The sequence below is a fragment of the Pezoporus flaviventris genome, unplaced genomic scaffold (genome assembly GCF_033815535.1).
Source record: "Pezoporus flaviventris isolate CSIRO_AGI_PZ_B2104156 unplaced genomic scaffold, CSIRO_AGI_Pfla_v1 ptg000043l, whole genome shotgun sequence".
NCBI lineage: Eukaryota > Metazoa > Chordata > Aves > Psittaciformes > Psittacidae > Pezoporus > Pezoporus flaviventris.
In genome coordinates this window covers 405,494-543,518 of record NW_026892591.1, presented here as the reverse complement: position 1 = coordinate 543,518, position 138,025 = coordinate 405,494, and the positions used below count along the sequence as shown (strand labels likewise).

Genomic DNA, 138,025 nt, shown 5'->3' with positions numbered 1-138,025 from the left:
TCCTTGCTCACTGTGGCCAGGAGCATGAGAAGCAATGAGCATCGCTTTGCTGCCAAAAATACCCCAGCAAGACCCAAGCAGCCCATAGAAAACAATCTTCTCTTCCAGCACCTCGTGGTGTAACTCCACCTCCCTTGGACGGCTGCTGCTGTACCTACCTACACAGTAGATAGGGTCTAAACACCCCAGACCTCAGTTTTCCTACCTCTGGATGATGCCTTCCAGAGCTGTTTGGAGAATGAGTAAATCCTCATCTAATGAGGACTGGTTTTCCCTCATTGTTCATCCAAGTCCTCTTTCTGCCCAATGAAGCCCTGCTATGGAGCTGAGAGCTCACAGAGCCCTGGTCATTCCCATCCCCTGAGGTGAGGAGCTAGTCCTGACCGCTCAGTGGAGCCTGTGGTGCCCTGCTTTATGGGGGAAAGCCCTGAGCAGGTTGGGGAATGCACAGGGGCCAAGTGGTCACCCCTCAGCTGGACCCCACTGGAGCAGCTCACCCGGCCTAGGCACCAGGTTTACAAGGGAAATGTAGGCAACCTGGAGAGCCATGGAGGGAAGGAGCAAGACCAAGGCATTTGGAAGATGTGATCTTTGAGGAAGAGCGGGTAGAAGGCAGCGAGTTCATGTGCTCTAGAAGACAGCAGCAGCAAGCCTAGTGAGAGGACACTGGCTGGTTTCTTCTTCATCTCTATTAAGGGGAGGACAGGAGAAGCCATACAAGGTTGAAGGTGGGCTCAAAGGCAGGAGCCCGTTCCTGAGGTTTTTGGTGGCCAATGGTGGCACCAAACACAACTGTTAATATTGCTGAACTCCTCCAGGACTTGGCTGCTCCAGAGGAATGGGCAGGAGCTGCTTGGGGCCTTTAGCTGGGCCAGGAAGGGAAGGGCCAGAACACGCCTTGATCTTCAAAGTCCTTCAAATGCCAACAGCATGGGCTCAACAGGACTCTCAGCCCCAGAGGCAGAGACAGCAGGACCCCGTGAGCAGAGGGCTCTTTGCCCCTGTTTGTACAATATAGGGATGACCTTTCCCAAGCCAGGAGCTGACTTTTCTTTCTCTTTTATTTTACTCTCGAGCCTCCCATCTCTCCCGTCCATCACTTCCAAGAGGACACCCATGAACAGAAAGTCTTCCAAGTTCTTCCTTTTGCCAACCTTCACCAGCACCTCATGCCAAACAACCCAGGCAGAGGCCAAATGGCCTTGAGGAGGGCCCAACAGGACTTTCAACGGGAAGAAGAAGGGCTTTCCAGGCACCTCGCCTTGCTCCAGAGGGTACCAGCCTGGAGACACACATTGCTGCTTGGTCCTGGGGGCTGTCTGGATAGGAAACATTGAGACTGTCTTCCCATCCACTCAGCCGATCCCCGCAGACGGGAAAGGTGGATATATTTAGCTGCTCTTGGCATGAGCCAAAAAGAGCATTGAAGGGAGGGATGGGGTGGTGGGAAAACAACGCTTTGATTTTATCTGTTCTTTTTATGGACTCTTAAAGCTACAGGCTGGCAGTTGGTCCTTGTTAAGACATGGGGCCCAACAGGCCGTGGCATGGGGAACCTCAACCCAGGGCCCATCCCGTCACTCTTGATCCATCACACGTCAGCCTTAAAAGGATCTTCTCTGTCTCCTTAAACAATACATGACTGCTGGTCCATCGTTCCCATTAATGCATAAAAAATCATTAGGCATTTCTATGGAGACCCATCGCCATAAACACCAGCTTCCAAATGCACTCTGGCATTAAGCGGCCAAAGTAAACTGAGGGCGATGGCTGCAGTAATACCCGCTCATCACACATCCCCCTGCCGTCTCTCTTCCCTCGATCAATTTTATGGTGCTTGCCTGGGGTTCATTAATGGTTCCGGAATCTCTCGGTGCCCTGTTTAAAAATTCTTAATTAAGCAAGGTTTTTCTGTTTACACTTGAACTAATTACACTTTTAAACCCGGCAATAAAACATCAGCTCTGGGCCATTAGGGCCCGCTGCGGCCGGGCAATTCAGGAACTGCCACGCTTTGCAAGGAGATAGGAAGGCTGGAGATGCAGCCGGTCTGCCTAGCTTCAGTCAAGAGGACGCCAGGAGCTTCCCCTGGTACGTGGAGATGGGGGCCAAGGGTTCGAGCAGCCAGATGTCCCCTTTAGGTCTTCCGTGTTTCCTCCGACGTGCCTTCCCCAGATAAGGGCTGGCAGAGCGGCTAGATGCAGATGTGTCATCTCCCGATGCTCATCGTTGTTTGCCACGCGTGGGTTCTCCATGCCCCTGTTTCTCCAGAGGCACATTGGCAGAGTGGTCCCCAAAGGTAATGAATGATGGAGGCAATGTAGACCTAGAGAATGGGCCCATGTGGAGGATGTAGGCCTGGGATGTTGGTGGTTGGGTTGTCTCCAACAACCCAGGCTCAAACACTTGTCTGTACTGGTGGAGATGCTCTTCCAAGTGGTCAAGGAGCAGAGGGATGGAGCGGAACTTCTGGGATATGGCCCCGTCTGCAAGGGAATGTGCCACAGCCTGGTGGTGGGAGCGCTGCATGGGAGGAGCTTGGATTCAGCTTCTCACCACTGCAGGAAATGGTTTCTTCCTGGCCTTTGTCTGCCTTGAGCTTTTTGTTTCCATCCCTGGGGACAGGAGCTGCTGCTGCTGTGGTGTTGAGTCCTTGGGGTGCTGGTTCGGGGCTGATGCTGGTGAAGACCCTTTAAGCAAGAAGTAGTGGAGCTGGTGATGGGCACAGCGTCACGGTGATAGGGAGCTGCCCAGCACCACTGCAAGAATGCTCAGAAGTCCCCATGAGCTCAGCAATAAAAGACACCCAGAAGCTGTTCTGCTCCATTCAGGGCCAGGAGGCTCCAGTCACCAGTTCATCTCCCATCACAGTGGTGGCTTTCCAGGTCCGAGCTCCCAACTGGTACTTGCTGCCTTCTTTCTGTCCCATCTAGAAATAGCCTCTTTCCACCAGGAAAGCTCATGGCACATGGTGAAGATGGGTGTGGGGATAGGGTTGTTGAGAACCTTTGGGTTGTATCTGCAGTGGTAATATGGAGGGGAGGATGACAGGACAAGGTGCTGGTACCTGCATGTTGCCATCTCTTGGGTGAGGCTCTTGATGCCCAATGGCAGATGAGTGGCCACCCTACGTATCTCCCCAAGGCAGGCAGCCTCTTGCAGGTCCTCAAAGAACCCACCAAGAGGAGGGAAACCAGGTCCTGATGGTGCAGATGTTCTCCCCTTAACAGAGATTGACTCAACTGAGACCAGCCAACTCATCACACCGGTAGCACGCGGGCATGGTGGGCTCCAGCCCCAGCGAAGCCACCACGCTTGGCCAACATGCAGTAATGCTTCATGAATGGCAGGAATAAATCACCAGGATGCCCCGTGTCTGCGACCATCGCGTTTTACTTGAGTGCCTGCAGGCCTCGAGGGGCTGGGGAGACACTGGGAGGATAAAAGGGGTGTTCAACACCCCCCCTGCTTCATCCTTCCCACCCCTGGGGTGCTGAGCAGGGCCCTCCTGCGAGGGCTGTTTGGGAGGGATAAATCTGCCTGGCTAATTTGGAGCAATATTTGGGGGGAGGATTTACAGCAGGGAAAGTGCCAAAAGAGATGGGGAAGGGAAACATGGTCCAGAGCATGTGGGGTTTGAAACAAGGTGAAGGAGGATGAGGAAGAGGGAGAGGGATGAAGAAGTAAATCAATACAGGGGGACCACATGGGGACCATGGCCCTTGACGCATCTCCTTCATCCCATGACAGGGTGTCCTCCTGGGACAGGGGAGACACGTGGTTTTGGGGCCGATGTCACTTAGCCCAGCAAAGCTTCCTCTGCTCCTTGCCTCGTTGGTCCATCCTGCTTTTGCCCTCTAATTCTCCTAAATGTCCCACATCGAGGGCTGGAGAAAAGCTGCAGCTCCTGGCAATGCCCGGCAGGATTCGCTCTTGGGGAGGCAGGAAGGATGCAACTGGAATGCTCCAATCCTGGCAGCCATCTGCAGAGAGGAGCAGGGCTGCAGGTCCCGCCTGCCCTGAGGACAACAGGGGGGGAAAGGAGCCATCCCCATGTGTCTCCCCCAGCAGTAGCTCAGGAACCCATTGCAGGGCTTGGGCTGCACCCAGAGCTCTCTGCCCCCCGCAGCAGCCGTGTCCTGGGCTGTGTGTGGCTGATGGGGGCTTGCAAAGGGCCAAGGGGGCAAAGGGTTTTGCTGGGGCTAGGACCCAAACCCCCCCCCCCCAACGATGGGTATGTTCCCCCATGCCCATCCCTGGTCCACACTTGAGACATCTCTTGGTGCTCCTCCACCCCATGGGCTGGCCTGTACCCTGGGACCCCTAAAGAGCCCCTCGGGGTGGGCAGCTTCCCACCCCCTTCACACTCCGCATCCTGCTTTTCCCTTTCCCGTGGTCAGTGAAGGGCCGGGCTGCAGCTTCCTCCCCGTGCTCTGCCCTTGTTTCAATTTTATGAGCTTTTTCTTGCTATAAATATGGGTTTGAGAGCCCATTTATCAGGTGCTGCAGCTCTGGAGTCAGCCTGCCGAGCTGCCCATGACAGGTCAAAATTGACTCGTATGATATTAGAATTGCTATTGATCCCTTCAGCACCTCGCAACGCTCCCAGCTCCATGACCTGGTGTCAGGGCTGGGCAGCCCCCCTCCCGCTCCAGCAGCACCATGCATCCTCCTGCCTGCTCTCTGGTTCATCCCTCTGCCTCTGGCTGGGATGGGATCCCTCAATCCCTCCCTCCTGACACCCTCTGGGAACTGGATGCATCGTGTCCTCCCATGGCCACGGGCCCTTTAACCCTCCATCGCCTTCCTCCCGATGCTTCTTCGGGTGATGCTGAGCAGGATGCAACCTCAGAGCTGCTCTATGCACAGTGCTGCATGAATCCCAAAGGGAATCCTGCCCTGCTCTGGGTGACTTTCATGGCCCTCAAGGAATTTCGTGCTCGGGGACATTGGGGCTGGGATGGTGCTGCACCCCAAAAAGGCCATCAAATCCTCCGTGCCTCAGTTTCCCTGCCTGCAAAGTGAGCATCTTCCCCTCTCCTTTTCCTGCCGATTTCCACACTGGAGGCAACTGAAGACTAAGGGTCAAGGAGCTCTGTTTCCTTTCATCAAACCAGGCAAACGCCACCATCCATTCAAGCTGGATTAACCCGGTTTCTTCCATCCCCGGGGGGGTCCGTGTGGGTTCCTGCTGTGCTGGAAGCCCTTCAGCAGCTTCACAAGCGACAGTGACTTTTACCCTTATGTTCCTTTGATTTCCTATGAAACCTTCATCCTTTTTTCCCCTGTTTTCCCATGGAAGAGGAGACAAAGGAATTTGCTTTCTGGCCCTCCTCGTATAGAATGGAAGGCATCAAAGGGAAAGAGAAGGTGGCAGGATCAAACCATGAAGGAGAAGGTCCTTGCCACTGATGCATCACCCTGTAATGGCACGATGCCGTGGGCCAAGAAGCACGCTCATAGGACACAAACCATCCATGACCATGCATGGCCAGGACACCAACCCAGCGAGGCTGGAGGGCATGGGAATAGCTGTGGCAGGCTGGCTGCATGTGTGGTGGTGGTGATGTGTGGTCATTCCACAGCCATGCATGCTCCAGGGCCAGGCTGGAAGGGGCTTGGAGCAAGCTGCTCTAGTGGAAGGTGTCCCTGCCCATGGCAAGGGGTTGGAACTGGATGAGCTTGAAGGTCCCTTTCCAACCCAAACCGCGCTGTGGTTCTATGATTCTCTATGTGGTCAACCACAGTTGAGCACGGTAATAAATGATTCAACATGGTCGTGCGTGGTCACACCTTGTCCTCTGCGATGGTGAACGGCCATGCATGCTCACACATGGCTGTGGTGACACCCAGAGCCGTATCGCTGCGCCCGCAACCCGGAGCAGGGCCGGTTGCCAAGGCGACGGGGATGCCACCAGCTCACTGGCTCCCAGGTGCAGGGTTCTGAATGCCCACATTGAACCCTGGCTTTCCATGGGGTTTATCTGGAGCCAGGGCTGGGAATTGATCAAAGGGGAACTCCACCTTCTCCGGAGCAACCCAGGATTAATTTATGTTTGTCTGAAGGATGCTAATTAAGCCTGTTTAAGAGAAAGTTCACTTTAATGCTGTGATCTAGTTGATATTAAGAAGCTGCCAAGGAGATTGGAAGCAGCTGAGCTAACGCCTGGCCAAAGGCCTTGTTTTAGGATCTGCTCAGTATGGCCCAGGGCAGGCCCCATCTGCCCCAAAGATACTCCCAGGAAAGCCCGTTCCCCTCTTGCGCATCCCACCTGCTTTAACACATAAAAGGGACAGGAGAAGGACAAAACCTGATCCAATTTGGGTTTATCAAACAGGACCAAAACTACATTTTGGGTTTTTTTTCCAGCTTATTGGCAATTTCCAATTCAAGGAATTTGATTTGAAATAAAGACCCTTTCGAAATCGTTGGCAAATCGAAAGGCAAAGCAAAAACCCAATCGCTCTGCGTCAGGCAGCACGTTTGGGTTCGATTTTGAACTTTGAGGTACGGCTCGAACATTTTAAGGTCAAAATGAAGGAAATCCTCCCCAAGTTGCTCCGGTGGCAGAGCTGGAGGTGCTGGGTGTTTGAGCTGCTCCATGGGAGCTGCTGCGGGAGCCCAGCATCACCCTGGGTTGCTCCCATCACTCCAGGGGTAGGGAGCGGGGCCTGATCCTGCTCTCCTGGGAAGTGCAGGAAGCTCCCTTTAGCACCCATGGTCCCCAATCACTGTGGCACCTCCACTATGGGGCTGCAGGGGAGGTGCCAGCCCCTGTTGGCAGCAGCTCCTCATCCTCATCCGCAACCCCATCTCCCGGGGCAGGGCGACATCCATCGAGTCAACAAAAACCCTCCTGGCAGCTCCATCTCTTCCACCCCCCCACACACCCCCCCCTTAAAGCAAACATCTTCATTACAGCTCGGAGTTGTTTAAATAAATGAATTAATATTGACAAACCATCAACGGGGCTAATAAATGATTAGTTAAAGGCATACATACATCACATTACGGTTAGCATTAGCCGAGGCTTAATTACTTGTGGAGAGGATCCCATTAGAGTAGGTGCTACATCGCCGTCACCCTTCTGCAGCCCTGAACCCGCTCGGGACTCCTGCTGCACCCTCAGCCCCACTGGGACTCCCCAGGCTTCCATGTCTGTGCCAGGATGGATGCTACAAGGCAAAGGACACCTCACCCTGCTCTAGTGGAAGGCGTGGGTGCCCACGGCAGGGGGTTGGACCTGGGTGAGCTTTAAGGTCCCTTCCAACACAGACAATTCCATGGTTCCCTAGAATGGAATACGTGGGATATGGCCCATCCCACAACAGGGCCAGCATCAGCGGCTCTTGGCAAGAGAAGCTTGGACACCGGGTCAGCAGCATGAGGTGGTCCAACACCCCAATCCCTGCGGCCTGTGAAAGGAGGCACTGACAAATAAAATAGGCAATAAATAATAATAGCAATATAATAAAATTCTCAAATTTATTGAAAACTGGTCCGCTGGCAGAAGATTGGATTTTTCCATTATTTACGCGGCGGCTGATTTTCTGTAAATATTTAATGCCCCATGGATTTTTTCCAAAGTACAAATCTGACCAATTTCTAAATTTAAAATCCATTGCACAGCACAACCCAGCGAGGGCCTGATCCTGCCAGCTCCCTCGGTGGGAGCTGTCCCTGCAGCTGGGATGCTGCACCCAGAGCTGTCCATGGAGGCTCCTGCTGGCTGGTGATGTTTTGGGTCCCGCTCTCTCCACCCTCAGACATCAGAAGGGGGAGATGGGCAAAGCAAAACCCATAAAGCATCCTAATACCTTTCCCTGTACCACCCATCCCCAGGGATGCCAGTCCCCAGCTTGGTGTCACTGGGGTGGCTGTGCCCCTTTGCTGTGGGGGCAAAAACCAAACAACCCAAAAGGTGGAAAACTGAGATGAAAGGCAGCACGTGTGAGGCTGCATCCATATGCATTTCGGCTTCGAGAGGTTTGTTAGGACTAAAGAGGCCCTTTCATCCCTTTCCAAGGTGTTGTAATGTATCCCCAGCTGGCTTTCATCTCCACCTCATTGATACTCAGGGCTCTAATGAGCTTGACGGGAAGAGTGGCTGAGGCTGGAGGAGCTGGGAGGGAGGAGGAAGACCCCATCCACAAAGGGTTTTGAAACGCTTTCCGTGTTGCAGCTAATGAGGGGATCGGGAGAGGAGAGCTGGAGCGCAGTGCTGAGTGCCACGGGCACCCGTGAAGGCCGATGGGTGCGAGTCTCTACCGGCCATGGGGACATCAATCACAGGTGACTCCCCAGCACACCTTTGCCTCGCAGCCAAACTAAGCATTTAAAGCCAAAAAGGGACTTAAACAACCTCCTTTTTTGCTCTTGTTCCCCCAGACCATCAGCACCGGCCCCATTGCCCCTTCTCCCCCAGGAGGCAAAGTCTGGGGGACTCCTTGGGGTGGACAAGGGGGAAAGGAGCCCCAGGACAGTTCCCCATGCTCCTGGGGAAGGTTGGATGCTCAGCACGGCCAATGGGCATCACTGCCTCCTCTGCCAGCATCCTCCTCAGCCACTCCCAGGTGGAATTCTATATGAGCACTAATGGGGCAGCACTGAACCCCCCACGTCACCTCCCTCCTCCTCCTGTCCTCTTCCATCCCCATTCCTGTCACCAAGGTCAGCTTGATGGCACTGTGCTGCCGTGGGGAGCCGGGAGCACCATCCCCTCCATCCTGTCTTGGCACACCAGTACGATGCTGGGGCGGAGGGGGAGCGCTGCCTTCTCCAGGCTGGGGCTGCATCTTTGTGCCATTGCTGCAGAACTGGTCTCACTTCAAACCCCATGAGCCCAGAAGGTCCCTGGCCAGGGCCCACCTTGGTCCTTGTGTCTCAGCGGCCCTTTGAGACGGGATGGATGAAGGCTGCTCTGGTGTGGTTGGCCCCACACCAATGCCACCCCAAGCACCCCTCACCTCTCCTTTTCCCTTTCCTCTTCTTCACCCCCTTTCCTCCCCACAGTCATTCCCCTGTTTCCATTCCCAGGTGTAATGGGCTGCTGAGGGATGGGCCACATGCCAATAGGGATCTTGACAAACACAGCCTGACCAGACCTCCTCCCTCTTTGCTCTGGCCCATTTGTTTCCCCTAATGCCCTGCTGGGCGTGGAGCTGCCAGATCCTCTCATCAAGGCAAGAAGAAAAAGGAAGGAGCCGGGGAAAGGGCAGCATCTCCAGAAATCCCTGAAGCCGGGTGCTTCCAGAGCATCCTCCTCTGCCTGCACCCACTGCCCAGCCAGGGATGGATCCAGACCTGCCCCACACCACCACCATGCATTGGGTGCACTAAGGGCCAGCTGGAGCTGTGTCTCCATGCACCCGGGTGCCTCCGGGCTCCTCTCCCTTCCACAAGACCCTCAGGCAGGGTTAACCCCAGTGGGTCTCAGATCTTGGCCAGCTCTCCCATGGAGAAGGACCCCTCCTGTCCCTGCTCTTGGGTCCCATCAGCTGGAACAGGTCCTCCCCACTCCCTGATCTGCAACCACAGGGAGCGTGTGGCATCCGGGCTGGAGCAACCCTCAGCAGCTCCTCCATGCCATGAGCAGGGATGCTCTCCTGCCCCGGGTCAGGGACCGCAGCTAAAGGACCACATGGCAGTTGTCCCTGCCCAGGAGGGACTGAGCAGGGCTGCACCTTTGGGGACAGCAGGGAAAGGCTGGCAGGTCCCCACAGAGTCCCAGACTGGTTTGGGTTGGAAAGGACCATTAAGGTCATCCAGTTCCAACCCCTGCCATGGGCAGAGTGGAGCTGACCCTGGGGGGATCCTTCCCCTCCTTGGCTGGTAGCTCCCAGGAGAGGGGGAGTGAGGGGCAGGGGAAGAAGGGAGAGGAGGGGAGGGGGTTTTCTGCAGCTTCTCCCTTTCAGGCCCAGCCAGACTCTTTAAATAGACCTAAAGGAGCCCGGCTGCGTTGGCCGCGAGCTCCAAGCTGTGTATCGGAGGTGTGCTGGGGAGCCAAGCGCTATCACCTTCCTCCATCCATCCCCCATGGTCCTCTCTTCTCCTCTCCCAGCCCAGCCCGGCTCCTGCTGCCCACATTGGGGCTCAAGTCCCCTGGATATGAAACCAAAATCCAACAACCCCCCAAAATTCCACCCTAAACCTTGTCCTGGGAATGACTCCAGCACAACGCCCCCGACCACGCTCGCCACGGTCCGGTGCCTCCTCAAGCTGCCCTGTGGCTGGTTGGGATCAGCGCTGAAAGGTACCAATGAGACACCGGGATCAATGCGGTGCCTTCATCCATGCATGAGGGTGCACACAGCTCCGGGCTCTCCTTCTGGACAGGAGCATCCCACAGAAGGAGCTGTGTCCTATCCTACCAACCTGCTGGCAAGGGAATGAGCACGAAGGGCTTTCGCTGGGATTTGGGAGCTTTATCCATCCAAAGAGGAGCTGCTCTCTCTTGGCGCTCCCGGGAGAGGGGCATGGGATGAAGGATATCTCTTCTCCTTGATCCCAAGAGCAAACTCATGGTGTGAGCTTGGAAGAAGCCTTCCCTCCAAGGCAAGGGTGCATCCAAGATGTGCAGCTGCAGGGCTGGGGCTCGCTGGGTGACCCAGATCACCGTCAGCAGCTGGATGGCAAAGGAGGGTTTTGGTGAGCCCACCTCCACTGAAGCCCACCTGCCCCCTCGGAGCCACTGCAATGGGATAGGGATTGTGTTTTGCCAGCTCACACAAGGGAACCAAAGGCAAAGCTCTGGGAGATGAGCCGAAGAGCCTCACGTCTGGCTGTTCCATGCTTTCCAAGGAAGACATGAGGTGGGAGCTGGTTTGGAAGGAGCAGCGCCGGCTGTGGGTTTTAACCACTTTTGACCATCTCCACAGGCATTCCCATCCATCCCATAGCACCCTCTTGATCACAGACCCTTCAGCATCCATCCCTCTGACCCAAAGATGCCCAGTCTCACACATGCATCGAGCGGTGCCCACCCTCAGCTCCTCTTGAGCTGACGTGCTGCAGACCCTTCAGAACCCAAGCCCTCTGCGGGGAGCTGGTTTACAAGAAGAAGAGTGCTGGCTTCCCAAACAAGCCTCCCAGTCCACAACACATTTCCAGCCATACATAATCTAATATACGTTACCATAGCGCCAATCAATAACTCAGTAGGCCAGCTCCGAAATTATTCTCTTAAAGGGCCAGCACACCTCTTCCTTACCCTCCCCAGGCCCACCCGCCTCATGTTCCCCAGCGCTGGGCCCAGGGGAGCAGCCTGCCCTCTGGTCTTGCATCCCAGGAGTTACCAGGAAGGACACAATGCCGGGCTGGTGCTGGTACCCTTCTTCACCCATCGCATCCCCATTGCGTGGGTTGTGGTGGAGAGGTGGGCACCCATCTCCAGGGCACGGCTCTGCCTTTGGTGCTGGGCAGCATCTTCCCTGTCCTGCAGCTCTGCCACCAACACCGCTCACACCTCCTCAGCAGGAGCACAGCATCCCCAAGGGCTGTCCTGCTGTGGTCCATCCCTGAGGATGGACCTAGTCCGAGGATGGGCCACACTCATGCTCACATCAGCAGCGGGTGAAGCACACAAAAGCCGTGTTTTGCTCTGTGCAGCAGGATTGGTGCTCCTGCTCAACAGGGTTTTCCTTCATTCCAGCTCCTAGGAGCTGATGGTGTCCGGGCTGCAACTGGATTGGGCAGTTGGGTGTCACTCCAGTCCCTGCCCAGCAGCTCCTTGTACCCATCACTATGGGGACCCCAGGACGCTGCCAGCCCCTGCCCCTGGGGAGCTGCCCCGGGACCTCAGGGTGTTGCAGAAAGCCCCAAGGCACAATTCCAGGCCTGCTCCTGGAGCATCCCTAGCAATGGCTTCAGTCCTGCTTCAACACCAAGGGGGAAAAAGCTGCAAAAGCCTCAGAAATGGGAAATGCCTCCCTGCAGCCCTCACGGGCCTCAAAATCCACTGGGAAAAACCATCCTGAGAGCAGCCTTACACAGAACTGCACACACGGGCATCGCTGTGACAAATCCCATCCTGCACCATGAATCACCAGAGCCAACCCCATGCCCTCAAGGCTCCAGCCTGTATAGCTCAACCCCAGCAAAACCAGGCCAGAAAGAGGAAGAGCAATCGTACCCCAGGACCCCATTGAGCCTCAGCATGGGCATGGGCTGCAGATTGCCTCATTTTGGGTGGAGTTTGGGAGATTTCCACACTGGCCACGTGCTCTGCAGGCGCCTCGGTTGAACGTGCATCGCCACCGCACTAGGAATGACCCAGGGCAGAGCAGCAAACGGCCTCAACCATGAAAGAGGAATGATGCTCCTGGCAGCTGCCCCGCGCTCATCTCAGCTCCTTGGCACTTTCGAGGCTGGATTTGGGGGCTGGATGTTGGTTTTTCTCAAGCTCTCTGCTTGAAACGCTCTGCAAAGGCGCATAAGAAGTCGGGAACGCTCGTGCTTGCATCAAGCTGGTTGTAGGCAGGGTCCTGGTTCCACCCTCTGGATGTGGGGAGCCCCCCTGCAAGAAAAGACCACGCATTTCAATCAGGAGCTGGGGTTTTTCCCTCTCCTTCTTTTATTTTCAGCACCCCCAAATGTTTTCATGGAGATGCTGACCAAAAGGCTTCCTTGGGAGCTTATGGTTTGCCACGAGAAAAGATCATTGTTTAAACCCAAGAGGCCTGGTGAAGAATCACAGAGCCCCAGTCTGGTTGGGGCTGGAAGGGATCTTAAACCTCACCCAGTTCCAGCCCCCTTCCACTGGAGCAGCTTGCTCCAAGCCCCTGTGTCCAACCCACCCTTGAACACTGCCAGGGATGGGGCAGCCACAGCTTCTCTGGGCACCCTGTGCCAGCGCCTCAGCACCCTCCCAGGGAAGAGCTTCTGCCTAAGAGCTCATCTCAGTCTCCCCTCGGGCAGGTTCAAGCCATTCCCCTTGGCCTGGCCCTGCATCCCTTGCCCAAAGCCCCTCTCCAGGTTTCCCGTAGGGAACGCAGCTACAGATGCTCTTGCAGAGCACCCAGTGGCGCTGCCCTGCAGCAGAGCCACGCTTCGGGCACACGAGGTTTCCTCAGGAACCAGAGGTCCCCAGGGAGGAGCTGCAAAGCGCCAGGATCCCCACAACCCTTCCCTGCCCCGCTGGCGTCCCCCATTCCCAGGGCAGGATTTGAGCCGGGGTCCCCGCGGACCCCTCTCAGCATCACCAGCTGCCTTCCAGCAGCCCCCGAAGGGCAGCGCGGCCCCGGCAGCGCTGTCAGCCGGGCTCTACGTCTTCCATTAATTCACTTCACACTGTCCATATTGATCGGCTCTACTCTCTGCCCGGCTCTCCCCCACTCCCCCCAACCTCCGCAGCCTCCCTCCCCCCGCCGGCTGCTGCACCGCTGGGCAGCCCGGCCTGCATGCTGCATGATCCATACAAACTCACTTACTCAGGGAAATCAATGGGCTCCAAAGAGCACACGCAGCAAGGCGAGGAGTCTGTCTGGGGATCGACCGCACAACAAGGAGACACAGAGAGCAGCAGCCTGCACCCCGCTGCCACCCCCACCGCAGCCCCCCCCTCCCTGCGCCCCACCGCTCCCCTGCCCCATGGGGTGATGGTGCTCGGCGGTGCGGTGAAGCATCCTCCCCTTCCGACAAAGCGGGGTGGCTGGGATGTGGTGTTTCATTGAGGGTGGGTGCAGGGAGTCTGGTGACGGGGGGGTGCCCCCAAAACCTGCTATGCAAAGAGAAAGCACATCCGCCTTTCGCACTGCAGGCAGCGCAAGCTCCTGTATCCCTCCTTTGGTCCTTTCCAGCTTCAGACAAGTCACTCTGCATCCGTGCCTCAGTTTCCCCATGTTTAACTAATGAGGTGCCTCCCTACCAGCTGGTTTTGCAGTGAGGGTTGGCCCTTTTCTGCCCGGCTCGGCTTTGTGGCCAGGCCCGTTCACAGCAGCGCTAAGTGGTGCTGGGCTGAGGAGAGACCTAAAATCGAGCTCTTTTACCCCCTTTCAGGTCACCAGCAGCCCTGTTTGCTCAGGGAAGCAGTCACCACTGCACCAGCCGTGCGCTGGGGTGATTAATAAATCCTGCCAGAAGAGCTGCTGCTGTGCTGAGTTCGCCCATCAAGGAAGGAAATCTTTATTTATATATATTCTATAAACTAATTTTTGCATCATTGCAATAAATCCATCTTCCAGCCGTCAGCTACAATCTGCCTTTGTTGCCGTTCACGTGCGGCTCCGGGCGGGATGCTCGGGATGGAGGGGGGGGAGCTGGAGCATCCCGGCACTGTGGGTCTTGGCAGGGATTCACCAGGGCGTCCCGTTGGGGTTGGAGCCAAAATGGGAGCCTGGAGCAACGTTAAGAGGGAGAAAAAAAGCAACTCCTGGCACCCAGCTCCCACCCTGCTGCTCCGTCCTGCCTCAGCAGAGGGATGGAGGGGCCCCAGGAGCGCGCAGGGACCGGGATGTCACAGCACTTAGGACCCGGGACCCTCACTGGGAGGAGCCGGAAAGGCCCCCAGGCGGTGCTGTCAACCCAGTACCGGTAAATGCAGGCACTGCCCCACCCGGCAGAGGCGGGGAGGGGGGGGGGGAGCCTTTTCCCAGCAGCCCCCCTCTCCGAGGTGAGTGTGGTTGTGAGCTGGAGACGCTGTGTCTGTCCTCCGCAGGCTCCAGCCCCACACCGGAGCAGGGGGGGGGGATCATGGTGGTCAGCAGCAGAGCTCCAGGGATGGCCATTGCCCCCTCCCAAAGCCACCCTCATTCCCCCCCCCCCAAGTTCTGGGCTGCCTGTTGGGGGTCAGTTTGGGAGTCAGGAGGTGGTAATGCAGGGTCCAGCTCTGCGCAACCTCCGATGGTACCTGGCGGCTTGATTCGGGCTGCATCCCTGTGCTAAGGAGCATCTCGACGTGGGAGGTGGCTGATGTCCAGGTTCCTTCCTGGCTGGTGTCCCAGGCATCCTCCAGGCATGGTCCCATTTGCCCTGCCAGGCTGGGGGATCCTCCAAGGAGCAGGATCCCGTTTAGGACAAGCCTTTGGTGCCCCATTCCATCCCCAGACTCATCCCAGCACGGCCCGGAGCCAGCAGCAGCAGAACAAATGCAGCCAAGTGCCCGGGAAGCGCAGGCAGGAGGTGATCCCACTGGGGAGATGAGTCTGCTGGGCCTCAGCCAGCTCAGGAGGTCCCACAGCCGTGGCTCCCAGCCCAGGGATGTATCAGAGAATCATGGAATGCTTTGGGTTGTAGGGACCTTAAAGCACATCCAGTTCCAAGCTCCTGCCACGGGCAGGGACCTGCATGGGGACGGGGATGCAGGAGGGTGAGGAAGGCTCCGAGCAGCGAGCTGGAGGAAGGCTGCCGTCAGCTTCCTACTGGGAGAGCTGAGCTCTCCGCAGGGTGTTTTCCCCATTGCTGGAAGCACATGGCTGCTGCCTCCCTCTTCCCTTGGGTATGGGGCAAGAGGAGGATGGCTGCTGAGGCACAGCGAAGGCCCCAGCCCCTTCCTGCACCCTCTCCGGTGGGACGTGGGAATGTCGGTGGGACCAGGCTTACCGGCATGGGCAGGGAGGTTGGGAAGGGGCAGCCCCTGGCTGCCAGTGCAGCACAGACACCCTCCCCGCAGCCTCAGACCCCCCCCCTAGTCACCCTAGGACCCCAAGTCCCCACAGAGGGGCTCATCTCAGGGTGTCTCTATGGGGTGAGACTGGGATTGGCCTTTGGAACAACCCCCTTTGTGTCAGTTTTATACCGTTGGTCGTCCCCCCCACCCCCGTTTTGTCCCGTTTCATCCCGTTTCCAGCCCTGGCACTGCTTATGTCAGTGAAGGGCTCTGTGCATAGCAATGAGATTGATTGACCCCAGCGACCCCAGCCAGGGCCAGGGCTCCCTCCAGGGCACCCGGGTCACCGGCTGCTGACCATCACTGGTTGCCACGGTGACACTCGCGGTCCCTAGGGATGCATGGGGGGCTCCAGGATGCAGGGGGTGCAGGAGCAGGGCAGTGTGTCAGGAATGCAGCAGCAGTGGGATGCTGCTGGCTTGGGGAGGGCAAGGGGTGGATTTGGAGCCTGGGTTCACCACAAGGGAGAGGTCCCTTCCAAGGGGAGTAGGACAGGGAATGCCAGGGGGTGCCAGGAGTGGTGTGCTCCCTGGGGAAACTGAGGCACAGTGGGATGCCTGATGCAGCAGGAATCCAGGAGGGCCAGCTCTGGGTGAAGAGGTGTGGGGTGGAAGGGTGCAGGATGTAGAATGGAGGGATGGAGGGTACAGGATGAGGGATGGGGGTGCAGGATGAGGGATGGGAGGTGCAGGATGAGCAATGGGGATGCAGGATGGAGGATCGGGGCTGCAGGAGAAGGGATGCAGGTGCAGGATGAAGGGATGGAGGTGCAGGATGGAGGATTGGGGGTGCAGGATGAAGGGATGGGGGTGCAGGATGAAGGGATGGGGGTGCAGGATGAGGGATGGGGGTGCAGGATGGAGGATTGGGGGTGCAGGATGGAGGGATGGGGATGCAGGATGAACGGATGGGGGTGCAGGATGAAGGGATGGGGGTGCAGGATGAGGGATGGGGGTGCAGGATGGAGGATTGGGGTGCAGGATGGAGGGATGGGGATGCAGGATGAACGGATGGGGGTGCAGGATGAAGGGATGCAGGTGCAGGATGAAGGGATGGGGATGCAGGATGAAGGGATGGGGGTGCAGGATGGAGGGATGGGGGTGCAGGATGGAGGGATGGGGATGCAGGATGGAGGGATGGGGGTGCAGGATGGAGGGATGGGTGTGCAGGATGGAGGGATGGGGATGCAGGATGAAGGGATGGGGATGCAGGATGGAGGGATGCAGGTGCAGGATGAAGGGATGGGGATGCAGGATGGAGGGACGGGGATGCAGGATGAAGGGATGGGGGTGCAGGATGAAGGGATGGGGGTGCAGGATGAGGGATGCGGATGCAGGATGAGGGATGCGGATGCAGGATGGAGGGATGCAGGTGCAGGATGAAGGGATGGGAATGCAGGATGGAGGGATGCAGGTGCAGGATGAAGGGATGGGGATGCAGGATGAAGGGATGGGGATGCAGGATGGAGGGATGCAGGTGCAGGATGAAGGGATGGGGATGCAGGATGGAGGGATGCAGGTGCAGGATGAAGGGATGGGGATGCAGGATGGAGGGATGGGGATGCAGGATGAAGGGATGGGGGTGCAGGTTGAAGGGATGGGGGTGCAGGATGGAGGGATGGAGATGCAGGATGAAGGGATGGGGGTGCAGCATGAGGGATGCGGATGCAGGATGGAGGGATGGGGGTGCAGGATGAAGGGATGGGGGTGCAGGATGAGGGATGCGGATGCAGGATGGAGGGATGGGGGTGCAGGATGAAGGGATGCAGGTGCAGGATGAAGGGATGGGGATGCAGGATGGAGGGATGCAGGTGCAGGATGAAGGGATGGGGATGCAGGATGGAGGGATGGGGGTGCAGGATGAGGGATGCGGATGCAGGATGGAGGGATGGGGGTGCAGGATGAAGGGATGCAGGTGCAGGATGAAGGGATGGGGATGCAGGATGGAGGGATGGGGGTGCAGGATGAGGGATGCGGATGCAGGATGGAGGGATGCAGGTGCAGGATGGGGGATGCGGATGCAGGAAGCGGATCCGCTTGGGTACCCCCATTCCCGGTCTCTGGCGCCCCCTGCCGCTCAGTCCCGGCCCTGCCCCCTCGCGCCGCTCGGGAGCTCCCGGGGCCAGCACCGACCGCTGTGACCCCGCGGCCTTCATCGCGACCTTTGACCCCGTGACCTTTGTCCACGACCTTTGACCTTTGTCACATGACCATTGGCTTTTTTACATCATGAGCAGCGGCCTCTGATGGGGTGACCACTGACTTCTGCTCCATCGACCTTTGACCCTTTGCCATCTGACCTTAGACCTTATGACCTTTGACTTCTGCCCATGTGGCAGTTTCCCATCAGTCCCATGATCCTTTATTCCACTGAACAGGTGATGTTTGACCTCTTGCGACTTTTGACCTCGGGTCACGTGATCTTTGACCTCTGACCCCATTGCCCTTGACCCAGTGGCCTTTACCCGTTACGCCTTCGCGTCATTCGCCTTCTGACCTCATAACCTTTGACCCCGGCGTGACCTTTGCGGTTCTGCACCCTCTGACCCCGTGACCGCTGTGCCCTTTCACCACGTGACTGAGGAGCCCAGGAGGGGAGCAGGATGGGTGCTGAGCCCCAGCTGCGCCCCCCGGCACTGACCCCACAGTCCCAGTGCTACCGGGTCCATTTGATGCCGGAGCCTGAGGGCCTCAGGGCACTTCCTCACCGTCACCACGGCCAGGTCCCAGTCCGGCCCCGGCAAACGCTGTCAGCCCCATCCCTGGCGCACTCACGGCATTGCCGGGGCTGCGGGAAGGTTGCAGGAGGCGATGGTTGGGAGGGGAGCCCCACTGGTGGCTTGTAAACAGCACCCCCCCTCCCTCCAGCATCCCGGCCACCTCCCCCTCGGTGGCTGAGGTCACATCCTGCTGCCTGCATCGCGCTGGTACCCAAGCCCGGGGGGCCCTGGAGCAGGGAGGGAAACCGCAGAGCATCAGAGGCAGGGCTGGGGGGGGGGGGGGGGGGATGTGCCCCCCATGCAGCTCTGCCTGCACCTGAGAAGTGCCAACTCTCGACAGCAAAGATGAGCCAAGTGCAATGAGCGCCTTGCGTGGGGAGCACTGCAGGGCAAGGAGCTTTCCTGAGCTGCCCATCCCTGGCTCCTGCAGTTGCTCCGAGGAAAAAGCCCAGTATTTAGGTTGAAAAGCTGGAAGGAAAGGGAAGCAGTGAGCTATAAACCAGGGTGACATCGGAGCAGGTGAGATCGGCTTCAAACCTTAACACGGGAGATTCAGGTTGGATGTAAGGAATTAGTTGTTTATAATGAGGGTGCTGAGGCGCTGGCACAGGGTGCCCAGAGAAGCTGTGGCTGCCCCATCCCTGGCAGTGTTCAAGGGCAGGTTGGACACAGGGGCTTGGAGCAAGCTGCTCCAGTGGAAGGGGTCCCTGCCCGTGGCAGGGGTTGGAGCTGGAGGAGCTTTAAGGTCCCTTCCAACCCAAGCCAGGCTGGGATTTATGGTTCTACACCTTTTACATCCCACCTGCCCACCCCATAGCACCCACTGAGCACCTCCAGGCCTGGAGCGCAGCTGGGTTTAGCTTCAGCCCTCAGGATGACACCAGCATCTCAACCTCCCCTTCCCAGGATGCTGCGGATGGAGGAGGGCTGCAGGGCTGGGAGCAAGCCCTGTTCCCCTGGATTGATCCAGGGCAAAGCTGGTTGCCAGCTCAGTGCCCGGAGCACAGTGATGAGGCAGGAGCAGGGGAAGCCAAGGCACTTGGCACTTGTTTAGCTTGAGCACAGCTTGATGTAGAGATAAGATAAAGGTCCCTGGTGACTGCCAAGTTAAACTGAGGTCACCGCACACCCAGGCAGGTGAATGTGGCCCCGCAGCCCCAGGTCACACACACACAGCCCCAGGTACGGTTTCCCTTCAGACAGGTCCATGTCCTCCTGCCCAGTCTGATGGACTCATGGAATAGTTTGGGTTGGAAAGGACCTTAAGGCTCATCCAGTCCAACCGGGTGCAGGGAGCAGGGACATCCTCAGCTAGATCAGGTTGCTGAGATCCACATCCAGCCTGGCCCTGGATGTCTCCAGGGATGGGGCATCCCTTTTTGCACAGCACCCAGCAGCCTGCAGGGCTGAAGCAGGGCTGGGGGTTTCCAAGCCACTTCTTAAGACCACAGACTCACAGAACCCCAGCCTACTTTGGGTTGGAAGGGACCTTAAAGCTCACCCAGTTCCAACTGCAGAGATGGGGCTCGGCTGCACAAGTGGGGGTTCAGGCCCCCTCCTGCCCTTTCGCCCCCCAAAGGTGAGGGTTTTCCTCCTTCCTGATCCCCCCCCCAATCCCCTGCCCTGGAGCTTTCTGGAGACCTCAAAGAAGGAGAAAACACCGGGATGTCCGGGATCCGAGCTGGAGGAGAGCTTGGAGCCTGGGAACAAAAGGCACCTCCAGGCTTTAATAGGGGTTAAAAGCCCCTCCAGCACCCCAGGGCCTCCTCTCCCCCCCCAAGGACAGTCCCGCAGCCCCCGGATGTGGGTTGCCAGGGAGTGGGGAGGGGATGCAGGAGGGGGGGCACTGCAGGGGGATCACAGCGGATCCGCACAGGAGACGCCTGACAGATGGGGCTGCCCCAGATTTCACCGTTAATCTGGCTTCCTGTGCCATTACCCTCCCCCCCCCCCCCCCCACCAGCCCACCTCCCCCCTGCCATGGGGACGGGTGGCAGGGCCCTGCAGGGACACAGGCAGCAATGGGGGGGAGGTTCATAGGGGTCCCCAGCCTACGGCAGTGCGGCCGGGAGCCAGAGTCACAGCACCCTGCTCCATCCCAAATGTCCCTGACACTTGGGCACTGCTGGAATCATAGAAGCAGGGTGGAAAAGACCATCAAGAGCATCAAATCCAACTGTGCCCAGCACTGCCAAGGCCAACCCTGCCCCATGGCACTGAGGCCTCGTCTCCACACTGTGTGAACACTTGCAGGGATGGTGACTGCAGCCCTGCCCTGGGCAGCCTGTTCCAATGCCTGAGCACCCTCTGGGGCAGGAATTGTTCCTCAGCTCCATCTAAACCTGCCCTGGGGCAGCTTGAGGCCAACCCCTGGGTGCCCACAGATATTCTTTCTCCCCCCTGACTGGCAAACTCCCTGCGGCCACAGCCATGGGGAGATGGGGTTTGCTGCTCTATCATTTCACGTGCATCTCCTCAGCCTCCTCCTCCTCTGGTCTCCCTTAAGCCACCTTTGGATGTTGCCCCATCTCCCCTCTGTGCCCCACTGCTCCCTAAAGACCCTGGAAAGCTGCAGCTGTGGGGGGGGCCATGCTGGGGAGGGACCCAGCTTCAGCTGCACCACAGGCACCCACAGACACGCTGCGGGCATTTTGGGTGCTCTCCCATGGAACATGCACCCTGGGGTGATGCCCCCTCAGCAGCAGCCTCTGCCCTGCCCTATGGCTGGGACAGGGCACAGGGGATGCTCTGCTCCCCTTCAGGAGCCTTCTCTTCTCCAGGCTGCCCCAGCCCAGCTCTCTCAGCCTGGCTCCAGAGCAGAGCTGCTCCAGCCCTCGCAGCATCTCCATGGCCTCCTCTGGCCTCGCTCCAGCAGCTCCGCATCCCTCTTGTGCTGCTGCCCCAGAGCTGGACCAGGACCGCAGGGGGGGGTCTCCCCGCAGCACAGCGGAGATGATGCTGAAACCTGACGTTGTATCTCGAAACCCACCAAGGGAAGAAGTGTGGAGTGTGGGTAGGGAAGGGAAATCCCCCGCCTGGTCCCACCTGTGCCCTCTCCTTCCCCCGCAGCAAGGGCACAGAGGCCACCACAGTCCTCAGGGGCTGGAGCAGCTCCGCTTTGGGGCACGGGTGCAAACTGCAAGGCTCTGAGCCTCAGCCACCGCGGTGATGCATTTGACTGTTTAGCCTGAAGAAACGGGAGCCGAGCCCCGTTAAAGGGACACGTCCAGCCCAGCTCCAAAGCCCAGCTCAGCCAGGCAAAACCCTGCCATCTACTCTCGTCCCTTCTTCACTGGAGTGAGTGGAGGGGGACTTTTGCAGCTGGCAGGGGTACATTGGGAGTCCTTTGGATGCGTTCTGCCACTTCCCTTCTCCACAGGCAAGGTTTGACAACCGCCCCCAGATCCTGCTGCTTTCACCTGTGAAGAGGTGCTGGATGCCCCATCTGGCATCCAGGACAGCACCTATGGGGTAAGGCTCCCATCCCTGTCCCCTGCTCTGCACCCAACTCCCGTAGCAGCTATTTCTTCTCCTCCACCTCCCTTGGCCTTTGCACCTTACTCCTTCCCTCTTTTCCCTCCCCTCCTTCCCTTGGGCTCCCTCCTTGTGCCTCTGCCCAGGCCACGGCTGCCTGCACCACTGGGGATCAGGTCATTTCCCAGCAGCATCTCCTACATCCCCCATCAACCTTCTCCCACCCAGGAGCCATCTCAGCCAACCCCAACCTTCATCCCTGCATCCTGGTGATGGAAGACAGTTGTGTGTCCCCCCCAGCCACCCCAGGAGATGCCCCTACACCTCAGAGGAGATGCTAAGATGGTTTTTGGGTGCGGAGGTGCCTTTTGTTTCCATTCAGAGGAGATTCCCCAGCACACAAACATACTGAGGGTTTCCTGTTGGTAGGTGGTTGCTACCCTGGGCTGTGGGCTGCAGGATACCATGTTGCTCCTCTGAGACACCAGCCCAAGGGCTTCCTCATGACCCCTGCTCGGTTTTGGTTGATTTTAAGGCAGTTTAAGGCAAGGTTTTCAGACTTCTCCATATTCCCTGGGCAGAATCGCACTGCCCAGGGGTACAAAAGCATCTCCAGCCCTTGAGGTGCCATGGGGACTGAATCCTGCTGCCAAGGGAATAAAGAGCATCCTTGACTGGACATTAGGAAGAAGTCCTTCCCTGGGAGGGTGCTGAGGCGCTGGCACAGGGTGCCCAGAGAAGCTGTGGCTGCCCCATCCCTGGCAGTGTTCAAGGCCAGGTTGGAAGGGTCCTCCCTTGAACACTGCCAGGGATGGGGCAGCCACAGCTTCTCTGGGCACCCTGTGCCAGGGTGTCTCCCGGAGCTGTGCCAAAGGCTGGTCCCTGTGTGTCAGCCCCTGCAGGCTGGGATGGATTTGGATCTGTGACTCCAAACTGTCCCACAGGAGATCCCAACTACTCGGCTGATGGCATTATAACAGTGGGGGCAGCTGGGGGGCCACCACTCGTAACAAACAGCACCCAAAGGGAGGATGGTGGACAAAGCTAATGATGCTTTCAAGGAGCTGCTGGTGGCACGTGCTTCCCCTCTGATCCAGGAAGCATCTGAGCACAGGGACAAGCACCACCCTGCAACGGGGCTGGGAGCTGGAGGGTGCCCCACTGCATTGCAAGGGTGGCCAGGAAGGAGTGGACACCCTTGGAGGAGAATGGGACAGCGTGGCCAAAGGGTCCATGGCTGCTGGCTGGGGTGTTTGGAGAGCACAAGCCAAGTCTTGCTCCCACTGAGAGCCCATGGCCGGGGTTGACTGGCTGCTGCACCGTCAACAGGCTGGGGGAAAGCTGGGGACAAAGTGTCTGAAACGGGAGAGATGGGCGGGTTTTAAAACCAGAACAACACAAAACAACCAAAAAGAGAGACTTCTGGGGCCTTTTTTTCCCTCTGTCCCTGGTGTTGTTGTTGTCCATAAGAAAATTAAACCCCCATTTCCAGCCGAGGCCACTTGTTTTAAATTTCCTGGCTAAAGTGATGTAACAGCTGTGCGTGATGCAATGCCATGTGGAATGCATCATTCAGGAAACCAACAACAAAACTGCCTTTCTGGCCAAACGCTCAGCACATCCCCTTCCCCCAGCCCCGGTTCAGGGGGTCCAGCACCCCCAAAAGTCTGCCCTGGGCATCCCCGATGCTCCTGCGGGACCTGGCTCTGGGTGCCTGCTGCCTGCGGGAGGGCAGCAAGGGGCAATGGGGGGGCAATGGGGAGCGCAGTGGGAGGCAGGACCTGGCTCTGCGCTGGCTGAGCTGCGGGGCTTTTCTTAATTAAACCGTTTCTCATCTTCTACCCCCTTTCCCCCCCACCACCCAGTTTTGTCCTTCCCTGGGGCCTCCCTGTGATGGCTGCAGCAGCCAAATGGTGCTGATGGATTCAGCCATCCCCCATGTACCCCCAAGCATCGCTGGAGGGATGTGGGGGGCTCCTTTTCTAACCCCCCCCCCCCATGGCTGCAAAGTCTGGAAGGGCTTATCCTCACCCTGCTGCAGGGAAAAATAAACTCTCTGGGATGTCCATGGCTGTCCCTTTGTCCTGTTCCACCCCTCCAGCACCACCACTGCCCTGTGCCCAGTGCCAACGCTGCTCCCTTGGGAACCCAACCTGCTTTGAAACGGGGCTGGCCAGAAAGGGAAGAAAAAGAGGAGAAAGGGAAAAGGGAGGGGGGGCGGGGGGGGGGGGATAGGAAAAAAAACCCAAACCCAAAACCAAACAAAACAAGGTTGCAGTGGGAAATCAGAAGTCAGAGCTGAGGCATTTCGGCAGCCGGGGCTGGAATGTCTGACTCACACTGTGACTAAATGCAAATATGAACTCAAACGTGCTCCTTAAAGCTGCTGGGATGCAGCACGAAGCCCCAAGCTCCCATCACCCTCCTCACCCTGGGACTCCCGGCAAGGTGCCCTCATGGCACAGTGGCTCCGGGGACAGCACAGAATCATCATGGGATGGTTTGGGTTGGAAGGGACTTTAAAGCTCATGCAGTCCCAGCCCCTGCCGTGGGCAGGGACACCTCTCATCTCATCTCAGTCTCCCCTCTGGCAGGTTAAAGCCATTCTTGTCCCAACAGGCCCTTTTTAAAAGTCCCTTGGCTGTTGCATGTAACGCAGCCAACATCCTTCAGCTTTGCCTCCAGGGCTGCTCACTGTCCCCTTCCCAGGGTTCTTTCCCATCCCATCCCATCCCATCCCATCCCATCCCATCCCATCCCATCCCCAAACTCCAGCAGCTCCAGCCCTGGCACTGGATGAGCTTTAAGGTCCCCTCCAACCCGAACCATTCCATGATTCTATGATTCTTCCCAGGTGATGTTTTAAAGACCTATGGAATGAGGTTTTTTTTTACCATGGGGGAAGCAGCTTCCCCCCCCAGCACCGGTGAACCGGGTGCCCCATGGCACGTTACACAAGGTGCCAGGGCTTGGCCAGGCGGCACCTTTGATTCAAAGCACCCGCCGGCTGGCTTCCAAGCGCCGGCTCCAGCTTGGAAGTTAAACGGGGCGGGTAAACAGGCGGAAAGATGTGAGGATCTGGATATAACCCATGGACGTTGCAGCACGATGCCCTCTGTGCTGCGGGGCCCGCCGAGGCTTCGCAGCAGGTGTCAACGCCCCGAGACCTCGCAGCGCTTCCCGATAGGGGCGAGAGGCTGCATCGTGTCGGGGGTCGCGACGTCCCCAGCACCGTGGAGGGTGCGCGGGGACCCCGAGGGGCCCCCGTGCAGGCCCCACGCGGAGCCACCCCAAAGAGCAGCACCGAGGGCGCGTCCGGTTGCGGGGCGGCTGCAGCCGGGTGCGGGCTCCCGGAGCCCCGCAGGACCCAGAGCAGCTCCCGCACCCCCGGGGCCGCCCCGTCGGGGAAGCGGCGGACGTGCGGCCGCCCACCGGCCTCCGCCGCGCTCGGTGGGCGGGGACGGAAAAGGAGCGCGTTCTGATTGGCAGCGCCACTTGCCACTCGGAGCGGTGGAGCCCTTCTATTGGACGACACTCCGAGACCTTATCAGTCCATCACCGGAGCTCCCGTGTCGTCACGGCCCTCTCGCCCCGCCCCTTCGACAGCGCATTTACCCGATCTCCTCCGCCAGAAAATATAGTCCTGCATTTCGGGGGTGCCTCCCCCGCACCCCACCCTCTGCGCTGCCACAGGGGCTCGTCCCTCCGCGGTACCAGCCGCCCGCCATTCCCTCGACGGCAGCGGGGTGAGTGCGTGTGTGAGACAGCGCCCCCCATCACCTGCGGGCGGCGGAGGGATACTGCGCGGAGGGAGGTGAGCCGCCCCGCCGGGGCGGGGCGTGAGGGCGTGAGGCGAAGGGGTGGTGCGGGGGGTGGCAGCGTCGCGTTTCGCCCCGCCGCCGCCGCTGCCGCGGGGGGACCATGCGGAGGCAGCGGGGCCGGCGAGCGCAGCAACAGCAGCGGGAGGCGGAGCGGCGGTAGCAGCAGCAGCAGCAGCGTTAGGACCCGGGGCGGGGCGCGGGGCGGGCCGGGGCGATCGCGCCGCTTCTTCGCGATATTCTATCCGCCGGCGGTGCGAGAACAATAGGATCCGCCGCCCGCCCGCCCGCCCGCCCGCCGGCCCTGGGCGCCGCGGCCGCCGCCCCCAGCACAACACGGCCCGGCCCGGCCCGGCCCGGCCCGGCCTGCCATAAGCGCGGGACCTTCATGCGCTTCCCCTGCCCCGCACGCACGGGGGGCGCGCGCCTGCCCCGGAACAGGTAAAAAAAAACCCAATTAAATAATAAAAAAATATATACATTAATAACAATTATAATAAAGTGGTAAAATCCGGACGCGCTTCCCCCGGTCCCGGAGCCGCTCAGGGGATGGGTCTTCACCCGCTGTTTCCCTCCCCATTCCCTTCCCGGCGGGGACTGCCCCGGGTTCGGCTCCATTGTCCCTCAGTAAAGTTTGCCGGGGCCGGGCAGCGCGGGCCCTTGGGGGTCCCCACACGCGGAGGGGGGGTATCTGGAAGCGTGTGTGTGGGGGTCTCGAAGAGTGGGGTCGGGGATCGGGTCCCCCCCTTCGCACATTGCTCTGTGTATGTGTGGGTCGGTCGCCGGGCGTTCAGCGAACTTCATCTCCCCCCCCCCCTCCCTCCACCTCCATCCAGCTCCGGTCTGGGCGGCTGCAAAAGTTGCGGGAGCAACCGGGGGGTGCTCCGGGCTCCCCCCGCGGCGGGGAGCGGGGCTGCGGGATAGGGGCGGCCGCTGGGACATCCGCCCCCCGCCTCCCTTCCCAACCCCACCTCAGCCCAGGCCGCGCTTGGAGCGGAGGCGGAGGGGGGGGGGAAAACAAGGCGGCCGGGCCTTTGTCCGAGGCGAGAAGGTGCCGCTGGGCCCCGCTGGAGGAAACCCGAGCGGGACGGGAGGGAGAGGAGCCGCCGACATCTGCTGCGCGTTAGCCCGGCCGCGGCGGGGCCTGGCCGGGGCTTTGTGCGCCCGGGCCGGGAGGTAAAAGCGAGGGGCGGGGAGAACGTATGTATGTGTGTGTATATCTTATCTATCTTTCTTATCTATCTTATCTATCTATCTATCTATCTATCTATCTATCTCTATTTAAATACCGGACTGAACATACGGGGTGAGGAAGTATTGTTGGAAGTTTGGCGAGCTCGGCACCGGCTGCCGGTCGCCCCGAGGGCTCTGCGGTGTTTTGCGGGGGTCTAACAAGGACATGGGGGTGTCCCCCGGCCGCCCAGCACCGGGGTTGGGGTTGTGTATAGGGTGCTTTAGGAGCGATTTGACTGTGGATGCCACTGAAAAGAACTGAAAAATAAGATAAAATACCCCCCCACACACACACGCACACACCCCGGGTGGGTTTTGTAGTGGCAAACGGGATTTCTACACTCGGGGCTGGTTGCTGCTTTGGTTTAGGAACGTCATTGAAATGTGGTGGAGTCTGAAACCCACAAACGCGTTGGATAGCGTGGAGTTTTCTGCTTTTTCCTTAAAGCTTATGATTGAGGAGTTAAATTTATTGGCCAGCTGCTCTTTGTAGCTATGAATGAGGTCCTGAAAAGCACACCCCCCCCCCCCCCCCAAAAGGAATCTTTTGTCTCATCCCAAGCCTCCCTCCTGAAGAACTGTTTTTCTATCAGTGGCCCAAAAGCTCACAATCTTCCTTTAAGAAAAAAAAACAGAACCCAAATAAACCAAAAAGAATCAGTAAAATTAGGAAGAATATTTCCCTATCTTGCCAGGTTGCCTGGAGGGCTCTTTATTTTTTTATGCCAAGTCCTTCTGAAAACAAACTTGCCTTTTTTATTTTATTCTTCCCAGTCACTTTTTGGGGGGAGCAGAGAGGTTTCAGCTCTCAGCCCCCGACTTTAGCCCCTGAGCAAGCAGCTGCAGGTGCTCAGCCACCCGAAGGAAAGAGGCCCAAGATCAGACCTTTTTCTTTTGGCTTTTTAAGCAAAACTAAGCAAGGACAAGGAGGGGGGGGGGGGGGGGGGGGGAAGGAGGAGGGAGCCGAGCCAGACAAGCGCCTGAGTGATAACTTGCCTGAACCCTTTGATAAATGAGTTGACTCTTCCCCCCCCCCTTATTCCCCCCCCCCCCCTTCATTCGCCACACGCCAGGAACAGAATTGGCCCTGAACTAGTGGAATTGGCAGCAAAAAAACTAACATCCAAGTGTGTCTGCTCAATGGAGCGCTTGTTCCTGCCTCTGGGTGCTGTGCGAGGACTCCGGCTGGCTGCTGGAGCCGCGCAAAAGGGTTTTTCTTTGCTCGCCCCTTTCTCTCTTGCTCCGTCTTTTTAAAATATTCATCAATGGGGTGGGTAGTTTGCTGTAGTCATTAAAATATCTCCTTCCCCTCCCCCTCGCTTGCTCTAGGACTGCCACTGTTGAGTCTGTGGGAGTATGAATCAGCAGCAGCAGCAGCAGAGAATGGCTGCAGTTGGGACAGACAAAGAGCTCAGTGACCTGCTGGACTTCAGTATGGTGAGTGGGGAAGGGGGGGCGGCTGGAAAGGCCCCGGGGTTTGCGGGTGTGGAGTGTTTTGGAGCTGCAGAAGGGAGGAAATGTGAGCCTGTAAATTGGACATGATGGGTTTCAGATGTGCGGTGTTTGTGTGCGTGCACATGTGCTGCAACTTGTTTATTTTCAAGTTAAGGCAAAGCCTCTACCCCTCTTCTCCCCCCCCTCCGCCCCGTCCCTTCCCCTCAAACATAGATTGTTTCCTTGCAGGGAGCACAGAGAGGTGGGTTGGGGGTGGATTGGGTTTGGTTTGTTGTTTTTTTTTTTATTTTATTTTTTTGGGGGGTGGTTTTTTTTTTGCGTTTTTTTTTGGATGGGAAAGTCTGGAGAAATACAAGGGAGTTGTGTGTTCTCTGTTTAAATGCTCACTGCAGAATGGGCTGGCTGACTCTTGCTGAAGCCCTGCAAAGATGCAACTTCAGTAGCTGATTAATCAAGCCTTTTTCCTCTCCCCAGTATTAAACGTTTGCTCCCACAGGTTATTTTGTCACAGTTTGAAACGTGTCCAAGCTCTCCAGCACATTATTTTTGCAGGAGTTGAACACTTGTGTTCCCCACGCTCTGCTCTTCTCTGTCCTGGAAACCTTTAGCTGTATTTAGGAGCTGTTTATTTTCAATGAAAGGGGACCTAAGGATCCCCTCAGCAGGAAGAGCAGCTCGGAGGGAGAAGTCCCTTCCAGTCATGGCAGAGTGAGGGTTGGTCCTCGGCACATCCGTCTGTGCCGCCATCCAGGGCTGGCGATGTGCCACTCCATGTACGCTCTGCACTTGCTGCACCGGTGCTGGCTGTTGTTGGCAGGTGACTTGTGGAGGGGTGAGCTTGTGTTCAAAGGCAAGTAACTTTCTGTTGGATTCCTCTGCCCTGTGCTGCGCCCTCATGGCACTTGGAGCGTGTGTCTTGCTTTTTAGATAAGCAAATGTGCTGCTAAGATAGAAAAACAGCTCCACGAGGAGCTGGCAGTCCAAACAAGCCGACTGTGTGCTGGGCTGCATCCCCAGAGCGTGAGCAGCAGGTCGAGGGAGGGGATTCACCCCTTCTGCTGCACTCTGGGGTGCCCCCCCCCCCCCCCCCCCGCGGTACTGCCTCCAGTTCTGGGGCAACATCACAAGAGGGATGTGGGGCTGTTGGAGTGAGTCCAGAGGAGGCCATGGAGATGCTGCGAGGGCTGGGGCAGCTCTGTTCTGGAGCCAGGCTGAGAGAGCTGGGCTGGGGCAGCCTGGAGAAGAGAAGGCTCCTGAAGGGGAGACCTGAGAGCAGCTCCAGAGCCTGAAGGGGCTGCAGGAAACCTGGAGAGGGGCTTGGGACAAGGGCCTGTAGGGACAGGCCAAGGGGAATGGCTTGAACCTGCCCCAGGGGAGACTGAGCTGAGCTCTTGGGCAGAAGCTCTTCCCTGGGAGGGTGCTGAGGCGCTGGCACAGGGTGCCCAGAGAAGCTGTGGCTGCCCCATCCCTGGCAGTGTTCAAGGGCAGGTTGGACACAGGGGCTTGGAGCAAGCTGCTCCAGTGGAAGGGGTCCCTGCCCGTGGCAGGGGTTGGAGCTGGAGGAGCTTTGAGGTCCCTTCCAACACAACCCAGGCTGGGTTTCTAGCAATGAGTGTCACCTCTGTGACATGGGGCTGTTCCGGCTCACCCAGACTATGGCCCTGCTGGGGTGATTTTTTTTGCCCCTTGGAGAAGAAGAGAGTAAAGGTGGAAAGTGGTGTCAGAACGAGGGACAGCTGCTGTCCTGGTACCTCTTATTCCTGTGGCAAGTGCCACACCTGTGCACTCAGGATTAGCTATGGGAAATAAACACTTTTATACAGCTGGGGCTTGTATCTGTCCTCTCAGGACTCTGTTCTGGGTATGGGGGTCTCATTCCCCCAAAGAACAATTCTGCAAGGAGAGAGGCCCTTTTCTCCCAGTTTCATGCTCTTGTTGGGGGGCTGGTTCTGTTAAATGACCAGTGATGTATTTTCACAGGAGTATGTTTTATAGTTGGTAGGGGGACTGCAATACCCCTGTGTTTAAAGGCAGGAATCTGTTCGGTGCTCACCGTGGAGCAGTGTTTGTGGTTGTTTGTCCCTCTCTCATCTCAGAGGTCCTGGGTTTGGAGGAGTGCTGAAGCTTTCCATCTCCTGCATCCGAGAGCTGCAGGTTTTCAACCGCAGTTTGGGTCAGTAACCCATCGGCTGCTCTCTGGCCAGGGCTGCAGTGGCTCCTGCTTTGCTTTTTCTCCCCCCCTTAGAAAGAAACCAAATCCCACTCAGTGTTTAGAGCTTAAAAAACCAAGACCTTCTTTTCAAATTTAACAGACCATCCTCATTTGCATGCTCAGAGCTGTATTCCCTTGAGGGCTCCTGACCTGCTCTCTTTGTACACGAATGTTTTTGTTCTTGGAGATGAATCTACACCGAGTGGGTTGATTTTGGGTTCAAGTCCAATGCTGTCACACTGGTGTAACCCTGGGAATGACCAGAGCCTGGTCTGTGTCCGTGTCTGTTGGTGCATTCAGCAGCAGCACTCCGGGCAGCTGCTCGCAGGATCAGGGCCTGCAAATGTCATTTGCCAGCAAATGATTCGAAGCCATTCCCTCCAGAATACGTTGGCCAATGGGCTCCAACGCAGTCTGGATTTGAGCCAGATCTGTTTCACAAACCCTCATCTCTGCACACCCTTCTCCTGAGTTTGCATAAAGGGAATATTAACATTTCTCCTGAAGGATGAGTAGCTGAAGCAGAAAGCTTCCTAGCTAGATGGTCTTCAACCTGGCATCGCAAGCTCGCTGCGCTCTCTGTGGGGCTGTCAAAGAGACTGTGCTATGGGTTGTTCTCCCCCTTGGCTTTTTGACCACAAAGCTTGCTCATTCGAGTATATTTATATTTTTATTTGAATAGGATAGGTTTGAATAGCCAGGTTTAAGAAACAACAGAAAAAACAGAGTTTGGTATTAAAATAGCCAGGTTGGACGAGGTTGGAGCAAGCTACTCTAGTGGAAGGTGTCCCTGCCCATGGCAGGGGGTTGGAACTGGATAAGATTTAAGGTCCCTTCTAACCCAAACCAAACTGTGATGCTATGAATAAGCAGGAGTGGAACATCAGTCCATTAAGGAATAAGCAGAAGATGGGAGCAATGGCTAGACAGAGATTTGCAGCAGGTGGAAGCATTTGCTTCAGATCAGTATTTTGAATTCTAGGGGAAATGTGTTCAACCCCAGTAACCTGAGGTCCAGCTCTGCTCTAGGCTTTGCTGTGCACTGGGTGAATTTTGAGGTCTGGCTCTAATGGGGTAGCAGAGTCAGGTGGGAGTTTGCAGGGTCAGTAAATGGCAGGGTTGTGTGAGATGCTATTAATTGGGCCTTACAGTCCTGAAAAAGAAAGACTCGTGCCTTCTGTAATAAATAAATACCTCGGATAGTTATTGATCTGCAAAATGCTTGCCCAAAGCTTTGGGCTTAATGTAATTTAGCACTAAGAGTGAAAATCAAAGGAATCTCTAAGGTGCACCTAAGTGAGCCAGAGGCAACCACCCAGCTCTGCAGTCTAATGGCTGCTTTGGGGTGTGCACAGCAGCGTGCTTGTGTCTACCTCAGAACAAATTGCCCTTTATAATTGCCCCAAAGTACAGGTAATTTATAAGCTTTCTTTCACCACTTCTTCCTGGCAGTAGTCCAGGATGGGCTTGCAAATCTGGAGGAGAGCTTTCAAGAAAGCATCCTGCCTGTAGATTTGGGTTGCCAGCTTAACCTGTTCATTAGGCTTCGGTTTTGGTGCGTTACTCTTTGCCCTGTGGTTGGCAGGCTTTGCAGCTCACGGCACAGGCTGCCTGTGGCTAGAGCTGCCCTTGGCCTGTGCTGTCAGGAGGTGCTCGCCTGTGAGGACTCATGCTGTGGTCACCTGCACCAGTATGGTACTGCAGTCCTGCATCCAGCTCTGGGGCAGCAGCATGGAGGCCATGGAGATGCTGCGAGGGATGCAGCAGCTCTGCTCTGGAGCCAGGCTGGGAGAGCTGGGCTGGGTGGCCTGGGGAAGAGAAGGCTCCTGAAGGGGAAACCTTAGAGCAGCTCCAGTGGCAAATGGGCCAACAAGAAAGCTGGAGAGGGGCTTTGGACAAGGGCCTGTAGGGACAGGCCAAGGGGAATGGCTTTAACCTGCCCGAGGGGAGACTGAGATGAGCTCTTAGGCAGAAGCTCTTCCCTGGGAGGGTGCTGAGGCGCTGGCACAGGGTGCCCAGAGAAGCTGTGGCTGCCCCATCCGTGGCAGTGTTCAAGGCTAGTTTGGACACAGGGGCTTGGAGCAAGCTGCTCCAGTGGAAGGGGTCCCTGCCCATGGCAGGGGTTGGAGCTGGAGGAGCTTTAAGGTCTCTTCCAGCCCAAAGCAGTGTGTGCCTTTTATGACTCGCTATGGTTATTCTGTGCATCATCTCAGCTGTTCCATGCTGCCAGGGTTGGTGTGCTGTGGGAAGGTGCAGGCAGGTATCCTGGCTGGGCTGGTGTGTTTGTAGGGCAGGGGCACTCCATGCCATGGGGAGAGGCAGGATGGAGCAGGCAGGAGGCACACAGACAGGGCTGGGGGCCTGTCCATGCCGCAGAGCATGCCTGCCAAGCTGCATAGAGGCAGGCGGCTGCGTGCCAGCCTGGGTCTCTGGCAGAAGTGAAATGCTGTTAACAGCCATGATTATTAGCAGAGTATTAACCATATGCTGCGGGGATGCTGGTTGTCAGGGTGGGTTCTTAGCTCGCCGAGTTGTTGCAGGGTGGGCAGGGGCTTGAGCAGTCACACAGGACCTGCCGTCTGATGTCTCTGCAAGTGACTGCTCTCATTGCGTGCCAGCCCTCGTGGCTCCAGCCAGTGAACTGGGGGTGAAAGCCAAGCTGTTACCGGCTTGAGCAAGCTCCTTCTGCCCGCACCGCTGCTGCTTCTGATGTGCTGGAGAATGCTGAAGCTGTGCCCCACAATAAAATTCACTTTTGTTTAGTGTGAAGCAGTCGTGAAGTTTGCCCTCACACCGCAGTGGGTGTTTGGGGCTGTAGTCAGGAAGGTCCGTCTTAAATGAACATGTATGAAGCAGCCTGTTGGCAGTGTTGATGGAGTCACATTCCCTCCTCTCCCCATATTAAGAGCTGGATACTTTCCATGCTGCAAAATGGATTTCAAGTTTTGAGTTGAGGCCGGAGGTTGGTCTGGGTTGGAGTTCATAAGGTGGAAGAGTAGGCAAAGTGGAAAGAGCTATTTTCACATTTGAAAGCACTGAGGCACTGATAGAGCTGCACAGTAAACAAGATGCTCCTTGATATTGTTACTTGTGTCTGGCAAATTCCCTTTCCTCCTTATGAGTTTCCTGTTGGAAGTGTGGGGTCTCTCAGCTGTAACGTGCCCAGTGGTGGACGTTTGGATCTTCCCGTGCACTGGATTTGCATCTCTTAGCCTGGGAGAAATGGAGGGAGAAGATTTTGGGAAAGGTGGAAACCGAGCTACAAGGGTCTGCAGAAGTTGTCAGCTCTCAGGGAAGCTGGAGATGGGACTTGAGAAACCAAATACATCAACTTAAGATAGGGGCTTTTACATAACCCTTTAAATCTCCGTTATTGAAATCCAACAGAGGCCGAGTAATGACCCAATTACAGCTCTTCAAACGCTTATGCCTGGGTCCCTCCTCAACGCCTGGGTCCGTCTGTGCCAGCTCCAGTTCCTCCCCTCCCTCCCCCTCCCCACATTTCTTTTCAAAGCAGCCTTTAAAAGCAGAAAGGAAATCTGCAGTGGGTGGGTGAACTTTGCCTGCGAGCATGACTCGTGTGGGGCTCCTGCAGGCAGCACACCCTGACGGCTTCAGCCCACACCCCAGTGGAAAAACAACCTGGCAGCAACCAAAAGCCACCAAAACAGTACCCGGAGTTGGCGAGTGATGTGTGTATTGAGGGTGAACCCCGGGGCTCCCCCTCGCCCGCATCACCCTGCTTTAGCATCCCCGCTTGCCTTGGTGTGGGAAGGGGTCTGTGCCTCCGCAGTCCCGAGGGCAGGGAGAGCAGGAAGGGGTTGCATCAGTCTCGAAACCTGTCTCTGAGCAGGCAGAGGTGGGGAGGGAACCCCAGCAGCATCCCCAGTGTGGGGGTGTGCTGGGGATTCCCAAGGCCTGGGGGGGACACCCAACCCACCACCTCTTTTGCAGAAATAGAAAGCACTTATTGCACAATGGAACAAGGTTGTTCATTTGCTCCACTCATGTTTGCTGCTCAGACCTTGGGGTTTTTTTAGCATCAGCGAGCATTTAACAGAAATGCTGTGAGAAAGAGCCAGCAGTGCTTTCCTTTTGCCTTTTTTTTTTGTTGTTGTTGTTGTTGCGGTTGTTGTCATCGTTGATTTTTGCTGCTTGGTACCATTATGTTCATGCATCTCATTCTTCCCCCACTTGCATGTGCAGAAATGCCTCTTGCTATTGGGAAAGGGGGTTTCTAACCACTTAACTGGATCCCAGACTGAGTTGGGTTGGAAGGGACCTTAAAGCTCCTCCAGCTCCAACCCCTGCCACGGGCAGGGACCCCTTCCACTGGAGCAGCTTGCTCCAAGCCCCTGTGTCCAACCTGACCTTGAACACTGCCAGGGATGGGGCAGCCACGGCTTCCCTGGGCACCCTGTGCCAGCGCCTCAGCATCCTCACAGGGAAGAGCTTCTGCCTAAGAGCTCATCTCAGTCTCCCCTGGGGCAGGTTCAAGCCATTCCCCTTGGCCTGTCCCTACAGGCCCTTGTCCAAAGCCCCTCTCCAGCTTTCTTGTTGGCCCGTTTGGCACTGGGAGCTGCTCTAAGGCCTCTGGGCATCCTATGCCAGCGCCTCACCACCCTCATAGCTTTTTCCCTTAGTCCTCTTCCCTACCTCAGGAGGAGGGAGCGTGCACCAGCCGGGTGGGCTCAGCCATGGAACAGCCATTTTTAGTCCTTTTGGATCTGCTTGCAAAGAGCAACACTGTCTTCCAAGGGCAGGGGATGGGGAAGGGAGGCCAGGACAAACCTGCGGTGTTGCAGAGGGAGGCAGGCTGCAAGTGTTTTGTGCTGCCGGGCTTTGGTTTTGTTTTCTAGCCCGATTTCCTGAGGAAACATGATGTATTTGATGGTGGGGCTGCTCACCCATCCCAAGTGCCTCCGGAGCCCACCCCGGGTGGGCAACAGCTTCTTGGGGGTGCAGCAGGACCCTCCCCATGGTGCATGTTCAGCGGCACTGTTGCAAGGCTCCCTGTAGGAGGGTGCAGGGAGAGATGGGTTATGCCAGGGGTGAACCTGCAGGAGGGCTGGTGTCTGCAGGCTGGTGCTTGGTTGTCCACGCAGGCTGCTACTTCAACGCTGTTCACACCTTCTTTAGGTACCCATCTCTCTCATAGACATAATGTGCCTCTGTGCATGGATCTGTGCAATCCCAAACTTGTGCTCTTGGTGTTGAATGGCACTTGGTTCCTTAACTGCTCTCTTTGCATCCCTGCCACATTTCACTGTTGGTTTTTGGGCTGGTTTTTCTTTTTCCTCCGCAGCATTTGTGAAAACAAAGCTGGGCAGACGGTTTCGCACAGAGGAATGTTTCTGACCGCAGCCAGACATCAGCTATGTCAGGGCATGAAACGCTGCCTTTCTGTAGGCTCTTGTGCCATGGCATTGTTTAATCTTCAAAGCATTAAACTTTTGAGTAGTTCAGAAATTGCAAAGCTAAAAATAATAAAAATTCAAATGACTTGGTGGTAAAAGTATCTTGAGTAGTAAAAGGATATTAAAATGTTAATTCCCTAAGCGTTTTCCCACCAGTTGTTTTATTGGCTGCAGCTCCATTTGTGTGGGGAAGAATTAGTTTTCTGCAGCGTGCAGGTGCATATAAATTTTTAAATAACAGCTTCTGAAAGCCTCCCAACATATATTGCAAATATTTATACAGGTATTTTTGAGGAAGCTCCCTGGCAGGAGGAGCAGCAGTTTGTTGTGATACTGAAGCTGCAGCAGTAGAGCAAGCAAGTAGCTGCAGTGACTGATACTGTAAAATACCCTGGTCTTCCTAATTGTGAGTTAAATACCTTTGCTCTTGGTGCAGCTTCTCCCACTGGACCCCAGGGCTGTGTTGGGTCATGGGTCTTCTGGGCCCCCCAGAGCACCAGGGGTGGAAACTGTTTTGTGAGGCTGGGGGGGGTTCTTTCTGCTGGGCTGCACCCACAGAGCATGAGCAGCAGGTGGAGCGAGGGGATTCTCCCACTCTGCTTTGATCTGGGGAGACCCCACCCCCTGCAGTCCTGATCCGGCTCTGGGGCAGCAGCACAAGAGGGACCTGGAGCTGCTGGAGCAAGGCCAGAGGAGGCCACGGAGATGCTGTGAGGGCTGGAGCAGCTCTGCTCTAGAGCCAGGCTGAGAGAGCTGGGCTGGGGTAGCCTGGAGAAGAGAAGGCTCCTCAAGGGGAGACCTGAGAGCAGCTCCAGTGCCTGAAGGGGCTGCAGGAAACCTGGAGAGGGGCTTTGGACAAGGGCCTGTAGGGACAGGCCAAGGGGAATGGCTTGAACCTGCCCGAGGGGAGACTGAGATGGACTCTTAGGCAGAAGCTCTTCCCTGGGAGGGTGCTGAGGCACTGTCCCAGGGTGCCCAGAGAAGCTGTGGCTGCCCCATCCCTGGCAGTGTTCAAGGCCAGGCTGGACACAGGGGCTTGGAGCAAGCTGCTCCAGTGGAAGGGTTCCCTGCCCATGGCAGGGGTTGGAGCTGGATGAGCTTCAAGGTCTCTTCCAACCCAAACCAGCTTGGGATTCTATGATTCCCTCTGGAGCTGGTGTGAGGCTTCCTGCACCAGGGTTGAGCATCACTGGAGTCTGTGGCTTAGTCATCTCTGGCTGTACCAGTCGGAGCCCCCAGGCAGCCCACGTCCTCCCTGGGCACATTGCCATTGATGGGCTTGGGGAACACAGGAGACACAGAATGAGACCTGGACCACTGGGGGTGCTGGGGTGGTGTTCAAGGTTAGAGCAAGCTTTGCTGGGTGCTCTGGTCTCAGGGGGGGGTGCTGTCATTTCCTGCTATCTTTTTGTTAATGGAGTCGCCCTTTCTCCATGGCCCCGTGGGCACCTTGTATTGTGGACCATGGGGAATGAGTTAGGGAAGAAACTGTTGGTTTTGACCACAGCAGTGCTGCCTCTTGGATGGTTTTTGGTTGCACCTAAGGAACCAGACACACTGTGTACACAGGAGTTCATGCACGTAGGAATGTGTGTGTATGTTAGTGCACAGCTGTGCTGCTCTCTTGTCCTCCTGCAGCTGATCTATGTAGCAGGGACACAAGGAAAGTGTTTTGCATCGATAAAGTGCTTCTCTCCCCTCTTTCCTCCCCTCCACCTACCCAGTCTGACCCCCTTTGCAGCAGCACGGTAAACCTAACATGCTGAAGTCTCTTTTCCCTTCTCTCTCATCTTCTTGTTTTTCTAGATGTTTCCTCTGCCGGTGGCTAATGGAAAAAACAGACCCACGACCCTAGCGAGCACTCAGTTTGGAGGATCAGGTACTGTCATCTGAATTGTTTTTTACTTAACACCATAATGTTTCTTGCAGTAAATTTGCGTTGCTTCTAGAGACCCCAAAGGAGGGGTGTCTGTAGTTTTGTGTTACGTATTTTTTCTGGTGGTGATCTGCTAGTATTTCTCTGGGTGATTTCCTTGTTACTCCATGTGTCTGTGGGTAGGCAAAGCTGTTCTTGCTGATCTGTCTCCAGAAATCAGTACCTGGTTTGAAGGTTGTTGTGTTGCAGCAACCTGGGAGCAGGCAGGCAGTGCTGGTCTCTGAGGTTGCTTAGATGAACGTGTGTCTGCACATGTACTCCCAGAGTTTTGCTGTTCATCACTGAAGGTGTGTTGGTAGTCGTTAATTCCTGGGGCTCAGCTGCCCAAAAAGAAACTGATGGAGTTTGGATGTCTGCTCTGTTCAACCCCACCAGCAGCTCCCTGTTGTTGGGTGGGATCTCAGTGTTCCCGAAGAGGCCTGGCCAGATGCCTCTAGCTTCCGGCTGTTGGGTGGGATCCTGGCATTCCCAAAGGGACCTTTGCAGAGCCTTCCTGGCCAGATGCCTCCAGCCAGCATGGCTGTCCTGAGGAGGCAGGCAGCAGGGATGGCTGGAGCTGATTCACCAGCCTCCAAGCTGGACCCCACTGTGGTTTTGGGGTGCTCTTGACCAGAGCCTCACCTATCATGCCCTGCCCCTGAAGCCGGCAGCTCACCCGGCTCCCAGAAGTGCTGAGTGGCCCCATCTCTGCCAGCCAGGATCACAGAATCACAGACTGGGATGGGAGGGACCCTAAAGCTCATCCAGTTCCAACCTCTGCCGGAGGCTTCTTCCACTAGATGCGGATGCTGAGGAGGGACCAGGGGTGAAAACATCAAAGGGCTTTGGGAGCAGGGAGGAGCGGGCTGGTGATGCAGCTGTGATAGGAGATTCTCTGAAGGGCCCATGGCTTCAGATATCTGATGGGGAGAGGCAGCAGTGGTTGACTTGAGGCTGAAGCAGAGAATTCCTCACCCGGGGAATGGCAGGATGATGCCGTGCCCTGCCAGGCTTTTGCTGCCCAGGAAGCTGCTCTGTGCAGGGCATCTGGCATGCAGGAAGTTCAGGTAATTTGCCCTTCTTGCTGAAACATGCTGATGCTTTATGGATGGTTAAAACATGACCTTCTCTACCCTGGGCTGACATAAACTGTCCAGGGTAACTCCTGGCCATGTGGAATGGCCATGCCCTCACAGCAGGAGGCTTCCTGGGAACCTGGGTGGGATTTCTGGATAGCAGCTTTGGTGGCACGGGATGCTGTGGGCAGCTCTCAGGGAAACCTGCAGAAGCTGCACAGGAGGAGAGTTCTCTGCCCTGCCCTGCTTCTGCCTGGTTTTGCCCAGGGAAATCTGATGCTTTCAGACTACACTATTTAGCTGCATGTCAAGATGGTTTCGAGCAAACATTTTTACATGGAGGGAAGCTGTTGAGTGGATGCTGGGGGAAATTCAAGAGCAGAAAACTTTTGGGTTACCCCAGATGGAAGCTGATCTCTCCAGTGTTTCTGTGTGTGACTTCTGCTGTTAAAATAATCCACAAAATACGTGCTGCCTGCTAGGGAGAGAATAGGCATGGAGCAGCTTGCATTAATTCATTTCCTGCTTGGGGGCTGGCTTGGCTGTTGGGTTTCTAATGCTGGCCAGTGAGGAGCGGCTGTGAGCAGGGCTCTGGTGCAGCCAGCGCAGCGACCAGACCTCCCTCTGATGGCCGTGCAGCAGCCAAAATGACACAAAATCTTTTATTCTCTGTCTCTACCCCCCCCCCCCCCCCTTTTTTTTTCTTTCGGGTGACTGAAAGGTAATGTTGACACCACCCTTCCTCTGGGCTGCTGCTTTTTGAGTCTGGCTGCGAGCAGTTCATAAAGAGAGGACCGGTATTATACAACTGCTCTGAAGGCAGTTGCACAATCACTGCTGTCCCAGTCTCAGGGCTCTGCGGCGGCTCTTTCGTCCTGCTGTGGGCATCCTGGGTTAGAGATGGTTAGGCCGAGGGGAATGGCTTGAACCTGCCCGAGGGGAGACTGAGATGAGCTCTTAGGCAGAAGCTCTTCCTTGTGAGGGTGCTGAGGCGCTGGCACAGGGTGCCCAGAGAAGCTGTGGCTGCCCCATCCCTGGCAGTGTTCAAGGGCAGGTTGGACACAGGGGCTTGGAGCAAGCTGCTCCAGTGGAAGGGGTCTCTGCCCGTGGCAGGGGTTGGAACTGGATGAGCTTTAAGGGTCCTTTCCAACCCAAACCAGTTTGGGATTCTACGAGTCTAAGCCTTTTGCTCCAGCAGCGCAGTTACCCCTTGGCCAGTCATCCTTGGCCTGCGCTTCGTAGAGCAGGGGGCATGTTTCATTTGCGTGTTGGCTTTGTGACTTCTCTCTGGTCCTCAGAGAGGGTTTTTTGGGTGGGATGAATCACTGCAATAAGATGGTAACAACATGTGCCATGCACAGCGTGCACTGTGTCTGTGGGGAGGATGCAAGGTGTCCAAACCACGTCCTAGATAGTGGCAAATGGTTGTTTTCATAGTTTGTTGATGCTGATTTATCTTAATTCACTAATGGACAGCAAGGTACAATCAGATATGAACCCATGCCCAGTGACGGAACCAGCCATCCGTCTCAGAATTTGATTTGAAGTCAAATTGTCACCAACCCTGATGTGGTCAGACAGTGAGGAGCAGATGGTCCTTGCATTTGGGGATCTGGACTTGCTGAGGCAGCGGAGTGCCTTGCAGCCATGCTGTAATATGGACCTGCAGATTAGCTCCCTAAATCTTCCTGCCTTGCAGGGAATGCCTAGGCTTCATCTTTAATGTGTCCTGTTCGATCGGATCCTGTACCACTGATAAAAGATGGCACAGCATTTCCCCTCTGCTGCTGTCCAGAAAGGAGAAGTTGATGCTGGTTTCCCTAAGTCTTAGCTTGGTGGTGTGCACCACAGTGCCATTATCTCATTAATGGGGGTTACTGTAGTGACTCCAAGGTAATGAACCAGGAAACTTGGTGTTTCTTGCTTTTACCCACCCGTGGACACATGGATTTCTAGCCTCTCACTTTACATCTCTCTCCTCCATGGGGTAGTCCTGGTGCAGTATGTAGCTTTTCTTTTTTTCCCTTTTGGAGGAGCTCTTAACTTGAGGCTGTTTCCTCCCCAGTGGAAGTTAGGAGTCAAGGGACAAGACAGTGGTTGATGACTCTGGCCAAAATGCCTCACTTGCTGTGATGAAGTTCTTGCTTCCAGAGTTCAGCTGGCAAATAAGGGAGCAAAGTCTGCTGCTAGAAAATGCCGGGGATAAAATTGCCCCAAAGTAAACTCATTTTCAGATCCCAATTAATAATTCATAGCATCCTAGCCTGGTTTGGGCTAGAAAGGACCTCAAAGCTCCCTTAAGGTATTGAAAGGCCGCAACAGATTGCCCTGACCTGCTCGTGCAGGTGCTCTCTTTGCAAAGGGGAGGCCGTTTCTCCCTCCCAGGTCAGGAAGGTTCAAAGTGTTCGAGCACGCCCTCCAGCTTTTGAGATCCCTTTGCTTTACTCTTTGTCTCCTGCTTTTATTTTAAGCTGTGCCACTGTTTCCCTCACTTCTGTCCTTAAATGCACCGGGGAGGAACTGGTTCAGCTTCCCCGCCGCATGGACAATTCAGCACCTCCGCTCTGCGCTTTCTTGGCAAGGAGCAGCCCAAACAATTGCCACTAGGATGGAGCTGACGTCATGCCGACCGTGTCTGCGGCATTTATAGCACATATAGGTCACCGCAGGGAAGTTGCTCTTCTGGGGCTTTGAGCTGCAACTTGTGCTCTCTCCAGCCTGAGCTGTGTCATTTGCTGCTGGTGATTTATGTGAGCCGGGACACTCAGTGTGTGCCTATTGTCCTGCTCCTGGAAGGCAGCGGTTTCATCATCCCCTCCCCACACTGTTTGTTTATGATTTGCAGTAGCACAACATTGAAAGCCGTGTCCTTCATCCCCCCCCCATGTCGTAGTTAGTCATAAATGACTAAAGTGATAGAACTGAGCTCTCTCCCAGTGCACTTCATTAAACAGTGCCTCGAGCAGGAAACCGCTTGTGCTAAATTTCACATGGAAATAGCCATTTTTAATTGCCATTAAGACAGGAGGAGTGGCAGGAGGCAAAGAAGTTTTCATTGTCTCTTCCCAGCCCAGGCTGTGGCATGGGGCTGTCGCCTTGTGGCTGCGGAGTTTTCAGCAGAGTCGGTGCGTTCCAGCTATGCCTTTGTTTCAGTGAATGAGCTGGGACTCTGCGGAGCAGGGAAATAAAGCTGAGGCAGATGGTTGTGCAAGGTAAGGCATCATCCGTGGTTAGCATGGAGCGTGGGACCATCTCCCCTTCCCTCTGGAAACAGTGCACGGGGCCAGGTTTGTGTCCTGTTGGAACAGGAGCCTGGGCAGACTCCTGCTGACAGATGATTCCGCATGCAGCAATTTTCCTTCCCTTTTGAGTAAGTGAATTCACCATTAAATGCCTTTTCCTCCTTGCTTTGTGCTGAAGGGAGTTCCCTCGCTCAGGATCTCGGTGGGTTTGGAAGGGGGAGTCCCCTTTTGGTCTGTGCTGTGATTTCCACGCCTGAAATTCGCTGGGTGCTTTTGTGCTGGTGAGGATGGTGAGATGAGGCTCATTGTCGAGGGAATGGCTTTGATCGGGGGAAGTTCATAACATACACTTGAAGCAGGGGAGGTTTTCAAAGAGTTACAAGCTGGTGCATGTAAGAGATTTTAAGTTATAGCGTACTGAACAAAGTAAATGCATTTTCCCTGGAGGTAGGTGAGTCCGTATTCCCTTTGAAAGCCTGCTTTAAACAACGTTCAGACTTGGATACCTGTGGCAACAGCACTGAAAGTAATAAATTCTCTGGAAGATGAGGTTGTCTCTTTAATTTGGGCTATGGTGAGCTGTTTGAAGATTTAATTCTTTGGTGTGTGCACGCAAGGCTGCGTTGGGTGAGGAGGGGAGGGTCTGGGGGTGCTGGGCGGACGTAGGCTTGGTGGTTTGCAGTGAACCCAGGGAGGTTAGGGAGTTGTGAAGAGCTAAGTGCAGCGTTTCTGTTGCCCTGCTGTCAGCAGTGGAGTTCCAGGCTGCAGAAACTCATTTGCAACTGTTTCCCATAGTGAGGAAAGCGGGAGCTTTTCTTAGTAAGGATGTATCACGTTTTCCTACTAAACTGCCTCAAGTTTTCCCACATGTTCTGTTTGTGCTGAAGTGGGAGCGATGGGCTTTGCTATTTTGATAGATGATGAAAGGCAGACATGAGGTGCACAATATGCGACTTTATATTTAAAACTGGCACTTCCCATTAAAGAACGTACTTGAGGCTGCTTGTTTATGTTGCGGTTGTGAACGTGCCCATGCAGCAGCCTTGCAAAGCTGTCACTAAACACAAAGCCACCACAATACAGAAGTCAAAGCAGAAAAATTTCCTTGCCTGCCTGTTGGCATGGCTGGTTCTTGCAAATACTGCTTTTTAGCCATTAACAAAGGAAAATGATGCAAGGGCTCTGCTCCGCTCTGCAGCCAGGCTGAGAGAGCTGGGCTGGCTCAGCCTGGAGAAGAGAAGGCTCCTGAAGGGGAGACCTTAGAGCAGCTCCAGTGCCTAAAGGGGCTGCAGGAAACCTGGAGAGGGGCTTTGGACAAGGGCCTGTAGGGACAGGCCAAGGGGAATGGCTTGAACCTGCCCGAGGGGAGACTGAGATGAGCTCTTAGGCAGAAGCTCTTCCCTGGGAGGGTGCTGAGGCGCTGGCACAGGGTGCCCAGAGAAGCTGTGGCTGCCCCATCCCTGGCAGTGTTCAAGGCCAGCTTGGACACAGGGGCTTGGAGCAAGCTGCTCCAGTGGAAGGGGTCCCTGCCCGTGGCAGGGGTTGGAGCTGAAGGAGCTTTGAGGTCCCTTCCAACACAACCCAGGCTGGGATTCTATGATAGATTTCTATGAAAAAATAAATGAGGTAATAACCAGATAAAGCCTTGCCATGGCCAGGTCCATCTGACAAAGCTGGGAGATCATCTTAGCCTGGACAGCGACAGAGCCTTGCAACCCTCTGCTGCTCTCTGTGGTGTTCCCATTCCTGCTGCTGCCAGATCCCCCTCCCGGGATGTAGGAGGATGTGGGAGGATGCTGCTGAGGGTATGGCAGGGGAACACCCGGGGTGCTTCAGCCCCAGTCAGTAACAGAGCCTGGAGGCTTTCAGTGCCGTTCATCTCTCCCGTGCTTGTCAGGTGCATTTAACAGCTTTCTGCTTTGCTGTTGGCTTTACTTTTGGGAAGCTCCCATTCTCCTTCTTTCCCCTTTCTTCTCCCTGCTTTTCCCGTGGGGTGGCTCCCGTTAAATGGCACACAGACCATGCTTGGAGGGCCCGAAAGCTGGGGGCAGGGAGCACGGGTCAGTAGGAAATAGCAAACATGGGGGAACAAATGGCAGGGGAAGATCTTCACGCCTGCCTCCCTTAATCCAGCATCACACCCTGGCTACATCTCTGATCCCTGTGTCCTGGGGTGCCTGTTCCTGCTCCCAGGGCTTCCCTACTGTGGTAGGTGTTTCTGCAGTGAGGTTACATAGGAAGGCCTTCCTCTATCTCTCCGTTACCTCTCCTGAAATTTGGGGTTTTTCCTTGGATTTTTGGGCAAAGCTGGGAGGGAGATTGCCCTGCCAGAGGCACAGCTGCTTTCTAATGAATCCATGAGGAATGAGCCTGGAAAGAGCAGGAAAAGGGTGACAGTGCTGTTGAGGCAGTGGGGGGGGGCCCTGTCAGCAGCTCAGCAGCTGGGGAGAGGTAAAGGTAACCTGGTCTCTGTCTCGGTGGGTGTTTAGCTTCAGGGGGTGAAAGGGCGTTTTCAGGGGAGGGGCATTTGGGGGTTTTGGTTGGTTTTTGCTCCTCTTCCACCCCAGGGAGAGTCCTTTTGGCTGGATTTGAGATTTTGAACTAGGAGAGAGCGCAGCGAATGTCAGGGAGCACTGAGATAAGTGAGAGCTTTTGGTTAGATACTGCAGATACAACGCAGAGCTCGTTGAAACACAGGGTTTCAGCTTTGCCAGGAGAGCTGAAGCAGTCCAGCCATCTCCTGCCACCAGAGCTGTTTCCTTCTCTCCATGAGGAATTCAGCACCAGTGTAACTGTGCCTGCTCGAGGGGTAGGATGGGATGAGTGTATCTTGCATAAAATCAGGTGCCTGCCCTGGATTAAGGCTGATGTGAAGCTGGGCTAGGAGGGAGCCTTCTGAGTCTCCAAAGAGCATGGACAAGCTCAAGCCCCTGCTTTTCTTCTAATAAGAGGAGCTGGTTGTGTATTAATTGCATGCCTAATGTTGTTCTTCTATTGGTACTCCTCCTTAAGGGGAGACCTTAGAGCAGCTCCAGTGCCTAAAGGGGCTGCAGGAAAGCTGGAGAGGGGCTTGGGACAAGGGCTTGTAAGGACAGGCCAAGGGGAATGGCTTGAACCTGCCAGAGGAGAGACTGAGATGAGCTCTTAGGCAGAAGCTCTTCCCTGGGAGGGTGCTGAGGCGCTGTCCCAGGGTGCCCAGAGAAGCTGTGGCTGCCCCATCCCTGGCAGTGTTCAAGGCCAGGTTGGACACAGGGGCTTGGAGCAAGCTGCTCCAGTGGAAGGGGTCCCTGCCCGTGGCAGGGGTTGGAGCTGGAGGAGCTTTGAGGTCCCTCCCTTCCATGATTCTATGCTTCTCCAGAGGGTGTTGCAGACAGCCTGGCCTCAGTCAGTTGATGCCTGTGTCCCTGCCGGCCCTCTGAGCAGAGAGCAGCCGGTGCAGAGTGTTGCTGCATGCTCTGGAGGCCCTTCTGCCCAAAGGTTCCCAAATACTTTGCAAGCCTTGATTAACACATTAGCTTATCCAAATTGAGTTATATATGCCACGGAGAGAAGAAAGATACTGCACTCCTTCAGCGTTGACTTAAAGTTTAATTAATTTTGTTGCCAAATGAGGCATGAAATACAGTGTGAGATATCTTGTGGTGCTGCATGCGTAATTGTACGGGGGACTGAGAGCACAGCCAGCGCTGAGGATAGGAGATCACCTGAGGCAAGCTGGGCATGGAGCTCCTGTGGCACTGCAGTGTGTGCATCTGGCACAGTCACAGCACTGAGCTGCTTCAGGGGGATGTGCTCCCCGGGGGAGCTATTCCCAATTAATAATTCATCGAATCCCAGCCTGGTTTGGGTTGAAGGGACCTTAAAGCTCCTCCAGCTCCAACCCCTGCCACGGGCAGGGACCCCTTCCACTGGAGCAACTTGCTCCAAGCCCCTGTGTCCAACCTGGCCAGGGATGGGGCAGCCACAGCTGGAGGTGTTCAAGGCCAGGCTGATGGCCTGGATTCCGTTTTTGGGATGGCCTCTGAATTCAGCTTTGGGGAATTTTTGTGGCAGCTCTTTTGATGTTCTTCTTGCTGCCGTGATTAATGGCTTGGAGGGATAATGTCTTCACAATCCCTTGCTTCCCCATTAACGGGGGGAAAGAGGCAGTGCAAGGGATCTGCCTTCTTTATCCTGGAATTTCCAGTTAACTCTCCAGGTAACTCGGCTTCAAAGCCAGGAGGGAGAACAATCCAACAATCTAGTCCATCTCCCTACTAACCCTGAGCAGCACATCCCCACCTCCAGAGTGACCTAAGGCAATGTTTTCCTCTTACCTTCAACTGGAGATTGCATCAGGTGCCGAAGGGAGGTGAAGTTAATATGGCATAAGCTTTTTCTAGCTGGGCAGTCTTCATGCTTAGACAGAGACTCCAAAGAAACACATTGGTTTCATTTCAGAGCGTCTGGGAGGAAGAGCAGCCTCCAGGATGCATGTGCCTTACTGGAGTAACCTTTTTGTCCCACCAAGTGGGGCAGAGGGCAGTTGTTTATAACACTTTGGCCCACCCTGAATGGGAAGAACCTTCCAGGAGAGCAGATAGGCTCCCAGTGCCCTGTCTGCAGGGTGCTGGGGACTGCCAGTGAGCTGAGGGTTCTCCTCTAATGGTAGCACTTGCATCTCTTTGGAGCCAGTGGGCAGCAGGTTTGGTGGCGGCTGCCTGGAGCTTGCCATCACCCAAGAAAGAGCAGTTTCTCTCCTTCTCAAAAGACTCTTGAAGCATCTTTTGCCCCTTGTTCACCCTTGGGAACATGGAATCAGCGAGCTTTTCCCCCTCCGAAAGCCCTGCCTGCATCTCCATATCGTGCTCTGTGCACCCAGGAGACAACCTGGAAGAAGAGTCAGCCAAACTCCTGCAGGACGAGACTTGGAGGACCCTGGGGTTGCCTCTCTCACCCTTGGGCCTCATCCTGCACGAGTGGGGGGGACATGGTTGTGACAGTGACAAAACTTGTCCTTGTGGTGGTGAGTGTGTGACCGCTCATTGGCAAGCAGAGAGCCCCTGGGCCCCTTCTGCTTCCTGGGGTTTTTATTAAAGTGAGGTGGTCTCTCTTCCAAAGGCTCCTTAATGCCCTGTTAACATTGTTATACAAAACAGCAGTGTGCCATTTAATTAGGAGAACTATGTCCTAACCTCTACCATATGTTGCTCTTCTCTTATTTGCATTTGAAAGTCCAGCTGAATTTCAATGCGAAACTGGATTTTATCCAAATGATGAATGGCATCAGAGGCTGTGGGAAGGTGGATGTGCCTCCCTGTCGCATATGGTTGGGGGTTTTGGGTGGGGGGTGTATGTGTGTGTGTCTCTTGCTCTATTTTAAAGAACATTTTAAAGCAAGGTTCCTTTATTCCTTGGGCCGTGGTTTCGAACTGTTCGTGCCTTTCCTCTAAAACCTCAAGTGAACTTGGCCGTCTGGGTGGTCATTCCTGCATCTTCTGAAGTTCCCCCAAAGGAGAGGGATTAGATTTGCTCTTAAGCAACATGTTTTCAATGGCAGTTCATGGCTAAGGAGATGAATCTGCTGCCAAACCTCCCTGTGCTTCTGGGTGCTCTGTCCTTGCAGGGTTCTGATGTCCTTAAACACTTCTTGGTATTGACAAGCACCTTTGCTTTCAGAAGGCAAGTGAACAGCCCAGCTCTGAATCACCTTAGCCTTTGTGTCAGGAGTGTGCTGAGGGTTATTCACTTCATCCCTGCCCCATCCCTGGGCAGTGTTCAAGGCCAGGTTGGACACTGGAGCTTGGGGCTTGGAGCAAGCTGCTCTAGTGGAAGGGGTCCCTGCCCGTGGCAGGGGTTGGGACTGGATGAGCTTTAAGGTCCTTTCCAGCCTAAGCCATTCCATGATTCTGTGGTTCTCCAGCCTGTCAGAGTGGGGTTTGTGCCCATGCGGACCTGCTCGTCTCCTGGCATGCAGGGCTTTGCCCCAGGCTGAAGCTTTTTGGCTTTTTATGTGTACTTTGTTGCAGTGGTGGCCCCTTCCCCAACGGGGCCCTCCTTGGTTTCTCTGTGGCTGTTGCTTCTCCAGCAGCACAGGGGAGAAGCAGTTCCCTGGGGGCTGTAGAACAGGAGCCGTGGCCTCTTGCTGCTGCATGGACTGCTGGAGGAGGAGCTGCTGGAGGAGCCTTACAGTGGCTGGGTCCATGGCTGCACACCCCCACATTGCTGCTGGGCTTGACCACTTGGCTGGAGGTTGGATTGTTCCCCTTGTCTGGGGTATGATTAAACTGAGTTAAGCCCTGTGACAAGCTCAGCATTGCACTGGGTGTGCTCACACGGCTCCTGGGGACCTTTTCCTTTGCCTACCTGGCAAAAAACCCTCTGAAAAGTCTTTCATACCCTGTTATTTCACTGTGCATCTGTCTCGGGGAGGAGTTACCATCCCTGGAAGTGTTCACACATGGTAGACGAGGCCCTCAGTGCCATGGGTTAGCGGTGGCCTTGGCAGTGCTGGCAATGGTTGGACTGGATGAGCTTCAAGTTCTTTCCCCACCTGGTTGACTGTGATTCTGTGATTGCCTGGGTGCCAGCCACGGTGCTCGCAGGGGGAGCTGCTTGCTGCAGGTTTCTGACTTTTGTTCTCCTTCCTCTTGGCTCCTTGAGGATCAGTTCAATGTTGAAGCCAGTTTTCGGTGGGGTTTTGTGTTGTGTTAATGCTGCTGAACTGATGTGATTACATTTCCAGATTTCGGTAATGGAATAACAAGTCAGGAAGCTCTTTTTTTGTATATATATACAAAAAAAAAGGAGAATTTATGTCACTTCCAAATCATCCAGTTCTCCAGTTGGGAAGATCTTTCCCCTTCTCAGTCACTCTTGACACGAAGGCTTCTTGCTGCTGTGGCCATGTATGCAGACCCCAGCGCTGGTACATGGAGCTGCTGCCCTTCACACTTGTGCTGTGCTCAGCCACTGCCCCAGAGCAGCCATGAGGTTGTCTTGGGTGCCCAGAAAGATGGATCTTCCCTTCTCCAGGAGAGCTGCCAGGCCAGAGTGCCTCTGTGTGTGTCCCCCAGTGCTGCGTTTGGGGCAGAGACCTTCACTGGGACAGTTTCAGCAGCATCTCGAGGTGTGTTGGCTTTTGTGCTGGCTCTGAGGTTTCTGAGGAGCTGGAAAACAGCTCAGCCAAATCACCTTGCAATGGCAACTTCCCTTTCAAACAGAAGGATGTTGTTGTGGAGCTAGTGGCTTCCCATGATTTACCCCCAGTTTGAGTGCTTCCTTGCTGTCGCTCCCCCAGTGTCAGGCTGCGCGGTCCGCTTTGGTTTGGACACAGCGAAAGCGCAGCACAGGGTGCTTGTGTCTCAGGTCTGGCTTCCCAAAGCACCTAGCTGCACCTCCCCTTCCAGGATGGAGGTGGTAGCTGGTGGAGCCCCAGCCCTCCAGAGCCTTTGCCCTTCTTTGGATATGCTGCACAAAGGTAGTGAGTCACTTTTCCATCAAGCCGATGGTTACCCTGCTCCTGTCTTGTATTTGTGTTGTGTAGCCAGCAGGATTATTTATAGCTTCGCCAGCATCCCGAGTCTATTGTTTCAGCAAAGAGCAGGAATGACTGGATGACTTCCTGAGATTTTTTTTTTACCACCCCCTCGTTTTTTGTTTTTTTAAATCTGCTTTTCCTTCCAAGTATTATATTCGCCAGTTGGTTGCTTTCCCCCCACATCTTCCCCTCTTGATTGTGCATTTGTGCTGCTGACAAGCCCACTACCGGTGTCGCTTTAACTCTAGAAGTTCTCCCAGGAAAAGCCCAGGGCTTTGAACGACACAAGCAGCTCTTACTGGGCCTGCATCTTGCCTTGGAGGTGCTGAGGACCAAGGCAGGAGGCTCCAGCAGTGCTGTTAACAGGAGGGCAGGTGCCTGTGTGCTTGCAGGTACATTGTGCTATGCAATGCTGCGCAGCCCAAGTGCGGGGTTGGTCTGGTCAGGGCCACCAGCACAGGATGGCACCTTTCAAAGGTTCAGCCTTTTTGTCACTGCCCACTGAAGGTGTGAATTGGGGTGGTGCAAAGGCCTCACCTAACCCCGGGCTGCAGGGGGTGAAAGCCATTTCCATGCTGGCAGTGGATATTGCAAGACCTTAGCAGTCATCTGTTTTAGCTAAGCCCTTCCTTGGACACCAGTGGGTAGTCAGTGAAGGGAAGGGGCAGGGTGCGTGCTTTGGTGATCTCAGATGGCCTGAACCTTTGGGAAGGACCTGCAGGTTGAGCATCCTTTGGGAGCATCACACAGGGCCCTGATGGCTGCTGTCCACAGCTCCTTCTTGCCCCAAAATCCCAGGTCCGCTTTGGGTCTTCTTGCTTGAAATGGGGGCCCAAGACTTTGGGTTTGGTTTGATTGAATTCTCCTCCTGGCCAAGTGAGATGTGGGATGCTCTGAGGCGAAGCCTTGCTGCTGCCCACCCCAGTTGCATTTCCTTCATTAGCTGCTTCTCGGCTGATGTAACGAGCAGCCTCTGAGCTTGGACTGGCTGCAGCCACGACCTGCCCAACCAACCCAGGGGCTGAAACAGCTGAAGGGGAAGGAGGCTTTGCTGCCTTGTGGTCAGCAGAGGTCCTGCAGAAGTCCTCTCAGTTTCTATTAGCTCAGAACTCAAAACTTGGGGCTTGTTTATTTTTAAGCTGCTGTTTCCAGCCGAGGTGCTTGCACATCCCCTGCTCATCCTCACCTGGTTGGTTCCTGGCTGGGAAGCGTGAAGGTGATCCAAATGGATCCCCCTGCCGTGCTGGAAATGCCACTCGGATGTGAGCAGCTCAGAGCGGAAAGCGAGTCCTGACTTCTATCCTGTGGGGTTTTGACACACTCTTCATAGCTGGTTTTGCTGTTACAGGTTTCTTGTGGTGCGGAGCACCCTGGTCAGAAACCAGGGGAGTGTTGGATGAGATGCTGGCTTGGGGAAGAGATGACGCTCTGAGAAGGACCTGAGAATTGAGGCATCTCAGGGAACTGATGTCCGGAGCCATAAGCTCACAGCTTGTTGGAGTCCAAAGTGAAGATCCTTTGGGCCAGGCACTTAACACAATTCTTGTTAAGAACTGGTTCCAAAGACTTTACAGCCCAAGTGGAGTGGTTTCAGGTTGCACAGGAGCTCCTGCATCCCAAAGGATGCTTGTGCTGGCTGCTAGCCTGACCCACACCGCTGCTCATTCCTGTTCCTATGGTGTTTCTGTTCTTCTAGCTAGGGCACCCCTGGGCTGACTCCTTCCCATCCCAGACTCCGTTATTTCAGTTTTCCCTGGCTGGATTTACAGGCAGTGATCTCTTGAATAAATGATTCCTGAGCATCTAGCTCAGCACAGCATTTTCCTGGAGTGGTGGGAAAAGCCAACCCTGGATGCCACTGAATTCCCTCTTCCTGCTGCTCCTCAGGTTCCTTTCAGTTAAGATGCATGGAAAAGAAAGATATGGGGAGCTGCAACTTAACATTTCCCACTGTGAAATCACTGCAGCTTAGGACCTCTGATGGCAGGATGTGGGCATCTCCTGCAGCACACTACCTCATCCAGCCCTTCTGGGTCAGCTCAGGAACAGAGAACAGCACTTCTTCCCCAGCTTGCTTTGTATTTTAGAAGCATTGTGGCTTTTTGTTCCGTTTTCTTTAAATGGCTTGCTATAAAGTTGAACCTGTAGGACTGAGGCTTTTTTACCCGAAGAAGAAAACTGAAAGATCAGTGGGACCCTGTGGTTTGCATTGCCAGTTGCAAAGGCTTTTCAGTGTGCTCCTGCGTGCGAAGCTCCCAGCCCTGGTGAGCACAAGGGCATGTTCCAAGAGGTGACCCCACAACATGTGGGTTAAATAGCTGGAGATAGGTTTGTCCACGCAGGTATTTAAGGGATAATCTGTGTTGCTTTATATTGTGCCAAGAGAGGCTGTCTCAGCTCTGGTCTCTGCCTGCTGCATTTCCAGCTCTGCCCTAATTTTTGGGCAAGTCTCTCCATATGTACAATAGCTCGGAACAATTCTGTTCCCTGGAGAGCCTTTGAGGTTTAACATTTGTAAAATGCTTTGAGATCTGCAGATAAAGGAAAGCAAGACAATAAACAGCAAGCAGGGCTGTGCCAAAGAAATAATACCCTGTATCACCACCGCAGAGCTGGGCAGGATTGGGTGGAGATGCCTTTTGTTAGAGGGCAAACTACTGCTCCAGGAGCCCCTGCTGCAGCCTTGCTTAGGAGCCCTGCTCGCAGGAGAGGTGCAGTTAAGCCTTGACCCTGGCCTTTAAAGGGGCTTGTGTTAAGGAGGTAACATCTGTGGATAAGAGCATGATTGGGACACTGAGGTGAGCTCCACTCTGTCCCCTCCACACCCCCACCCCCCCCCCCCCATGCTTCCCATTGCCTGGGGTGCTCTCAGGCTGTCCCAGGGCTCCTGTGTGAAGACCTGGTCCGGAAGATGCTGCCTGTCCCTGCAGTGCATCATGAAATCCCCTGGTGAAGTTAATGCACTCCATAAACCTCGTTAACTTTCTTCTAACTGCCTTTGCCTGTCCTTCGAGTGAACTCCTTTCTAGTCCCCCAGACAAAGGCAGGCAGGAGTGGGCAGGGACGGAGGAACCGGGAGCTGCCGAGCTCCTCCCCGGCATTCCGGGCAGGCGGGAGCGCGCCTGGGGCTCGCACCACTGGGCTCCTCGGCGGACCATGGCATCCCCGGACAAGCTGGCTTGGGGTAGGTTCTTCTTGCCAGACATCTGGCGACACTGGGGTGTTTTTTTTTGGCAGATGGAGTGTGAAGGAATCGTTTTGAGCGGATCCGTTGGGAATTGCGCTCTCGAGGGTTTGGGAGGCAGGTGTGCTGCAGTGTCACACTGGAAGTGTTCAGGGATCCTTCTCCCCTCTTCCCCATGCTCTGAGCACCTGCTTTTCCATACCGTTGCGCTTTTGGGCAGGTGCAGGGAGTGTTAATGCTGCTTGAGGACATACAGCCCAGTTTTGGGGGCAGGTTACGTGGCTCTACAAAAATAGCTCATCCCTTTCTGCTGCTTCCCTGCATTCCCCCATCAACCTATCCATAAATCCCTTAAAACCTATTAAAGCAAGCTGGGACGCAGCAGGAATAGAAGGGTACAGAGTTGGAGGTTGGCTCCAGCATGCAATGGACTTAGTTGCCCCCTGAGGGTTTCTTGAGTGGGGTGGTGACCGGTGGTCCCCATGCTGCGAGCTGCTGTGGATAACTGCTTCAGCTGGAGCGGGGGGGTAGCATCACCTGGAGGGGAGTTCCTTTCCCTATAAGGGGCTGGGGCGATGGTTTTCATTTCAGCTGGCTTTAGAAACGAGTCAGACTGATGCCCAGCCATCTAGAGATGGCCTTACTTTAATTTGTTCATGTCTAGCTTTAACTGAAGAGAAACCAGTTTATCGGAATCAAATACAAATGGTGCCTGCTTTGAGATGAGGGGTGCTACGAGAGCTCTTGCTCTGCTTGGGAAACCTACATCTTTTAGTTTTAAATAAACGCGGGCTTGTGTTTAATGGAGGCAGTTATGCTGTGTGCTTTATAATGGGTAGGGTTCCTATGGGATGCCAGGGAGCAACTGAGGCTTTGGGGTGCTGCTGAGATAAGGGGGAATAGACAAAGCCGTGCAAGCGCAGAATGGGCTTCCTATGAGGGAGTAAAGCCGAGGTCACCCGAGGTAGCTGTGTGCTCCTTGTCCCAATTGCAGCAGCGTGAGCAGGAGCTGGACACCCAGACCCTCAATCGTGGGCACCATGGAGGTTTGCAACCAGCTTGTTCTCCTCTTGGTTCTGCCTGGGGCTGAGGGGGCCCAGGGAGCAGCTGAGGCAGCTTGCACAGAGGTGGTTGTCACCTCCAGGCTCCGACCTGGTCCCTGTGCTACGGTGGCAGAAGCAGATGGGTCTCTGGTGTTGCCTGAAAGGCCAGAGGTGCAGAGCTGTGCTTGTGCAAACAGCTGAGCCGGCCAAGACCTTCCTCTTCACATCCGTCCTGCCCTGCCCCGTCTTTTGGGGCACTTTGTGCTCCAAATGAGGAACTGGTTTCCATTGAGTTTCCTCCTGTCTTACACGTTCAGCAGCCCCTGGAAAGTCCAGTGAGCCCCAGAACTTGCTCAGGATAAGTGATGGGTGAGAAGGACCCTTTGCTTCCAGAGCAGCGAGTGCTGAATGCTCTTGAACCACCTCGTGAGCCTGGGGCAGCAAGTAACCATGGGGAGCTTGGTCCATGGCCAGGATGGCTCAGGATCTCCTCGGGAGCAGAGGCAGGAGCTGCCTGCAGAGCTCGTGCCCTAGAGGCTGCCCCAGCAAACTGGAGCTCCAGGGTTTTAACCCTCTTCAGACAGCCAGAGCCTCTGCACTTACGGGTTGGGCACTGATGCAGTTCATGGAGGGGAAAAAAAAGCCCTTTGAGTAGTTCTGAGAAACATGAGAAACTTATTAATGGTCAATTTTACTAGTCAGTTGTGTTGGTATTCCTGATAAGAAATATTACTGCTTGTCTAGACAAAGGCACTAGAAATCGTAACATCATGTAATGGAGACACAGACAAGATAATCTAATAGGTCTCTTTTTGTATCCAGCTTGTTCCCCTGAATAGCACACAGCACTGATGTGAAGAGCATTTAAAGGGCTTGGATGCGGTGCGTGAAGCCAGGCTGGATGCTTGCATGGGTTTGCCACGCTGGCTGCAAAGCAGGGGGAGAAAACCAGCTCCCACCCTTGCCAGCAGCGCTGCATCACCCATCTGCAGCCCAAATGATGGATCAGTGCGTGCCCAGGGCAATGTAAACCATGTAAATTAGGTGGAAATGTTGCTCCTTGGTGGTGTAAGAATCCGAAGAATAAAACCTGCTTTCATGAGACCTTTGTGGGGCTTCCTAGGAATTGTGCAGTGGGGTTTTCTTGGTTTTTTTTTGTTGAGAATGAGAGCTCAGGGCAAGGAGGACCAGGTCCCACCGGTCACTGCTGAGGGATGCTAGAGCTGCCCCTGGGAAATGGTTTGAAACACAGCAGGCAGGAAGAAAGCGGTGGTTAGTCCTAGAAAACAGGAGCCGTGCTACACAGTGAGTGCCATCTACTGGCACCTCGTCCCTGCTATTGACACTTTAACCCCGGCGAGAGGGAGAGCTGTCGCGAAGGTCTCGGCGTGAGACCTGCTGTGGGGGCTATGGAGGAAGGGCTCGGGGTGCCCAGCCTCTTGACAAAGGGACAGGCGTGGGCTTCACCTCCATTCCTTCAGCAGTGTCCTCATCCAAGCAAGTTGAGGTCCCACCTGGTGCAGGAGGAGCCCAGAACCGCTGCTGAGGTTGACACATCCCAGCTTGAGCTGGATGCTTCATACCCTACCTCCATGAGTGATTTAACGTGGGATGCATCCACACTGCTGTTGGCAGAAGCTGTGCCACCCTCCATTCCCATCCTCTCCCTTGACATGCTTGTCTGCACACTGAACCAGACCAGATGAGAGGTCTTGATTTTTGGAAGACCAACCCACCACCACCAGCTTGGTCCTTTAATCTCTTCACCAGTGTTTGGGCTGCTTGGAGATGGGTGTTGTGATCTGGCTGGATGGACAAAGGGAACCAGGGCAACTAGAGAAGCTTTTTGGTGTCCCTTGGCCTATGTGTGATTAGGAACAGGGTCTCAGAGGTTGACTGACAGCCTAAACCCAGAGTGCAAAGCATCACTGATTTCTTCTGAGGTCAGGGGGCTGATGGAGACCTTGCCTGATGGGCTCTGTGCTGTCTGCATCATAAGCCTTCATACTTTAGGGGTCCAAGGGCAATTTGGGCCATGGAGTATGGTTATGCAAAGGTTTTGCAGGGGAAGGGACAAGGGAACATCTTGAAGTGCTTATGTTTAAAGAGGAAATAAGGGAGTCATGGTTCTTGGAAATGGGGCTTCTTAGCAGCAAGTCCATCGAATGCAGCTCTTTTTAATGCAGTTTAAATAATCGATGGTACATTCAATTACAGAAATATTTGGCAGAGCTCTAAATAGGTCACATCTGTCCTGAAGCATTGTCTGAAGACGTTAAACAATGTCTTAAGGTACATTTCTTAGCGTGCTGTGTCATGCTGACCAAATTCCTTAAGAGCTGGTACCTGGGAGGGAAAACTCCTTGGTTCCACATGCAGTTATCCCCAAATCTCTGCACCTTGTGTATACGATGGGCACTTGGGTTTACTTCAGGGATGCCTTAGTGAGCCTGGCTTGGAGATTTAGGGCATATTCAGCTACTGAATTCTGCAGTCCTGCCATTAGAGCAGTGTAACTGGGCCTGGCTAAGGGGGACCAGTAACAGACAGGGGTTGCTCCCCCCCAGCGTGCTGTTGGGGATGCGATGGGAGCCGGTGGGGAAAGGAGAAAGCATAAAGCTGAACCTTTGTTCTGGTGATTGTAGGCTTGGAGCTGTTTGTAGGCAGGAGCTGGAGCAGAGGGTGGGCAGGTGCTGGCGGGAACAGTTTGTCTGGGAAAGTTTTCCTCATTGTGTAGAACAATTCTTCTCAGCTGATCCTTCCTGTGGCTGAATCATCGTCTCAGCAAGCACATGAGCTATCCCTGGGGCTGCATCCGGCGGGGTCCAGGGCATCTGGGCCAGGCCAAGGGGAATGGCTTGAACCTGCCCCAGGGGAGACTGAGATGAGCTCTTAGGCAGAAGCTCTTCCCTGGGAGGGTGCTGAGGCGCTGACACAGGGTGCCCAGAGAAGCTGTGGCTGCCCCATCCCTGGCAGTGTTCAAGGCCAGGTTGGACACAGGGGCTTGGAGCAAGCTGCTCCAGTGGAAGGGGTCCCTGCCCGTGGCAGGGGTTGGAGCTGGAGAAGCTTTAAGGTCCCTTCAACCCAACCCAGGCTGGGATTCTATGACCTTGCTCTGCCAGCAGAGCCAAAGGGTTCTGGGCCGCTCGGCACCTTGCAGGTGCAGCCCTGCATTTTGGGTTAGAATAAGCACTCCTGGATGTGCTTTTGCTTCAGCCTTCGTTTCCCCTTTGGGACCTGAGTTTTCTCCTTGCTCCGAGGCGGTTTGCAGGGTGAGTGCTGGCACGTTAGCAGCAGAGTCACTGAACGCCATCCTTCTCCCCGGTAACAGAAGCCTTCCAAACAAACCAGCAAGGGCTCCGTGCTTGTGCCCCCATGTGTTGGGCCTTTTCCTCACGTAATCTCCACAATATTTGGACACAGTCTTTAATTTGTCTAATTTTTAACTGCCTTTGGCCTCCTCACTTGTGGGCTGGGGCATGGGGCAGCAGGGCTGAGATGGGGGGGGACCCACATATTTAGCAGCCCTGAGTGAGAGCCTGTTTTCTGTGCATGGGTTTGTTCCTCACCCTGTCCAAAAGTACTGTGGGGAGGGCTGAAGTGCTTCGTGGCACCCTCCTGGATGGGGGTTTGGGGCTGAGCCACCTCTTTCCTCTTCTTCAGGGTTGGTTTTATCCCAAGCTGCTACCAGGTGGCTCATCTCCATGGCTCAGGGTTCCTTGTGCTTCTCCCACCCTCCGCTGGCCCTGCTTTGCCATGTCCCTGCAACCCAATTTCTATGTACATGGAAACTGAGACCCAGTTTCCACCTACAAGGAGCGCAGCAGAGCTCCTGCTCCGAAATCCATGTGGATCTGAGGCGCCCGCAAGGAAAAAGCCCCAACACCTGCTCTCATCTGACTCAAACCAATGTTGTTCTTGGCCTGTTTCCTTGCACTTTTGTCCCTTAGACCCTCCTTGACATCCTGCTTCTTGCCAAGCATGGATGAGCTTGGATGGAGGCTGGGGATGAGTGACACGGATAGGTTCAGCCCAGCGAGGCTGTGGACAAGGGACACAATCGGTTTGTCCTGCAGGCTGCTGACCTTATGAAAGCACCGCCGAGCCGAGCCCTGTGTTATTCTCTGTTCCCTTTTCATGCTGCTCCTTTGTGCTCGTTTGGTCATTGCCGGCCCTTTTGTTTTTACAGCTGGGGGAAGTGTTTTGAGCTTTAAAGTTTATTTTCTTCCCTCTGGTTGGCGTCACAGGTTTGGGTTTGCTTTTTTTCCTCCCATCTTGCTGGATTTCCATGGAGGTGGGATCAGCTCTGCGTTCCTTGCCTTTCCAATGGAGGGAGCAGGCTTCTTTCCTTTGTACCCCCAAACCAGCCCGGGGGCTGCCTTAGAGCCTGCTCCATCCTCAGCAGTTACAGACACCCATGGGCTGTGATACTGGAGAGAAGCAGTGGCCTGGCCCACAGCAGAAGCTTTGAATGCTGCTTCAGGTTTGAAACATGGTTGGAAACATGTGCATCATCTCCCAGAGCAGCATCTAAAAGACCAGGAGTAACTGAAGTTATTTCTTTGGCTCTTCCCCCCTCCTTCTGGCTTTTTCTTTGTTGTTGGTTATTGATTTAATTCCTCTCCATACTCATCCCTTGTCCAAAGCCAATGGGGAATGGATCATTTTTACCAGTGCCTGGTACTGCTCCCCTCTTTCCCCAGTCCCCGCAGGGGGGTTGGAACTGGATGAGCTTTAAGGTCCCTTCCAACCCAAACCAGGCTGGGATCTATGATTGTAAGTGGCTGTCTTCAGTCGAGCTGTACCACCCTGTGCCTGGCCATGCTCCATCCCTTCCACACGGGCGACCGGCCGGGCTGCAGCTACCAGCATGGAAGCTCCCACTCTCAAACGACATCCACCAAAGTACTTTCTTTGTCCTCAGGCAACGGCTGTCTCAGCCACCTTTGGTCCGACCTCACATTGGAAGGGATGAAACAGCTGCCCCTAGCTGGGGTGAGCACTCCTGATCTGTACCATGAGCCTCCAGGGTGGCATTCCCAGCATCCCTTTGCTGCCCTCCAGGTGTTTGGTGGCTTTGGGGGCATTTTGTTTGCCTTTTTTTTTTTAAATTATTATTATTATTATTATTATTCCTGTTTTTAAATTCTTTTGTCATGCACCGGGAAAAGGAAGCACACAAATTGTATGGGCCCATCCACAAGCCACGTCCTGTAAACAGCTGCCGGCCGCCTGCCTTCCCCCCCCCCCCCTGTTATTTTCCTCTTGGTGGCTGATAAATAAACAGGCAAAGCTTCTCCCAGTGCCCGCTGCTCCCCTTGCAGGGGCTCTGCCTGCACCCAGAGGCCTTGCCCAGGGGATGCCTGCATGCTGGAATGGGTTGGTGGGCTTTTCCATGCCGGAGTTGGCAGATCTGGGGAGGCAGCTCTCTCTCCACAGGAAAAACAAGGTTGCTGGTTTGCCTGGGACTAAAGCTAATTACCAGACGACTAATTTTATTGATTTCAAATCCCTTTTAGCAGAGATTTTGCTGTGAGGCTGATCGCCAGGGCGATTAGGGGACAAAGGCGCTTAATTTGGAAGTGTTTATCAGGCAGCCTTCTGTCACCTCTGCTTCAAATCAAACTGCAGTGGCACCAGTGGAGGCAGGTGGGGAGCGAGTTTCCATTGCTGCTCCTAGAGCAACCTGGGGGCGAGCGGAGGTTAAATGTATTCATAACAGAATCATCATGGGATCACAGAATGGTTTGGGTTGAAGGGATCTTAAAGCTCCTCCAGCTCCAACCCCTGCCATGGGGACCCCTTCCACTAGAGCAGCTTGCTCCAAGCCCCTGTGTCCAACCTGGCCTTGAACACTGCCAGGGATGGGGCAGCCACAGCTCCTCTGGGCACCCTGTGCCAGCGCCTCAGCACCCTCCCAGGGAAGAGCTTCTGCCTAAGAGCTCATCTCAGTCTCCCCTGGGGCAGTTTCAAGCCATTCCCCTTGGCCTGTCCCTACATCCCTTGTCCCAGGCCCCTCTCCAGGTTCCCTGCAGCCCCTTTAGGCACTGGAGCTGCTCTCAGGTCTCCCCTTCAGGAGCCTTCTCTTCTCCAGGCTGCCCCAGCCCAGCTCTCTCAGCCTGGCTCCAGAGCAGAGCTGCTCCAGCCCTCGCAGCATCTCCGTGGCCTCCTCTGGCCTCACTCCAGCAGCTCCACGTCCCTCTTGTGCTGCTGCCCCAGAGCTGGGTCAGGGCTGCAGGGGGCTCTCCCCAGAGCACAGCAGAGGGGCAGGATCCCCTCCCTGAGCTGCTGCTCACACTCTGGGGGTGCAGCCCAGCACACGAGGGGGTTCTGGGCTCAAGCGCTCACTGAAGCCGGGTCATGGGGAGCTTCTCATCACCCAGCACCCCCAAGTCCTTCTCCTCATGGCTGCTCCCGTAATCACAGTGGGCTGCTGGCCACAGGGGTTTCATCCCCAACTGGCCAGGTTCCTGCCCTGCTTCCAGACATGGCCATTGCTGCAGGTGCAGAGCTGAATTTGCCTCCTTGGCTTTCAAAGCCTCACTACAGGCTCCTTCTGCTGGGCAGACCCTTGAAGACAGAAGATGCCATCTTGGTGGTAGCTGTGGCTGCTCCCAAACCTTTCCCAGCCACCAAAGGGGCTTGGCCTAAATATTTTTAATAGACTTTACAAAAAAAAAAAAAAAAAGCCCAGCCTTGTCGTTTTGATGGGAATCAGCTTAGGGATTGTGCTTTGGTGCTGGCAGATTGTGGAGGCCGGGGGGGAGGGAGATGCTCAGCAGCAGTTTCCCCCACTGGGATCCTCGGGGCTGCTGTGAGGGTCCCCTCACTGCATTCTCCTCCTGACATTGAAAACAAGGCACCTTGGAGTCATTGGAGCCTGCAGGGCAGGATTTAATAGCACAAACTCTATCATCTTGCTGCACGAACAGGGTCTAAGAGGTCTCAGGAGCAAAGTGTCCTGCTCTGTGTCCCTGCACATCCTGCAGGTGAGGAGGGGGAGCTGCTCACCCCTGGGGCTTTGCTCATAAAAGAAACATTACAGATTGAGCTTACTTTGCAAGCCCTTCGCCTGAATGCAGAGGCCACGTGCTGGGGAGTCCTCCTTGGCCATCGCCTGGTGGGCAGAGCAGGGGCTGGCCCCAAAGCCAGGCTCCCCCCCCAGAAGCCACATCCCAGGGCTGGGTTTGAATCAGGGGGTTCAGGGCTGTAGAACACCTTGGGGGGGTTGGCTCAAGGACCAGTGCTGCTTTCCCAGGCATGGGAAGCAGAGCAGCATCTCTTGGTGTGGCACTTTTGGCCCTGGGGATGCTGTAGGTGGGGGCTGGAGGGCACAAACTGAGCCGCAGGGACTCTTTAAGTGGCTGCTGGGATGTGGGGATGGGGCAGAAAAGCCTCCACCCTCCCCCTTAATGCCTTTTCTGGCTTCAGAATTGGGTGTTTCAAGTGGTTTTGTTCCTCCTGGATGGGGAGCGGCTCCTGGTGCTCATGTGTGCCTAGCCTTTTACTATGGCTCCATAAGGGGTGAAGGGCTTTTTTGCTGGGGCTAAATGTGGACAAATGCTTTTTATCCATGCTGAGAGCTTAGGATGGGTCTTGTCTCTCAGCTCGTTTTAGCTGCAGCACAAAAATCGGGGGGGGGGGAATATGACTGCCTGACAGCTACATCTTACCCCATTAGTGTATTTTAATTAGAACATGCGCAAGAAATGTGTTATGAATATTCATGACCACGGTTATTAAAACACACAATTAATATGCAGGGTTTTTAATAACTGTATTAATGGAGGGAGAAGGTAGCTCCTATTTTTGTCTTTTTGGAATTGGAAAGAGCCTTAACTTGGTAAGGTGGGAAATGGCCTTGTTGAAAATGAAGCTACATCCTGACAGTTGGGTGCACACAGGGGTGGCTCCCACTGCACACACCCTGCGGTGCACAGCCCTTGTACATGGTGCAAAGCCAGGCACTCAGAAGCTGAGATACACCAGTATTAAGCTCACTTGTGCAGATGGAATTCAGCCCCGTGCCATGCAAGTTCTGGCACAGTCTCTGTTGATCACTTGGGTTCATAGAATTATAGAATCCCAGCCCGGTTTGGGTTGGAAGGGACCTTAAAGCTCCTCCAGCTCCAACCCCTGCCATGGGCAGGGACCCCTTCCACTGGAGCAGCTTGCTCCAAGCCCCTGTGTCCAACCTGCCCTTGAACACTGCCAGGGATGGGGCAGCCACAGCTTCCCTGGGCACCCTGTGCCAGCGCCTCAGCACCCTCCCAGGGAAGAGCTTCTGCCTAAGAGCTCATCTCAGTCTCCCCTCTGGCAGGTTCAAGCCATTCCCCTTGGCCTGTCCCTACAGGCCCTTGTCCCAAGCCCCTCTCCAGGTTCCCTGCAGCCCCTTCAGGCACTGGAGCTGCTCTCAGGTCTCCCCTTCAGGAGCCTTCTCTTCTCCAGGCTGCCCCAGCCCAGCTCTCTCAGCCTGGCTCCAGAGCAGAGCTGCTCCAGCCCTCACAGCATCTCCATGGCCTCCTCTGGCCTCGCTCCACGTCCCTCTTGTGCTGCTGCCGCAGAGCTGGATCAGGATTGCTGGGGGGGGGGGGGGGGGGGTGGTCTCCCTGAGCACAGCAGAGGAGGGAGAATCCCCCCCCCGAGCTGCTGGCCTGGAACTGTGTATGCTTTGATATAGGAAATCTATGCCCAGGGCTCAGGCAGAGTTGGGGGTGAGGGAGATGCCTGCAGGATTTCCATCTCACCCAGGGGAGCCCAGCAGCACATCAGCAGTGCCCTTGGACAGGACACACATCACCAGGTGTCCCAAGGTGCTTCCACATGTCCTCTGGGTACCTGATCTTGCCTCCTGAGCTGCTGGTCCAGAAGGGTCCAGGTAGGATGCTTGGGTACCATTAGGTGAGCACTTGGAGAGAGCCCTGGGGATGCTGGCGTGGGGATGCCTGAGCAGTATCCTTCTCACCCCAGGCTTCCCCATCTCCTGCCCCTTCCTCCACGTGGGTTGAGCCCGGCTGCTTGGTGCCAGGCCGGGTCAAGGGCACCTCTGGTGTGACCACATTTGGTGCTGGCACTGTTTTGGTGATTTTATGGTGTGAGCAGAGCAAAACCCAGCAGAAGTTGGACTGCAGCACAGCCCTGCCCTGCCACAGGCTCGTTCGGAGGCGGCTGAACCACGGGCTGCTCATTGGGAGCAGCTCGTGCTGAGTGTTTCTCCATGCATAGAACACATGTGAGCCTCCTGGTCTCAGCTTTTGTCTCCTGTACCACCCACCAGCTCATCTTCCTTCCTTCCTGGGGGAGTCCTGGGCCCTGATTTCTTTTTCCATCCAGGAATTTTGCACCCAAACTCCCTGCGGAGCCCACCCGCAGCCTGCCCCACTCAGCATCCTCTCCAAGCCCACCCTGACCTGGGGATGCTCCTTTGCCATGGGGTGGGTTTGTGACAGGACCAGGGTCTGCAGGAGGCAGTCCACGACCCGGGAATGCCCATCCTCATGCACAGGGGTGGGCACAGGAATCAAGACCCCAATGCCTTGGCTTTCACCCCAGCCCTGGGGCTCCTGAAGCACTTTGGGGGGACACTGGCTACAGCCAAGCCTGGTCAATGCCACGGCCCTCGTCCTTCCAGTGCAAAGGGGCAGGTTTGCCAAGGACATCTAAGGCTGCAACTCCTGACCATTGGGAGCTTTAAAAATCCCCATGAAAGCAAAGTGAAAAGCAGGAGCGTTTCTGCCTCCTGCTCTCCATTGGTGTTTGCAGGATATGCAGATGAATTGCTGTAGAAAAACACATTAGCAAAGCAAAAGTTTATTCTAGGAAGTAGGAGGTGGGAGAATTGGCAGTAATTCTCCCTAGTATCCAAGGTATTATTAGAGGCTTATCCCTGCTCTGCACAGTAATCACATTGGAAATTTTTGATTAGAAAACAAAATCTAAATGAGAATTATGAATATTCATTAGGTGTGGAGATTAATATGCATAATTATGTAAATTAGACAGCAATTAAACACCAATTCTCTGGGGAAATGATTAACACAAAGGCACCGAAATAGAAGGATGTAATTTGAAAGAAGTTTCTGGTTAAATGAACAGTGAGGGGAGTGAAGGAGACAAATCCACGGCGTGTTTGCCATAATAATCAGCTTTGCTAAAATGGAATTGGTGTGTGCCCCACAACCCTGCCGCCTCCATGTCCTTGCTCCTGTCCTGCCACCCTCCCATCCCTCCGCTGTCACCACTGCTGCCCGCAGGGCTCTGCTCCTAAAGGAGAATCTCCTCTATGCCCTGGGGGCATCTCAGCTATTGGTGCTTTGCTGTGTTGGAAGAGCCGGTGCCAAGGGGTCCCCGGGGAGTACTGGGGGGATGCTGGATGCTGCCTGGAGCCTCTGCAAAAGGTTTCTTGTGCCACCCTACGGCAGATGTGGCTGCATCCCCCTCCAGCAGGGTTGGGGTTCGGTGGGCTGAGGCAGGGACGTGGCTCTGGCTGATGCCATCCACGCTGCTCAGCCTCCTGCAGATGTGGGATTTGTCCTTGGCTGAGCTCTCAGTATCTGCGTAGCATCTGCAGAGCCCAGCCGCAGGGTGCAGTGATGTCTGTGCCCTGCCCGGCTCCCTCTTAAATCCCCGGCTTTACCCCTATTTATGTGAACAGGGAGATGCCAGCTGCCACTCACTGACCCCTGGTCACCCAGCCAGGGCAGCAGGGGCAGACCAGCACGGTCTGAAATCCTGCTGCCGAGTTGTCAGGGCTTGTCTGCAGGCAAGGTGCCTTCCGTGCAGTTGCGGTCCCAGCTTGAGCTGCCAGAGCTCTGCTGCTGCCACTCACTGGCTTCTTCCTCGTCCTGGTGGGTGTTCCCCCTGTCCCCTGGGTGCCTCGTGCGCTCGCAGCCCCAGAGGCGCAGCCTGGGTGGACCTGGCAGACGATGAAAGGAGGTTATTTCCTACACAGCCTGCGTGCAAGCGCATTGCAAAACCCTCCTCTTTGGTCTCTCGCCATTCTGGGTTGGGTCCCCTTTGCCCAGGGTGTGCTTGGGAGGGCTAAAACTGAGATGGGCAGCAGCCATGCTCTGATGCGGCCCATGCTGACAATGCACCTTCCTCTGGGGGACCACGGGGGCTTAAATAACAAATGCCCTTGAAGGAGTGTGGCCGAGCCACAGGCAACGTTGTACCTCCAGCAGTTCCCATTCGAGGCTTTCAGCTCTGGGTGCTCTTTAATCTGCTTGGGTGCAATGAAGAGCAGAGGCTGGTCCATGACCTGGCAGCACCCAGGGCAAAAATCAGGTCCCACTGGAGCACTGGGATGGGTGCAGTGAGTTTGGAACTCACGGTCCTCTTCACCGTTGGTCTCTGCAATAAAGTGAGTTAAAATACTTGGTTCTCCTCTTCCCACTGTCCTGCGTTTTGAAGCATTTCCAGGCTGGGCTGGGCTTTGCTTTGTGGTGGGATTTGCTTTGAAGTTTGTGGAATAAACTGCCAGCCAGAGTGGGAAGGTGAGGAGGGAGAGGGAAGGCTCGGTCACACCAAGTGGAAGTGGTTTATGCATGAAAATACTGGTTTGTTTGTAGAAGGAAGAGTTAATTTTGTGAGAACACCTTTGAGGCTTTGCTGATAAAGCAAGAGTAACCTTTGTGCTTCCTGTTTTTCGGTAGGTTTGGATGAAAGACCAGGATCAGGTTCCTGGGGAACGGGAGATCAAAACAGCTCCACATTTGACCAAGGAAGGGTAAGGATGAAGTACAAACACAGAGCTCCAACCAAAATAAACAGGGGCTTTACCAGGGCTTCTCAGTGCACATTTAGGTTGGGTCTAACCCTGGGACAGCTTTTCCTGCCCCATTTTGGACCTTTGGATCTCACCATGGGCAAAGCTTGTCCACCATGCACAGCTTTGGGAGCCCAGGGAACCAATTGGTGCCCCCAGTGGGGATGGAGAGCGCAAGAAGGGTTCCACAGGGGAGGCTGCAACAGCATGTAACTGAGGAGGGGAAGAGAGGAAAACCATCCACTGAATTGAAATGGTGGTATTTTGACAGATGCTCATGTTTGAATGGGTTTGTGTGATTCGTTTTTGCAATGGCACGTTTCCCTTCCCTTAGGTCAGTGCTGGAGCAGGGGCTCTGGTGTCATTTCTCATTTTTATAGGCCTTCTCTTTGCCACTTTGCCCCCCCTGGCTCGGGCAGGAGCTGCCTGGCTCTTACCTGGGGGGTGCTGAGCTTGGCCAAGGCAGAAACTGCCTGAGAGCTGTCAGCGTGGGGCAATCCCCCTGTATGGCTCTGGTGCTGTATCCTCTCCCAGTGCCATGACTATGTGGCTGCAGTACCCTGCTCTGCCTTGCCATGAGGATAAGACCGTTTCTCTGCCTTTGACTTTGACCCTTCCTGCTAAGGGAAAGACTGAGCTGTGACAGCTTTGGGGTTTGGCATTCGCCTCTGCATCCCCTCGTGCCTGGCAGTAAGTCTCCTGTGTTGCTTCAGCAGAGCTATGGTGAAGGCCCCCACTACGGCGAGCACAGGGACCTGCCTCCTCACAACAGCATATCTTCATCACCATTCCTGGGAGCTGGACTCGTGGGTAAGTGACTCTCAGCTGCTCAGCGTGGTCAAAGCAGGGGAAATCCAACACGGAATGGCATGGGGCAGTGGGAGTGTTTGCACTGGCCAGGATTGCTCTTCCCCTGTGTTGGACCTGCTCCAGAAGATGTTCTCAAAGCTGTGGTTAACGGAGCTGCTGTGCAGAGGTCTCATCCGTGCCTGATGTGCATCACAGCCACCATATTTTATGCATGTGATTATTTTTCCCTGCTTTACAGCAGCACCCAGGGGCAATAGTGGAGATTGATGCCTGCTGTGCTGGCATGGGATGGGCTGAGTTTGCTCTTGGGAGCTGGTGAAGCAGCACTGGGAGAGAGAGGGAGAAAAGATGTGCTCATCGATTAGATATTGCAAGAGGCTCGTGGTTGCTTTGCTTTCCAGCCTTGCAGCCCCACGGCAGTGCAGGGAACACAGAGAGCTGGAGTGGGTTCTGTAGGGTCTCTCCTTGTGTCCTGCAAGGTTCTGGCAGCCCCATCTGGCTCCACCATCCCCTGCTGCAACTGGGCAGCGTGGGGAGCTTGCAGGGACCAGTAAGTGATGGTGATTGTGTGTGACTGGATGCATGTGACAGTTTACCCAGTTACCCCTTGCAGCTCGGGTGTGGGAGGGGAGATTGAGAGCAGAAAATACCCATCCTGAAGGGCTTAGAGAGTTCTAATGACATTAGGGCAGGAATTGGGGTTAGTCCTCCCCACCTTTGCCCACACCGTGGTGGTTGAAACCCTCTGGTGAGTGTAGAAGGAGTGGTGCTGGGGCAGGGCCCTGCAGCTCCCACTGTTTGCTGGTGGTTTGAAGGTTGGGGTTCAAAGGGGGACTTGTGTTTGACACACAAAGTCCCCACCACAACCGGTGGTTCCTCCCGTGGAGCTGGTCAGAAGGGAGAAGAGAGGAGTGGGGTTGTGCTGGGGAGTGGGTAGCCCTGTGTGTGTGCCCTTGGAGCTTACTCGCAGCTCTGCTCCCCTCTTGCTGTTGGGGAGGATGATGTTTAATTGCCCCTTGGGGATCCTGCTCCAGTGTAGAAGAGCATTTCCCAGCAGTTTCCCCGTTGTCCCTCTGCAAGGGTGGTTATTCCTTCTCATTTTCTGCCCCAGGAAGATGTGAGCAAAGCAGAAGAGATGTTTCTTAACAAGACAGGGGAGCCTTGATGCACTTCTGCGTGGTTTCTTGGGGGTGTGCGTGGGGGGGACCCATCCCAACCTGTCCCACACCTGAGGCCAAGGCAGCCTGAGGAGTTTCCAGCCGAGAAGGAGCTGCCTGGGGAGGAGCACAGAGGTTTCCCCTTTGATGTGTGCAGGGAAGATGTGTTTGGCTTCCTCTCAAAGACAGGGCTCCCGGTCTTTGGCAAGTGCTGCGGCACTCCCCAGCGAGGCTGTGAGCCCAGGCAGTCCCCAGCACATGGAGCCAGCCCTCGGCTGCTCCAGTGGGTGATTCCCCACTGGCTCCAGTGCCCGCTGGGACTCCCATCTTCCCATGCCCGTGCACATCGGTTGGGTGCAGCACTGGGAGCTCCAGTGCCCAAACAGGAGGTGGGGAGGAGGGAGGGAGCAGCCAGGAGGGGCTCAGGCCTCCTCCCGTTTCAAAGCTGCTTTTGTTCATAAACTCAAATGGGGTGAATTCAAGCAGAAGCAGTGAATTTTGGAATGTGAGGACATGGAAGGAGCAGATCAGAATGGACGTGTCCAGTGGTACTCGGTGAACAGAAGGTGTGTGAGGCTGTGATTGAATTGTATCAGAACCATGGAATGATGTGGGTTGAAAGGGACCTTGAAGCCCGTTCCTGTTCCTCCTGGTGAGGTCTGAGCATCCTTGGCTGCCCAGTGCTGTGACGAGCCAGCTCATCCCAGAGGGCGAGGAGGGATTCTCTGACAAGGATCTGTAGGGACAGGCCAAGGGGAATGGCTTTAACCTGCCAGAGGGGAGATTCTCTGATGTTGTGTTTGCTTTCAATCACCACTCTTCAAAATCTGCCACTCTTTTACCATTCATCTTCAGCAAGGGGCGAGGGAGGGGGGGGGAGGAATTGCTTGAACACCAGGGAACTGATAAGCCAGAAGAGATTTCTTTCTAGTAATTATTTCTAGTAATTAGCTTCTTTTCAGAGGAGTGTTTCTAATCTTGTGTGTATTGTGAGACGTTGGGGATGGGGTGCTGCCTGGACAATGGTTTTAATCTGCCCACGGACTGGGGTTTGTCGCTGCTCCTGGGTTTTCAATCTGGAGATGTGCTTTTCCTCCTCTTTTTCCCTCTCATGGAATTCCCGGGGCATGGTGGGTGGCTCTGCCATGGCTGGGGTGGGTGGTGTGTGCTGGGGCTGCACCAGGGCTCTGTTTGGGGACAGGGCAATGGGGGGCAATGGTGTGACCTCCCTGGGGGAGCACAGGGCACTGTGCCATGGCCAAGCACTTGCATCCTCCCAGCAGGAGCTGGCAAATTCCATAGGAAGTGATGAATCATCTTTTCTTGGCTCTTTGTACGCGTCTTGGGGAGCAAAAAGGCAAAACCCCAAGTGTCCTGGTGAAATGCTGCCATGGTCCTGGGCACCAAGGCCAAGCCCCATCACTGCCGGAGCTGGCAGCGAGCTCAGGAAAGAGGAGGTTTGATTCCATCATCTTGTCTGCGAGCCTGGAAGCAAATCTGCCTTTGGGAGGAGAGAGCACAAATGGGGGGGGTGGGTTCTTTCCCAGAGTCCTGGATGAAGGTGGGCCTGTGGGAGGCTTCATCTGAGATCTCCTCCAGATCCTGCCGGAAGAGGAGAGAGGCTGGAAAAGTGCTCATGGAGCAGGGTTTGAAAGCAGCAGAGCAGGAGAAGGAGCTGGCAGGGGGTTGAAACTGGATGAGCTTTAAGGTCTCTTCCAGCCCAACCCATTCCATGATGCCTTCCACGATCCATGAAGGTAGTGGGCTTTGGAGCAATATGGTGTTGGCACTGGGTTGTAGCTCTTCATCTTCCTGTGGTCACTGGGATAACTGGTGCCAGCAGAGGTGTTTGCCTCAGCGCTTCTCTGCTCAAACCACACATTGAAGGGTCAGTGTGTTCTCAGACAGGAGGCCTGGCTGTTGCTGACCGGCTAAACCAGCATGGCATTGCCCTGCTTGAGGAGTAATCACCATCCCCAACCTGCTGTGGGGTTGGTGTCCCGCTGCCGGCTGCAGGCAGAGCTGCTGCTAAGCTCTTTTAGAAACGAGGTCATCTGAGAGATGCAGCCTCTGGCATTTTGACCTTTACTTAACGTTTAAGCCTCCAAAATGAAACAGCACCATTGGGAAGGGGGGGGTGTCTCAGGTTTGGGGTTATAGTGGGGGAACCCACTGAAATTTAGGGTTGAGTTTAAAGCCCCCGTCCTAAGGCTGGAAAACCAAGCAGCCCCCTCTCCTTTCCCATCCCTCTGCCCTGTGCTTCAGCAGGGACTGCTCTGGGGAAATTTGCTCCTCCTCCCCTCTTCATCTGCTCCCCAAAACCCTTCAATGGTGCGTGGAGCTGCCTGCCAGCCCAGATGTCACCCCAGTGCATTAACCTGCATCTTGGCTGCCTTCAGTGATGGCTTTAGCTTAAGCAGACTGGTAGAATCCTCCCCGCTCCCTATTTTGCTTACTGAGCCAGACCAGAGGCAGGATGCGACCGCCTCTTTCCAGGGAGGGGGTGGCAGAGCCCAGCTTCTCCCAGCCACATCACAGGCAGCAGCCCCCACACTGTCCCTGGGCTGCTGGTGGAGTGGGACCATCCTGCCCTGGGTGCAAATCCTTCTCAGTCATCATCTCCCATCTCTCTCTTCCCTCCTTTACAAGGTGGCACCATTAATAGACTGTAATTAACAGGGGGATAAAAAAATCCTCATAGATTTTCAGCCTGGGTTTAATTTATTTATTGATTTTAAATATAAAAGTGCTGGTTCCCCTCTGGAGAAGTGTCTGGTTTTGCTTGGGGGGGTGGGAGGAACCCCAAAGCACACTGTTGTGCTTCCCAGGCAAAGCATAGAACTATTCCAGTCCCTTTATCCCTGTGCTGGGGTCCTTCCCTGGGGTGCCGAGCCACCCTGGTATCCATGGGTGCTGCTTGCCAGGGGCCCCAGCACGCTCTGGGGCAGTGAGTGCAGGGCCGTTTCAGACTGGAAACACTTCACCATGTGCATTGGGTTTCTGGCTGTATTTTTTCCCCCCTTGAAGACACTGGTTTAGCAGTGTGTGGGCAGGGTGCTGGTGGGCACGTTTGATGGGTGCAGAAGTTCACGTGTGAGCACTGTGGCACGTGGGTCTGCTCCTGCGCAGCACCCTGGGATGCTCTGCCTGTGCAGCCCTGTGCTCCAGGAGGAGCCTGCCCAGTGGGACCTGATGGAGGGGGCTTGGAAAGGAAGGAAATGCTTTTCTATTGAGTACCTGCTCTTTAGATCTGGATGGGGTTTGGAAAGTTGGAAGGGGAAGAAGGTGATCCCTGTGCTGTACGGAGCAGGAGCTCGGCATCACACACTGCTGGAATTAGATTTCCTATTGCATGGAATGCACCCGTGAAGCCTGGTCTCTCCCACCTGGCTTCTGGTTTGCTCTGTCACTGTCTCTGCCAAATTTGGCTGGCTTTTTGGAGCGTGTCTGGAGGGATTTGGTGGCTCTGGTCAGACACTGCCAGTTTCCATGGCCACGAGCACTTCCCTGCAGCGCTGCAGTTGGGGGTTTTGCTGTTTCTGGAGCAGCCGGGCTCTGCTGCCCGTGAACTGGAAGGGTGCTCCTGGTTTAGCAGCAAGCTATTCCTGGAGGCAGGAACCTCTGCAGACGGGCAGAGGAAGGATTTCAAGGGCAGGATTCATACCCTGAATGGGGGTGCCTGCAAAATCTCCCCTTCCCTCTTACACAAAACCTTGTCTTTTCTCCACTGTAGGGAAGAGCAGTGAAAGAACCTCGTACTCCACGTTTGGAAGAGACACAGGGATGCCAGGACTAAACCAGGTAAGGATAAGATGTATTTTTTGCTTCATTTATCACAGAATCATGGAATGGTTTGGGTTGGAAGGGACCTTAAAGCTCCTCCAGCTCCAACCCCTGCCACGGGCAGGGACCCCTTCCACTGGAGCAGCTTGCTCCAAGCCCCTGTGTCCAACCTGGCCTTGAACACTGCCAGGGACGGGGCAGCCACAGCTTCTCTGGGCACCCTGTGCCAGCGCCTCAGCACCCTCCCAGGGAAGAGCTTCCTGCTACCTCAGCCAGCCAAGCTGGGGATAAAAAGCAACCTGAGGGTTTGCATCTCGCCTCTCTGCCCAAGGTCCTGTGCTCAGAGAGGTCTGTTGGGTGTCAGCAGTTTATTCAGGCTTGCATTGCTGGCTCAGGGGAGTTGTCAGAGGTTAGAAATGGAGTTGCAGCAGCTTCTCAGTTCTTTTCAGAACCTCTTCAAGCTCACTTCTTTCGTTACTGTTATTCCTGTTTCTAGCTGATGAGTATTTCATCAGATAGGACCCAGCCACACTGCCCTTGGAGGACTGTCAGCGAGTCAGATCCAAACAGCACTTCTCCTTGTGCCAGGGTGGCTGTGGGCAGAGGAGCACTCCAGGAGGCACCTTCTCCTTCCAGCTGCCTGCCTTGAGGCTCTCACATTGCCTCCAAGTATCACACTTGGTGTGCATCTCTTCCTCCGCAGCCAGCATCTCCATGTCCCCACATTCACCAGTTACAGGGAGGGAGAGTCTGTGACATGGTTTCCGTGCTGTTGGAACATCATCTTGGTGTGGATAGAATCATAGGATCCCAGCCTGGTTTGGGTTGCAGGTGACCTCAAAGCTCTTCCAGTTCCAACCCCCTGCCACGGGCAGGGACCCCTTCCACTAGAGCAGCTTGCTCCAAGCCCCATCCAACCTGGCCTTGGGCACTGCCAGGAACGGAGCATAATGGATGGATAAAGGGATGGATTACAGGCAGTCTTTCAGTTTTATGATCATTCTATCAGCGCAGGGCTTGCAGCAGATGCTCATCTCAACAACAGGGAGGGACACAGCCTTTAGCAGCAACAACCTTGCCCTGTTGGGTCACCCCGTGCGAACCCCAACAGGATAACCAAGGCTGTGCTGTGGGTCAAAACTTGCTTCCTATCAGGAATACTCCAGGCATAAATCAGAGCCAGGGAAAGCAGTTGTCCGGCCCTGAGATAATCCAGTTTGTTGCTTCCAGCATCCAGAAATAGTTTCTTTGGGAAGGAGCGAGCACCTCTGCTTTGATGTGCTGCTGCAGCTGCCCCAGGGCAACAGTCCCACCATTTTATTCAGGGGAGCAGCTCTTGGCTGGACAGCTTTTTACTTGATACATGTACACACACACACACACACGCACATATTACATGTTTTAATTTCACACAAATTCGTCATGATTTCCTCTTCTCTGAACTGAGGATGTTTCCTTTGCTCTGGAGCAGCTGTGCTGGCTGGCTGAGCCAGAGTGGCTTTCATTTACCACTGAAGCTGCTAAAGCAGGAATGGGACGGATGCCAAGCCTTCCTTTTGAATGTTATGGTTTTGCTGGGCTTTGGGGAGGAGGGGAAGATGGAAGGTAACAGAAATGGGGTGGGCAAATGGTGCTGCGGCCTGGGAGAGGCCCTCGAGTGGGCACATGGGTCTGGATCGGGTGGCAGGGGGGAGATGGAGCCTGTTTGATGCGGAGGGGAGACAAAACCCCTCTTGTGTGGGGTGCTGGGAGGCGAGCGGGGCCGTCTGCGCGCTTGCTTGGGCCCCCAGAACAGTTGTTGCTTCTGTCTCCAGTTTGGGGATGGGGGGGGGGGTTTGACCTGTTCCTTTTTTCTGTCTGAAAAGAGCTGGAAAATTGGCCCTGGTGCTCCCCAAAACTCCCTCCTCCAGGGCAGAGCTGCCGCTCCCCCCTTGTTTAACCCATAACCCATAACCTCTGCCCGGAGAGAGGCAATGGGAAGAAAACCCCTTTCTCCAGGAGATTGCCTTCCTATCTCCATGCCTCTCTGGTGATACCTGCTGCAGGAGCCGGCATTCCTCTGGGATCTCCTCCAGGGTGCTGGGTCTCTTGCTTTTCTTGGCTGGGCTGCTCCGTTTGCGCGGAGCCGTTTCAGTGCAAAGGTAATATGACCGGTGGAACAGATTGTAGGAATTTCACCAGCTGTGAACACACGAGCTCCTCTTTCCCTTCCCAACCCCTTGCTGGAGGAGACGGGGGAGTTGAAAGCAGTGGGGTTTTCTTTCCAGTTTCCCCAAAGCCTGAAATCCTCCTTTATTTCAGCGGGTTGCCCTCGGAAGATGGGTCAGAGCTGAGCTTTTGATGCTGAAAGGCCCTTTGCCAGCTCTCTGATTCCATGTAAATACATGTTACTTTCTCCCAAGGTGAAAGGGGCAATGCCGTTGGGCTGCTCCCATAAGAAAGCCATACTTGCTCTGCCTCAGGAGCCAGCCATCGCCCTGGGCTCTGGCTCCACACTGGGAGCTCAAGGTCAGCTGGGATACACACGAGGGAGGAGTTTCCTCTTTTCAGAAAGAGGGGTTTGACTTTTCCCTGATAGAAGGCAAGAGAAAACCACCTGCAGCAGAGGCATTGCAGCTCCTTTGCATCATTCACGATGGATCTGGCTGTGAGATGCTGCGGATGGGGGAGAAAGCATCAGTGCCAGCACCCTGGGCTGGGATTTATGGCCAGGGGGGACCAGGACAGGCTGAGTCCATGGGTGCTGCCATGTAACTGTGCCTGTCTCTTGCGACTGGCTTAGAGTTTGCTGGTGGGTGAGCCCTGCATCGGTCCTCAGCCCAGGCCAGGTCTCTGATGAGTTGGGGGGGTGACAGACAGCACGGGGCTGCTTGATCAGTCGTATCTTTTGAGGATGGATGGACATGCTGTGACCATCAGGTGTGTCCCCACAGGGGCCAAAGCGCACCAAAACCTGTAATTACAGAATCACAGAATGGTTTGGGTTGGAAGGGACCTTAAAGCTCATCCAGTTCCAACTCCCCTGCCCCACACTCTGGAGATGCAGCTCAGTGTAATCTTTTGCTGTAAAACCTTGGCAGAGTTTTGTCCTGAGTGAGGCCATGGGGCAGCCAGGGAGCACTGTAACGAGCCCCCCCTACCTGATGGTCACCTGCTCTGTGCCTTTAGCAGGCTGGGGCCATCAGTCAAAGGCAGAGCCTTGTCCTGCCCTCTTGGGCAGCAAGGTGAGCATGGGACCCATCTGCTCCACACTACGGCGCCTGTTGGCTTGCATCCTTGGGTCTTGGAGAGGTTCCTTCCTGGGGTCCAGTGAGAAAACACAGCCTGAAAACCCTGCCACCCCCATATTCATGTATCTGCCTTTTCATCTGGCCCCTTGGCTCGCCTGGTTTTTCCCCCCTGCACTGTTGGAAGGTGGCTCAAGGGCGCTCTGGTCTCCCCCAGTGAGCGCTGTGCTTTTCCAGCCTGATTACATGGCAGGGCTTTTTCTGTCTCCCGTTTGCAGACCAGTTTCCTGCCCAGCGAGATGGGAATCGCCAGTCCCAGCACGCTCTCCCCCACCGGGGTGAAAGGGGGCTCTCAGTATTTTTCTTACCCCAACAACCCTCGCAGGAGAGGTGCTGACAGCAGCATAGGTAAGTCGCTTCGCGTTGCCCTCGGCTGTGGTTCCTGCCACAGTGTGGCCTGATGAATTCATACATGAATGTGAATATGAGTGCTGTGCTTTTAAAGGGGGTTTGGGCTCAGCATCGTGTACAATTTCCTCTTTTCTGGAGAACGTCAGAGGAGGTGAAAGCAGCGAATGGCTGGAGGTCCTTTTAAAGCTGCCCCTGAGCCACACTGCACGTGAGCAGTTGTTCACGGAAAACCTTGGGCCTCCTTCAAGGTTGGTTTCATGGCCAATGGCCCTCCTTGGAGCCCTGTCCTGCTGCAAGGACCCAGACTGCCAGGAAAAAGCCATTAAGGAGAGATGGGAGGTCCAGGCACTGCGCCCAGGGACATGGGCAGCGTCTGCTCCAGGACCTCTCCCTGCCTACCTGCCTGCTTCCCTGTTATAAATCAGGAGTTGCCCACAAGCCTCTGTTTGCCCATAAGCCTCTTTGCTTTGAACACAGGCTAAGGTCAGGTGTTGAGTTCAGCTTTCAAGTGAAGACAAGCTCCCGTTCTCCAGAACTTGTATTTCTTGTCACAGTTCCCCCTCCAGAGTCACTTTCTTGCTGCTATTTTGGGCTTTCCCCACCAAACGAAACCAGAAGCAACTGGTGTTACATCTGTTTTTTTTCCAGTGCTGTTCAGAAAAAGGCAACCACTTTGATATCGCCACTTCAAAACGCTGCTGGTTTATGGTGTCAGCTTGGAAACTTGTTCTTTTGCATTGGGTCATTCTGTGTGATGAGCTTCTCCTCCTGAGCTACGACCCGGTCGAGTGCCTGGCTTGGCTTGGTGGTACCCTACACCTCCTCAGCTGAGGCTTTCCTGAGTTATAAGCTAACAAACCCGCAGTGAGCACCTCTTTTGGGAGGGGCTGCCCTGAGCACATGTTGTGGGGGTGAAACCCACCTTCAAAGGGTGCACAGTTGAGGAGGAGAGGTTCATCCTCAGACGTTTTCACTGGTGATGCTTCCTTGGCTGTTGGGGCATTTGGGACTGGAGCTCTGCCCGTAGTTGCACCTTCCATCCTTGCATACTTTTAGCTGTAGCTTGTTATTTTCCCTCCCACTAACCCCCTGCAGAAATGAGATCCTCTCTTCTTTTCTCTACACCAGATGGCCAGCCCAAAAAGGTCCGGAAGGTGCCTCCTGGACTCCCCTCCTCGGTAAGTGGCAGGAGCATTTTCCCTGTTCCTCCATCCCCTGGGTGTCCCTGCTCTCTGCCATGAGAGCTGCAGGTCCAGCCACCCCCAACATCAAGGGCTTGGATTTTAGTACGATGGGGCAGGGTTTTCCCAGCTTCCTGTGATGGAGAAAGGGGGAAGCGCTGTGGGGCTGCGATACCAGCACGTTAATAGGAGTGAAGGAGCTTCAATGCTTCCCGTGTGGAGCAGCCACTGGTGGCATCTCCCCATCTGGAGCCCAGACTCCCCAAAGCACCTCCTGCCCTTTGCTGGCTCTCGTCTTTTTGACGTTAGGTCGTGGAGTAAAATGTAATCCTTGCTGTGCTCAGATTTCACTCCAGAAGGGAAACCAAAGCAGTCGGAAGGCGGGCAGGGAGCTGGGGCTGCTCCAGGTGTGTGCGCTGCCTGGGCTGTTTTATAGGCAAGCCGAGCAGGCTGTAGGAATATGTTAGCCATGCTCCTGCGGCTGTTACAGGGGAATAAACTGAACAATGTCTTTGTGGCCAGAAGTAATGGGATCTCCAGGAAAGCTAATTGGAGCGGGCTGGAGGGTTCCTGCAGGCCTGCGTCTGGCTGCATTCCTCACCGGAGCGTTTGCGTGCTTGCAGGGGGACGGGCAGGCTCTGCCCGCAGGCGAGTGGAGCCCAGGCTGGGGCTGTGCTGGAGATCTGCCCTCTCCCAAGTGTGCCACACCACCCGCTGCCCATGCTGATCGGATGTGCCCGTTCCCCAGGGAGCACCCGTGGGTGTCCATCCAGCGTGGGGGAAGCCTCGTGCTGAGGGGTTCACTTGCTGGTAGCGCAAAGCCTGGTCTGCAACCTCTACAACAGGCTCTGCCTTAAGAGATGGACGCAGGAGGCAAACAGTGGAGCCAGGCTGGGAGAGCTGGGCTGGGGCAGCCTGGAGAAGAGAAGGCTCCTGAAGAGGAGACCTGAGAGCAGCTCCAGGGCCTAAAGGAGCTCCAGGAAACCTGGAGAGGGGCTTTGGGCAAGGGCCTGTAGGGACAGGCCAAGGGGAATGGCTTGAACCTGCCCGAGGGGAGACTGAGATGAGCTCTTAGGCAGAAGCTCTTCCCTGGGAGGGTGCTGAGGTGCTGGCACAGGGTGCCCAGAGAAGCTGTGGCTGCCCCATCCCTGGCAGTGTTCAAGGGCAGGTTGGACACAGGGGCTTGGAGCAAGCTGCTCCAGTGGAAGGGGTCCCTGCCCGTGGCAGGGTTGGAGCTGGATGAGCTTTAAGGTCCCTTCAACCCAAACCATTCAATGATCCTGTGTGACCCTGAGATGCTGATGTTGGGAGGATGGAGGGAGAGGAGGGGACCGAGGACGTGCCAGATTGGGCTTGCAGACTGGAGGGTGGTGATGGCTTCACACAGACCCACATCATGCAGAAGCCAGCTCCAGTCAGCAGTGCTGAGTTGCTTCAAGAGTGTGTGTTTGAAGAGGGGAAACCTGCTTGAAGCAGAATCCCTATCATCCCTGTGTCGAGTTTCACTGTGAAATGCGGAGCTTTTAAACCCCAGTTGACATGTGGGGAAAACATCCCTCCCAACAAATGGCCCTTGTTTGGCCTCAGGTTTCAAAGGCCACGGGGAGTGCTGCCCCTTGTCCTGCCTGTGCCCTCAAGGGCCCCAGTTCTAACAGCAAGAACCACTCTGCCAAAACTCAGCCCGTTCCGTGTCAGAGCCACCACTTCCACACTGGCTTTTCCAGCTCAGGAAGCACAGGAGGCTGTCACCTCAGCCGCCCCTTGACCACAGGGCTGCTTCTTCCCTCTGCCCTCTGTTTGCTTCTTGGTTTGTGCTTGAACTTCCACACCTGGGCAGAGAAACCCTCACGGATGCAGCTAGGGAAGTGTGGATCTGAGCTGCTGGCCTCAAAGGCAGCAGATCAAAGGCTCTTTCTTGTCCCACTTGCCTGCGTAGGAGCCTGCCCCGTGTTATCACTGGACCCCATGCAAAATAAATAGGTTAATCAGCAACTTATTAAAATAAAGTGCTTTAATGTGTAATTCCCTGGCTGCTTGGAAAAACTCACCGAGGTCAGTGGCTGCAGTAGTTGAGGGTGGCTGAAAGGGGAGTGACTGTGCCAGAGTCACCAAGAGGCACTAATGGTGTGAGATGGGTAAAGAGGGATGATAAAACCCCAGCCTGGTTTGGGTTGAAGGGACCTTAAAGCTCATCCAGCTCCAACCCCTGCCACAGGCAGGGACACCTTCCACTGGAGCAGCTTGCTCCAAGCCCCTGTGTCCAACCTGCCCTTGAACACTGCCAGGGATGGGGCAGCCACAGCTTCTCTGGGCACCCTGTGCCAGCGCCTCAGCACCCTCCCAGGGAAGAGCTTCTGCCTAAGAGCTCATCTCAGTCTCCCCTCTGGCAGGTTCAAGCCATTCCCCTTGGCCTGTCCCTACATCCCTTGTCCAAAGCCCCTCTCCAGGTTTCCTGCAGCCCCTTCAGGCACTGGAGCTGCTCTCAGGTCTCCCCAGGCTGCAGCAAAGGGGCAGGATCCCCTCCCTGAGCTGCTGCTCACGCTCTGGGGATGCAGCCCAGCACACGGCGGGGGGGTTCTCCTCACCCTCAGCCCCTTCTCCTCAGGGCTGCTCTCGATCCAGTCTCCCCCAGCCTTTGTGCTGGGGATGTGGAGGTGCTGCCAGGTGGCGAGGGCAGAGGCTGTGCCTGGCCCTTTGGGGTGAGCTCGTGTGAAACAGCTGCTGGGCTGGGCAGTGAGCTGCCCTGAGCACGGAGCCCCTTCCTTTGAGCCTCCCTGCCATGGGGAGCTGGAAAGGGGAGTGCTTGAGCCCGTGCTTCCCGCAGGCTGGCATGTCCAGGTACAGGACCCAGGGCTGGATGAGGCCCCCGAGCCCCCGCCACGGCCGGAGGAAGCCGGGAGAGGGATTTTGTGCGGGTCGATTCCTGCAGGGTTTGGTTCCCACAGCGAGCGCGGTGCCTGGGAGCTGGTTCTGCCCGGGAGCCCCCAGCCTGCCCCCGGCTCTGTTCAGCTCCAGCCTGCTTCAGGTCCCACCCGGTTCATCCATTTAAGCAAGAAAACCAGGGAAGGGGGGGATGGGATGGAGGATGCCGCAGAGCCCTGCGGCTCCATCCCGGAGCTGGGGCTGCTCCAGCCGCTCTCTGGCCGTGCTGGCAGCTCCGAGCGGAGGAAATGACCTCACCTGGAGGTCCCTGAGGCTGCTGCCAGAGCTGGGGCGCGCGGTGGGGAGCAGGGCCCTGGCGCTGGTGATTTACCGCTTCCTGCAGCCTTTGGCCGGCGGCCGCCGGCTCTGGCTGCTCCCAGCGCACGCACGTGGGGCTGGGGATGCTCCTCGCTCGGTGCCGGGCAGAGCTAAGGTGGCTTTGTGCACTGAGCAGGGACATGAGGGGTTTGGAGGGGCCAGAGGCTGCTTCTGGGGTGAAACCTGCCCCTTTCCGCCCGCATCCGCCAGGAGATGGGGGAAGGCGCAGGGGTGATGAGGATAACACGGCAGAGCGAGCTCCCGAGCGGTTTGCAGCCCCCGTTTTGCTCATCCCTGCTGTTTTATTCTCCTCATTTTCGCTCCGGATGGATGAAATGGATGTGTTCCCCCCCCCCTTCCCCGCTCCAGCACAGCTGCCTTGCACGCTGGCCGGGAGCCAGGCACTGGCAGATGGCGCGGGGCTATTAGACGTGCTCCAGTCGATTCCCGGTCCCAGCTCCCGCCATTTAATCAAATGATAGGAAAGGGCAATTTACCGGAGTCTTCCCTGCGGCCTCCTCCATTCCCCTGCTCTCCCCGGCCACACGTGGTGCCCACGTGCGGCTCCCTGCGCCCACCTCACCCGAGCGCTGCCCTGCACCGGTGAGCAAGGGCCAAGGGATGTGGATTTTCTTCTTTGAGCGAGGGATGGAGGCAGCTGCCAGCGTCTGTCAGGAGTTTCCCTTCCCCCACTCTTTATTTCATAGAATCCCAGCCTGGGTTGGGTTGGAAGGGACCTTAAAGCTCCTCCAGCTCCAACCCCTGCCATGGGCAGGGACCCCTTCCACTAGAGCAGCTTGCTCCAAGCCCCTGTGTCCAACCTGCCCTTGAACACTGCCAGGGATGGGGCAGCCACAGCTTCTCTGGGCACCCTGTGCCAGCGCCTCAGCACCCTCCCAGGGAAGAGCTTCTGCCTAAGAGCTCATCTCAGTCTCCCCTGGGGCAGGTTCAAGCCATTCCCCTTGGCCTGTCCCTACAGACCCTTGTCCCAAGCCCCTCTCCAGGTTTCCTGCAGCCCCTTTACGCACTGGAGCTGCTCTCAGGTCTCCCCTTCAGGAGCCTTCTCTTCTCCAGGCTGCCCCAGCCCAGCTCTCTCAGCCTGGCTCCAGAGCAGAGCTGCTCCAGCCCTCGCAGCATCTCCATGGCCTCCTCTGGCCTCACTCCATCAGCTCCACGTCCCTCTTGTGCTGTTGCCCCAGAGCTGGATCAGGGCTGCAGGGGACTCTCCCCAGAGCACAGCAGAGGGGCAGGATCCCCTCCCTGAGCTGCTCCTCAGACAGAAATTGCCCTTTCTCTTCTGTATTTCCCACATTTCCCTGTAGCTCCGATGCCCGCAAGTTGCCTTCAGCTCCTTGGTTGCAGCCACCCACTGCCAGAAGATGCTCAGTGCGAGGGGCAGGGGTTGCCCCTGGGGCTCTCTGTACACCCCCAGCTCCAAGGGAAGCTGCTGTAAGAGGCAGGAACCTGAACTGGCAGGGGAAAATGAAGTGATGTATTAAAGTGCAACTGCTGCTGCTTTTCAGAGCTTGTTTTCTATTGCACCACCACCAAGAAGGAACTCTTGGTGTTCTGGGCAGTTCCAGTAATAGAGGACAATTCTGCCCCTTCTTGCTGGGTGAAGACCTCAGCTCGGAGGGATCTGCCTGGGTGTGGGGAAAGAGAAACTGAGGGCAGGTTTCCTTTGCAGAGAGCTGTGTCTTCCAGGCAGAGCAATGCTTTCGTGGGTATTGAAGGAAAAAAAAAACCAAAAACCACTATTAGTGGTTTCAGAATGAATCAATGGGGATGAAAATAAGGTGTAACCAGAAGTGCTGATGTCATTTTGAGGGGCGTTTCAGTTTCTTTGCATGCTGCTTTTTGCACTGGCACAAGGTGATTTTCAGTCAGAGCTTTCGAGGGTGGTGGATTTAGAAGGACAATTGGCCCTGAAAAGCTGTGGCTGCCCCATCCCTGGCAGTGTTCAAGGCCAGGTTGGACACAGGGGCTTGGAGCAAGCTGCTCCAGTGGAAGGGGTCCCTGCCCGTGGCAGGGGTTGGAGCTGGAGGAGCTTTAAGGTCCCTTCCAACCCAAACCAGGCTGGGATTCTGTGAAAACAAAAAAGCCTTTCAAGGTCCACTCAGGCCTCAGTTTCCCCTCGAGTCAGAAGCTGATTTCTGTGAAGGGGTTGACTCTGTCCCCATAGGGAGGATGTGGGGCCGTGGAGTGGCCAGGCTCTTCTCTTCAACCTCTTTGCTGCTCTGCAGGTGTATCCATCCAACTCAGGTGATGACTACAGCAGGGATCCAGCTGGATATACTCCCTCGAAACCTCCCAGCACTGTGTATCCCGGAGCCTTTTATATGGCAGGTGAGTTATTAACAACCCCAGTGTCCTGCAAGCTGGACAGAGCAGGGGCTGCCAGGCCCGTTATGGGTGACAGGAAGAACTGGAGGGAGTTTGGGGCAGGAGTGCATGAGGCACAGAGGAGCTCAGAATGGCTCCGATCTGCTCAGGAGGTGATGCTCAGACACGATGTGGATAGATGCAGTCCCTCAGCCTGGGCTGCCCTCCCCGTGCATGGGCTGGGGAACACTTGGAGCATCTCTGCCCTGCTCAGCTCTGCTTTTCCTTCCAGACGGGCTCCATAACTCAGCAGACCTGTGGAGTTCTCCTGGTGCCTTGAGCCAGTCGAGTTACGGTGCCATGCTGGGCAGCTCCTCCTCCCCACTCCCACCAGCCAGCGGATTCAACAGTTTACACCAGCACGAGCGCATGGTAACGGGTCCCCACGCTGGGTGCCTTGTCCCTCAGCCAGCCAGTGACAACAGGTCCCCTTGTCCTGGAGCTGGCAGCTCGGGGTGGCTGCCCACAGGGAGGAGCAGGGTCCTGGCCTGGATGCTGATGCCTTTTGAGGCTCTGACCCTTCTCCCCTGTCTCTGCCAGAACTACCAGCTGCATTCAGGGGAGGTTAACGGTGGGCTCCCCTCCGTGTCTGGCTTCTCCTCTGCCTCCACGCCATACGGTGTCTCCAGTCACACGCCTCCCATCAGTGGCACGGACAGCATGATGGGTACGTACGAATGGCCCCGAGCCATGGGATGGTCCTCAGCATGACACCCCCCTCCCTTCTCCACTGCCATGCAGAGGCTTATGGGGAAGATTTAAAGTCCTGTGCAAACCTCTGAGGCTGCAATAGCTGTGTCTGATGGATGCACACTCTTATTTCATGCCCTTTTTAACCCTGCATGGGGTTACTGCTTGAGGAAGAGGCACAGCGAGGTTACTGCTGCTGGATACCTGGGCAAGCAGTAGCAAGGAGACAGGGTTGGGGGTTTCCACCTGCCTTGGTGGATCTGGGAGGAGACCAGGACCTGGGACATTGTCTCCTGGAGGTGCCTTGGCTGAAGTGAGTGGTGGAGTTTGCACCTGCGTTGTGGAGAGGCAGGGGAACGTGTGAAGCTGTTCATCTGCGTCCAGACTGGGAGCGTTTGTGTTGTGTTTGGGTACCGTGTTAAACCCCCGAGTGCTTTCATCTCTAACCCTGCTGAACCTGTTACAAAACCTGTTACTGGAATGAATTCCTATTCCCCAGGAAGTGAAGATCCTGACCTTGATTCGTAGAAACCCTCTTGTTTAGAGGAGGGAAAGCAAGTTTGGGTTGGTAGAGATTTAAGGTGCCCCATGAAATACGAGCCATGCTGCAGCAGAAACATCGCTGTTGGTAGCATGACACCATCAACACCTTCATGCACCTTCAACAGCATCTTATAAAGAATCCCTTTCATTTCCAAGCAAAGCAGTAACACTCAGAGCAGGTGACCCCAGAGAAGGTCTTGTGCAGGTGCCTTGTCCTGGCAGCCTGGCAGTGACATCTGTGTCCTCTCTCGACAGGTAACAGAGGAACCACAGCTGGGAGCTCAGGAGATGCGCTCGGGAAGGCACTAGCTTCAGTAAGAGCTTCTGCAGCCCCTTGGCCCCATCCCTGCTCTGTTGCAGCACTGCCCCTTCCCTCTGTAAGAGGGAGCCTGGAGGCAGCAGGCAGCATGGAGACATTGAAAGGTTTGGGTGGATGCATGCCAAACAGCCTCTCGGGGAGGATTTTCCCCCCTCGATGTGCTGCCATCCTGAGGCCTGGTGCTTTGCAACACCCCTTCTTGGCAGATGGGGAAACCGAGGCACGGGATGTTCTGGTGGCCCTGCCCATGAGCCAGCTCCGCAGCCATCCAGCCTCGTGCTGGTCTGGCCAGATCCTACATGACCCTCCTACCAGGACTTGCAAGTCCCAGTAGCGCTGGGCCTGCATGTGCGGGTTCAAACTGGAGGGTACTGGTCCCACTGGGCTCTCAGAGCTTGGGGTTGCCTCTCTCCTGTTCAATGCAGGGACCTTTGTTTCTGTACCCTGCAGTGATTTCTTGGGGCTCTTGCTTTCCTCCAAGGTGGGACCTGAAGAACAGAGAGCTGTGCAGTGGGGACAGAGGGGCCCTGGCTCTCCTGGGGAAGCTGTGGGGTGTGGGTATGGGAATGGGCTACCCTGAGTGGTCCTGCTGCACCTGGCTTGGGGAGGGCTGAGCCGTGGCAGGGTGGGTGCTGCTGACCAGATCCTGCTTCTCTCACTGCAGATTTACTCCCCGGATCACTCTAGCAATAACTTCTCCTCCAACCCCTCCACACCGGTCGGCTCCCCTCAGGGCCTTGCAGGTGGGTGAAAACCACTGATTTTTGCACAAAGGGGGATGTCAGGTTTGCTTTCAAGAGATCCATGGCTGTGTACTTCCCCAGGCAGCCCCAAACCCTCATCAAAGACACTTGGGGCAATCTTGCCAAGTCCACTTCGCTTTTAAATGTAGGGGAGTGATGAGGAAGGACAAGAAGACAGGAAGATGCTCTTTAAATGGCCCTGTGAAGCCACATGTCTGGCTGCTTTAGTGGATTGGAGCTTTCCCCCTTTTTGGGGCCAAGCAATGCCTGCCTGCTGCAAACGGCTGTGCCTGCACTGTTTTTTGCCCCTGTATAAGGGGCAGGTGGCTCTGCTTGAGTTAAAGCATTGCTGCCACCCAAGGGGACCTGCTCCTACCCTTCAGACAGACCCTGTCCCAAGCATCCTGAGCATCCCATCTCGGATGGTTCATGCCTGGTTTTGTCTGCCATGGAAGGAGAGCAGTGGGAAGCGAGAAGCAGCCAATGGATGAAAGCCCATCTCTGCTCCCATCTGGTGGCAGAGGTCTCCTTTCAGCAGCATCACCCCCTAGGCTGCTGCTCCCAGCAAGCTTACTCACACCTAAAAAACCTCTCGAGGTCTGAAGGCCCAAGCTCAGTGTCCTGCTGATGCAGAGCAGAAATGAGCCCACTGTAGGGGCCTGAGCTCAGTATCTGCTGATGAGTGGTGGCCCATGGGTTGCCACACGTGCCATGGTGGCCCAGCTCCCAGCACCATCTAGTGGCAGCTGTGCCCGGTCCCAAGCTCTCCCTGTTTGTTCACAGGCACATCTCAGTGGTCACGGGCAAGCGGACAGGGTGCCTTATCTCCCAGCTACGAAGGGAGCCTCCACACTTTAGTAAGTGTCGCTTAAAGGTCTGTCTTCTCCTTTTCTGTTCCATCCCTTGCATGCCTAGTAAAGGGCTTGGGTAAGAGGAAGGTGGTTAGTTGATAGATGGACAATGGTCGAAAGCAACAGAGCTGGGCACTGCAGCAGAGTTGGACCCTGTGGGTCTGTCCAGTTTTTGCCTCCCTTTCCTGAGCAGTTACAGAATCACAGAATCATGGAATGAGTTGGGTTGGAAGGGACCTCAAAGCTCCTCCAGCCCCAGCCCCTGCCACGGGCAGGGACCCCTTCCACTGGAGCAGCTTGCTCCAAGCCCCTGTGTCCAACCTGCCCTTGAACACTGCCAGGGATGGGGCAGCCACAGCTTCTCTGGGCACCCTGTGCCAGCGCCTCAGCACCCTCCCAGGGAAGAGCTTCTGCCTAAGAGCTCATCCCAGTCTCCCCTCAGGCAGGTTCAAGCCATTCCCCTTGGCCTGTCCCTACAGACCCTTGTCCCAAGCCCCTCTCCATGTTCCCTGCAGCCCCTTTAGGCAGTGGAGCTGCTCTCAGGTGTCCCCTTCAGGAGCTTTCTCTTCTCCAGGCTGAAGAAGCCCAGTTCCACTTGTGTGACCCCTTGTGCCTTTAGGGGATGCCACTGACTTCCCCAGGGGTTGTTTCTCCCCTGCCTTGCAGTAGCTGAGTGCATGACTGCCACCAGCATGCAGAGCTGTAGTGGGTTGCTGGCTTTATAGGCATTAACGTAGCTGTGTATCTCTGTCCTGTCCTTCAAGCAAAACAAAATGGAAGACAGGTTGGATGAAGCCATCCACGTGCTGAGGAATCACGCTGTGGGCCAGACAGCCGCCATGCCGAGCAACCACGGGGACATGCACGGGCTGCTGGGCTCAGCACCAGCCCACAGTGCCACCGTGGGCAGCCTGGGCCAGGCCTTCCCGGCCTCAGTCATGTCCCTGGGGAACAGGCACCCGAGCCTGGTAAGTGTGGAAGCATGGGGGCAGCTGGCGGGGACATGCTGGGGACCCTTGTGGCAGGGTGCCTGCATCCAGAGGAGTCAGAAGATCAGAGTGGTTTGGGTTGGAAGGGACCTTAAAGCTCCTCCAGCTTCAACCGCTGCCACGGGCAGGGAAGCCTTCCACTGGAGCAGCTTGCTCTGAGCCCTATCCAGCCTGGCCTTGTTGCCTTTGTTGTGAGAAGAGCTCAGTGAGGTCCAGGCTGGGTCAGCTGGTGACAGCTTGGAATGGGTGACATGTGTTGTCTCACCTTGTTCATGCAGGAGGGTTGGATCAACACCAAGGACAGTGGTGGCTCTCGGGCACAAGCTCCCTCATGCCACTTGCTCATGCTCCTTCTCAGGACAGGCAGAATTGGTGAAAGCTCTTCTTCTTTCCCTCTAAGATGGATGGAAATCCCTCAAAACAGCTTCAAGCTGTCCTTGGGATGTGCAGGAAGGAGGAGAGAGATCTGGTGTAGGGCACCAGGTATAGAGAAGTATAGAGGCACCAGGTATAGATCTGCACAGGTATAGAGAGCCAGGTATTGCCAGGACTTCTCAGCTGCCAACCATTCAGGCTGGCACCACATCCTGCTATGCACATGGGGAGTGCTGATGTGTGATGGCTCTTTTGGGCTCCACGGAGCACGACAGGTCCTGGGTGCCTTGAGCACATGGATGCTGGGGTCCCCATTGTCCAGAGGCTGGTGACCACAGGAGAGCTGGTTTCCTACTGCAGCAAGCAGTAACACATCTCCAGTCCCTCTAAAGAACCACATGTGCTTCCCTCCTGAGCTCCCCAGACTCAGCTACTAAGCGAGTAAGGGGGAAGCAGCACTGTTGGGGTCTCTGCTTGATGCAGCTGACCTGCAGTGCCCGTGCCACGGAGCAAGTTGGCTCTTCCCTCCTGCATGCCTGCAGCCTGGATAGTGGGAGTGTGTGGGGAGGGCATGTGGCTGCACCTCAGCCTGCTCAGCATAGATGCTCGGCGTGACTGTGCCCATCCCCACTGGCCATGCTGCTTCCCCCCTCTCAAGGCTTGCTCTGCCTGTTCTGCTGTAGGTGGGAGGAGGTCACCCCGAAGATGGGTTGTCCAGCAACCCCAACATGCTCCACAACCACGTTACACTTCCATCACAGCCCAGCTCCCTCCCCGACCTCAACAGGCAGCAGGACACGTACAGCGGTAAGGCAGCTCTGCTCACCTGCATGCTTGGGGCTTGCCTGCCACAGGGGAGATTCAGGTCACCCATTAGGTCCAGCCCTGTGCAGCAGCAGCCTGGGAGGGGTGGATATGGGTGCTCTTGCAAGGCTGGTGCTTCTTTGCAGCATCCCCAGGCCTGTTCCTGCCTTGAGCCTTTTCCAGAGGTTTAGCCTAAGTGTTCCTGCCTCTTCTGCCAGCTCTGGGTGCACAGAGCCACTGGGTCCTGCTCTGCTGAGTGAGGTTGGACCTGGAAGGTGGGCAGGGGAAGAGCAGGGAGTGGTGGCAGGGCAGAGCCAGCACCCCAGTAACTCCTCTTCCTGCAGAGCAGCAATGCAGGATGAGGCTGGGAGGCCACATGCTGGGGATGCAGTGCAACAGGAGCAGGGCCTGGGGACTCTGTGTGGGTCAGGCTCCTCCAACCTTCCATGTGTGGCTCTGCTTCCCTCAGCAGGCTTGTCAGGGGGGCTGGGGCGAAGCAGTGTCTCCTCGGGAACCAGTGAAATAAAGAGGGAAGAGAAGGAGGACGAGGAGAACACGTCGGTGGCAGATAACTCCGAAGAGGAGAAGAAGGAGCTGAAACCCTCCAGGAACAGAACAAGGTGCTCTTTGAACAGGTCTCTCCCTTCACTTACACGTAACCAGGCTGGGGTACAGCCATAGTGATCCCCGGGCACTGGGCTCAGCCCGCTGTGGCCAGGGATCTTCCTATGGCACAGACCCACCACAGGAGCCTTGAGTGTCCTCACACAGGGATGGCCCAGCCTGGGCTCCCGCTGTTGGGGAAGGGGCCCTGCCATCCTTTGCTGCTGGCCTCCATCCCCGTGGCCTCAGGGCTTCCTCGTGCTCCTAAAGCAGAGGGCTTGTGCCTTTACCCACACAAACTGCACTCACTGCGTGGTCTCTTGGAGCTTTGCTTGTGGCCATGCATGGAAAGGACTAGAAGGGACCTAATGCTCAACTGCCCTCAGCCAGGGGCTGGGAAGCTTTTGACCTCCTCCCTGCCTCTGGTCATCTCCACTGTTGGCTCTGGGCTCTTGTATCCTCTGTCACATCCAGTCAGGTATGTGGCAGTGGAGCACGTTGAGGCTTCCCTGCGTGCTGGCTTGTCTGCAACCTCACCATCAGCTCGGAGACCTCACCAGGGTGCTGCTGCCCAAAGGGGCAGCGCCAGCCCTGCTCCTCCACACTGCAGCCACCTCCTGGCCTGGAGGCAGAGGGCTGCAGCTTCCCAAAACACCAGCTTGGGGCACCAGTGTTGCCCCTTACACTTTATCCAGGCCACCTTACAAGCTGCCAGCAACAAGCTCAGGCCTTAAGTCGCTTTGTGGTTTCTTTCTGTGTCGTTTAAAACCAAACAGACCCCAAAACAGAGGCAGAAGAAGAACCTGAATGGCTTCTGTGTACAGACCCCGTGCCTGAGCACGCGTGGGGTGCGGTGTCTCGGTGCCTCGGATGTGTGTTGCTTTTCTGTGAGTTGACCAGTGCTGAGAGTGCACGCGAGGAATGTCCCTGTCTCGTTCTTATTTTAAACCATTAGTCAAGATGAGGATGAGGAGGACGATCTTCTTCCCCCAGAGCAAAAAGCCGAGAGAGAGAGAGAAAGGAGGGTCGCCAATAATGCCCGTGAGCGCCTGCGGGTCCGTGACATCAACGAGGCCTTTAAAGAGCTCGGACGCATGTGCCAACTCCACCTAAACAGCGAAAAACCGCAGACCAAACTGCTAATCCTCCACCAGGCCGTATCAGTCATACTGAACCTGGAGCAACAAGTTAGAGGTCAGTGAGGGTCCCGGAGTGGTGATATTTGACGTATCTGATCGGCACGGGGCTGTCTGTCTGTCTCCTGTGACACATGTGCTCTGGTGCCTTGCACTGTCTCTCTGCCCTGTGGCCTTGGGTTCTCGAGGCTGTCGATGTCTTGTTTGGTTTTTTTTTACCTCTTTTTTTTTTGGTTTCTTTTATTATTTTAAGTATTTGGTTTTTAACCCGGTTTGGATCCCTGCTGTTTGCTCCTTCGCCCCCCCGCTGCCGCCGCGTGTGCTGCATGCCAGGCCCCGCGGGGGTACCCGCACCGTCCTCGCTCTCCTGCAGCAAGGTGTTTGGTTCAGCTGCTTGCCCCCCAAAATGGGGGAGTACAACAAAAAAACCCCACATTTCACACAGGGGATGCAGATCTGATGCCTCTGCTCCAAGCACAGAGCCAGGCTCTGCTCCCAGCAGCGGGCGATGCCCCATCCCCGCTGGCCAGCCCAGCACAGGGCTCTGCACTCCCAGCCCCACGGCTGTGGGCACCCAGGAACACCTCGCTGGAGCCATGGAGGGGCAGCGGCATGGAGACACTTCCTTCCCTCCCTCCTTTCCCTCCCTCTTTTCCTTTTCCTTTTTTTCCTCCCCCTTTCCCCTTCCCATTTCTCCTTTCTCCTTTCCTTTCTCCCTTTCCTTTTCCTTTCCTTTTCCTTTCCTTTCCTTTCCTTTCCTTTCCTTTCCTTTCCTTTCCTTTCCTTTCCTTTCCTTTCCTTTCCTTTCCTTTCCTTTCCTTTCCTTTCCTTTCCTCCTTCCCTTCCTTCTTTTCTCTCCCTTCCTCTGTCCTTCCCACTTGTGCATCCCCCTCAGCCAGCAGTGCTTCCCCGTGTCCCAGTGGGAGGGGAAGCGGAAGGCTTTGGCTTCCCACTCCGGAGGCCTTTGCTGCTTGGTTCCTGCATCCTGCAGTGCATGCTCGTGCTCCCGTGGCAGGTTAACCCCCTTTCTCTCTGCAGAGGCTGTTGTAACACCATCGCTGGTTTGTGCCTGGCTGTGCTCCTCTCTGCTGGCCTCTGCTGTTGCATTGATGTTGGAGTCCTTTGTGCCTCTCTTCAGTTTGTAATTTTTTGCCTTTCATAACATGGATATTTTTTTCCTGTCTCTTTTGGTTTTTTTATTTATTTTTTTTTTTAGTAATTCCCCTTCCTTTTGCTTTTTGTGGATTTCCAGTTTTTATTTCTCAGTTCTGTTCTTTCCGATCTCCTACAGACAGTCCCCAGCCGTGACCTCTCGGGGGTCCCACTCTCTACCTTCTACTTGCTGCTTGCGGAGTGAGGCAGGAGCCACGGGGCGGCGGGGGGCAGGGGCAGGGGCAGGCAGAGTTGGCACCGTGTTCACTTTGGTCTCCCACGCTTGTCCCTTTTTAAACCCTTCCTGGAGGGAAGCGAGCCGAGCCCCGCACGCTGCTGCCGCCGCCGGCCTTGGTGCAGGCAGCTTTGGCCTTCAGGCTGCTTTGCAAGGAGGGAAGTCAAGTCCCACATCCCCTCCTGCATCGCTGCTGTGGAATTGAGGTCGTTGGGTCCCAGCTGGGGGGCTGCCAGGATCCTCCTTGTGCCATCAGGCGCTAACAGGGAAGGAAGGGAATGGGTTTTGAAGGCGGCCAGGCAGGTCAGTGCCCCCTTTGAGCAGGGCGCAAGTTCACTGTACGTCCTTATAACCTGAAGGATGTAACTTGGATAGGATAAGGGGTGATGGTTTTAAACTAAAAGAGGGAGATTCAGGCTGGATGCGAGGAAGAAATTCTTTACAATGAGGGTGGTGAAACACTGGCACAGGTTGCACAGAGAGGTGATGGATGCCCCATCCCCGGAGACATCCAGGCCAGGCTGGATGTGATTCTGGGCAACCTGATGTAGATGAAGATGTCCCTGCTCATTGCAGCAGGGTTGCACTGGATGAGCTTTGAAGGTTCCATCCAACCCAGACTATTCTGTGGTTCTGTGACCCTGCAGGGGCCATGCAAACCACTGGCTGGTGGCAGGGAGATGGCCCCATCCTGCACAGCTGCTGCTGGAGCTGTGTCCCTGCTGAAGGGAGCCATCAGCCAGGGTTCTGGCCATCCTGGACCTGCTGGCGAGAAGGTGGCAGTGAGGAGGGGACGCAGGCAGGGACAAGACAGCATGGAGAGGATGCAGGCATTGACAGTGGGCAGCTTCCTGTCCCACGTAGGCAGACGTTTGCCTGGGGAGCCCTTGCTCCCCATTCACACACTTGGGACCATCTGAAGGCTCTGACTCTTTGGTGAAGGCTCATCCCCACATGGCTCCCCTGGAGCCGAAGGCCAAGGTCTGTCCCAGTGCCAGGTCTCACCCAGGGACCCTCCTCAGATAGGGGTCTTCACTGCAACAGTTTTTGCTCTGGGGGAGAAGGTCGTCTGTACCCTAAACTGGGGTGTGCAGGGGACGGGCTGCAGGCCAGGCTGCCCTTTAAGATGCTGCCAGCACAACTCTGCCTTTGCCCTCCCAATCCCTGCCTGTTTTGGGCACCCCTGGAGTGCTGCCAGTGGTGGAGGCTCTCCCAGAACTCCTGACAGTGCCTGGAAAGGAAAATCAACGCCTTCCAGTGTGAGTTTGCTGGGTGGAAGGATCTGGATTCATTGTCTGCGTGCGACTGATGCTCAGCAGCAGCTGGAGCACTTGGATCTGGCCCCTGCTGCTGCACCCATAAGAAAGTCTGGGTCTGGCTGCCCAAAGCACCTTCAGTGGCACAGGGTGCCCAGAGAAGCTGTGGCTGCCCCATCCCTGGCAGTGTTCAAGGGCAGGTTGGACACAGGGGCTTGGAGCAAGCTGCTCCAGTGGAAGGGGTCCCTGCCCGTGGCAGGGGGTTGGAGCTGGAGGAGCTTTAAGGTCCCTTCCAACCCAACCCATTCCATGATTTTGCCGCAGATGTGATTTCTGACGGAAATCTCGCAAACAGAGATTTGCTGTCTGCCAAAAAGCCTTTCCTTGGGACATGGAACCTGATGGTTTTGGCTGCGGAACCCCCCCTGAACTTTTGGGTTTTCAGCCAAAACTGAACAGGAAGGCAAAGTTGTGCAGAGAAGAGAAAGTGAGGGTGCTGAGACTGCATCCCCTGCCCGCTCTCACCCCTGGCAGCACCCTCCGGCCCCGTGCTGGCAGCACCTTGCTGTGGCTCACAGAGGCTGCTCCAGGAAGCGCCCAGGACGAATTGGCTTTGCAGAGTGAGGCTGTTTGAGCCGTTTGCAGTGGACACCAGCAGCACTACCAGCACGGCAACGTAGAGCCCCCCCTCCTCCCCGCTCCCACCCCCCTAACTAATCCCTGTGGTGCTATGAACCCAGCAGTACAGACGAGGCCTTGTCACTGGAGGACAAAGATCTGAGGGACCGGGAGAGGAGAATGGCCAATAACGCCAGGGAAAGGGTGCGTGTGCGGGACATTAACGAGGCCTTTAAAGAACTGGGACGCATGTGTCAGATGCACTTAAAAACGGACAAAGCACAGACCAAACTGATCATCCTACAGCAAGCGGTGCAGGTCATTCTGGGCCTGGAGCAGCAAGTACGAGGTATGGTAACAGCTGCAGGTGCCTTTCGGGGCCTTTCTCTTCCTCCCCCCCCTCCCCTCCATGTCTCTGCGTGTGTGTCCATCTCTGTTGTGACTCCTGCTGTTTGCACTGGTGGAGCTTTCCAAAGCCCTGGCCCTGGGGTGGATTCCAGGCCGCTCCGGCCACCCCCCTTTCCTGCTTAATGGGAATTTGGCCTCTGCATTCCATTAAGCAGCTTTGGAAAACTCAGTCCTCAACTCCGAGAGCTGGCCGAGGCGCTTGGGGTTCTCTCTCTCTAAGCAAGGACATGTTTCAATGGGCATGGTGTCTGAGCCGGGCGTGGGGTTCTGCTTTATTACCAGGGGTCTGGCCAAGTTCCTGCAGCCACTGCAAGGAGCAGCAGGCAAAGAGCAGCTTGCACTGAGGTGGTTTCCTCGCATGGTCCCATCTGTCTGTCCTGGGACTCTGTCCTTGCTCTCTCTTTTGGATGCTGCTGGCGCGCGTGATGCTGTTGCACAAACTGAGGTTGCTTCATTCCCTCCCTCCCTCCTTCCCTTGATGTTTTTTGGCATAGAGCGCAATCTGAACCCTAAAGCAGCCTGCTTGAAGCGTCGGGAAGAAGAGAAAGTGTCCGGAGTAGTAGGAGATCCCCAGATGACACTTTCAGCTTCACATCCTGGTCTAGGAGATGGTCACAACCCTGTTGGACACATGTAAAGGTATCATCCCTCACCCTCTGATCCCAGCACCCCACTGTGGGTCCAACCCACTGCCAGTGCATGCTGGATGGATGCTCAGGCCCCATTAGTTTGGCATGAACTGGTGTCCTTCCTAATTGACTTTCAGTAAATGACTTGCATGTGCATGTCTTTTGCTTGTCTGGGGAGACCCAAAGCCTCTGCCCCATGAGAGAGGTGCAGCCCTGTAGGCGAGACAGAGGGCTTTGATGCTTGCACTACCCTGGGTGAACCCACCTCTGCTCTGTCCCTCCCAGCCCTGCCCCATTTGGCTTCTGGAAACCAGCAGCTCCTTTTCCTGGTGAACCTATGGGAGGGAATGAGCAGGTCCCAGAAATGCCAAGACCCAGAAGGTGAAATTCTTCCAGCGAGACCGTGGCAGATGCAGGCTTTGTGCTGTCCCCATGTCTAAGGGAAGCCTGTGCTTGGCCAGCATTAACTGACCCCATTTGGCCTCAGGGGTGCAGGGATGTCTGGGGGGGGATTGAGGAGATCAGGAGCAGTGGGTCCTGTGCTGCAGTGTGTCAGCTTGCAGCTCCAGCACACCCTAGGGCATGTGGCACCAGGCTGAATGGTGCAGGTGACACGCTGGAGGGATGGGATGCATCCAGAGGGCCTTGGACAAGCTCGAGAAGTGAGCCCATGTGAACCTTATGAGATTGAACAAGGCCAAGTGCAGGGTGCTGGCCCTGGGCTGGCTAGCAATACATGGATTGGGGGATGAAGGGAGTGAGAAGGCCTTGGGGTACTGGTGGATGGAAGAGTGGACATGTGCAGGCAGTGTGCACTTGCGGCCCAGAAGACCAATTGTATCTTGGGCTGCATCCCCAGAGCACGAGCATCAGCTCGAGGGAGGGGATTCTCCCCCTCTGCTGCCTTCTGGGAAGACCCCTTCTGCAGTCCTGATCCAGCTCTGGAGTCCTCAGTACCCAAAGGACGTGGACCTGTTGGAGATGGTCCAGAGAGGGGCCACAGGGGTTGGAACTGGAGGAGCTTTAAGGTCCCTTCCAAGCCAAAGCAGGCTGGGGTTCTTTGACATCCCCTGCACCTGCGGCTGCCCTGAAAAGACAAAAGCCAAAGCCGGTGTCTTGGCAGCTCAGTGAGTTCATGTCTGGGCTCTGCTGCAGCCACATCGAGCATTGGGGCTGACTCCTGCAGACACAAGGCTGCAGCAGGAGGAGACGTTGAGTTTGAGGAGCGGTTTTGTTCCCATTTGGGTTTCTCTCACTTCAGCCTTTTGGGCTTTTTCTTTTCCCATTTGTAGATCTGTTTCTTCTTCTGGATCCAGAGATCTGTAGGAAGAAAACCCTCGGGGTGACCTGCAACCTTCTCTCCCCATAAACTTTAGTCCTGCTAATACTGACACACGTGGACGGATCCTGGCGTGACGTAAGGGGTGGAAAACACACACCTTGTCAAAAGCAAGCAAACAAAAATTGCCTTAAGTATAAAGTGCAGACCAGTCAATACATATCACTCAGTTAGGAGGGGGTGGCGTGGTCTCTTGGCTTGTTCGCAAGCAGCCAGCAGCAAAATTGTGCCTAAGCTTGATATTTCTTTTTTTAAATGAAAAAAAAAAGAACATTAGTTACGAGATTTTTTTTTTATGTAGAACAAATAGCAATGCCTTTGGGTTGGTTTTTTTGTTTTGTTTTGTTTTTTTTTAGCTTCTTTTGCATATGTTTTGTAAGCAACGAAAATAATTCTTTTTTTTTTTGTATAAAAAACACAAAAAAAAAAAAGTCTTGTACCCCACATGCTTTTCTGCTGCTGTTTCTATAGTTAACGTTGCATCTTTAGAATCAACCAGAGTAGTAAAATTGTATTAAGAGAGACTGGATATAAAGAGAGGAATTCTCACATTCGGCTCTGCAAGCCACTAAAAGCGAATGTAGCCACAGCAAGGGGATGTTCATCCTTGCTTGGCTTGGACCTTCCATTAGACAGAAACAAACTGATGGGCTGAAGTCACCGTCTCTTTGCTTTTGGCCACTTCTGAGATGGGCAGAGGAAGTTAAACAGCGAAGCCGGTTGAGCAGCATCCCTCAGCCGTGCTCCTGCTCCTTCTGGGAGGTGACCAAGGGCCATTGAGGGTCTCTGCTTTACTCCTGGAGCATCCCGGAGGCTGCTATCCCACCCGGGAGAGGAGGTGCCCCACGGCCCACCCAGAACATCGTGGGGGTGGAAGAGAACCGAGACAATGGGATGCTTCCAAGGTAAGCAAAGAAAGCAACACAGAGGCAAGAGGGAAGCCCTGGCCGGAGGGAAGCGCTCCGTGCCCCTGCATCCAAGCAAACGCCCGCTCCAAGAGGCGCTTCCCGGGGCAGCGCAGAACAAAGCTGAACTGAACAAAGCCGGAGGACTGGGAAGAGGCCGAGGTGGATGGAGCGAAGGCAGCAGCAGGACACGGTGCCAGCAGCCTTGCAGCAGCCGGAGCCGTGGATGCTGGCAGCAGGCAGGGGAGCAGTGACCTGGCTGGGCGCTCCCTCCAGCCCTCAGCAAGCCGGGACCAGCAGCAGGATCCAGCACAGCTTCTCCCCTCACTGGAGCCACCTCAGCAGAGGGGCAGAACACTGCAGGTTGTGGCGAGGGCTGGTTTCATACCACACCTTCCCCACTGTCACGTCTCCAATCCAGTCCAATCCAATTGGAGGCACTCTCAGCTCGGCACGCCGCCTGGTTTGCCATGGGGACGCAAAGTGGCCAGTCACCTCCACATGGGCTCCCCATTCGGTGCTGGAAAGGAGGGGAACAATGAGCATACCATGCTCCAGCAGCCAAGCCGATGATTCCTGCGCTCCAAGGGCTTCCCAGTGTCACTTCTGACCGCTCCAGTGTGCTCAGCAGGAGGAAGACCCTTAGCGTGCCTGGAGGTGCAGGAGCAAATGAAGAGATGCTCAGTGGTGCTGAGCTGTTGGTAGCCATTCTGGAGTTGGTAGTGGAAAACCATCCCATGGAAATTTAATCTTGGTTCTTCCCTCTCCTTCCCCTTCTGAAGCATTTTGTGCCCAGTTCTTCCCAGCTCTGGGGGTGGACAGGGTTAGCTCTTGGGGGGAACGTGTTAAATCCCATCTCAGAGGTGGCCCACGACATGTCAGGGGGAACATGGGAACAGCAAGTACAGCAGGACCTGCAGCAGCAGGGCCCATCTCTCCCCTCTGCTTCTCTGGCCAGTGCTCCTGGGAAAGCTGTGTTGTTTTGGCACAGGGAAAGGGCAGGACTGGCACACAAGATGAAGTCCTCCAGCACTTCCCAGCAATCCCAGGCTTTGGTATAACCTCCTGGTTATACCTCCTCTGTGCTCATTGCTATGCTTCGTGCTCCAGCAAAACCTGCCAGAAATGCTCAGGACATTGATCATCTCCCACCTACACCTGGGTACCACGGGCTCAGCCTCTGTAGCATCCCTCTGGCACTGCAGTGTCCCACCATAGCTCTCAGGCTTCCAGGGGCTCCTGGCTTTCCCAGCCTACAGCCCGCTGCTCCCACCAGCGCTTCAGTGTGGTGAGACCTGAGCCCACAGCAGCCTCCAGCTCCAGGAAGGCTGGAAGGGTCGGTGGCTGCGGTCCCTGCAGCCCAGGAACATGCATCCTTCTCACCTGTGTCACCAGACGTGTTTCAGCCTAAGGAACTCGTCAGGTTACAGCACTCTTCCTTCCCTCCCTTGGCTCCTTCTGCCTGCAGAAGCACCGGGCAGTGTGAGGCGGATGAGGTTTTCCTCCATGGGCACCAGCGTTCCCCTGTGGAGCAGGTCCCTTGCAGTACAAGCCATGTCTTCCTGAAGCATCCTGCCACGTTGGGTTGGAGCAAGTAAAACACGCAGGGAGGGGACAGTGCCCCTCTGCAGCCAGGTCTGGATGCTCAGACAACTGGGCTAGGAACTGGAGACTCACCGGCTGCTCTCTGCTTCATCCCCTGAGCATTCCTTGCCCTTTCATAAGGATGGTGCTGAGGCCATTGGTGTGCTCTGCTCAGGCTGTTCTGCTGCTTCAGTGCCACTGCCCCAGGACCAGGGAGGGCCGGAGCAATGTCCCAGCCCTGGCAAGCTTGAGACCATGGAAAAGGAAAACCAAAAGTGCTTCCCCAACACCTGGATTTTGCAACAAGAGTTTGAGGTGCTGGTCATGTCGCGTACAGCTGCATTGGAGAGGGGCTGTGGGCAAGAAAAACCTGGAAACACAATTGGGAATCGGAGAAGACTGATGATTTGTTCAACTCCTTCATCCTGGCTGATGCTCTGCAGAGCTGGGGGGGGGCTCCATCCCCACACCATCAGGCACTGCAACAGAGCTGGGGCTTTTCATCTGCGTTCAGGTGGTTTAGATGCTGTTCCCTTGACGGCAAAAGCAGCTTTAGGTCCTCGGCAAGGTTTGGATGAAGGTCCTCAAACATAAACCCTCCTCAGTGCCAGGCTCTGGAGGAGACCTTGGTTGCTCCAGCAGGAAAGCGCGGTGCTAGGGACTGGTAATGCCCAGAAGCTGCCTCAGTGGCATCTCTGCTCCCCAGGTGCCCAGGGAGCAATTGTGGAATGCAGCAAGGAAAAACTCCTTTGGCTTGCCAGGGGGTTTGGCTCAGTGTGAATGTGGTGCCTGCTGTGGCGACAGGGAAAGTGGCTTTTGTGACAGTGAGCACTGTTGGGTGCTGTCCTCAAAATGCCCCCAGGCCAGCCCTGAAATACCAGCCTGTTGAACTGAGACTCTCATCTTTAGGTGCCATGGGCAGAGCGGGCCAGGGTCTGTGCCATCTGCTGATTGCTTTTGCCCCTCTCCATGCTTGTCTGCCTGTCTGCATGGCCCTCGCAAGGAGAGGTGTCACGCTGCAGAGCAGCATTGACTGTTCTGCTTCCTCTCTCAGCCTTACCTGCAGGAGTTCTCCTGGGCTGTGTGCCCCTTATCAATGGGGCCCACAAACCACACTCACCCCCAAAGCTTCCTTCCTCAGGAAGGAAATCAAACAGCACAACCGGGGTCCCAGGGGCACTGCTTCCATGGAAAGCTGCTTGTGTGGCACCTCCCCTTGGTTTGGCCTGTGACCCACCAGTGAGAGCATGTGGCCTGGCTTGAGGGCAGCTCAACAACATCTCCTCGGGCTCTCTGCTCCCTGCTTTTACAGCTTGCACTAGGTATCCTGCAGAGGTGTGTTGGCAGGAGGGACAGGACCTGGGACATCCAGATCCTGCTCTGTGCCACTCTAGGTCTGCACTGAGAGCAGGAGCGGTGCCTAGGCTGATGGTTTGCGTGCATTGATCCTGCATCCGGCTGTCAGCAGCAGGTCCATGCCAGCCCCAGGCAGTGGGGTCAGCTTGCTGCCCCTTCCCTGTGCACCGTCACTGCAGGGCTAGGGGTCTGGATGCTTTGCAGTTGGGGTTTTTTTGCCCTCTCCAGGAGAGAAATGCAGACGTGTGATGTGAAACCTCCCCTGGTGTGACTTCAGGGAAGGGGTTTTTCTCTCAGGCCTGTGTCAGTGATGAGCTGGGTTCCTGGAGGCTTGGCACTCACTGCCTGGTAGTGATTGAACAGGAAGGAAAGAGGCAGGCTGGGATTCCCCCAGGAGCCTGCAGTTTCAGGTTCAGTGCAGAAGCTGCTCGCAAAGGTCCTCTGTGTCTCACACATGTACCCGTTGAAGCCAGCAGAACCCTGGGCCCTTGCGGTGCCATTCAGCACATCCTCCCCCTTGGCAGGTGGGAAGGGGGCTTTGGAAAACCCCGATCCCCTGCACCCCTCAGCCTTGCTGCCATGGGGAGGATGCCAACTTGAGTGCCAGCGGAGCCAGTCGTCCCCTTGCAGGCCCTGCTGGGTGCTGTGCTGGTGACTCTGGCCTGGGATGTCAGAACAGAGCTGAAAACGGGGAGGTGAAGCGAAGCTGGTTCTGTGGTTGGGCCAGGACGAGCCTCAGCCCCCGAGGTGCAGTGCTGGCTCACCTGGAGCAAGCCGTGCCCGCTGGCTTCCCCTCTTCCTGCTCAACACCAGCAATAGTAAGACCTGTTTTCTGTACCATAAGCTTGCACAAGGTCTTTGCCCTGTTAAATCCTATGCAACTCCCTCTCCTCTCCCCTGGGGCTCTCCACATCCCATCCCAGCCCGTTCTTCCTGCTCTTGTCCATGACTGCTGAGTTCCTGCTCCCTGCTGCTCTTCGGGTCCAGCTTCATTTCTGGCGGCTCCAAAAGCATTTCAAGGCCTGTGCCCTGGAGCTGGGAGGGGGTAAAGAAGGGGTGAGACCAGAGGAACATCCCTTCCAACTCACGCTGCAGGAGCTAGCAGTGAATTGGAGAGGGCAAGGCCTGGTCCTAGGGCTCCTCCATTGCACCCTTCACTCTCCTGTGCCTTCTGCTCAATACTTGGTGGCTCCCTGCCAGCATCCTTCATCTCGCACCGTCTCCCCCAGTACCCTTTGAATGGAGAAGCTGTGTCCCACCTTGTTGCAGCCCAGCTCTACAGACTGCTCTGTTAATGCCTGAGCCTTGGGCTTGGCTTGGCTTGGTCTTCCTTCAGCCTCCCCAAGCCTGAAGGTGTGTTTTCCTTCCTCCTGTGCACCCCAGTGTGCGCAGCCAGCACCTCCAAGCTGTTCCCCTTCATGCACAGGCACCATGGGCTCCTTCACAGGGAGGCAGGACCATGCCACCGCCGGCCCATCCGCTGGGGCAGAGGCCTGAGGATTCAGGAGGTGGATGCTGTGGGTCGGTCCCATGGCGTCACCACCCCTCCTTGGCCTCGGGGCTGGTGTGGGGGGACCCGGTGCTGTGCTCAGAGGTTTGCTCTTCAATTCCCCCCTTCTGGAGAATCAGCACTGCAGTGCCTTTGCCTGTGGGGCTCCTGCATGAGCCGAGCATGGAGGAGGGCTCTGGTGAGGACGATGCAGGCTGCAGGTGTCCTTTCTGCCAAACCTTGTGTGTCCAGCTCGCCCCACATCCCCTGGGGATGCAAGGGGCAGCCCTGCCATGCATCTCCACACCAGTGTTTGTGTTCCTCTGCTTTTGTACACCTTGGGTCTTGCAGTACCCACCGTGGGCCAGCCAAGCACCCCCCCAAGCTGGAAGGAGAGGGAGCAAAACTCACTCCCTCTCACATCTCAATACAGTGCAGGAGAGCAAAGGGTTTTGTGCCTGTCAGAATGGGGCGTCCCGGACACCGAGGCCTTTTGCTGAAGAGCATCCCCGGGGCTGTGCCCATGGGAGCTGTGGGGCTCCCCATGGCAGCGAGCTGGGGACACCACGGCTCCCCCTTCCCGGTGCTACGTCTTCCCAAATCACTTGAAACCCACCAGCGTTGGAGCCCAGCCACGTGCCTGGACCAGGCAGGAAATGACCCCTTTGCTCTGGAGGGCTCAATGGGGAAACGAAGTGTTCCTGGGGTTGCTCTTTCCGCTCTATTTTTGTAGGACAGGGGATGGGAGATCCCTGCAGAAGTCGTTTATTATTCGCCCCATAGAGAGTTTTGGGTTGGTTTTGAGGGGTTGTTTTTTTTTACCCTTCAAAACCAACCAAAACTCATCCTTGCTTTTGATGTTTATGCTGCCTACCTGTAAATCCAGATGTACTTAAGTGGCTGAAATCCTTGTTCTTAAATCAGATACACATTATAGTTTTGAACTATATATATAGTAAATATATATATATATATGCCTAACCCAGCAAAAAAAATTAAAGGGAAAAAAAAAGGTCTTTGGGGGTGGGGAAATGTCCTTTCAAATGAATCACAATTGGGGGATAAAATTGTGTTTCTGAGTGCCTCAAGATATGAATTGTTTTCATTTTTTTAAATAATTTTATACAAGTGTCCAAACAGCTGGCTGGATTATTTGGAATTTTGAAATAATCCTAACTTTTTTAAAGTAGACTTTGAGAACTGTCCTGTATATAACAGTAATGTAGCAATAAATGTGACCTTTTATAACAATAGCCCTTAACCTCGTTCTTCTTGCCCGGGTCTTTTCAGCTGTGGTGCACCTGCGAATGCAAAGGGGTCCTAAAGGCTGTGCCTTGGCCAAAGAAGAAGGAGAAGACACTGCAGGTTTAGAACAGAATCATGGAATGGTTTGAGTTGGAAAGGACCTTAAGAGCATCCAGTTCCAACCCCCTGCCATGGGCAGGGACACCTCACATTAAACCATGCCACCCAAGGCTCTGTCCACCCTGGCCTTGAACACTGCCAGGGATGGAGCATTCACAACCTCCCTGGGCAACCCATTCCAGTGCCTCACCACCCTAACAGGAAAGAGTTTCCTCCTTATATCCAGTCTAAATCCAGTGTTCCCAGACACTGAGCACTCACTTTCTGTTCCTGCGTGCCGGGCATGGGTCTGAGCTCCCCACATCACCCCTGTGTCACATCCAGAGCTTGCAGAGGGCCATCAGAAAGCCTTTGGCAGTCGTGTGGAGGTGCCGGGGTCTCCCTGCTGCAGCACAGCTCCTCCTTGGGGCGATGCTCTGGTGGATGCTGTGGTCCACGGGGTCCTCCGCCACCTCTCCGTGGTGCACATCTCGGTGCCGGCTGCGGTTTAGCCCAGGTTGCATGGAGCATCTCCTTGGGTGTAGCTGGGAATGCAGCCCCTGCGTGTCTGCGGACAGGGGAGGTTGCAGCAGGGCTCTTGGCTTCCTTGCCTCTGGGGAGCACCCTGTGAAGGCAGCACTGGGAGGGTGCAGATTGGAAGTCAAGTCAAAGACACCCAGCCCTTCCCAGGAGCCCAGTGTAGGGTAATGGGGGGGAGACATCACTGCGAGAGAGACATGGAGGTGCTGGAGAGGGGTCAACAGAGCCGGAGCCTGAGTGTGATGGGGAACGGCTGAAGGACTTGGGGGGTTCCCATGGAGAAGGCTCGGGGGGGGACCTGATGGCTCCCTACAAGTGCCTGGCAGGAGGATGGAGCCAAATGGGGCTGGGCCTCAAGATGCACCCTTTGGGGTGGAAGCTCACCCAGTTCCATCGCCATCGCCACGGGCAGGGACACCTTCCACTAGGCCAAATGGATGCGCTCATGTTTGATGCGGGCATCACGGGGCCATGAGGGACGAAGACCGGGAATGGCGGATGGAATCCGCCATTCCCGGTCTTCGTCCCTCATGGCCCCGTGGAGACGGGGTGTTGCCATGACAACGCCGCTTGACTCAGGCAGCGCCGAGGGCAGCCCCATGCTCGGCACTGCCTCACGAAGGCCCCCGCGGCTTGCTCATGCGCAGTGGGGGTGACTTTGAGGCCGTGCTGTCGGCGCTATGCTGGCCAAGGTGCTCGGGCCGCGCTACGCCCAGCTCCTGCAGACCTGGTGAGGGCGGGGGCGGTTCGGGTTGTGGTTCGGGGTGGGTTGGGGTTGGGGTTGGGGTTGGGGTTGGGGTTGGGTTGGGTTGGGTTGGGTTGGGTTGGGTTGGGTTGGGTTGCGTTGCGTTGGGTTGGGGTTGGGGTTGGGGTTGGGGTTTGGGTTTGGGTTTGGGTTTGGGTTTGGGGTTGGGTTGGGTTGGGTTCGGGTTAGGTTCGGGTTGGGTTCGGGTTGGGTTCGGGTTAGGTTCGGGTTGGGTTCGGGTTCGGGTTAGGTTCGGGTTCGGGTTGGGTTCGGGTTAGGTTCGGGTTGGGTTCGGGTTCGGGTTAGGTTCGGGTTCGGGTTGGGTTCGGGTTAGGTTCGGGTTCGGGTTGGGTTGGGGTTGGGTTCGGGTTCGGGTTGGGTTCGGGGTGGGTTCGGATGGGATTGGGTTCGGGTGCGGGTTAGGTTCAGGTTGGGGTTGGGTTGGGTTCGGGTTCGGTTCGGGTTCAGTTCGGGTTCGGTTCGGGTTAGGTTAGGGTTGGGTTCGGGTTCGGGTTAGGTTCGGGTTCAGATTGAGGTTGGGTTCGGGTTGGGGTTGAGGTTGGGTTTGGGTTGGGTTCGGGTGCGGTTTGGGGTGGGTTCGGGTGCGGTTCGGGTTGGGGTTGGGTTGAGGTTGGGGTTGGGTTGGGGTTGGGGTTAGGTTTGGGTGCGGTTCGGGTTGGGGTTGGGTTCGGGTTCGGGTTGGGTTCGGGTTAGGTTCGGGTTGGGTTGGGTTGGGGTTGGGTTCAGGTGCGGGTTAGGTTCGGGTTGGGGTTGGGTTCGGGGTTGGTTCGGGTTAGGTTCGGATTGGGGTTGGGTTCGGGTTGGGGTTGGGTTCGGATTAGGTTCGGGTTTGGGTTCGGGTTGGGGTTGGGTTCGGGTTTGGGTTGGGTTCGGGTTCGGGTTCGGTTGGGGCTCGGGTGCAGGCTCGGGGGTTCGGTTGCGGGTCCGGGTTCGGGCTCAAGTTCGGGTCCGGGTGCGGGCTCGGGGGTTCGGGCTTGGGTCCGGGTTCGGGCTCGAGCTCAGGTTCGGGCTCGGATTCGGGTCCGGGTTCAGGATCGGGGGTTTGGGCTCGGGATCAGGTTCGAGCTCAGGTTTGGGTTTGAGCTCGGGTTCAGGTGCGGGATCGGATTCACGTTGGGGTCCGGGTTCGAACTCAGGCTCGGGTCAGAGCTCGGGTTCGGGCGCTCCAGGAGCCTGAGGGGCTTCCCGAGGCGGTTCCGTGCGCCTCGGCCTTGTCCCGTGGGTCTGGTCAGTGCGAGGCCCGGCTGGGTTTGAAGAGGGGGGTTGAGGGGGGGTCGGTGCTGCCTCGCCGTGGTTCGGTGTGTTCGGGGGACCCAGGGCTGTGAGGAACACGGGGATGAGCAGGGGCTGGAGCAGCTCCTGCAGGGAGCCAGGCTGGGAACATTGGGGCTGTTGAAGAGAAGCTGCATGGAGACCTCAGAGCAGTTCCCAGTGTCTGAAGGGGGCTACAAGGATGGTGGAGAGGGATCTGCATCAGGGACTGGAGCGATAGGACAAGGGGTGATGGGTTCAGACTGGAACAGGGGAAGTTCAGGTTGGAGATAAGGCAGAAGCTCTTCCCTGTGAGGGTGCTGAGGCGCTGGCACAGGGTGCCCAGAGAAGCTGTGGCTGCCCCATCCCTGGCAGTGTTCAAGGGCAGGTTGGACACAGGGGCTTGGAGCAAGCTGCTCCAGTGGAAGAGGTCCCTGCCCGTGGCAGGGGTTGGATCTGGAGGAGCTTTAAGGTCCCTTCAACCCAACCCAGGCTGTGGGTCTGTAAATGCTGCAGCGCCAGTGAGTGCCGCTTTGCAGGGTTGTGTGAGGGCAAACAACGTAGCCTGCAGGCTCGGATAAAGCCATCGTGAGCTATTGCAGTGCAATGGTTAAAGAAATCCATGCATCTTGTCCTGTCTTGGTAATGCTCTTCTTACATGAAATCACATCAAGCTTTTCTCTTGACTGGGTTGGGGTCTGATGCTTTATGAGATTCTCCAAGATTCCTGCCAGGCTTTTCCCTTTTATTCAGAGGACTCCCCCAGGTGCCTTAGCATTTGTCAGACCTTTCACAGTGGAGAATTAATGTTGTTTACCAGCAGCATTATGTGTGTGTGTCTTCCTTAGGACTCCCACCCTCGTGACGTGGGGTAGTGTGGCTGGTATCGGTGTAATATGGGGCACAGACTGGAAGCTGGTCCTTCAATATGTTCCCTACATCGGTGGCAAGTATAAAACTGAAGACTAAGCTTCCCTCTAATGGTAAGTGCTGGTGGTGCTTCTCTTAGCTGGAATAGTAGCGTGGGCTTGGTGTGACACTTGATGAGCCCGGTCTGGCCAGGGCACAGTCAGGTACTAATACGCTCAATTTGAGTGTTCAGGACTTTTTCCCTTTCTGTCTGGGGCTTCCCAGAGCGCCAGGAGGATGAAATCTGAACCCAAATCTAATTTTCAAGTGAATATTGTACAAGTGGTGGATTCTTCCCAACCTGGTGTAGTGCTTGCGAAGTCAAATGAAGTTGTTGATGCTGAACTGAGGAGCGTTCCGAGGCAGAATGGCTTCAAACTCCTGACTTTTTTTGTTGCTAGGTGACTTCAGACTCCTTTCTGCTCCTTGTATCTCTCATTAAATGTAAAGTGAATGTTCAGGGCTTGTTACTCTACGAGAAATTCATTGGAAAATTGGCTTTCTCGAGTGATTTTCATTTCCTTCTTTAATTGCGTATGAGATGTGTTGTTCTGAATCTGACTCTGCCCCTCTGCTTTTGTGAGACCCCACTTGCAGCACTGGGTGCAGTGCTGGTGTGCTCAGCACAAGGACATGGAGCTGGTGGAGCAAGTCCAGAGGAGGCCACGAGGATGCTCGGGGGCTGGAGCAGCTCCTGCATGGAGCCAGGCTGAGAACATTGGGGCTGTTCAGCCTGGAGAAGAGAAGCTGCGTGGAGACCTCAGAGCAGCTTCCAGTGTCTGAAGGGGGCTGCAAGGATGGTGGAGAGGGGCTCTGCATCAGGGACTGGAGCGATAGGACAAGGGGTGATGGGTTCAAACTGAAACGGGAAGCTCAGGTTAGATCTTAGGCAGAAGCTCTTCCCTGTGAGGGTGCTGAGGCGCTGGCACAGGGTGCCCAGAGAAGCTGTGGCTGCCCCATCCCTGGCAGTGTTCAAGGGCAGGTTGGACACAGGGGCTTGGAGCAAGCTGCTCCAGTGGAAGGGGTCCCTGCCTGTGGCAGGACCTGGAGCTGGGTGAGCGTTAAGGTCCCTTCCAACCCAAACCAGGCTGGGATGCTCTGACTGTAAACATGTACAAGTGCATCTTGTGGGTGTCCCCACAGGTCAGTGGAAAAGCTCTCATGTTACGTAGAGGCAGTGAAGTGACCTTGCATTACTTTAAAGTTGTTTTAGGCAGTAATAGGAACATGGATTTGTTCCTGAGACAACAGCGATGTTCTTTGTGTTGAAGCAAGAGCTTTGAGGTGTCATTGTGCAGAAATCATCTGGGGAGGAGCAGAGGAGGAGGCCGTTGCTGTGGTGGTCTGTGATTCCTTCCAAAGAGCCTGTAGGCCTGCCTGCCTTCTGCTCTGCCTGTACCAGCTTCTGCAACAGAAACTTCCTACCTGGATACTGGAGGCTTTTGAAGTGTGTCTGTGGTGGTGGCTGCTGTAGGAAGCACTGCTTAATGACTTGCTTTGTGTTTATTGTAGGAAATGTATTGCTGGATAGTGTTTTGGAGCCGTCCATCCGCTGAGACCCTGCTTCGAGGTGAACTCGAAATGCCCAGTAAGGATTCTGCAACAGGTCCCGGTGTCCTCCTCTCCCATGAGCAGTTCTGACCACTTGGTTGGGAACACGTCTAACTCCACTGGCCAGCCTGCCTCGTGCTCTTCCACTCATCACTGTCACAGCAGCTCGTGTTGTCATGGGAGGAGTTCATAAACCTGATGGACAAAATAAACCAAGTGACTTACAGTTTTGCCCTTTTTTTGCTTGCGTGTTCCCTTCTCAGGCCACGTTCTTTAGGCTGGACTCCTTGTTGGGGTTATGTCTTCAGCTTGTTTGGATGTGTGTCCCAAGGAGGAGCGTTTGCCTTTCATCTATACCCATTCCTCAGGCATCAAGCAGGGGATGCTGGGTTGGATGAGCCTCTGTTTGTGGGTAGTTTTTGCTCCTCGCTCCTCATACTGCTGTAGCTCTTGAACTGTTCTTAGTTACGTCTTCATTTTAAGCTAATCATTCCCACATCAGTAGCACTTTGGACTCATGCATGCAGTTAGCTTTTCATAGCCAATATTGCAGTGTTTTATGGTACTTAGTTTCAAGCAAGGTTTTGCATCCTTTTACCATCAAACTGCCTGGTGGGGCACACATCATTTTAAAGCAGTGGGTCCTGCCTGAAGACCAACTTGGTTTAACCTAGGGGCTCAAGGCAGGCAGTCTGCAAACCCTGAGGGGCTTTTCATGTACAAGTGGTTTAAAGAGCTGCTTGGTCACTTTCTTAATGTGGGGTTTGAGTAGGGAAAGAATCTATCTGTACTTCATGCATCTCATTGTATTTGTGTCATGGTTTAACCCCAGCTGGCATTACAGGGGCACACCACCAGGACAATTCATCACCGTAAACTGCTGACGAAACAGAGCCCTTGAGGTGAAAACACCTTCAGCTGATAGAGAAAAGAAGTGCAAGAAACACAAAACCTTTGTGTAAGAGCAGTATCACTGTTTTCTCTCTGTTTAGGGCCAGATTTCACCGTGTTATCATTTTGGGCTATCAAGAAATGGTCCAACCTCTTAAGGGAAGAAGCTGTGTTGCAGCAGTTGTGCTGCAGGGCTGAAGGCTTCCGAGTGGTATTTGTATGGAAAGCTGTTGTAATCCCTGCCCAAACGGTGGCACTATGCAGGATGCTTCAGCTATTTCCTGAACAGAGTAATTGCTTAAGCATTGCTTTGGCATCACCACTGATAACGAATTGGGGGGGGGCAGGGAATATAATCACATACAAAACACTCTTTGCTACCCTGCTACATCCAACAGAACAGGGCAGAAGCTTATGGTATGCAGGGATGACCGTGCTGTTGCCTCCATCTCTCCCGCTGCCTCGCTCCAGCAGCGCTCCTGAATTCCTGGTTGACTCCCAAAAGGCCAAAGCTGCTGTGCCTTGGAATACTGAGAATGTGGGTTTGACAGCAGCCTTGCGCTGGGCACAGAGGTATTGGTATTGATCTGTTTTCACCCTGAAAGGGGACACGATGCCAGCCTGATCTCACACCTCATCAGGACTGGAAGCTCTGACCTGGAACAGTTGGAGCCTCTGCTCGTACCTGTTGAACGTGTCCAGACAGGACGGGCAGAATGTGCTGCTGCTGCTGCCTTCAGACACCACCAAGTCTGGGCTTGCTCCCTCTGCTCCTGCAGATGAGGGAGCCCTTCAGAAGGGCTCAAACTTGCTCTGCCTGTGTTGCCCACTTGCCCAAGGCTCCTTGTTGTCAGTCTGCTGCTCAGACTGGGGTTACCTTTAGCTACGCCCCAGTGAGAGCACTGTGTGCAGCACGTGAGATCAGAAGGTGTTTAAAGGAGAAAACCATATTCAGTATTTGCAGGCACTGTGAGAAACGTGGACTTGGCCTTCAGGGATTGTGGAGCTGCTTGTGTTTTCTGCAGCATTCCCAACGATGTCTCTAACCATAGGATTACCCTGTAATTCCTGATATTTCTCCTTCCAGGAGAGCAGAAGGACTCCAGAAATACTCTATTGGAAATATCTTCTGCATCCTCTGCAGAGAACCCCCCCCCCCCGCAGCCCTGACCCAGCTCTGGGGCAGCAGCACAAGAGGGACGTGGAGGTGATGGAGTGAGGCCAGAGGAGGCCACGGAGATGCTGCGAGGGCTGGAGCAGCTCTGCTCTGGAGCCAGGCTGAGAGAGCTGGGCTGGGGCAGCCTGGAGAAGAGAAGGCTCCTGAAGGGGAGACCTCAGAGCAGCTCCCAGCACAAGTCATTCTATGATTCTTGGGCAAATTTCTGCTCAAATAATTACTGTTCAGGTGTGATCAGTGATCCCTCTGGTTTTCAATATCCTGGCATTGCCTCTTTTCTAGCAGTTGATTATTGTTCAGAATGAGCCCACCAAATGTCACATCCATTACATGAACTAATCAGTGAAAAGACAAGGACGCAACAGAGGAGAAGAAACTTCAGATCCTGGTGAGTTCCACTGGAGGGGACAGTGGGAGGCAAGTGCACAGAGCCTTGGAAATCAAAGATCAGAGAACCCCAGCCTGGGTTGGGTTGGAAGGGACCTTAAAGCTCATCCAATGCCACGGGCAGGGACCCCTTCCACTGGAGCAGCTTGCTCCAAGCCCCTGTGTCCAACCTGCCCTTGAACACTGCCAGGGATGGGGCAGCCACAGCTTCTCTGGGCACCCTGTGCCAGCGCCTCAGCACCCTCCCAGGGAAGAGCTTCTGCCCAAGAGCTCATCTCAGTCTCCCCTCTGGCAGGTTAAAGCCATTCCCCTTGCCCTGTCCCTACATCCCTTGTCCCAAGCCCCTCTCCAGGTTTCCTGCAGCCCCTTCAGGCACTGGAGCTGCTCCCTCCACAGCCAAGTTTCCCCTCTCCCTGCACGGGGCCGGTTCGGGGATGGCGCCGGCGCCGCTCCCGCTCCGTTGTGTCCCCGGGAGAGCTGCGGCGGGGAAGACACCGGATAAGCGCGGTTCCCGCCAAGCGGGGCGGCGGGGAGGGACTATATCCCTGCGGAGGGATCCGGCGGCAGCGATAAGCGGCGATGGGGAGGGCGGGCACGGGGCCGCGGGGGCGGGCGGAGCGGAGCGTGGAGGAGGCGGCGGCGGAGGAGGAGGGCTCGGAGCGGTGCCTGGGGCCCGGCGGGAGCGGGCCGGGTAGAGCCGAATAGAACCGAATAGAACCGAATAGAACCGAACCGAGCCCGAGGGGGCGGGGAGGGAGGGAACGGTGGGAGCGCGGAACAGCAGTCGGCGGGAGGAGAGCGCGGCGGCCGGAAGAGCCGGCGGGAGCGGGCCCGGGCCGCGATGGAACGGAAGAGGTGGGAGCGCTCGGGCGGGCCCGGCGGGGTCGGTACCGGGGGGGAGCGCGGTGGAGGCTCGGGGAGGAGCGGGTGGTGAATGGGGGGGGGGGGGTTCGGTGCCGCCATCGCCTCGGTGCCCGCGGCGCGGGGGGCGCTGTGGGGCGGGCGGTGGAGCCCCCCTCGTGCCTCCGGCGCGGTTTGTGCTCGGTGGGGGCAGAGCGGGCTCCGTGAGGCCGGGAGCGGTTGGAGCCTCCTCGGGGCTCGGCTGCTGCTGTTGCTGTGCGTGTGCAGGTGAAGGAGGGAGCCGGGCGCAGGGTGCTCGGAGGAGCCGCGGCTGCCCCATCCCTGGCACTGCTCAAGGCCAGGGTGGACACAGGGGCTCGGAGCTGCTCCAGTGGAAGGGGTCCCTGCCCGTGGCACTGGATGAGCTTTAAGGTCCCTTCCACCCCAAGCCACGCCGTGAATCTGGGGTAGGATGGAGCAGGGCGCATTTGCCTGGCAGTGCCTGATGCTACAGATGGGAGCGCAGGGATGCCGGCTCCTCTGAGTATCGCTGCTAAAGGGGAGCATGGCTGCGGAGCTGGCTCTGCCAGGAGGATTTCATTAACATCAGCCTATGTCTCATGGCTGTAGGTGGGCCGTATGCACCCATCCTGCACACGGGAGAGGCAGCCTCAGTGCACCCGTGAGGCGAAGTGTGAAGCGTGGGGCTGTTGGGAAGCTGGCAGAGGGCAGCAGGATTGATCCAGGTGTGAATGTGTGCGGTCAGCTGCACGTGTGGGTTTCATTCCTTAGAGCGTGGTTCTGGGCATAGCTTCCTGTGCCCGGGGTGAGCACCGAATGCCAGCCTCGAGAGCGGGAGGCTGGAGGTGCAGCTTCACCGCTGCAGCTTGGGAGGAGGAAAGACCTGCTGGAGACACAACAGCGCTGGAAAGGTCCCTGGGTTATCCAAGAATGTGGAATAGAATGGAATGGGTTGGGTTGGAAGGGACCTTAAAGCTCCTCCAGCTCCAAGCCCTGCCACGGGCAGGGACCCCTTCCACTGGAGCAGCTTGCTCCAAGCCCCTGTGTCCAACCTGCCCTTGAGCACTGCCAGGGATGGGGCAGCCACGGCTTCTCTGGGCACCCTGTGCCTCAGCACCCTCCCAGGGAAGAGCTTCTGCCTAAGAGCTCATCTCAGTCTCCCCTGGGGCAGGTTCAAGCCATTCCCCTTGGCCTGTGCCTACATCCCTTGTCCCAAGCCCCTCTCCAGGTTCCCTGCAGCCCCTTCAGGCACTGGAGCTGCTCTCAGGTCTCCCCTTCAGGAGCCTTCTCTTCTCCAGGCTGCCCCAGCCCAGCTCTCTCAGCCTGGCTCCAGAGCAGAGCTGCTCCAGCCCTCGCAGCATCTCCGTGGCCTCCTCTGGACTCGCTCCACATCCATAAAGTTGTAAGGTTGTGGGTTCAGAGCTGACCATAAAAAAGAGGGGGGAGCGGATAAGGAGCATTTTTTCATTCCGAAGTTATGGATCTTGCCTTTATTCCAGTGTGGACAGGGATCCCTGCCGAGTTCCTTTTTGGTTGCTGTTGCAACCAACAGCAGAGTGGGCTGTTGGTGGGCAACAGAGTGTGGCAACACGCGTGTGGCAGTTCCTGAACCCCTCTGCAGTTTCCATGTCCAGTCTGTGCATGGTTTGGCTGTGCGGGTGCAGTAAGTGTGTGTGGGGAATTACACGCGTGGTTTGAAGTGCTCCTATGTGCAGTCACCAGCGCTGAGGGTTAAGGCAGAGCCGAGGTGCTGGGGTGGCAGTGCCTGCTTTGCCAAACCATTGTTTTGGCAAATGTTTGGGCTCGTAGAATCAGTGCTGGAACCTCCTGCTCGCCAGTGCAGAAATGCTTTTAACTGGAGCGCGTGCCCTTGTCTGCCTGGGGCTGAAGGGTTGGCAAACCCAGGAGGGTTTATGTGGGCTTTGAGAGCGTTTTGGTGACAAAGGATCCTTCAAACTCCGTGTCCTCACCTGGGGGAAGGAGGATTCACTGCGTTTTTTCTGCTGACCAAGTGTCTGAGAAGTTCGGGATCTCTGCTCCCAGGAGCCATTGACACGGCTGTTCTGGAAGGCTTAACCAGCTCTCTTGGGTGAAGCTTATTTTGTTGTGACTTTCTTACCTCCCCAGCACCTCTGTAGAAAGCTGAAGAGGTTTTTAACACCCCTTCACCCCCAGGGATGTTTCTAACTGTGGAGGAGAGTGCTTTTACTGAGCCCTCCCTTGCTTTTTGTAGGTTGTGATGATTGACCCCCAGCTTCCCCAGGGGAGCTGCAATGGTGGTTGAGATGAGCCTTATGAACAGGGCTGGTGAGGTCTGGGCTCATTCCTGTTCTGGGATTGCTGCTTGGGTGCTTCTTTAGGGGCCTGGAAGTTTGAGGGATCTTGTGTTTTGTTCTGTTGGGGACTTTTGGGTTGGGTTTTTGTGTGTGTGTGTGTGTGGTCAGAGCTCCAAGCCCTGAACAAAACAACCCCTTAAGTGCAGGGCCTCCGTGAGCATCGCTTGGGATGAGGGTGGTGGCAGTGGCCAGCTCAGTTCCCCAAGGCTGCTCTGTGCGGAGCCACGGGCACACGTTTGGGAGGTTTAGATGGAGCTGAGGAACAATTCCTGCCCCAGAGGGTGCTCAGGCATTGGAACAGGCTGCCCAGGGCAGGGCTGCAGTCACCATCCCTGCAAGTGTTCACACCCCATGGAGACGAGGCCTCAGTGCCATGGGGCAGTGGTGGCCTTGGCACTGATGGGGATGGTTGGACTGGGTGCTCTTAAAGCTCTTTTCCAGCCAGGTTGATTCTGTGATTTATGGAGGGATGGGGAGATGCTGCTGTGCAGATGTGGGCTGGGTTGTCACAGCTGGAGAACTCACCTGGTTCTGCTTGTTCACACCGGTGCTTTTTCTGTGCGTGGATGGCAGCTGTATGTCTGTGCTAGCCTGCCCTGGGATAGCCAAGTTCATAGGATGGTTTAGGTTAGAAGGGACCCCGAAGATCATGTAGTAAGTTGCTGGGGTGTGGGGTAGGACGTGATGCAGATGCAGCCAGGGATAACGGGAAGATGCTGCGAGGGAGGGCACTGCCAGTGCATGTGGTGTCCCAGGGATCACATCACAGTGTTGGGGTGCCCGGCTTTGCCTGGAGCAGACCTGGGGAGAGAAGTGCAGTGGAGGGAGGCTGCGAGGCTCCCAGCAGCACGAAAGAGGGATCACAACTGAAACAGAGTGGGGAAGAAACAGTTTGCATTCTGTTTGTTACCCATCCACCGAGGCAAGTGAGGCTTTGGGCACGTGTTCTTCATCGCCCTTTCTGTCCCTGTCTCCATTTCTTTAGCAGGCAGGCGATGTCTGGGTTTGTTCAGAGTGGGTTTGTGTTGCCTTTTGTCTCTTGCTTTCTAAGTTGTGCAGATCCTCTGTAGGCGAAATGGGGAGAGTGGAGGGGAGGAGACTTTGTGTAATGAGGGAGGAGGGGAGAGGGCCTGGGCTCCTTAAGACTTTCAAGCAGGAAACAAAGGGTGAGCTGCACATGGAGAGCAGCAGGCACCTGGCAAGAGGCCGCCACGCATTCAGCTTCATCTGAGCCCCCATAAAGCCTGGATAACAAGGGAGGGGGGGCTTGCGTTTGGTCGTGCTTCTCCTTGGGCTTCTTTGGGTCCCTTTTGTTGGTGCTAGGAGCATGGAAAAGTGTGTGCAGCTTTGCAGTTGCCTTGCTCCTCCTACCAGGGTGAAGTGGGAAAGACCTGAACGCAGGAGCCAAGCGCAGTGTGCTCACGGTATCGGTGCCAGTGGTGGGGTTTGGAAGAGGTTGGGGTTTACAGCTTTGGAGCTCTTCTGGCTCTCTTCAGAGTCTTTGTGCATGAACCCAGAAGTGCAAAGCAGAGCTTTTGCTCTGGAGTGGAAGGAGATAAACCCGATGGATTTATGACATTTAAAGGGCACATAAGCATGTTCATAAATGCTGGTTTGCTGGTCCTGTGCGTCGTGACGTGCAGCAGGCAGTGCCACTGCTCACCTTTGGCTGCTCCCCACTCCTTTCCCCAGCCTGACTTTGACCATCTCAGGTGTCCGTGATGCCCTCTATGGCTGTGTCCCCCCAAGCCTGCTCCTGCCGGAGGTACCCCAGGAGCTCCAGAGCGCTCCAACCACTTCCTTTCTCTTGGGGTTCACTGATGGCTTTGGGTTGTAGCTTTGTTCCCTGCCCTGCTGTTGTTCCAGAGGAGCTTGGGGTATGGTGTTGCCTTTTATTCAAGCCATAATCACAATAAAAGTTTTTCTTCTGAACATTTCAGTGCTTTTCCTTTGGGCCAAGCTTCCCCAGGAAGAGACAGGACTCTGAGTCACTTCAGGTGGGTTTATTTTAGACATTTTGAGCATCTTTTCAGATCCTTTGCCAGCTTCCTAGAGCACACACTAAACAGAAAAGCTGAAGGGCTGTGTTCATTTCAAATCCTGTCTCTGAGTGTGTCTGGCTCTTGTTCTGGAAGTTACACTGAGCTTTTGAACGCACCGTTTATTGTAATGGATTGGTTTAACAATTACTAGACACTAAACCGTAAACTGGAGCTGCAGATCTTAGCAGAGGAAGCAGTGTCATATTCTTCATGTAGCAGGAGTTTCTCTTCTTGGCTTCACTGACAGCAGTGATGGGTCTAGCCTAAAAGCTGCTGTAGCTGGTTATTCCTCTTTCTGGCTTGAGGCATATAACTCCATTCACATTTGTTCAAGTGGATTCACATTTGAGTCTGGACCCAGGCTCTGTTACTGTCCAGTGATTGCTCCTCTCTCTGTTGTCTGCTGGCCTGAGTGTTGGTGCAGCTCCACAGTGAACTGGTCCAGCTGAGGAATATCCAGTGATGAAGTGTTTCCTCCCCTTCCCCCTACCCTCTAAAGATGGATTATTTCCCCATGTGGTTAACTGTGCATTCCATAGAAGCTCAGCCTGGTTTGGGTTGGAAGGGACCTTAAAGCTCCTCCAGCTCCAACCCCTGCCACGGACAGGGACACCTTCCACTAGAGCAGCTTGCTCCAAGCCCCTGTGTCCAACCTGGCCTTGAGCACTGCCAGGGATGGGGCAGCCACAGCTTCTCTGGGCACCCTGTGCCAGCGCCTCAGCACCCTCCCAGGGAAGAGCTTCTGCCTAAGAGCTCATCTCAGTCTCCCCTGGGGCAGGTTCAAGCCATTCCCCTTGGCCTGTCCCTACAGGCCCTTGTCCCAAGCCCCTCTCCAGCTTTCCTGCAGCCCCTTCAGGTACTGGAACACCTTTAGGTGTTGTTATAACATCGCCCCAGAGCTTTCTGTGACTCCAGCCAAATCTTAAGTGTCCAGTGTTTGGGGAGTCCACCACTTTCCTAGGGAGAGCTACATTGTGCTTATTGTCTGTATAGTCACAGCACAGTGACTTACTTTTGCCTTATGCATAAAGAGTGTTTAGCTAGCAGTGCTTATTGGGGTAGTGCAGAAGGTTAGGTTATGTTACTGAAAACCAACCAGGACGCAGCAAGGAGCTGGAGTAATCTGTGCCTGCTTCCCAGAGTGCAGTCCTTCATGTGAAACCAGGTGTCTGAAAAGAATCTCCCTTCTGTTTTGCAGTTAATGGACAGTTCGCCAAGGTTTTGCCCTTTATCTTTGCATCACTTAAGCTTTGTCATTCTTTATTTTGCAGCTTGTCTCTAATTAGCTTTTCTTTCTCCTTACTGCTGTGCAATCCTGATGTCTTCCAAATGGTACCAAAGCCTTGTAATCAAACCTGATTGTGCTATTCAAGGGGGAAGGGGTGGGGGGAAGGAGCCCAAGGAGATGACTGTGATCCCAGTCATATACAACACCCTTGGGAGAAGAAATCCTGCTTGAAAATGCATTTATTGTTTGAGACAGCAGTGGTATGTACTTCTGTGCCTGTATCTGCCCTACTGGTTGTGGTGTGAATTATGCTATGTTCCTTTATACCTGGTCTGGATCTTCTTTATGTACAAAAACCGTTTTAACGTGGTCTGCACTTAATTTGTCTCTTCCACAGTAACCATGAGGAGGAGTTAACAGGAAAGCAAGGCTATCCATGTAGAGTTAAACGTGAGCTTCATTCTAGCAGTTCAGCACATGGAATAAAACTTGCCTGTCCGGCCCTGCAGCGAGCGAGGGGGTGAAGTGCAGAGGGTTTTCATTCCCCTTCGTCTTTCTCTCCTGTGTTTCCTCAGCCCAAGTGGTAAGAAGTTCCGGAGCAAGCCGCAGCTGGCGCGTTACCTGGGCAGCTCCATGGACCTGGGCACCTTTGATTTCCGCACAGGAAAAATGCTGATGAATAAAATGAACAAGAACAGGCAGAGGATGCGCTATGACTGTTCCAACCAAGCCAAAGTAAGAGTGTGATGCCATGGCAGGTTTCCCCTTTTCCATCTGCTGTCGTAGTGGCCAGGCTGCCTCTCAGAACAATATCTGTGATTCTGGTTTGGAATTCATGTGTGGAGCTGGGGTTGTATGAGAGAACATCTCTGTTATGGGGAGCTGGACAGGTACTGCAGTTCACTCAGCCTTCAGGTGTCCTGGTTTAAGTCCAGCCGGTAACTCAAAACCATGCAGCCACTTGCTCACTTCCCCCTTTCTTCCCCCCCCCCCATCTCCCAGAGGGATGGGGAGGAGATATAAATTCCATGGGTTGAGATAGGAGCAGTTCAGTAGCTAAGGTATAACACAAACCCCCTGCTGCTACCACCACTAATAATAATGAGAAGGGGAATAACAAGGGGAGAGGATATAAAACCAAAAGGGGAAAAGGAAAAGAAAGCAGTAAACGCAAGTGATGCACAATTACAATTGCTCACCACCCGAGCAGTGATCTGGGACTTCTGGGTAACTCCCCCCTGTTTCTCTCCTGAGCATGACATGCTGTGGGATGGAATACCCCTTTGGCTAATTTGGGTCAGGTATCCTGTCTCTGCTTTGTCCAGACTTCCTGTGCCCCTCCTCACTGGCAGCGCATGAGACTGAGAAGTCCTTGGAGTAAGCATTACGTAGCAACAGCTAAAACCATTGGGTTGTTATCAGCGTTGTTATCAGGCTGAAGTTGAAAACACAGCACTGCACCAGCTCCAGTAGAAGGAGAAAAATGACTGCTGCTGCTGAACCCAGGACACCAGGGTGATGCCACGCAAGAATACTGTGGTACTCCTAAATCTCCTGTACAGAAGGTCTGGAGAGAAGGCTGGCATCTTTCTCTCTTCACCCTGGAGTGTGAGATCTCCTCTCTGGAGAAGATCCAGCACGCTCTTCCCCAGAGCCCCAGATCTCCAGCTGACTCCTGTGGCTGTGCAGCCCCTCTGCTCTGCTCTGCCATTTGGTTTTGGGGAAGAGAGAAGAGTGGCATGGGGCAGCAGGGATGAGGAGGCATCCTTAGAGGATGAGGCCCTCCTTAGAGCAGTCATAGGCCATGCTGGTATCTCGGCTTTGGAATTGATCTAAGGAGGGGGGCAAAAAGCTAAAGAGGCAAGAGGATGGCAAGGCCTGTTTGTAGAGCAAAACAAGAGCCTGTGTTTGGCACGTGGTAATTCTGCTGCAGGTTTAGTCAAGACTACCAGTATAAGTGCTGGTTTGGATAGACTGGGTCAAGTTATTCTTGGGTAGCTTCACTGTACACCAAAAGCTTTTCAGAACCCAAAAGCTTGTGTCTGTGCACCTAACCATGAGCTGTGGGCAAGAGCAGAATGCTTTCTATGTATGTCAACCAGGCAAGAGTCATCATCATCGGAGTGATTGGAGCATTTACAGTGCTGGGGTGCCACTTGGGCAATAGCACGCCTTGCTGCAGAGACCAGCAGCTCACACACATCTCATAGGTTAAAATTCTGCCCAGTCCTTCTAGTCAATGTACCAGTGGTTGTCATTGGCTTCTAAGTGAATTAGCACACAGATGGTTCAGAATTATATTTGGCCTGGATACATCTCTTCTACATCTCATGAATAAATATGTTGAGCAGACGCGGTGTCTGCATCCCCGAGAACAAAGTGTGTCCTGCAGCCATTTTCAAGACTTGCATGTTAGATCTTGGAGCGAGGAACGGTGTTCCTGTGTTTTCACTAATGTAAAATGCAGTCAGATGGTGAAAATCTGATGGTTATGGGCTCTGTTTGGAAACCGAGTCTGGTTAAGAAGGTAAAAAAAAGCGATCGAGGTTTCAGCTGTATTGGTTTGTTCAGTGGCATCCACAACTGGGTTGAAGCAGAGTGGTTTAGAATGGTTTCTGAATTCACAAAAGGGTTTCGAAACCCCACTTAGTTTTTCTTCTTAATATTATGTCCAAATCTGTTGGTTTAGTGGCTTGTCAAAGTGCAAGCTTGGTCTTCTGACTCCTAAATCCTGTCCAGATGGGTACAAAACCAATGGGTATAAACTAATCACAGGATCCCAGGTTGGAAGGGACCTCAAGGGTCATCCGGACCAGCCTTCAAGGCCAGGCATGACCTAGACTAGACATCCCAGCACCCTGTCCAGCCAAATCTTAACAGTGCCCAGTGCTGGAGAGTGCATGACTTCCTTGGGGAGATGATTCCACTGCCTGGCTGCTCTCGTGGTGAAAGGCTTTTTCCTCTTGTGCCCAGTCGGAATCTCTCTAGGAGTAACTTGAGCCCATCACCCCTCATCTTTTCCATGGAACCCCTTGTAAAAAGGGAATCAACATCTGCTTTGTAACCACCACTTTAGAGAGGATGCTGGGGTGTTAAATAGAATGTGAAAGAGTGGAGAACTTTAATTTCTATAGGTCTAAGGCAAGATTTGAGTGCAGTTACACGTTTTTAGCAGTTGAACTCATATAGCTTGAGATCGTGCCAGTTTTGAAGTCCATGCGCTCTTGTCTTCCCTGCTGCACACCTCATGGCTGGAGCAGCATTTTAGCAAATTGAAAATCCTTCTTTCTGTGGGCTTTTCCCTTCATTTTGCTTGAAATTTATAGGGCAAGCCTGACTTGAACACAGCCCTGCCTGTCAGACAGACCGCCTCCATCTTCAAACAGCCTGTCACAAAGATCACAAACCATCCCAGCAACAAGGTGAAGAGTGATCCTCAGAAAGCTGTGGACCAGCCCCGGCAGGTAAGGCTTGTCGTTTAGCAGCTTCTTCTCCAGAACTAAGGAAGTCCTGGTTTGGGTGCTGAAAGGGGCCTGGAATAAATCACTTTAACTTGGTGATGCTGAACACGTAGTCTGCGGTGATTTGAGGTCTCTGATGTTTCAGAAACAATAATACAGTGCTAGCAGCTTTTAAAATCAGAACAAAACCCATTTCCAATCTGTATTTAATATGCTGTCTGCACTGTGTTCTGTAAGTAGACCCCAACCTTTGCTCTGTTGTAGTTAAGCCTTCGTTTCCTTTAATGCTGAAATGAAGTCTTATCTCCAAATTTTGGCAGACCTTGGAACCATTTCAGAGGCCACTTGCATTGGAATGAGAATCACTGTTTCAAGAAATCCCTTTTCCTGTACAGACCACAGACAATGTGGTGTCTGTGATGTAGGACAAGGGATTGTACCCCCCGCATGGGCCTTCTTCTCAGATGTGTGTATCATTAGTATAGTAGCTAACTCCTGTATGCATAAGATCATAAATTCACTTGGAATGCCATTGTTAATACAAAATCAAAGTGGTTTTCTTGCCATCCTGTGTGTTTGCAACCAAGTGAATACACCAAAATGAAAGGAAATCTTTCAGCTTCATTTAATCTAGTGAAAGGATGTAAAGAAGTGTGCTTAGGACAAGGGTGGCTTTGAATTTGGGCGCTGGTCAAATGAGATGTACCCGTTCAAAGCAGCCTTTGGCAGGCATTCCCATTTCGTTCTCATTACCTGCAGCTGACAGGAGAGCCCCAGCAGAGTTCACATCAGGGATCCTACAAATCCTTTGCTGTATTGAGTCCATCTCTGTAACATTTGGAAATGAGACGTTCAGCTTCACTAGTGTGTCCAGATGCTGTCATTGGTATCAGTTATCATTTTAAACTCTTGCAGGTCTAGTGGAATTAAAAGGTAACATTCCAAGAAGGGAAGTGATTTCAGTACAGGGTATTAAAAATACCCCATAAGCTACTGTCCTCTTGTATTGGAAACCTTTTCTGCAGACTTAAACCTTACCTTTCTCAAGTGTGAGAGAGATGCTGTTTGAAATAGAGTTGGGTGGTTGGGGTTGGTTGTTGTTGGAACAGGTTGGTGGGATTTTAGCATGGCTTCCTAAGGAAGCAGAGCATGTGTATTCAGTGCTGCTGCTATTCCTGTAAACCCCTTGGCTTGTTAAGCCAATGAAAGAGGACGTTCAGGATACGATGTTGATATGCAAAAGAGATTTGTGTCCCTGGTGGGGAAGAGATTGATCTGTGAGTACAGGTGGACATGTGAATGCAATCTGTTAGCAGACAGCAGCCCTATTGCCCAGAGCTGTTATAGTCTAACCTGTGTAGTTTTGCTCCTCGTGTTACTACTTGTTGTAATGCAGCTTCCTCGGTTCTGCTTGTGCTTTCCTTGTGTAATCCTTTCTCTTTTTCAGGACAACATTGGAATCTATTCTCTGAGAAAGTCCTTTAGAGGTTTTTATGTGTGTGTGTGTGTTTATATTAAGTAAATATGTATATACTGTATGTGAAATACACACACACACATTGGTTTATGTATTTATTATATAGCATAGAATAGGGCAGACTTGCTCTTCCTTGCTTGCATCTTTCTCTGCGTGATACATCTAAGAGCCTGTTAAATTACAGCTTTCAACTGCTTGGCTGGACTGCAGTACATTTTAACCCCTGGTCAGCAGGCTCCAGATGTTTCTTCCGAATTGGAAAGCAGTGCTGGCTTAAACTTCACCTCTTTGAAACTCCAGCCTCTGGGTTTTGGCTCTGACTGCCCCTTCCCTCCTTGGGAGCTGGTAATTGGAAAAGTACTGTGGGCTCAGTGGCACTTAGATATTGACAGTTCCTGGAGGAAGAGAAAGTCTCTCTCAAGGCACTACACCAGGCCAGAGAGTTGTTGTGGGACTGGCAGTGAGGCTTGTTCCCTGTGGCAGACCCCTTCCATAGCAAATCCAATAGGGAATTGTCTGCAGCAGTGCTCTTCCCTCTCTTGATAGGAAGCAGTTGCTTGGTGTAGTTGTCAATTCCATTTCTGCTCTGTGCCAATAAACGCTTTCTTTGATGTCAGCTCTTCTGGGAGAAGAAATTAAGTGGACTGAATGCTTTTGACATTGCAGAGGAGCTGGTGAAAACAATGGACCTGCCAAAAGGTTTACAAGGTAATCAGTCTGTCCTTCACTCCAGGGGTGGCATTTTGATACCAGGCAGCGGTGATGTGAAGGTATTGAGGTTGACCTTGTTCCCCAGCACTCAGCAGTGCTGCTGGTTTAAACTGCCTTGGAGAGGGCTGTACAGGTGCTATTAGAAGTGTTTAGGACCAAGATGTTGTTTCCTTAGCTTGCTAAATGACAGTACCTGCTTTGCCATTACTATTTAAATACCACCCCTTGTCCTGATTTGCTGTTCTTTGTCTTGTGCAGTGTTGATTATCACTTTCCCTCCCCTTTGCAGGGGTTGGACCCGGATGCACTGATGAAACCCTCCTCTCTGCCATAGCTAGTGCTCTGCACACCAGCACTATGCCCATCACTGGCCAGCTGTCTGCAGCTGTAGAGAAGAATCCTGGAGTCTGGCTAAACACCTCACAGCCCCTTTGCAAAGCATTTATGGTGACAGATGAAGATATTAGGTATAGACCTAACTGTCTTGGAATAAGGTTTCTTGTGGTGAAACAGTGCCTTTTCTTTGGGTTTGGGGTTTTTGGGGTGTTCTTTTTGTGAGTTTTTTTCCAATGACAAGTTTTAAAGTCTGCTGGAGCACTGTGGCTTGCTGAATGGATGTGAAGGCCGCTTTATTAGAGGAGTTAAAAACTGTCACACGAGGATGGTTCCTACAGGCATGTAATTATAGGCCTTTATTTTGACCATGCTCAGTTCCTCTGAGGTTTGAGGTTCGTATTTGTTTAGACATGTATCCTTTTATTGAAGAAGGTGTCTCAATTGGAGTAATCTTGATTAAGGCACCTCTAAACAAAGAAGGAGTCAGAGAAAGCCTTAATACTGCAATTGGATTCTCTTCACCTTGCTCTGTGTCAGCACAAGACCAAATAAGAGTGCTTAACTGCTGCAGTGGCAGCAAATAAGGATGCAGTTTACTTAGGTGTAGCTTGCTTTCAGTAATGAATTCTATCACTAAATCAAGAATGGTCAAATTAAGCTTTAAGCTCAGTGGAGGACTGCATGTACCAAAGAGACTAACCTGAGAGCATCCTACTGTGCGTACACTAACAGTGTTTAAAGATAGGACTTTTAACTGTTGGACTGATAAATCTTGAATTAAAGGGTGACTTTATTGTAGTGCTTGATTTATACAAGAATGACCAGGAAAAATGGTCTGGTCATGATGTCCTGTGGCCGAGATGAAATGTGAGTCCTGTGAGCCACTGATTGTCGATCACTTCTTCCCTTCTCTATGACTTTGACAGAAAAGGAGCTGTAAAATATAAGGTTGTGACTCACAAGGAAAAAGAACAAGAAAAGATTGAAATGGTTGGAAACTTAACCTTCTCCAGTCTCATTTTTGGCAATCTGAGCAGGGTAGGCTGACTTCTTCTTGTTTCAATTAATATCACTACTAGGAATTGGAAGTCTTGAGTCAGCTGCTAGGTTATGCAGATTTCAGCCTGAATTAAACATGGTCTTGTCTGCCCAGCTTCATGTATGAGGGATTTAAACTTCCTTTCCCTGGAAGGAGGCAGCTTTGAGGATTGATGTCGGTGTTCATTCATTTGGGGTAGGAAACAAGAGGAACTGGTGCAGCAGGTGCGAAAGAGGCTGGAGGAAGCCCTGATGGCTGACATGCTTGCACATGTGGAAGAAATAGCAAGAGATGGGGAAGCTCCTTCAGAGAAAGAAGGAGGGGAGGAAGAAGGAGAAGAGGAAGAGGAGGAGGAGGAGCAGGACCATGACCAGGAGATGGAGAATGTATAGTCCAGGTAATGTGCCAGCATCCTTTCTTACCTTAAACTGTACTTCACTGAGAGCAGAAATGCCTTCAGGAGGAATCTTGGTATATATTTGGTATAAATGTACACATCTTTGCTCTTTAGCATGCACTTTTAAAGGTGTAGTCATGCCTTCAGGTAGCAAAATGAAGTATTTCCATGTGTGTGTAATGTCTGGTGAGTGCACATGGGGTGTTCTGGGCCTTCTGCCTGCGTCAGGTGTGCTGAATGCGTAACCAGGATGTGTATGTAAGCACTGGAAGGATTCTGCCTTGAAAATGGATTGGTTTCCTAAACATTTGCCTTGTGATGTCAATTTGCCCCCTATTTATGTGTTACTTCCTTTGTTAGGCAGGGTGGGCAGAAAGGACAGAGTCTGTCTCTCCCCTCGCCTGCCTTTTTCTCTCACTTTTGCATTTTTAGGACTTGTTTTCATTCAGGCTGCATTAGGGAGCATCTTTGTGGAAGGTTTTTGAGGAGTGGTTGTAGAAAGTTAGGAAAAAGCAAGCTGACCAAAAGCAAGCATCCAAAGAGGGAAGAGGCTAAAAAAACTTCTTATGTGGTGAGAATTGGTAAACTGAAAGTAAAAGAGGAAGCATACACCTTCAACACCTGGAAACAGCTGAGAAGTGTAAGATCGTGAATCCTGCAGTTGCTGCTGTTACACTGAAACATGCTTTTGTATTATGCATCCCTTAAAAGTATCACAAAGGGCTTGCTTCTTGTCTTCAGGCGTAGCTCTGGCTTTCGTTTGTGCAATGGAACCTTTTAAAGGTGCAACTAGAAATTTTGGTTCATTGTCTTGTGAGCCAGAATAGCTCTGAATGGTGCACGTGTAGCAATGCAGAAAGAAGCAGATGTGTAAGGCCAGGTCAAGACACACCAACAGAAGTTCCCCTGTACGTTGCACTAGGTAGGACAGCTGATAGAGAGGGGATTGAGATGAGCTCTTAGGCAGAAGCTCTTCCCTGTGAGGGTGCTGAGGCGCTGGCACAGGGTGCCCAGAGAAGCTGTGGCTGCCCCATCCCTGGCAGTGTTCAAGGGCAGGTTGGACACAGGGGCTTGGAGCAAGCTGCTCCAGTGGAAGGGGTCCCTGCCTGTGGTAGGGGGTTGGAACTGGGTGAACTTTAAGGTCCCTTCCAACCCAACCCAGGCTGGGATTCTCTGTCAGTGCACCGTGCTATGAAGCAGTTTTTCCTTGCTGTGTTCCTTTGTAACCCCACGAGCACTGTATGTATCATCAGTGAGGTGAAAACAGAATTCACTGATTTTAAGTCCTGCTCATACTAAGTTTTAGCCTAAAGCCAGACAGTGTTCTGTCAGTGAACTAGGATAGCTAAGACCCTGGGTGCTTTGTCAAGACCCTCCAGAGCCCGTGAGGGCAGAGTCAAGAATGTGGAAGGGGAAAAGGAAGAAAGGAAAATCCCCTTTGTAGGGAGCAGCAGCTGTATTTCAGGTAGCAAAAAGTGATTTATGTTAAGCAATCCTTCAGGCTGCAAGGTTGATTGTAATGTGAAATCTGTTTGGCCTTTGGGAGACGCTGTCCTATATCTGGGCTCTCTCTGTTCTCCTGTTTCACCGTCACCCTAACAGTAGCTTATTTGGACAGTGAGTATCTTGCATTCCTTCCTACTACAAAGGTCTGGCAACAGCAAGGAGCCAGAACAAACTGTCTGCTGAAGGTGAAAAACAGGAGATAAAGAAATGGATGTGTTATGGCAATGCTCCTTTATGCTTTTAAGGGCTCACTTGCTATAAAGATACAAAAAGTTCTCATTGACTCACAAGATCTTGTTGTTTTTTTTCTCCTAGGGAGTTCCATGCAAGAATTCCCAGTATAAACCCTATCAGCAGGGTCAGCACAACTATTTACAAAGCCAAGGGTGTCTGCCGAGTACATTGCACCACCAACCCAACTGTACCAAGGAGCATTTTGATGTCCACATCAGGAGACGTTGAGAAGCTGATGGCTCAGTGATTGCTGGGTAGTTTTGAAGATGGAACTTGACTAAACTCCGTTCCCCCTCCTTTTTGTGAAGGGGTAGGGTAATCAGGAATGCAAAAGTGGGAGGGAATAAAGGAATATAAAATGGTGGGAGGTAAAATTCCAGGAACCAAATTTTATGGTTTTTTTTTTTCTTTTTTATTATTTTAATTTTTTTTGGTGGGTCAGTCAGTGATAGGTGATACATTTTTAAGCTTTTCTATCCAAGTACCTTTAACAAAGACCCATAGAAACCATTTGCTCTCTAACACAAGTGAGAGGAGATGCTGTTTCACTCCTTGGCTACTCTGCTGTAGGCTACCTGTTTGTAACTGACTTTAGGGAGGTCGTTTTGTGTTGTGGATTGTCATTCCATGTGTCAATTCAGGCCATTGAACTTCCTTTTCCTCGCAAGACCATATTGGTCTTGGACGTGTGGTCTTGGAGATGACCTGCCAGTGTCTCTTCCAGCCGAGGTTTTGTTTAGTAGGGGAAGATACACTTGAGGAATTGGTCTTACATCAATGGCAGTTGTTTTTGTAGTTGGCTCCAGCATCACGCTCAATGCACTCCTGTGCCCGTTTTTGATACGGAGTTGTGTGTACGTCCAGGCATAGCTGCATAGAGTTTTGGAGATGAATATACCCACTCTGAGGTGTATTTTGCTTTGGTTTAAGTCCAGTCAGAAGGAACTTCTCAGCTTGGAATGGGAGAATGACTCATTTCTGACTGACAGTGAGGAAAACTTCCTCCTTTCTTTTCTGGTGCCAAGAACCCCCACCTCCGTTCCTGTGTGTGCAGAGGGAAGGGGATCCATTTCAATAGGTGTGTCTACACATCTGCTTTCGTGTGCAGTAATGTTCTGACCTCTTTTAAAACAAGAAAGGAAAAAGGTTGATTTTTCTATAATTGATATCTGAAAACGAATTTAAAGCTTTTTATTAAGTATTAAATCTTTCTTATTTGCATGTGCAGTGAAGTGACCAGCATTTTGTGTCCAAAAATGAAATGATGTGAAACCTGCCTTAATGTGTTTATAAGTATTTGGCTTCACCATGGGTACCTTGATTGATTCCTCAGTCTCTTTTAGTACATCTGTGAGCATATTGGGGTAACTTGTGGCTAAAAATGGGTTTATCTGGGGAGGGAGGATAGGGAGAAGGGACAAAGATGCGAGTTTATAGCTCGGAGAATGCATTGACTGGTTACAAAAGTTATTTTAGTCTTGGGGTATCCATTGCATGATTCATGCATGGACATTTCAGCTGACAGTGTGGTATAAAGTGGTGGGTTAAATGTTGTGCCACTGAACAATTGTACAAGTTGTTGGTATCCCCAAACTTGGGGAAGAAAGTAGCTCCCAGAGCCTTTATCGTGTAAGAATGGTTAGCAGCGATAGCAGGGGACCAGGGGAATTGCCTGGAAAGTAATGACCTCTGGGAGTAGCTCAGCTTAGTGATTGGAATAGGTTTAAGCTCCTTGAAGACTAGCCCATGCCAAAGTGATTGCTGTTGTACTAACTCTTTTCATAAAGATTTGAAAATACAAACTTCTTTGATACTGCTCATTTGGAGTACTGCGAGAAGACTGAATCGTGCTTCGCTGCTGCTCTGCTTCGGGGAACTTCACCTGGTACTGCAGGCAGTGGGAACTGTTTTCCTTTTTGAACAGTCTGTTACGGTTATTATCCTGTAAATCTCTCTCCTCTTGTAACTCATTGTGTTGAATTAAATGTTTCTCACAAAGCGGAGCTGCTTCTAGTCTGCATCAAGCCCCTTCCGCGCGGGGTTTGTGCTCTGCCCCTCTCAGTCGCTTCAGCAGGGATGCTCGTGCGTTTTTCTTGTGAGCTCTGTTCTGAGGTTTGGATCTCGAGATCTGGGGACCTGGCAGAGGAGAATACAAAGGGAAACCTGCAGAGTCCTCCTGTGTCCTCGCCCATTAAAAGGCTGCCAGGATGTCCCGTGTAATGGGCAAGTGGCTGAGGCGATCCTTTGAGTCTCACCTCTTAGCAGTTTCTAACCCAGGCTGGAGGTGTTCTTCTGCCTGTGGCAGTCTTGTTCTGACACTGTTTCCTTTTCTAAACTTGTTTAGTAATGTCTTTATGTACTTTCATTTGAATCTGAATGTATTGTGAACGTATGTAGCACCCGAACTCAGATGATTGAGACGTCGATACCAATACTCTGCTGCATTGAACGTGGAGTTTAAATTGGTGCCAACTTGTGTGCCAGCTCTTGTTTTCCCCACTCTGCTTCCCCCATCCAGCTCTCTTTCTTTCCTTCAGTCCTTTAAAAGGTTTATTATGTTCTCATTCATGTGGAGGAGTTGATTGTTCAAAGGGGCTCAGGACTCCTGTCACATCCAAAGAGACTTAAATAACTTCCCATGCTTATTGAGACAGGTAAGTAAATAAAATACTCCTTTTAAATGAACCTGATGTCTTTCTATTGTTGCTGCAGTAACAACTGGATTAGTTTGTCTTATCACAGCCTACTGCCATGGACGTGGCTGGTGGGCATGTCACTGGATATGTCCCCAGGGTGGAGAAAGCAGTTGTTACTTGAGGTGTGTCTTCTGAAGGAGGTTATTAGGAAAGACCATACTTAAGTAATTGAAAGGAGTTAGGGCAAAACTTACCTTTTGTTCATACAGATATTAACAGTGGTGTTGTGCATCATTCTGTCTGAGGTCAAGTTCCATCTGCTTGGAGAAGTACTAGTGAGGGAATGCTTTTGAAGCTGCTTGTTCTTTCCATCGGTGGTAATGGCACCTCTCTGTTGCCCTCAAATATCATAAATGGCTGTAATATGAGGCTGCAACATGAAATAGCCTTAGGTTTGTCCTGCACAGTTTGCACTGGTAAGCCATTTTCATTATTTCTACTAAACTCTGGGGATGGTTCTGTTAGTGCAGATTAATCCTCTTTGGCCGTAATATATCAGGAAACTTTGTAAAGAACAGACTCCTTGTTATTGAGATCTTCTGACTTTATCTGGTGCAGCATGTTGGAGCTAATCCATTAAGATGGCTCAATTACTTTTTAGTTTGGAGAGCTAGAAAGGTTAAGGGAATGTAAGTGCCTCCCTGTTTGTGTCACCAGTGTGATTTTTACTGAATTCCGGTTGGAATCAGTAAAACCAGTTAATTTGCATGGTTATTAGTGCATAGGCTTTGGGCTGCAGAGCTTCTGTATGTGCTTCTGCCCAGGAGAGGTTAGCTCGATGCACATCTGAGATTGGGCTTGCTGAACTGGCTGTTGAGCAAGAAAAGGGAGGAGTTTTCTTGCTTGTAAACTGAGCACATCAGGAAGGGAAAAGAGTCTCGAGTGACATGGCTGGACTCTGGGAATGTAGGATGTACAACCCCGGGTATGGAGGCTTTGGTGTCATGGCTGCGAGTTGTTTCACCGTTTTCTAGCGCTAACACTACATCAAAAGTAGTTCTGAAGTTAGAATTCATGGATAAGTGTGCACTCGTGTCCTACTTCCCATGTGAAGGGAGGCTAGCTGAGATGAACTTCCCAAATCAGAAGTGTGTTTCCATCACAGCATCACAGAATGGTTTGGGTAGGAAGGGGCCTTAAAGCTCATCCAGTTCCAGTCCCATGGAAGGCACCCAGTTGTACAGCTCAAGGCTCCATCCACGCAGTTTAGGACTTTCAATCCACTGATGCCACTGCACCTTCTGCAGAGCTGACAGGGTCGTTCTCTCTCTGTAGTGTGTGCTGTGTAGCTGTACAGTGGTAGTCTCCTTGGTTTAAGATTGTATCCTTCAGAACAGATAAGCTGTTTACCTGAGGCTTTCTTTTCAGGCTTATTTCTGTAGTTGGATATTACTTCTAGTCTTCTATCCTTAAACTTCCTTACCTAATACTTATTCATCCCTGTCTAGCTTTGTCTTTGCTGCTGCTTATCAACTTCTCACTGTTCTTTTAAGATCATTATGATCTCTCGTGGGACCCCACTTGCAGCACTGGGTGCAGTGCTGGTGTCCTCAGCACAAGGACATGGAGCTGGTGGAGCAAGTGCAGAGGAGGCCATGAGGATGCTCAGGGGCTGGAGCAGCTCCTGCATGGAGCCAGGCTGAGAACAATTGGAGGACATGATCTAGTGTGAGGTTTCCCTGCCCCTGGCAGGGGGTTGGAACTGGATGATCTTAAGGTCCTTTCCAACCCTCACTATTCTATGATTCTATGAAGTATATTCTTGCCTGCCTGCCTTCTGCAGCCCTTCTGTATGTGGGAATGTATTTTAGCAACTTACCCTTTGGTAGCTCCTTCTGCTGAAGCAGAGCAGTGTCCCAGCCCCATGGCTCCTTCAGGCTCCCCAGCAGCACTTAGGAGTCTGGAGCAGCCATTGCAAAGGGAAAAAGGCCCTGGGAGTTCACATTCTAAGTCTTGCACTTAAAGGAATTGTGGCCTTATTGTCTGCACCTGGATTTCTTGCTGTGTTCTGTCTGGATCTGTTCCTGGGTTCTAGTAACCTGCCTCTGATAACCTACACACTCAGCTTTTCCTTATAAGCTTTTTTTCCTGGTCAGTAATGTGTTATCCCTCTGGCAGGTTCAAGCCATTCCCCTTGGCCTGTCCCTACATCCCTTGTCCCAAGCCCCTCTCCAGGTTTCCTGCAGCCCCTTCAGGCACTGGAGCTGCTCTCAGGTCTCCCCTTCAGGAGCCTTCTCTTCTCCAGGCTGCCCCAGCCCAGCTCTCTCAGCCTGGCTCCAGAGCAGAGCTGCTCCAGCCCTTGCAGCATCTCCATGGCCTCCTCTGGCCTCTCTCCAGCAGCTCCACAAACAGGAGGTGGGATAACACGTTTATAAAGGGGGAGCAGGTGGGAGAATGTTTGTCTAATGAAGAAAAAGTGTTTCAGGATTAATTCTCCAGGCAGACAATCCTATTTCTTTGGGATTACGTCCATAAGAACCTCCCAAGAGCCCAGATGCCCATGCAGCTATGTGGGTAATGCCACTTACCCCCTGTCTAATAAAATGCATTTTCTTGGCTGTTGTCACTCTGAACAGGAATTGCTGCAGACACTGGAGCTGCTTCCTAACAGGCTTTGCCTTTGTTGGCTGGTTGTGGTTCCCAGCGTTGCGTATTTTAGCTCCCTGCTTTAAATAAGTGTGCAGATAGCCCTGGGAAGCTGGTGTGCTCATTCTGCAGCACTGAAAATGCTGTCCTGCACAGGATGCAGGGAGCTAAAAACATGGATTTGTTCTCAGATTAGCAAGGATCAACTTTGTTCCCTTGAACTCATGAGGGAAAGCCATTGCCCTTCAGCTTGATCCCATGACTGCCTGGAGTGTGACAAAAGCAGTGCAAAGCATCGTCTGGGAGGTGAAGTTACAGATGGAGCATTTATGAGAATGAGGAGGAAAACAGCCCCATCTTTAGCTTCAGAATGACCCAGCAGATTGCACCTGACGTTGTCGGGGTTAGTGTTAGAGTATTGATGAGTACTGCCAACACTCCTCACTGCTGGTAATAAATAATCCTACCAAGATAATATTCCTGCTGCTAATTGAGAATGACCATTGGCAAGAAGGGTAAAATGATGTTTCTTTAATTCATTACGGAAACCTCTTCAGTGTTCAGTGGGTTTTCCTGACCTTGCAGAGTCACAAATGGAAATAGTTCCCTTTGTGGAGCCACCCCGAGACCTTGCAGACTTGGGCTAGCAGGGCAGTGAACGACCTCTGCACTGCTGTGTCTCCAGTGGCAAGACTCTGGAACTTCTTAGCTGTAGGAATCTGGTTTTATTTGCATATACAAATTGGAGGTCTTCTGCTAAACAGACCCCTAGGTTTGAGCTTTTGGAAGGAGATGAATACTGAAAGGTTATGACTCGCTTTTGTTTGCAATTGGAGGCTAATCCAGGAGATAGAAGTGGACTATGGAGCCCATTTAATGGGGGTTAGTGATCCGAAGGGCTGTAAAGCTTGGTGTACCGTCTCTTACGTCTCACGCTTTTGTCTGATCTGAAATCAATTCTTGGTTCTCCATCCAGTCGCTGCTCTCACAACTTCTCAGAAGGCATTACCTGAAAGCTCGAGCCTTCATTAATCTACTGAGTGAAAACGAGACCTTTGCTAATGGCTTCCCCTAAGATGCCTTTGTCAAGGGCTGCTGAAGTAGGCAAATCTGTTTAGGTAACGTGTTGGTGACACCGAGAGGTAACGGAGGGAAGGCTGCTGGGGTGGTTGGTGCCTACAGGATAGCATTGGTCAGCCGCAGGCTGTGCCTCTCGTGTTGACATTGAGCCTCGTCACCTTGAGCTCTCCCCGTGTGTTGTTCCCTCAGTCAGCTCCTTTGTGAGATGATTGATCTCCAACGTAGGTCATTTTTCAAGTTACAGATCTTGTCGATCCGTCTGGCTCCACCTACATGCAGTGATTCAGCTCCTGATGTGCTGGAATACTCCCTTAAACCTTCCCACACACAGTGAGGACTTGTTCTCTCTTTCTCCAAGCTGCACCACCTCTCCTGCACTGGGCTCAGAGCCTGGATTGTTTGCATGTGCTTGAAGAGCAGTGCAGAAAACAGTTTGGTCTCCCAAAGAGTCAGAGGAGCAGCTACAAGAGTTCTTTCCCCAGCCCTAAACTTTGGATCCCATTTGTAGCATTTGGCTCATGTGCTGTGAAGTAGGCAAATGGATAAATGATGGGAGTTTTGGTTTGGGATGGGCAGGTCCCCGTCCCCGTCCCCCCCCCCCCCATGTGTTCAGTAATCCCCTCTTTAAGGGTTGGTCTACAAAAGGCTGCTCTTTATAGCAGAAGAAATACTCTGGTTAAGGTGTTGTAACTTCTGCCTTTGCACACTTGGCCTGGAGTGAGGGTGGCTGTTGTAAATGGTACTCGGGGAAGTAGGGCTTTTGGAGCTGTGGTGATACTCATGACTCTGCTGTGAGTATATTGCTCTGTTTCCCCTTGCAGAAAAAGGCTTCATGGGCTGTTAGACCTCTGCTTTGCTTTAGTCCAGTGTTCTTTAATTCCCTGTGCATCTCCAGAGGGTTGTACTGGTCATCCTGGGGGGCATCTTTGTTCTGTGGATGGTCAGAGACCGTCTGGCAATCCCCGTTACAGGCAGCATGATTTAGGGGCAGCAGGAAGAGGCAACTGAAGCAATTGTGAATGATCCCTGATGGGAAACGGGGGAACCACATGGAGGGGTTGGGCTTGGGAGCAGCAAGCAAGGATCTGCTCTCTTGGAAGCTGGCTCTTCTCTATGGTGTTCTGGTAAAGAAATGGAGCTGTGTCAGATAACTTTGGTGAACACTGAAGGTGGATTATACAAAACAGAAGACACAAGTCTCTTAAACCTGTTCATCACCCCACGTTAAAACCCCCAAACGAAAGGCAGCTTGGTGTCAGGAGTGAAATGAAGAATCCAAGCCGAAAGCATGAGCAGGTTCTGAAAACAAACCAGCTCATGGACACAGCATCTGCAAAACAAGTTTGCCAGAGGCACTTAAAATAACAGCTGGCAGCATCTTTGGGTGTTTCTGGGTGTTGTGAAGTGCCAAAAGGACCGAGGCAGCACAGAGCAGGCAAAACCAGCAGCGTCTGCTGTTGCTGAGGTAGATTTCAGAGCTCACATCCATGAGGTGGTGATGCGGTGGCAAGGAGCGTGTTAGAACTGGGAGCAGCTCGTAAGGGAGGGGTTGCACTGTTGGGTCTCCAGTCATGCAGAACCCACTGTTTTCAGTAGTTCAGTGGGGCATCCCAATTTACTCTGTTAGATATTTGGGGCAGTGAGAGGGGGAAATGTCTCGCAGCCAGCTTGTGTGGCTCAGATTGCTTCTACCACATCTGTGCCTGGAGGAGAAGCTTCGATAGGTGTGAACTCTCCATAACACACCTGGAGCCAGCTCCTGGAACAGCTCTGGTCATGGGGAAGACACGTCTGAAGTGGGAGGATTCCCAGAGCTGCAATCAGGTCAATGCATCTGTGTAAGCACGGAGGAGGATGGATGGACACGGACAGATCTCCATCAAACTGAGCCATGAGGTCAATGCATCTGTAAGCATGGAGGAGGATGGATGGACACGGACAGATCTCCATCAAACTGAGCCATGAGGTCAATGCATCTGTAAGCACGGAGGAGGATGGATGGACACGGACAGATCTCCATCAGATCGAGCCATGAGGTCAATGCATCTGTAAGCATGGAGGAGGATGGATGGGCATGGACAGATCTCCATCAAACTGAGCCATGAGGTCAATGCATCTGTAAGCATGGAGGAGGATGGATGGACATGGACAGATCTCCATCAAACTGAGCCATGAGGTCAATGCATCTGTAAGCATGGAGGAGGATGGATGGACATGGACAGATCTCCATCAAACTGAGCCATGAGGTCAATGCATCTGTAAGCACGCAGGAGGATGGATGGACGGACATGGACAGATCTCCATCGAACCGAGCCATGAGGTCCCTGCACTTCCTCTGCTGCAGCCAGACAGCAGGAGCTGGGGAAGGGGCACTGCCAGGACCTCTGCAGGTAAAACAGGAGGGGAAGGAGCTGGTTCCCTGTTCTCATGACAGCAGCTCAAAGGTGCTGGGTTTAGTTGGCAGGTAAGAGAAATGGGAAGTGAGGAGGCAGTTCCTGCTGGCTGTTGGCTTGCTGGAAAGATCCCATGGGAGTTTATGGTGACTTGTTCAGAGCATCAGAAGGTGAAAGTCCCTTTCCATAGGGAAGTGCACCAGTGGAAGGACCAAATGTGGAAGCACAAGGACAGCCCATGTGGCTCATGTGTTTGGGCCACTGAGCAGCAGGAGTTAATGAGTCAGTGTTTCCCAGGATCTGTGAAATGTGAATGAAGTGGGGTGGTTTCTAAACTTGTGGTTCCTACAATTAAACCCAGTCCCAAGCTGAATGGTTGCACTGGTCTCAAAGGCAGTGACTGGGAAGGACCCTGATGTGAGAAGTGAGAGTTGGAAGCTTGAGAAGGGGTCCTGTGGAACTGGAGCATCTGGGCATTAGAGGTAACGGGTGAGCTTGACAGTTGGTCTCTGTTACGATGCAGCAGTGTGCTGTGCTGTCACTGCCAGGAAGGGTTCCATAAAGCTCTGACTGTGGAAGGTCATAGAATCCCAGCCTGGTTTGGGTTGGAAGGGACCTTAAAGCTCCTCCAGCCCCAACCCCTGCCACGGGCAGGGACCCCTTCCACTGGAGCAGCTTGCTCCAAGCCCCTGTGTCCAACCTGGCCTTGAACACTGCCAGGGATGGGGCGGGCATAGTGGTGTCTCACCACTGCTGTAACCTGGACAAAGGAAATAACCCTCAGGTACCTAAACCGTGCCTGTTCTGCAGCTCTGTCCTTTCAAGTGCTTGATAAATCACAAGTGGGAGGGAGCAATGATGGAGGGATGGACAGATGGAGTTATGGAGGGATGGACAGATGGAGTTATGGAAGGATGGGTGGATAGATGGACGGGTGGAGGGATGGATGGGTAGAGGGATGGATGGATGGACGGACGGACGAATGGGTGGGTGGATGGATGGACAGGTGGATTCATGGCTGGATGGATGGACGGAGGGATGGATGGACGGATGGACGGAGGGACGGAGGGACGGATGGACGGAGGGACGGAGGGACGGATGGATGGATGGATGGATGGATGGATGGATGGATGGATGGATGGATGGACGGACGGACGGGCGAATGGGTGGATGGATGGATGGACGGACAGGTGGAGGGATGGGTGGATGGATGGATGGATGGACAGTTGGATTCATGGATGGATGGACGGTTGGATGGATGGAGGGATAGGAACATCCCACCCGGGTGCTGCCAGTTGCTGCTGCAGCTCCACCGCTCCACTCTTGCTCTCAGCATCCTGCTCCGCGCCTTCTCCTGCCGGGACCTTGCGGAGCCGCCACCACCGCGGTGTGAAGAGCCGGGTACCGGCAGAGCAGCTCCGCGCCCGCCCTCCTCGGTGCGGGATCCGCACCTTCGCCATAGGAAGCAGGGCGGAGCAGAGGGGGTGTCCCGGTGTCCCCCCCCTTCCCGGTGCCCCCCTCCCATTCCCGGTGCCCCCCCCAATTCCCGGTGCCCCCTCCATTCTCGGTGCTCCCCCCAATTCCCGGTGCCCCCCCCCACCAATTCCCGGTGCCCCCTCCCATTCCCGGTGCCCCCACCCCCCATTCCCGGTGCTCCTCCCCATTCCCCGTGCCCCTCCCCATTCCCCGTGCCCCCCCCCCCCCCCATTCCCGGTGCCCCCTCCATTCCCGGTGCCCCCCCCCATTCCCGGTGCCCCCCCCCCCCCCCAATTCCCAGTGCCCCCTTCCTTCCCGGTGCCCCCTCCCATTCCCGGTGCCCCCCCCCCCAATTCCCGGTGCCCCCCCCAATTCCCGGTGCCCCCCCCAATTCCCGGTGCCCCCCCCCCAATTCCCGGTGGCCCCCCCCCAATTCCCGGTGCCCCCTCCATTCCCGGTGCCCCCCCCATTCCCGGTGCCCCTCCCCATTCCCCGTGCCCCCCCCCCCCCCATTCCCGGTGCCCCCTCCCATTCTCGGTGCCCCTCCCCCATTCTCGGTGCCCCCCCCATTCCCGGTGCCCCCCCCCCCCCATTCCCGGTCCGTTCCCTGCTCTCCCGGGGGGGGCGGGGCTTCCTCCCCGAGGGGGTTGGGCCATGGGGGGGGGTGGGGTGTGGGCGTGTCCCGTGCTTTGCGCCTGCGCTCGGCGGGGCGCGGCCCCCATTGTCGGGGCGGGGTGACGTCGGGGCGGGGCGGGGCGCGGCGGGGGCGCGCGCGCGGGGAAGGCGGCGTGCGGCGGGCACCGGCACCGCCCCGGCCAGACCGCGCCATGCCCGGCTCCCTCTACCAGCCCGAGGGCGGGCAGCCCGGCCGCGGCCCCCCGCGCTGCCTGGCGCTGCTGAGCCCAGCGCCGCCCGCAGGGCAGGAGCCGCCCGAGCCCGAGCCCGGCCGGGAGGTGCCGGTGCCGCCGCCGGCAGCAGCAGCAGCAGCAGCGCAGGGTGAAGCCGCCGCCCTGAGGTTCGCCCTGGATCAGCTCTCGCTGCTGGGGCTGGAGGAGCCGGAGGCGGGCGGCGCGGGCACGGAGGAGGCGGTGGCGGCGGCGGCGGGCGGAGGCGCGGGGCCGGGCGGCCTGCAGGCGCGGGAGCGCGGCGGTGGTGGTGGTGGTGGTGGCGGCGGCTCCCCCCCGGCCACCGGTACCGCCTCCCCCCCGGCCGCCTTCGGTAACTTCGGGCCGCACCTCGCCGCGCCCGCCGCGCTGCTGGAGCCGCTGGGCGCCCTGGGGAGCAGGAAGAAGAGCGTGAACATGACCGAGTGCGTGCCCGTGCCCAGCTCCGAACACGTCGCCGAGATCGTGGGCCGCCAAGGTAACACCGCCCATCACCGCGGGTCCGCCTCAGGCACCCCCGGCCCGCGTTATTTGGGTCAGTTTGGGGGCTTTGTCTCCGTGCCCGGTAACGCGGAGGCGGAAACTTAACGGCGGCAAATCCCGCGGGCCTCAAACTCCTCCCGCGGGTTCTCGGGGCTGCTCCGCTTTGTGCCGGTCCCCACCGCGCCGGCTCTGAGCGTGAATCAAAGCCGAATCCGGAGCGAGGAAACCGGTTGCGGGGTGGGGGGGGATCAAGCCCTCGGTGCCCACGGGAAGTTCCCGTGGAAGCTGCTGGGTTTATTGTAGTTGGGTCCTCCCGTCTCAACCCGGCTGCTCCGGTGTGTAAGCGGTACCGCGGGCTCTCGGTGGATCAGTGATCGTTAATGGGGAGCCCTGAGCTGTCACCAAAGGACACCTGGGCACGGCTCAGCCCCAGCCCATGGTGGGTGTGCCTGGTGCGGGCTTTGTCTGGAGGAAGCCCCAAATAGCGCTGCACCGAAGTTCCACCGTTAGGAAATAAGAATCAGGGTTGAAAAAGACCCAAAAGGAGGGGGATTTAAGGGGGAGGAAAAAGGGAATAAACGGGACAGGAGCTGCTGCCTGCAGGAATGCCAGCGGCGATGGGCAGTTGGGATGCAGGGAGCCTGACCTCTGGGGTGGTTTTGCCACGCAGGACTCTGGCACCCCAACCCTGCCCTGACCCTCCCGGCCATCCCCATCCTCAGCCGTGGGGCTGCGGGATAAGGGGCTTCGGGGGGGATTCTTTTCCTAGGGGGAAGCGGGGAGCTGGGCAGCCTCATTGTTCTCTTTGTTAGCCAGAGCCATGCTGTGATGAGCGTGGTGACATCATGCTCTGCGCTTCCCATTGGCCTGCGCCGCCTCCCAGCCGGCCCCGCTTCCCAACCTCCCAACTTTCCACGCACCCCTCACCGGTCCCACCACCCTCACGCCGGTGCCGGCCCAAACCGGGGCCCCCAAAGCCCGTTATAGCACCGGAGGAGAGGAGCGAGACGCAGTGCCCTGCTCCGGAGGATGCTGCTGCTGCTGCTGCTGCCTGGGCTGGATGGGGACATGGATTTGGTGGGATATGCAGAACCAGCAGCTTGAAAGCAAACCCGTAACGGATGCTGGCCTCCATTGGGAAACGTTTTGGCTCTGCGAGCTCAAGGAGGTTGGAGGAATGGCTGCTTTCGGGTTGGTGGGTGGCACCCTTCCTCACAGCAGCTGGGGTCGGGTGTTTGGGCTGTGGTGAGGTCCCAGTGCTGCGCCTCCAGCATCCTGACAAGCTCAGCGTGCTCCAAGGTACCTGCCCCGCATCCCTCGTGCAGTTTGGGTGCTTGCTGAGCCCCACGGGCTCATGGGGCTGCTGGAAAAGAGCTGCCAAAGGGGTGATTCCAGCCGGGATGCTGGGGTTGGGGTCTGAGACCAGCGACGGACCAGAGCCCCCCCCCGCTGCTGCCTCAGCCCATAGGCAGGAGCTGCTCCCCCGGGGGTTTTCCCTCCCTTGTTTCCTGCTCTCAGCTTTCCTGTGGCTCATGAAGACCCCACATCAGGTCCCTGCTGTGTTGGTTGTTGGGCATGAAGGGGAGGGCTCAGCGTTTGGCATTCCCAGCTCTGGCAGGGGACGTGCATGGGATGGGGCATGTGTGGAGTCTTTTAACTCCAGTTGCTCTGCCCCCTGCACTCTTCCTGCACCACACAGCCCAGCCGTGTCCTGGGAGCAGGCGCTTGTGATGCTGCTGCACTCAGAGCATAGGAAGGGGTAGGCATGGGGAGCAGGTGCCCTGGAAGGGTTTGGGGCAGGGGTTTCTCTCCCCATACATCATGTGCTGAGGGGTGCTTTGGTCCTGGTGGCCCCTTGCAGCCATTGAGCAGTCAGGATGTGGCCGGGGCAGCTCTTTGGTGTCAGTCCTATGAAGGCTGTAAGATGCTTCTCCTTTTTCTTCCATTTTTGTTGGTTTTTTTTCCTCTAAATCCACTCATTTACCACTTTCCAGAAGGGAGCAGCAGCTGCTCAGCAGGTAAATGTTGTGTAAAGCAGATCCGTGTCTTCTTGGCTCCTTTCCCAGGGGAAAATGGAGAGAGGGATAAT

At 54.7% G+C, this 138,025-nt stretch overlaps 4 protein-coding genes across 23 annotated transcripts in view; all 4 read left to right on the top strand.

The window, feature by feature from the left end:
• The first annotated feature begins 25,592 nt into the window (after positions 1 to 25,592).
• On the top strand, positions 25,593 to 95,004 carry TCF3 (transcription factor 3). Of its 19 annotated transcripts, none has more exons than XM_061466707.1 (20): positions 25,593 to 25,612; positions 28,179 to 28,286; positions 37,740 to 37,812; positions 65,567 to 65,640; positions 66,393 to 66,489; positions 71,380 to 71,447; positions 74,935 to 75,064; positions 76,196 to 76,245; positions 81,732 to 81,834; positions 82,103 to 82,242; positions 82,411 to 82,537; positions 83,359 to 83,417; positions 84,087 to 84,165; positions 84,949 to 85,022; positions 85,781 to 85,984; positions 87,064 to 87,187; positions 87,654 to 87,819; positions 88,743 to 88,981; positions 93,087 to 93,231; positions 94,514 to 95,004. In XM_061466707.1, exons 2-19 carry the CDS (start codon positions 28,206 to 28,208, stop codon positions 93,227 to 93,229), a joined length of 2,031 nt encoding a protein of 676 aa, XP_061322691.1. In that variant the 5' UTR covers positions 25,593 to 25,612; positions 28,179 to 28,205; the 3' UTR covers positions 93,230 to 93,231; positions 94,514 to 95,004. The 19 variants fall into 19 exon arrangements, with proteins under 19 accessions (XP_061322691.1, XP_061322704.1, XP_061322703.1 ...); XM_061466725.1 differs by lacking the exon at positions 25,593 to 25,612 and adding an exon at positions 25,657 to 26,057 and having other exon boundaries at positions 66,396 to 66,489; positions 87,654 to 87,804; XM_061466709.1 differs by lacking the exon at positions 25,593 to 25,612 and adding an exon at positions 25,657 to 26,057 and having other exon boundaries at positions 66,396 to 66,489.
• A 7,403-nt stretch (positions 95,005 to 102,407) lies between these two features.
• Positions 102,408 to 106,486, top strand: LOC133276162 (cytochrome b-c1 complex subunit 10). The gene is made up of 3 exons (XM_061466727.1): positions 102,408 to 102,508; positions 104,644 to 104,778; positions 106,217 to 106,486. Exons 1-2 carry the CDS (start codon positions 102,459 to 102,461, stop codon positions 104,762 to 104,764), a joined length of 171 nt encoding a protein of 56 aa, XP_061322711.1. The 5' UTR covers positions 102,408 to 102,458; the 3' UTR covers positions 104,765 to 104,778; positions 106,217 to 106,486.
• A 2,972-nt stretch (positions 106,487 to 109,458) lies between these two features.
• On the top strand, positions 109,459 to 125,615 carry MBD3 (methyl-CpG binding domain protein 3). 2 transcript variants are annotated; one of them, XM_061466750.1, is made up of 8 exons: positions 109,459 to 109,565; positions 113,848 to 113,904; positions 115,753 to 115,912; positions 118,504 to 118,641; positions 120,733 to 120,823; positions 121,116 to 121,293; positions 122,401 to 122,598; positions 124,420 to 125,615. In XM_061466750.1, exons 1-7 carry the CDS (start codon positions 109,552 to 109,554, stop codon positions 122,591 to 122,593), a joined length of 831 nt encoding a protein of 276 aa, XP_061322734.1. In that variant the 5' UTR covers positions 109,459 to 109,551; the 3' UTR covers positions 122,594 to 122,598; positions 124,420 to 125,615. The 2 variants fall into 2 exon arrangements, with proteins under 2 accessions (XP_061322734.1, XP_061322735.1); XM_061466751.1 differs by lacking the exon at positions 113,848 to 113,904.
• Positions 125,616 to 135,369: 9,754 nt separating this feature from the next.
• MEX3D (mex-3 RNA binding family member D) overlaps positions 135,370 to 138,025 on the top strand; it is a 7,455-nt gene continuing 4,799 nt past the window's right edge. Inside the window, exon 1 of the mRNA XM_061466704.1 lies at positions 135,370 to 135,931. Within this exon, the coding sequence (XP_061322688.1) occupies positions 135,397 to 135,931 (535 nt within the window). The 5' untranslated portion in view covers positions 135,370 to 135,396. The remainder of the gene's footprint in view (positions 135,932 to 138,025) is intronic.

Excerpts from the sequence above, each read along its gene's own strand:
- MBD3 (XM_061466750.1), top strand. Across the intron at positions 120,824-121,115 it reads CCTGCCAAAAGGTTTACAAG|GGGTTGGACCCGGATGCACT; the intron begins GTAATCAGTCTG and ends TCCCCTTTGCAG. Across the intron at positions 121,294-122,400 it reads GTGACAGATGAAGATATTAG|GAAACAAGAGGAACTGGTGC; the intron begins GTATAGACCTAA and ends CATTTGGGGTAG.
- TCF3 (XM_061466707.1), top strand. The coding sequence starts at position 28,206 with ATGAATCAGCAGCAGCAGCAGCAGAGAATGGCTGCAGTTGGGACAGAC. Across the intron at positions 81,835-82,102 it reads CGGAGCCTTTTATATGGCAG|ACGGGCTCCATAACTCAGCA; the intron begins GTGAGTTATTAA and ends TTTTCCTTCCAG. Across the intron at positions 83,418-84,086 it reads TCGGGAAGGCACTAGCTTCA|ATTTACTCCCCGGATCACTC; the intron begins GTAAGAGCTTCT and ends CTCTCACTGCAG.
- LOC133276162 (XM_061466727.1), top strand. The coding sequence starts at position 102,459 with ATGCTGGCCAAGGTGCTCGGGCCGCGCTACGCCCAGCTCCTGCAGACC. Across the intron at positions 102,509-104,643 it reads GCCCAGCTCCTGCAGACCTG|GACTCCCACCCTCGTGACGT; the intron begins GTGAGGGCGGGG and ends TGTCTTCCTTAG.